The sequence below is a fragment of the Phragmites australis genome, chromosome 10 (assembly GCF_958298935.1).
Source record: "Phragmites australis chromosome 10, lpPhrAust1.1, whole genome shotgun sequence".
Lineage (NCBI taxonomy): Eukaryota > Viridiplantae > Streptophyta > Magnoliopsida > Poales > Poaceae > Phragmites > Phragmites australis.
Genome location: NC_084930.1, coordinates 26,018,024 through 26,151,084, shown reverse-complemented (window position 1 = coordinate 26,151,084; position 133,061 = coordinate 26,018,024). Strand labels below are relative to the sequence as shown.

Genomic DNA, 133,061 nt, shown 5'->3' with positions numbered 1-133,061 from the left:
GAGGCGCACCGCGGGATCCTCGGTCAGTTGCCAGTCGGTCGAAGCCAACAATTGCAAGCTTAGATTGTACATCAATTCTAAGTTTGCTAGTTACTCTGAACGACTGAACGTCTAAGCCTGTGATTTTTAAATATGAACCATTGCAATTGCCATTTGCAACAAGCCAACAATTATCAAACAACCCAGTTGCTCACTGACGCCGTCTCGGTCGAGCCCGAGTTGCCGCGCCCCTCCGGCGCCTACGCTGCGCTCGCACTCCGGCCGCTGCCCGCCCGCTGACACCGCGATCGCCGGTGCTGCACTCGCGCCATCGAGCCCAGGCACAACACGAGCTAGCGCCCGAGCCTGACCCTGACGCGTCGCGGCGCTGCCCTGCCCCGCTGAGGTCGAGCCCGAGGCCGAGGCGCTGCCACGCACCGTGCCGCTACGTCATGCCTGATGAGGCACCTCTTTTCCTCGAACATCTCACTGTTGGCAGCAACCAAAACAAGTCCTCGCGTTCTCCTGAGTAAACAAAAGGAAAATAAAGAAGAATAAAAAAAATCCAAAAGCAACAGTACGCATGGCGTTTTCACTGTTACGAGATTTGACCGATCCTTGTATGCTACCCCGTATAATACAAAGACTGAATGTGAAGCTATATCAAGAAGAAAGGCCATTTCAAAATGTTTCTGTAATGTAGTTTACAAGATTATTTCAAAATGTTTGGTTAACATACTAAGGCCGTTTCTTAATGGTATTATCTCCCAGAACAAAGTATTTTTATTCTCGAACGTATGATTACTGATAATGCGTTGATCGCTTTTGAATGTATACATGCTATTCCGAAGGATGTCTACAAGGAGGATTTTTTGCTTACAATCTGGATTTAGCAAAGGCGTATGATCATGTGGATTGAGGTTTCTTAAACATGTTATTGCTGAAATTAGGCTTTCAAAGTCAGTGGGTAGTAGGTCATAACATGTGTATCGATTGTTCACTGCTCGGTTCGTTTCAATCGGGTGCTAGTGCATCCCTTATTCCCTTCTCGTGGTCTACGGTAATAGGGAGGGGATGATACTGTGAGGAGATGATACTGTGCATCAGCGGGTTTGTGACATTTTGGGAGTGCAACATATTCATTTTGAAGCAAAATATTTAGGGCTGCCGAACCCCTATGGTAGGGTCAAAAGGGGGCTTTCCAACCAACAGAACAACGATTCATGAAACGGCATCATAGCTTGGAGGGAGAAGGATTTATCACAAGCAGAATGGAAGGCGTAAGGTTCAGTGGATTCCTTGGCAACAATTGATTTTGCCAAAAAGTCACGGTGGCTTAGGTTTCAAAGACTTGAGGCTCTTTAACCAGGCGCTATTGGCCCGTTAGGCGTAGCGCTTAATAGCTTTTCCTGATAGTTTGTGTGCTCAAGTCTTAAGAGCCTAATACTTCCCAAGAGACTAATAGTTCGTGTGCTCAAGTCTTAAGAGCCTAATATTTCCCAAGAGGCAATCACTGACTTTGCGAGGGATTGAATACGGACTTCAGCTGTTAAAGCAAGGAGTTGTTCATCGCATCGGGGATAGCCAGAAGACTAGAATCGGGCTTAGACCGCACAATATGAAGCTGATTGGTAGTCCTCGAGTTTGTCGGCTAAGAAGGGTGTGTCACTTGATTAATGAGTCAAATAATACATGGGACGAAACTGTAGTCAGAAGATACTTCTTCCCATGTGATTCTATGGAAATACTGAAGATCAAGCTGCCATCTTCTCCAACCAGTGATTTAATCGCCTGGAATTTTGAAATTTGGGCGTTTTTTCTGTGCGTAGCGCATATAGGCTGGGTATGAGAATCTACTATGCGGTGGGAGAGATTGGCAGCAGTATCTCTCAAGGGGTCCGCCGTGTGTGGAAGAAGGTGTGGCAGGCGAACGTACCACCGAAAGTCAGATTTTTTGCTTGGAAGGTAGCTAGTTGCGTCTCTTTTGTTAGTGTTCCAGAGTCAATGAAGAACTTGGTCTGTAATGACATTAGTTAATATCTAGTAAAGCTCTCTTCCTTCGCAAAAAAAAAAAGAAAGGCCATTGGAGACTATCCGCTGCACATCCTGCACCGTACCTACATATGCTTGGTCACCCCCACGTCGACACGTGTCCTTTCATGCATTTCAAATTTTCTCAAAAAAGGTTGTTGGAATTCGCTGTGGTGTTTGTCTATGAGTTTGTATCTTTCCCACTCAGAATGGAATATGGTACTACGAGGAAAACGGCAGTGCGCAAAAGGTACACCTCGACAAGGACATGAATCAAGTGGATAAACACGAGCCCCGCCAGCTAAGGGCGTCTGCAGCAGAGACAGTAAAACCGGTCGTATCCTTGTTCAGCCCGTTTTTTCTGATAGATGTTGCCCGCATCGTGTTCAGCGGAATCGGTATTGTCGATTTTTTCAATGCTACAGGGAAACGGGCGGCAGCAATGATGGGCAAATTTATGGATAAAAAGAGGAGTTCGTATCATTGTTTATAAGTATATATTTGAGTTAAGAGAGAGGAATAGTAGAAGGTAGTAAATAGAGTAGTCGTTAGAGATAAAAATAATAGGAGATACTGTAATAATGTTACGATAATATTATAGGAGATAAATTTTCAAAGTACCTGCTGAAAATGACTAACAAAAAGAATTTTGGTTTATGTGCTCAACAGTTGTCATTCCTTCAATTCAATATTTAACTGTGCAAAATAAGGGGGAAAACACCCAGGCTTCAAATCGTGAAAAAGAAAAGAAAAACTCTCGAGCTTCAAATGTATAAAGCAGTCGCATCAGTTTTATAGAACTAAGAATTTGTAGCATTTTCTTTTCTACGATGAATATATATAGTCTTCTACTGTGGTTACATTATCGACGAAGATGATGTCGACATTCACATGAGACGATGAGAGTGACTCGATTTTTTTTTGGTATAACAACTATTACGAAGTAACACTGCTAGAAAAAATACTATTACGAAGTAACACTACTAAAAGAAATTTGGGCCAGTAACTGCACAATTATCCTCGCAATAAAAGAGAAAAACAAGGTGTTGTGCTAATGTGTACTTTGTTCGTCAAACTTTGAGATGGTTACATACACCGCAGTCAATTTGCAGAAAGAAGTGTGAAGTTTGTGTCGATGTCAGTGATGAGGACATGAGTCACATAGGACCAAGATCTGGACGTGCAAATTGCAAATGACATGCTTCAGATCATGAGTACCCCATCTTCTCCCATTGGACCACAGGAATGGGCATGACGTTGATGTCCCGGCCAATTTTACTCACCTACAAAGCTCACTCCGCTGCCCATTTGGAGAGCACCTGCCTGGATTTCCCCAAGAATATACTTTTGTTCTGATTGCGAGTCTATACTAAAACTTCACAAAAGAACGATAAAAATATTTCCTACTAATAGAAAACACTCGGCTAGTGAGTGGTATATATATACTGCAGGTATGCTCACTGTAGTTTATATCTGCGCACACCCCACAAGTTATAACTCACGATGTTTCAGGTTGTAACTAGGGGATGTGCGCAGTGCGAATAACAAGTTGTAACTCACAGTGTTAGCTTCTCGTATTGCAATTATGCATTCATGGACGTGAAGTTGTAACTCACAGTGTTCTGAGTTGTAACTGAGGAATGTGCGTAGTGCGAATAATAAATTGTAACTCACAGTGTTAGCTTCTTGTGTTGCAATTATGCATTTCTGAACGTGAAGTTGTAACTGGTTTACCTAACAAGTTGTAACTCACAGTGTTAGCTTTTCGTGTTGCAATTATGCATTCATGGACGTGAAGTTGTAACTCACAGTGTTCTGAGTTGTAACTGAGGGATGTGCATAGTGCGAATAATAAGTTGTAACTCACAGTGTTAGCTTCTTGTGTTGCAATTATGCATTTCCGAAAGTGAAGTTGTAACTGGTCTACCTAACAAGTTGTAACTCACATGTTTCAGGTTGTAATTGGGGAATGTGCGCAGTGCGAATAGCAACTGCGCATAGGCGCAGAATAGTCTCGCCGTATACACACACGGCGTGTCTATTCTGCGCCTAGACGTAACAGTTAACTACGTTGCGCCACCTTCGGTTGTTGCAGCCACCTTCGCACTACTCCAGTTACGACTAAGAAACTAGTCAGTTACGACGTCACGTATAGGTGAGTTAAGATCACATGATAAAAAGTGTATAATTACGAGAAGCATTGTAGTTTACTTTTGTGCCACCCCCAGTTATGACTAAGAAAATAGTCAGTTACGATAGCACAGATAGTTGAGTTACGATCACATGATAAAAAATCAGTTACAATAGCAACTATACTGCTTTTTTATCGTAACTGGGGTGTGCGCAGAGGTGACCCAGTTGCGATCACAGTTACAACTAAGAAAATAGTCAGTTACGACAGCACAGATAGTTGAGTTACGATCACATAATAAAAAAGTTAGTTACGATAGCAACTATACTATTTTTTAGATCATAACTAGGGGTGTGCGCAGAGGTGACCCAGTGGCGATCACATGACAAAAATATGCATAATTACGACTAGATAAGATACCCAGTTACGACCATATATGTCTATAGTAACTGACCTATCTTGTGAGTTGCAACTATACTATTTTCTGGATTGTAACTGTGGGGTGGCGCAATAGTGAAATACAGTGCGCCTAGGTACATAATAGATATACAGTGTGTGTGTGTGTGTGTGTGTGTGTATATATATATATATATATATATATATATATATATATATATATATATATATATCGGAAATATAGGATTTCGAGGGCATCGGCTACTGTATATATCCTAAAGTTCCAGGACTCGGAGGGCATCGGACTACTGTAGCTCATGTAGCAACGTCAATGATAGGCGGGTCCCAGCCTTGGCGGGTGAGTCCAGAGAAATCCAAGGACTTGCTCCGCAAACTTCAGTCGTCGGCCAAAAAAAAAACTCATGACCTCCTTTCACGTATCTACCACTTAGCACGGAAGGACGTGAACGGGTCTTGAGGAGGAGGGAGACTACGACATCCTAAAAATCATCACCCCAACACCATGCTCGCGCCCCATTCTGGCATGGCGATCTCCGGTCCCTGCTACTACTTTCCCCTCCATGTGCGGCCTCCTCCGTCAAGGATGCCTCCTTCGCCGCGGCAGGCCAGGAGCAACCGACCACCAAGATGTAGGGGTGAAAATAGATCGAATACAGACGGATAATTGTTGTTCCATATCCATTTTCGTATTTTTAACCGGAATTAGAAACAAATATGGAAACAAATACATATAGTATCAGAAATAAATACAGTGCAAATATAAATCAAATACAAATACAGATACATATATGAATATTTGTCAAATGATAAAGACTTTTTAAATTATGCATATAAAAATAACAAAAATTAACAATGTGCAGATACAAAATTGTGGTGTATATATCTGGATAAGGTAAGGGTTAAGGTCTAAGTAGTTAGGGTTGTATGGGCTATAGTGTGTTGTGGATGGTGGCGGTGAACTGATGGATTTGTAGCTTGTTTTTCAATGGGCCAGGTGAAAACGGATATTGTCTATTTTAAATCTGACTGATATTTGTTTCCATTTCTGTATCCGACCCAAAAATCATTTCTAATTTCGTTTTCATATCCTGATAAGAAAAACCCATATCCATATCTGATTCGGAAATATCTATATCCGAGTAACACCATACATATCCATTTTTCATATACGAAGCAAAAAATATATGTTCCGCTTTCAATGCTACCAAGATGGCCAAATGCCCACACCATAACCGCCAGAGCTGATGAACAAAAAAAAAAGAAAGAAAACAAGAGCCGCCGACATAGAACTCACCGGTGGCACCTCCCTACATAATAAACCACGAGGATTGTAGGCCGCCATAGGCACACCACGACACACACGCACACGACACCAAAGCTGGTGCCACAGAACATGAGATCTCAATAGATCTAGCTTAGATCCGCTAAGATCCACACTTTAAATCGACAGATCTAGCAAGATCCACTGCCCTCTTTCACATACAAAGGTCCGGCGAGGCCTCCGCCACCTTCTCCTTCGCCTCCGGCTACCAGAAGGCTAGGGACACACAAAGAGCTCAACAGCGAACTTCCTTGACCAGATCTAGGGACCTTGCTATCGGACTCCGTGCTGCTCGACTTAGTGCTGTGGACCTCCAGTGGCGTAGGAGCCTGCTTTCGTGGCAGCATGGCATGGACCTCCAGAGGCACAACAGCCATCTCCATAGCAGCACAGCGCAGCACGGACCTCCAGCTTCCTACACAACAAACAGGAAGGCCCTGCGCTGCAGACTCAAGAGCAGGCTTTGGTTTGACTATTGTGCACTCTTAGTGTATGGACTACTCGGATTGATGAACATGTCTGGTCACAAGCACGTGCCCTCAATGTGGTTCATGAATGGATGGATTGATTCGCTTTTTGAGAAAGCACACATCTTAGAGGTAAGGATGGAATATGTGGCACTACAAGCATAGCGTAAACGTCCACGAACGCAGCGTAGCCTACCAATCGACCTAGCTAGTGTCTTTCTATTGCCCCCCTCCCAGAAAACGTGCGCCTCCAATGCATCCTCACCTAAAAATCCAAATGGTAAAAGTGTAGAAAAAAATCCTCAAAGCAAACCGATAACAAATAGACTTTATTGCATATAATTGATCTTGTCCTTATTGATCCTTCTTGGCTCTCAAATTGACTTTTGATGCACGAATCTCAATCATGTGGTTGCAAAGCGTGCAAGCTAGGAGACACTCTAAGTTAATAGCTTTTGCCTACATATGTCACCTCCTTCTTGGATGCGACTGTACTTGCAAATCTATTAAGCTTTTTTTAACAGGGCCACCTTGCCTGGTCTTCATTAGAGACCACACAGGGTGCAGGATGGAGGATGGAGGATCAAACCCCTGTTGGCTCGATTCATTCCTTGAGCTTTACCACTATGCTCCATACGCATCCACAATCTATTAAGCTTTTGAACACCCAATAGAGTGAAGCTGCAATAAACTTGCAACGCAAGATGTGGCCGAGCTCACCTAGGATGCATCGGGAGCCAAGGGAGTGGAACAGTTGGAGCCAAGCCAGAGATGGCAACAGGGTTGCACCCGCCGGGTAGTGTCATCACATATCCGCACCTAGCTACACAAAACCTCCCGCTAAAATCCATGTACCCACACGAGGGTACAATTTTGCCCCGTACCCGCCCCACGTGGGTAACGAGTACCCGATGGGTCACCCACACCTGACAACCCTTAGTCGAGCGGTCACCGCCTCCTCCAATGCGAGAACATCCTGGATCCTCATCATGTTGTCAGCCGCGTGAAGACACGAGAGAGTACCTCGATGGCCGCCACTAAGTCACGCGGAGGACACAAACCACATCGGCAATGTCAACCACCAAGCCGCTCAACATCGGCACCTCCATGGCGCTTGCTCGGAGAGAAGACTTGCCGACAAATGCAAGCACTAGCGTAGCAGCATGGCTTCCCGCGCGAGCACCTGTGCGTCTGCAGCAGCTTCCAGCATGAGCACCGGCTAGCGCAAGAAACAAGGGATGGAAGGAGGGGGCGGGAGGCCACAGACACTAAGATGATAGGCTGCTGGATTTGGGAGGATCTAGTAGTAGCGGCAGTCCGGATCTACCCGAGTTGAGTACTTGTGTTGACTAGGGTGTTGTAGGTTTCATTTGCATCATTGCGTCGGTCGTTTGGACTAGTAACTACATGGACCAGATCTACAATAAATACTAGGTGGAGGGATCCATGGGTAAATGGGTTTAGGTAATACTAGAATAGACCCAAACCCGCTACGCCTGATTTGTGAGATTTTTACCCGTTAATAGACCTGTGGGTAAGCAAAATGCCCCATACCTGGTCCCTAATGGAGTAATTACTCGCCGAGTAGCGGGTAATGGGTACCCATTGCCATCCCTAAGCCCAATAACAACTACATGCCTTGGTTGACAGCCACATGTTACCACACTTCACCACTTCTAAGGGTGTGTTTGGTTAGAGGACAAGATTTGATGAGATATGGCCATCTATATTTTTTATGGGGCGATCTAATTTCTTGTTTACTAGTATGGATAGAGCAATCCAATTTCTTGTTTGGTTAGATGGATAGAACTTGGACTTAGTTAGCAAAAATTTTATATGGTCCGCTTGTAATATATTTAGTTTTTAATCAAAATATAATAATTCGAGATCTTATGTTGTTGATTTAATTGAAATGAATATAATGGTACAATTAGATAAATGATTTATGAGATAATATCATTTAAAGCGTTCTAACAAAAAAAAATGCGTTTACTCCAACCAACCAAAATATGCCACATCAAACAAGGATAAATCTCATCCAGAACATGGATGGTGTCATGCCTGTTTTTTCAAAAGAACAACCAGGTACATTCCACATATATACCAGGATCAGTCCATCATATATGCGGTAATATTATCAGTGATATACAATTCTATATTTAACAAAACAACTTTATTAAAGTAAATACTAGAGTTTTTAAATAGCAGCGGAAGAACAAGCTCCAAAGAAAGCATCAGGGCACCCCACAGGTAATCGACTGGGGGCAACGCGACCTAGACGCTCCGTCTTCATTGTAGTCTTCAGCTTTCTTGATCTCCACATAGACTTCTTCCACTGAGCAGCATTTATTATTGGAAATAGCAAGTGTGAGTACACAACATACTCCGCAAGTGTAGGAAAGTATGACATGGGGCTTAAGTGAAGAAAAGGTTAGACACTGGTTTACTGCACTAAGCAACCTTAACATATAATTGCAACAAACATGCATCCTATTTACTAAATGTGAAGACACAACTTAAACAAGAGTAACAGCTCATCGAATTCCATCCGACTACCAAACTCACCAGATATTCCATATCCGGCTACTAAAACTCACCATGTAATCCCATTACCTGGCTACCTAACCATCCATACCAGAATCCTGATCCCATCTAATCAAGAATAAGTCCCCCTCTCTTAACCATGAGCACGGCTAATCGATCAGTTTTATACTCTGCAGAGTTTGCACAGCTTTCCCCACTAGTCGTGATTCCTATGTTGCTTCACACTTCCAGGGTGTGGAGTCGGGGTCTCACTACAAGGTCTTTACAAAGCTCATGTCGATCTGTAGGCACCCACTGAGGTTTCACCGCTAACAGATGATTCCATCGTTGCAGAAGCCCCTTTTTGTGCCACTCATCCGTCCATTGGTGCCCATAGAACTGGAGAGGTGGATAATTGGTTGGCCAGGCCGTACCCATATAAGTCTCATGGTTGTGCGGATAAACTTGGTTACATGTTCAAGAACCAGTCCTTAGGATCCCACACAGGAACAGACACATTCCCACCGTGTGGCATAACACATGCACCTTCTTGCACCATCCTCAAACCATCTATCCTGTTAGGATCCCTATACCATGTTGCTACAAAAGATTACCACACTCGATTCATGTTGCATAATGTTAGTCAAGTTTAACTTCTAACCCAATCAGGACAGCGACTAGCATATCTACTCTTTTCTTCCCATAACTCATCAACGATGGCAAGGTTAATCAGACAAAAGCTAGTAAACCCTATTCATAGGTTTCTAATTTAGACAAGCATGCAATGAAGGATAAACAACTAACATAAATTCCGAAAAATAAGTGCAAGATGTTCAAGGACACTTGCCTGGATGCTGCTCAGTGATCTTTGTAAACTTGGTTCTAGCATAGCTCGAAGTCTCAATCATGTAGCTTATTGAATCTCCACATTCATCATATTCTGCTCACCAGATCTACCGACAAAAGAGAAAGCACAAAACAACTAAAAAACAATACACCAAACAGAGACAACACATCATCAAAACACTATGGTTGGATAGGATATGATTTTAGAAGAATTTAGGCACAAGAACCACTCAAATCAGAGTTCAGACAGAGGAGAACAAACTCTCAGAAGATTAAATTAGGGTTTAAAAGAAAAAGGAGCCAGAATATTCTCTAAAAATATTCTCGACCAATTATTTACCGAAGGAAAACCCTAACTATGGTGATGGTATGACATTGGCAGGGAAGAGAATGAAGGGCTCGGTGCATGCGATGATGATACGGTGGTGGCGTGTTAGAATTTTAGGGTCTTGCCGAATAGGACACAAAAAGGATGTCCGATCAAGATGGTATGTGAGATCTTACTAAACCCTAACTGACAATTGGAACGGAGTGGAATAAGGCGATGGCTGGCGGTCACTGATGTCGATGTCAAGCAGTAATGAGTTACAACAAATTGAGGGGAGCATGGTGTAGAACGCGAGAAGGCAAGCTCGGTTTTATGGTTGGTCTTGGCAGAGGGGATCCGAAGTAGCAACTAAATAGCGACGAACGCTCCCAGGTATGGTGGTGGTCGTGCATAGACACAGTGAAGAAGACGTGCACGTTTTGAGAGTTTGGCTATGATTTTCAAGAAATAGTTTAAACAGAAGATTTTGATATTTTTTAGAACACGACTTGACAAGGTAGAACAGCCAAGAACTAACTAGAGTAGGAGATCAAGCGGCTGTGGCTTAGGATGGCAGCGCTAGGATTGGGGCTTGCGTTCCCGTAGCAACGCTGCAGATCCAGGAGCGCCCTCTAGATGTTAAGCAGAAAACATTATTCAACATGTCGTGACATACTTGGTGCATCAAGACGGCTGTTGGATTGATGGGGAATGCGTATGCATTTCCGAGTGCACGCGCCGAACACACCAAGACAAGGGGCAGCGGCGCAGCAAGCACAAAATCGTCGGCGTCAATGCTCTTCTGGCCGAACTACTTTTAGGGATTGTTGAGGATAACCAGGGGCAGGTCTCGGTGAAAGGGAGCTGTGATTGGAGCTCTGGTCTACTAGGGAATGTAGCTGACGTTTCTGGTGGGCTGGATGAGAGTGGCACCAGGCAACAGGTATTGCGACATTGAGAACAAGGGCTTTGTTGCAGATTTGGACAAACTGATTAGGGAGGATGAACATGACCAGCAGAGGCATGACTCAGCCAAAGGATTCGTGGATTGGAGTGCTAGTTCACCGGGGAACGCGATTTGAACCCGCGCTGCACGTGTAGAACTCCAGATTGGGGCAGTGGCACGACGATCGTGATCCTGGTGGCTTCAGGGTCTAAAAGGCGATATGGTTGGTCAGGGCATGGGGAACATCTAGGGACATGTGCTGGTCAAAGAGCATAGCGATCCGACCGATGACCAGCCGAGGAACGCTAATGCCATTCAAGGGTCGTGCGGTTGTCTGCAACGGTGACGACCATGGTGGCGCAGCGGGGGCTTTGGCTGGGGCTAAGGGTTTATTTAGGGCTCATAAATGGCATCCATACAGGGGAAAAGGGGAGGGGAAGGGGCTGTCCTGAGGTCCTCACCTTGCTGCGACGATCGGGGGAGAAGGATTCGTGGAGATGACGACAGCACCGGTGGCGGCGACACTGGTGACACGGCAGCACAATCCAGCAAGTAGGGGTACATAGAGGATCCTCGATGGTGTTGACAAAAGGCTATAGTGCAGAGCCATCGTCGAAGGTGGTGGGGCAACAGGGCAGCTCCTCCATGGGCGATGACTTGTCGGCACAGCGGCGAACAGTGGTGGCGGCAGCGCACAGGCAGGGTAGCAACTGTGGCAATGATTTGGGAGGAATGGTAAGGGGCAAGGGAGGTTGTGGAGCTTATATTTATAGCTTGGGTGCGGCTGGCCACAAAATGGGGATAGGAAATGGCCAGAGATGGAATATGAAATGAACGGGTGGAAGATGAAACAAACAGCTATGGTTCGAGGATGATATCTCCACTGTTCGAACATCAAATTGGACATTTTTAGACTCTATTTTGTAGTACTAGAAAAGATATATAACTTTGGCATTCATTGGAATTTCTATAAATGCCATCTTGATTTACAAAAATGCATCTAAACTGTTTGAATTCAGCCTTATCTGTGCAACACTGGTCTCGGGGTAATAACTCCTATCTCCATTATCCAAATGGAGACTTCTATAGGTGCAAATCGAATCTTTCGACGAGACCTACAACTTGTTATTGTCAAGATTTGCATTTGAGGCTGTCTTGAACTCCGAATCTAAGTGAGAAGATGAGGCTGGCAATGAGGAGTAACTGGCAACCGGCTTCAATTGTCATTATGGCCATTAGAGACATTTAGAGCACCAGTTTTTGATCTTGAATTGAGCGGAATAAAGATTGGATTGATGTGGGGGATTGAATGAAGAACTGATGGGGAGAGAGCGTAGGGCAAGTGCCATGGAGATGGGTAGTTGGGCGACCGTGGCTGCCAGACGAATGGATGACGTTGTTTGAAGGTGGATAGAAATGATCATATACATGCACATGCAAGCGAGTTGGTTTTGCTAGCTTTAGCACATATGTGGGTCGTCCTGCTAGCAATCCAACGTGATGCAAGGTTGATGGCATGTTGCTAGTTTGGAGTCACAAGATAGAGAGAAAAACATTAAGGAAAGGCAATGCATGTTGGGTTGGATAAAAAGGACGTGAGATGAGATTACCTACGGAGGATTTTTGGATGATATGGGAAAAATGGAATAAAGATTTATTCAACCTTGAAATTCCTTAACCTATTATAATATTTTATAGATACATTTTTCGTCATACAAAACAAATTATTTTTAAACTCAAAAATAAATTTAGAAAAGCTTTCAAATTTTAGGGAAAATATTATTTTATTATTTTAAAATGCTCACAACCTAAAATTGGAATTTTGGGATGTGACAGATAGGCTCATCTAGCATCTGAGGAGAATAGAAGACTTCTTCTGAGCTTTGAATGTGGCATAGGATACTATGACATATGAGCTTTGATTTGATTACTAGTTTGAGTGCTCTAGGCTTGATCCGAGAATTGCCCAAGCTCAAGTTTGAGAAGAATCTTATTTGTGCTCCTTGTTGCCATAGCAAGATGGTTGGTGCCTCCCACCCACCAGTCAATCTGGTGATGACTGAACGACCGGGAGAACTTCACCATATGGACACTATTGGTCCTTCTCGGATTCATTCGGCGGGTGGGAAGTGGTTTGTACTTGTCATTGTTGATGATTTCTCTCGCTACTCTGGAGTCTATTTTCTTGTGAGCAAGGATGAAGTATTCTTACACTTTCGGAGCTTGGCTTTGAGATTGTTCAAGGAACTTCCTAGTGCATTGAAAGCAATTCGCAGTGATAATGATATTGAGTTCAAGATCTATTTTTTGATGCTTTCTGTCTTGACCATGGCATTGAGCATCAATTTTTTGCCCCACACATTCCTCAGCATAATGGCATGGTTGAGAGGAAAAATCGCACTTTAGTGGAGATGGATAGGACGATGCTCGTTGAGCATAGGACTCCTAGGAAGTTTTGAGTTGAGGCCATTAGCACAGTGTGGTACATCTCCAATTGGGTTTTTTTGCGCTCGATTTTAAATTTGACTTCTTATGAGTTGCGCTTTGGGAGGCAGCCGAAGGTCTCACACTTTAGAGTATTTGGTTGTCAATGCCTCATCCTAAAGTGTGGCAATCTTGACAAGTTTGAGTTGCGTTGTTCCGATGGCATTTTCTTATGGTATTCTCTTCATGGTCACTCTTACTGGGTTTTTAATCTTGACACTAACACCATCATGGAGTCTTATGATGTGATCTTTGATGAATCAACCTCTTGTGCTGGCCCTGTCTTTGAGTGTGCATGTGATCAGGAGATGAGTGAGAGCATCTTTGTAGATTGTGACCTTTCAGCTCTCGGTGAGGATGAGGATGATCCACTACTCCCCTCGATCACACCTGCTTCAGAGCTGCCACCTGCTTCTTCTACTCCAGCAGAGGGTCCTGCAGCGTCTACTTCTATTTCAGCTGCTTTCAAGCCTACACCAGCAATGTTTGAGGGAGAGGTCCTCTCACAGCGTGAGGCCCCTCAACACATTTAGCGACATCATCCACCACACCAAATGATTGGTGATCTCAGCGAGAGGGTAACTCATTCCAAATTTGCTCATCATGCTCACTTTACTGATTCTGCATTCTTTGCTTTTTTTTTCGAGCCCCATGATGTTAGACATGCTTTATCTGATTCAAATTAGGTCAATTCCATGCATGAAGAGTTAGAAAATTTTGAGAGAAACCAAGTTGGGGTCCTAGTAGAACCATTTTCTAATGTTCACACCATTGGCACATAATGGGTTTTCAAAAATAAACATGGGGACAATGGGTCTATAGTGAGAAACAAGGCTAGACTTGTGGCTTAAGGTTTCACTCAAGTAGAGGGGATATACTTTGGAGAGACCTTTGCACCAGTAGCTAGGCTAGAAACCATTAGGATTTTTCTTGCTTTTGCAGCATCCCAAGGTTTCAAGTTGTACTAAATGGATGTCAAAAGTGCTTTCTTAAATGGTTTCATAGAAGAAGAGGTCTATGTCAAGCAACCCCCAGGTTTTGAGCACCCCAAATACCCTAATAGAGTGTATAAGCTTAGAAAGGCTTTGTATGGGCTTAAGCAAGCTCCTCAAGCTTGGAATGGTAGGCTTAAGTCTTTCTTGCTAAAGCATGGGTATGGGGACAGGGTCTGTAGATAAAACTTTACTCACTCTCAGGCATTGCAATGATTTCCTACTTGTTCAGATTTACGTGGATGATATCATCTTTGGTGGTTCTTCTCATGCTCTTGTGGCCAAGTTTGCAGAAACTATGAGCAGGGAATTTAAGATGTCGATGATGGGTGAGCTCAACTTCTTCCTCGGACTACAAATCAAGCAATGCAAGCAAGGTACATTCGTCCACCAGATGAAGTACACCAAGGATTTACTTAAGAAGTTTGACAAGAGTGATGCAAAGCTCTTAGCCACACTAATGGCTACCTCGACAATGCTTGATCTGGATGAAGATGGAGAGGAGGTGGACCATACAGGAGCATGATTGGCTCCCTCATGTACCTGACGGTGACAAGACGAGACATTCACTTTACCGTTTGCTTGTGTGTGCGCTTCCAAGCTTTACCAAGGACGTCTCACCGCCAAGTGGTGAAACACATACTCAGGTAACTCAAGAACACATTGGAGTATGGTCTTTGGTATTCTGCCACTTCTTCTCTCTTTCTTCGAGGTTTTTCAGATGCGGATTTTGCTAGTTGTATAATTGATAGGAAGAGTATCTCTGGTACCTATCATTTCTTGGGTACTTCTCTTGTGTGTTGGTCTTCTCAAAAATAGTCTAGCATTGCGTAATCTATTACTGAAGTTGAATATATAGCTGCTGCTAGTTGTTGCTCATAGATTTTGTGGATGGTTTCTACCTTGAGAGATTTTGGGTTGTATTTCAAGAGTGTGCCACTTTTGTGTGACAACGCTAGTGCTATCAGCTTAGCCAACAACCCAGTTTAGCATTCAAGAACCAAACACATAGATGTGAGATTCCACTTTCTGAGAGACCACAATGAGAAGGGAGACATTTAGTTGAGCTACATCGATACACAACACCACTTAGCTGACATATTTACCAAGCCTCTATATGCAACTAGATTTGCCTATTTGAGAGGAGAGCTTGGAGTGTGCCATCCCTATCGCTTTGTGTGAGGGGGAGTTGCCCTTGTATATGCTCTATCTCACTTTTAAGCATTTGCATTGCATCTCATAATGTATGATAATCATAGTAATTGAGCTTTGACTTATATATTTTTAGCATTTTTTTGCGCTAGACTTGAACTTAGTCTAAGTCGAGTAGTTGTATGGAGCAATCTTTTAATCTTAGACTCTTCTTGATGCTTTGACATGAAACATCTCGAGCAAGCTAGCTTTCCCTAAAATGAAATTTTGCAATTTTATGAATCATGTAGGCTATGAAATGCTACTTTCTTGATCACCATGTTCGTAATTGCTTAGGCTTAGTTAGTGTTTGTGTTAAGACTAGTTTGATGAATATCTTGCTTTAGAACTTCTTGATTCAAGACAGTGGATTGGGGAACATTTCACTATGTTTTTTCTCTTTGTTAAATGTTTAGCTCATGATAGAACCTTGGGGGAACATGTGTTCCTTGTGTCGCAAAGGTACTACTTAACTTGATCTTGTGACCATTTTGATAACTTGTGCAAATTGAATGATCATGAAAAATCAAGTCTCTTAGGTTAAAATGTGATCCAATACGGTTGTCTTGAAGTCTCAAGATGTTTGTCGTACCTAGTTGTGCAACACTTTGCTTGGATAAGACACAACTTAAGGATAAATTGAAAAAGAGAGAAATATGCTTAAATGTTAATTCCTTTTTAACTACTTGATCCATCTAAGTCTTGGTTTCATATGTGAGCGTTTACGAAGCCCTATGTCATGAACTCTTGTTTGCCTAGTTTGAGGTTGAAATTGGCAAGTTCTTCATGCTTGTATTACCTCGACATGAGTGTATGCTTATGTGGTAGTCACTTTGAACATAATTTGGCTATGTGAACTTCAATACGCCATCCAATTCTTCAGGTTTAGCTTGTAAAGCTTTATGTCCTTATGTCACTGTCTTTTTTTGAGCCTCTATGCAATTGTATGCTCCACGTTCTCCGTTACGCAGCCCTTTGACAATTCTAGCTCTTGCAAATGCTTTGTGGTATACTTGTGAAAGCTCATTATGATTGCATATTCATGTATTGCATAATGTTTTATTCATGTATTGCATAATATTTTATTCTTGATGTTTGCATTACCAAAGGGGGAGAAATCATGAAAGCAAGTCTCAAAGGGGGAGAAAATGTAACATGTGCATTCATCAAAGGGGAGCATAGGGACAGTATCTTTTCCATTTTGCATTTTTATTTTCTTTTTGGCTAGTCTCTTCTTCTCTTCGAGCCTTTGCCATCTTGTTATGCCAAGTGACATGTTCTTTCTCTTTCTCGAGTTTTTGGTCACACTTGGATGAGCTTCTTGTGTGATTTTCAAACCTTCTTTTGTTCTTTGTGATGTTGTCAATGCACTCATCAAAGGGGGAGATTGAGGAACCAAGTTGAGATATGCCTTGGTTTATCTTGTGTAATAAGTGATTGATATTTGTGTTGCTTTTGCTGGTTAGTATATGCATGGTTATATACTGTAATGTTGATTTTGTCTAACCAAAGTTTATATCATTGTCTTGGTGCAGGAAGCTTATACTCACCGGATAGTCCGGTGTGAGGGTTTTTGACCATATTGGATAGTCCGGTGTATGGTAGATGTGAGCACCGGAGATTTTCAACGCAGAGGCATACAAAAATTCATTCATCGGAAGGTCCGGTGTGGGTGAGAGTGAGCACCGGACTAATTTTTCTAGAGAATGGTGTGAATGTGAAAGTCTAGTGTGGTAGCCTCACCGGATGGTCTAGTGTGTGCACGGGTGATCACGAAGGCTTCACCAGACAAAGATTTCCAGAGAGGTTGAAAAACTAAGTTCCAGTGATGATGTACTCACCGGGTGGTCCAGTGATGGGTGTGTGAACACCGGAGAGTATCACTGGAGACTTTCAGTTCTAAGGCAAATATTGAGGTGTTTACCGGATTATCCGGTGTTGGGATTTTATGATCACTGGACTAATTTTTCTAGAGAGGAATGCATATTGAGTTCCAGTGGAGTTGTACTCAACAGATGGTCTGGTGTTGCACTGGTGTGAACGTCAGACCATCCGGCGTTCACATTTTTGTTACATCTGATCTTTTTCAACTTGATTTTGATTTGGACTAACATGTGATGATGTTATATGGTTCTAGAGATGCATGTTTGCTGGTCTCATGGTGTGTAGGTGATGGATGCAGCTTGGCGGTCGATGGCAGGTGATCGGGGCTAAGTGGGGTGCTTGATGCCGGACAATTAAGGAGGCCGGGTGGAGTCAAGGATGATCCTAACGGTACACGTGAAGGTCAAGCAAGGCAAGAGATGGAGGTTGATGAAGGTGGCGTGTTGACAAAGTCAAGCGAAGGGGATGTCGGTGCAAGTGACAAGGTGGCCCGAGGGATCAGGAGCGGGAGAGACTTGTCGGTAGTCAAGATCGCAAGATGGAGGATACGTGTCATCATCGGAGCACTTGCTTCAGGTGGAAGCAAGTGACGGCTAGTTACGCTATGAGAAGCATGCTAGGGTTTCGCGGTTTAACCTTAATACCGTGAGAGGACTGGAGGTCCACGTGGCATCATCATGAAGCTTGTGTTGAGGCAAAGCTAAGTCGTGGAGGCACCACGGTCGTCCGATGCATGGAGGAGAAAATAAATCAAAATACCCCCGGTGGTAGTTAGGAGTGTACTACAAGAGAGGTGTATTTTAAGAACAGTCAAGGAAACTTAGGGGTCAAGTTTCCTAGACTATAAATAGAGGGGTATGGCTGGTTGGGAAGCCCTCCACTTGAGCCATCCATATGGGATCCTTGTGCTAGGATTTTAGAGGAGAGGGACAGGAGTGCTTAGCCTATGTAATAAGTGAGAGTTTTGAGAGATAAATCTTTGTAATCCGCCAAAAATAGGGCTGAGCTCTTTGAGTAATGAAGTTTAAGTTTTTGCATATGCTTAAAATCTCATTCTTCTAGTTTCCTTCTGTTGGTTTCCTTGCAAGTTTGCAAGTTCTTGGTGTTTTGTTGTTGATTTTCGTTTTTCTTTTTGAGCTGAAATTTCAACACCTTAGGAAGTTATTTTTCTTGATGCTAGAGGCATAGAATTCACATTTACATGCATATATGATAGGGTCTTGAATTCTCTTGCCTCTAAACCATAATATAGGGGAGTTTACTTGTCCGGTGATCCTGTCTCTGTTTCGTCCATCTTCAAAGTTGCGAGCTTTTGGGCACAAAGACACATGGAATGATTTTTGAAGGGAACCTATGGTTCATATTTCATCTGTGAAGTCATATTTCCTTGAAACTTTCTATCTCGTTTTGTCTCTCTGAGTGTTTTGCTTCCGTTCAAGGTTTGAGGTGCGTTGGGTGATTAAAAATAGGAGAAGACCATATATTTTGCAAGAAATTATTGAGGCGCCTATTCACCCCTTTCTAGTCGCAACTTTCGGTCCTACACTTTTATATAGGTATTGCCAAGTATTGGTATTCAAGTATATTCATTGAGTTCGATGCACTAACCAATTCAACAAAAGGTGCAGCTAATATGATTTTGTGAGAATATACAACATATACACTTCAATAGTATTGGTGTTATCCTGTTTCTTCCTGCTCTTCGATACTAGCAGAAATGAGAAATGATATTTTTGAACGAAGCAAACCCACATGGACCTAATCGTTATATATATATTCATAGATGACTAAAGAATCGCTGTCAAGTTCTGTATGCAAAGAGAACTAAGGAATTGCTGAAAGATCTGTATGCAATGAGAACAAAAAGATTTAAAAAAAGAGGGTATATAAATGGATGAATCTGGCAGAATAATAGAACTATGCAGTTCGATTCAAAGAAAGTTTGTTTCGAAGCGACAACATAAGATTTGTCGATTTTATTAAAAAAGGAAAGAGATGTTTAGGTGACAAGATAAAATGGTCGGAAGGAAAGACGCCTAACAACGACCCCCCCCCCCCCCCGCGCACGCAAGAAAGAGGGGTTTCACCTCGTTAAACGAATGTGATCACAAACTATAGATAACAACAGAGGGAAAAGGAACTAGGTGAGTTTCAAAGGACACCTGGAGTGCATCAAGGCGCTCACCCTAGAAAATTCTCCTATTTCTTTCTTTCTAGATGTTCCACCAGAAGTAAATGACAAAACCATTGAAATCCTATCGATTATGTGTCTCTATCATCTTTGAAGCCACACGGCACCAATCGGCGAGGCTATGGTGGTGGTTGAACACCGGGGTGCATTGTATCCCGAACCATGGTGCAACAATGGTCCAGATTGCAGCCGTGTACTCGTAGTCCTTGTAGAAGTGTAGAGGTGTTTCCACCTCCTTGTCACATAATTTAGAAGTCGGGTCATGAGGCCAATCCCTCTTGTTTAAATTATCCACCGTAAGGATCTTGTTTTGCATAAGAAACCAAGCAAAAAACTTGCACTTTGGCTCTGTCTTTGCTTTCCAAATGTGCTTCATATTATATCGGATGACCGCACCTATAAACTGCACTTTGTATGCACTCTGTGTTGATAATTCTCTGTTAGATGTCCACTTCGATCAGATTGTGTTAGGGGTTGATGGTGCTATTGATTTGCCCTGTAGGCTTTCCCACAGCTTGATGAGTTGGTCTAGCTCCTCCCTACTTGATATTTCCTCTAAAGATCTTAACCACTTATGGTCCAGCAAAGATTGCTTCACTGAGCAGTTTTTCCTCCTAGCCTTGTTGTAGAGCAATGAAGCGATGTTTCTTGGTGCCGTCTCATCCACCCAGTTGGAGCACCAGAAGGAGGCCTTTGCAGCTTCTCCTAGTGTGATGATGGTAGAAGCATTAATGAGGTCTAAGTTCGATTGATCGTAGGGTAGTGGAAGATCTTGCCATGGCCGATCATCACCCTTCAGTTGTACCATAACCATCGTACTCGAAGCGCCCGAGCGAATTTTTGCAAGTTTGAGATGCTGAGTCCTCCAAAGGCTTTCGATCGGCATACTGTGCTCCAGTTTACAAGGTAGTGACCCCCACTAACTTTCTCTGGCTCTTCTCCTTTCCATAGGAATCCCCTGCGTAGCCGATCAATTTTTTTGGCGAGCCATTTTTGTAGCGCAAAAATTGTCAAGTGATATGTGGGTTGCAATGACATAACTTATTTAACCAAAGTTTCTCGTCCAATAGGAGTAATGAGTTTCCTTTTCCATCCCGGAATCATGCCCCCTAACTTGTCAAGAATTGGTTGGATGTTGACGCATCTTAGTTTGCGAAAGTGGAGCGGTAGTCCCAAGTATTTGCATGGGAACTCACTTAACTTACCCGGGAATTCTTGTAGGCTATCATCCATGTTCAGTTCTTGGCATCAAATTGGAAAGATCTCCGTTTTGCCGAGGTTGGTGATGAGGCCCGAGCATTTTCCAAATGCTTGGAGTATCCTGTAAATGGCATGCAATTCTTCCAGGTCGGGGCTTGCGAAGATTGCCGCATCATCCACATAAAGAGAGCATCATAGGCTTGCCGCCCTTGGAAGGATCGACTTGAGGAGCTCACCTTATGCATCACAGGATAGAAGCCTCTGAAGAGGGTCGATGGCTAAGAGGAAAAGCGTGGGGGACAACGGGTCGCTTTGCCTTAGTCCACTAAAGAAGAGGTCGCCAGTAGGATGGAGATCCAATCCCTCCATTTTTGGCCAAAACCCAGCGCCGTGAGCACCTCAAGTAGATAGGGCCAATTGACGTAGTCGAAGGCCTTTGAGATATCGAGTTTGATGAGAAGGGTCAGGTGCTTTGCCTTGTGTAGTTCTCTCACGACATTTTGGACATACAAGAAAATGTCGTAAGTGTATCTCTTCTTTATGAATGCGCTTTGGCTTTTGCCTACTAGCTCTCCAAGGCGCAGTGCAAGACGATTTTCTAGCAGTTTTGTGATGTCTTGGATAGGCTACTTATGAGGCTTATAGGCCGATAATCCATCACGCGCATTGCCTCAGCCTTCTTCGGTTGGAGGAGGATGTTGGCATCGTTAACCAAGTGCAGTTTGTTTGACTTGAGTGTGGTGAAGTTTTTGACTGCTGCAAACAAATTCTCTTTTATAATACATTTTTTGTAGAACAACCTGTCAGCGAATGGGCAGGCTATGCTAGACTAAAACAAAAAAATTATACTGCATTCACCCAAGAAATCATGCTAGTAGGAGACCCATGCTAGTAGGAGATCATAGATCATTACCGCTCGACACAGAGTGCAGCAGAAAAAGAGTTGGAGTAGACCGATCCAACATCGAGCATGTCAAACTCCTCGAGCAGCTTCTCGATCAAATCCGCGACCAGCCCCGCGCAGGTGGTCACGCTCCTCGACCAACTCCGAGCAGATGGCTGTGCTCCTCAACCAACTCCGAGCAGGTGGTCGTGCTCCTCGACCAACTCTGAGCAGGTGGTCATGCCCCTCGACTAACTCTGAGCAGTTGGCGATCAGTCCCGAACACATCGCGTTCAACTCGTCGAGAAGATCAACGCCGTAATAGCAGCAGCGCCTCTAGGATATCCACACGTACTAGGTAGAAACGCTGAGCACTGATGTGCTAGTAGCCCACGCTCTGTTAGGGTTTTGGGAGATTGTGTGGAAGGCTGCAACTAGGGTTTCAGAGTGGCTCAACCTTAGCACGCCCTACTCATGCCTCTCCTTATATAGAGCTCGCTAATGGGCTCCCACGTTGGAAGGTCTTTAGGACTCTAACCTCTCATGGATCACAATCCAATCAAAACCCATATACGAATCCAATTCGCATGTTTTGTTCCAACCCATTAAGTTTGTGACCTGTTAGGTTCATGTACAAATGGCTACGACTCGGAAACTCTTTCCAAACCGAAATCAATAGCGGTCCCTAGCATGACATGTTGACTCCCGATTATACATAAAAGATCATATCGGTTGAACCTTGATATACACATGCACTAATCCCTTCACCTCATGATACTAGTTGAGCTCAAGGCAAGATACGTGCCACCCTTGTGATAGCTCGATCATTCACTCGATCAAGTAGTGGATTCATCATGATTAACTCTTTAATCATATTGGCATGGCCATGCACTTTCTCAATATAACTACCTCGAGGGGTCTAGAGGTATCTCTCCCATTATCATGGAGGGGCAAATTCCATCTTGATCACTCATACCCCACGGCATGTTTCATGATAAATCCAAAAACTACCTTTATGACTACCAGTTATGGAATAGCGTTTGGCAGCCTCAAAGTATACCACTACACGTTCTGGGAATCAATGACAATCTCAGGTCTAAGGATCCTGCAGGTACACTATTTGAGATAACAACTGATGGCACATCATAAATAATAATCCTAGCAGTATCTCAAGATGGGTCTATCCAACATCATGTTCTCTAACATAAATATCTACATTATTGGCATGGTATCTCTATACCTATGATCCATAAAATGTGATCATTAATCAATACATGTGCTGATCTTATGTATCATCATAATGATATGCGATCAGGTATCGACTAACATCATGATATAAATAAAGAATTTCATGAACAAGTCGCATACTTGCCAATCAATATAAACGATAGTCATTCTTGGAATAACACATTATTGGGTAGTACATGAATATAGAAGTGTGATATAATCATTTCTATGATTACCTCTAGGGCATATCACCTTCACAGCTTGATGAAACCGTTTAGTCCTGGTGATTTTTCTGAAGGCATACTTTTGATTGTTTCATGAATTTCCTGCTCATCGAAAGGTTCTTCAAGCTCAGAGAGGTCCAGTGATTGATAGCCTAGCTCACTCCAATTTAGAGCTAGTTCTCTAGTTGAGCTTGCGCCGAGGTGTTTGCTGAAGTGATTATTGATCTCCATCTCCTTTTGCTGATGCGTAACCGTGATGCTCGTGTCTATTTGCAGAGCTTGAATGAATTCTTTTCTTCGCCTTGAGTTAGCTTTAATTTGGAAGAACTTCATGTTAGAATCTACTTTCCGGATCCACGTTAGTCTGGATTGTTGTCTCACTCTCATTTTTTGTATGGCTGACAACCCCTTGACCTTGTCTTTGAGAAGGTTTTTGAAGGTGTGTTCCTCCTCAGAGAGGCCTCTTGTTTTCCACGTGACATCTAGCCTATAATTGACCTCTTGGGTAATGACTAGGCGAAGCCTAACATTTCCTATCGTGCGGCGAGCCCACAGTCTAATTGTGTTAGCCATCCTATTGAGCTTGACGTGAACTTGGAGAATTGCGTCTGAGACGTGCACCGACTATGCCCAAGCCTGATGGACAGTCTCAATGAAGCCCGGCATTGTTATCCAGAAAGATTCAAATCGGAAACCCCGATAGCTAGTTTGTATTGTTTCGCCATGAAGGAATAAAGAAGCATGATCTAATTTCATGGTTGCCATGGCCTGTAAGCTTGCGCTAGGAATGAGGAGGTCCCACTCTGCTGTACAGAAAAACCGATCGATTCTTGTGAAGGTTGGATTCTATTGTTCGATGGACGATTCAAAGAAAGTTAATAGTCTCTCTCACATAAAAAAAAGTTAGTTAATAGCCTAGTTCTAAACCTCTGTCACCTTAATCTAAGACTAATGGCATTGCCCTTGAATTTATGCACAATTTAGATGTCGCGTCTCCAATGACAATGAGTGCAGAGACAACCATGTACAAGACATTTTTTTTTACAGGAGAAAGATCTCTGCTTCTATTGAAAGCAAAATAATAGAGTACAAATATCATACAACAAACCATCCGGAAGAGAAATAAAAGGCACAAAAACCAGGGTACAAAAAGTAAAAACAATGACCAACAGCCCACATGCCGCCCACATCACAGATCAATTACATCAGAAAGCATCACCGAAGATGTCTGGAGATTGTTGCAACACGCCACAAGGTGATCAAGAGCCGGATCGATCCTTTCCTTGTCGCCCTCCTTGAGCAAAAGCTTCCAGCTCTGCAAGCAAGAGAGACCCTTGAGAAGAGAATCAATCGGCTTGTTGGGGAAGACCCTTTCAATTGCCATCTTGTTTCAGGTACACCACATTGCCCAGCTAGTTCTTGCAAAAATGAAGAGACACAATTTTGCGGGCATATTCAAATTTTGTTTTAAACAACCATCAGCAAGGTCAGCAAGGGACCTGCGATATTCAACCCAGCCAAAACTTTCTCGGACAACACTCCATGTGAATGTGGCCAGGACACACTGGAAAAAAATGTGATCGACAGTTTCCTTTTTACCGCATAAACAACAGAATTCGCTGCCCTTCCAGCCTCTTCGTTTCAGTGAGGTAGCAGTTTGAAGCCTATTGTTAAACATCTGTCAAAGGAAAACCTTAATTTTCTAAGGGACTTTACTTTTCCATATCTCTCTACTGACATTGCTTCTCACACCCCCATCCTTGATAAAACGATAGAGTGATTTAGTGGTGAAGTTCTTGGATCTTTCTAGAGCCCAATGAACTTCATCGGCTATATTGTCCAGGCTAACATGGGACATCAAAGTCTTCAGCTTCTCGAATCCCCCTGATTCCGAGGACGTCAGGGTTCTTCTGAAGTTGATTTTGAAAGTACCTCCCTCAAAGTGATCAACCACCTTGGCCGAGGGATTGGAGCTCATGTGGAATAGCTCGGGGAATTGAATTTTAAGGGAGGTGTCCTGTATCCAGGTGTCAGTCCAAAATCTGGTCTTTTTTCCATTGTGAACCTTGTAGACAGCCCCCCAGTGGAACAGGTGTTTAACTTTGTGCAGCCCCTGCCAGAATTGAGATGAGCCTTTGTTCTTGGAGCTAAAAAAGTTCCCATCTTTCGTGTACTTTGCTTTCAGAAGCTTGCACCAAAGCGCCTCCTCGTTCTTTAGGATTTTCCAAATCCGTTTGACCATCAGGCATTGGTTCATAATATGTGTGTCAATAATACCTAGACCTCCTTGGTCTTTTGGTTTGCAAGCGGTCTCTCATTTGACCATGTGATATCTAAATTTATCCTGGGCCCCTCTCCAGAAAAATTTAGATCGGATGGAGTCCATCTTCTCGTGAGTGCCAGCCTGAAGAAGGTAAAAGCCCATGGTGTACATGGGTAAGCTACTTAGGCAGGTGTTGGACAGCACAAGTCTCCCCCCTGAAGACATGTTCTTCCCTTTCCAAGGGTCCAACCTTTTGTGAAGTTTTTGCACCAGCGGAACAAAAGCAGCCAGACCGAGGCACTGATCATCAATAGGAATGCCAAGGTATTTAATCAGAAGGGCCCCAAGTTTCCAGTTGAGCATATTGGCATACTTTTCTTTAGTTGCTTGATCAGCCCCGAACACAAACACCTCACTTTTGTGAAAATTGATTTTGAGCCCAAACAGCCATTCGAAACAGTAAAGAATGATTTTCAGGTTCAGCACGCTAGACTCTGAGCAGTCAGTCATGATCATTGTGTCATCAGCATATTGCACATGAGTAACCCCTGTAGGTATAAGATGGTCCATCAAGCCTAATACAATGCCTTTGTGCCTAGCCTTGTTCATCATTACACCCAAAACCTCCGCCTTGTTCATCATTACACCCAAAACCTCCGCCACCATATTGAACAGGGTGGGAGATAAAGGGTCTCCCTGTCTTAGCCCTTGGTATGTTCTGAAGTACGAGCTCCTTTGGCCATTCACGTTGACGCAGACCTGTCCTCCTTGGACGGTTTGCATAACCCACTTTATCAACCTTTTAGGATATCCCTTTGCCGCCATGGCTTCTTTGAGAAAACTCCATCTAACTTTGTCATACACTTTTTCAAAATCAATCTTGAGAAGGAGGCCTTGTTTCTTAGATCGTCGAAGTTCATGGATTGTTTCATGAACAATCACCACTCCTTTCAAGATGTTTCGCCCCTTGATAAAGGATGATTGGCATTCCTCGATAACCTTGTCTACCACTAGACTCACCCTGTCTGTCATCATCTTTGTGAAGGCCTTGTAATCCACATTTAGCAGATAGATGGGTCTATACTATTTAATATTTTCAGCCTCCTTTGTCTTTGGAATCATAGTAATAACTCCATAGTTCATTCTCTTGATATCTAAGTTACCTGTATTAAAGTCTTCCAACATGGCATACATATCATCCTTGATACTATGCCAAAATTGCTGAAAGAAGGAGACAGTAAACCCGTTAGGCCCCGGGGCAGAATCCACTTTCATGGACATAATTGCCCTGTGTAACTCCTCTTTCCCAAAGGGTTTTCCCAAGGACTCCTTGTCTATCAGGGGTAGCTGTTCATTTTGGCCCCAGAATGTTTGTTTAAGGCAAATGCCCTTGTCTGGTTGCGAGCCGAAGAGGTGTTTATAGAACTCAACGATGTGCTTCGTGATGACTGTCTACCCGTTCACCACCCCTGTATCAGTCACCAAATGCCTAATTTGGTTTTTCCTTTTTCTCCCGTTGGCACATAAATGAAAGAATTTTGTGTTAGAGTCCCAGTCTTGCCCACCCCTCCTCTGCCAATAAATCTCTTCCATGAGATAGAGTTTTTCCAAATATTGCTCAATTTGGTATCTGGTTTTCCATTCTTCGGTTGCTAAGCCTTCTTGATCTGCTTTGGCATCTAACACCTCCAGGTTCTGAATGAGGAGATTCTTCTAGGCTTTATTTGCGCCGTGAATCTGTCTACTCCATCCAGCAAGGAATTTCCTACTTCTAACCAAGAACCCATGCCAGGAATCCAGGGAGTAGATGTTCTCAGGCATTCTTTCTCTGAAGGAAACCCATTTTCCCGCAAACAGTACCACAAAACCAGGTTGAAGCAACCATTGTTTCTTAAAGAAAAAATACTTTTGGTCCCTCATTTTGATCTCCCCTGAGTCCAAAATGATGGGACAGTGGTCGGAGCCTACCCTAGTAATTCTCCATGCATTACAGAGGGGGAATCTCTCCTCCCAATCAGTGATGGTCAGAATTATGTCCAAGTTAGCCATTACTGGGTTTTCTTATTTATTCCACCAAGTGAACTGACCCCTGGTCTTGTGAATCCCCCTGAGCTGCTAGTGACCGATGAAATTATTGAGCATCTCCATCAGATGATAATTCACATTCTCATTATTCTTGTCTCCAACCGACCTAATCAAGTTGAAGTCCCCTCCCATAACAGTGGGCAGGGGCTCATCCTCGAAGTATGTGCTTAGTTCTTGGAGGAAGTGGTCGGACCAACTATGATCCACTAGTCCATACACAGTGATCAGGTTCCATCTGAAGTTTGTGTCTTTGTTCCTTAAAAGTAACTTGATGGAATAGATGCCAATAACGACACCCTCCAGCTCCATGGAGTCATCCCTAATACCCGTGAGGATACTTCCTGAATGTCCCTTTGCAGGCAACCATTGCCACACAAAAGGGATGTTTCCGGAGATTTCAGCTAGCTCCTTGATAGAGAAGTCTCTTTTGATGGTCTCTTGGAGACCCACGGCATCTAGATTCTAATGGTGAATGTACTCTCTAATCTGTTTTCTTCTGGAAGGTTTACCTAAACCTCTAACGTTCCAGAATAAGATCTTCATCTATCCACCTGCCTTTCACAGGCTTTTAGGTGCCTGTTTACCCAGATGAGGTGACTTGTCCTTCAGAGTCTCATAACCTCTAGCTATGTTGTCAATAACTTCCATAGACTCTTCTGAAAAGTCTCCCTCACCATGAGGAGAGTTTTTGTTTGCTAGCTTGGCTAAGTACTCCTTGTAGTTAGCTTCCGCAATAGCTGCTCTCGCTAATTCTTCAGCTTTGAAAGCTGAAATTAATTCTTTCGCATTATCTGCTCCTAAGTCAAGATTATTAATAATTTCATAAATTTAGGCATCAGAAGTATTGTTCAGGATAGAAAATGGGTTATTAGAGGTATTACCTTTTTCTTCTAGGTTCTTGACCCTCATTCGATTAATGGCCTTCTCTTGGATGGGTATCTCGTCTCTAGGTACCCTCTTGCTGAATCTGGTGGCAACGGCAGATCTGCCCCTTCTAACTCTTCGCTTGGCTTGCTCCCTAGGGATGGACCACCTTGGTTCACCCTCTTTTTCAGATTCAGAGGACAAAATCTGGCATGTGCCTATGTCACAGCTGTCAAAGAGGGCCTCCTCCATGGAAGCATCCTCTTTGGTGACTTCCTTGTCACATATTGCTGGAACATCCCCAGAAATGGTTCTTTCTGCATGGATTTGTAGAATTGGCCATTTATTGGACTCTAAATAATAAACCCCATCATTATTGTGCACCAATATGTGACCATCAGTCACCCCAAGGCACTCTTCCTCTTCCTGGGCAGTCACACCACCTGGCAGAGGCGTGACAGGTAGGAGTATCGAACTTCTGCAGGCCTCCTTGCCTACAGAAGGTGATCCATCACTCTTCCCGGTGTTGTTCTCCCCCATATCAAGCAACAGCTTCTCAATGGTAGAGTCAACAGGGTCTTCCTGGACCTCACTGATGTATATACCGGGCACTTAAAGTATTAGAAGTTTCCAACAGAGATGACATAGTACTGCTCCCCCCCCCCCAAGTCAAGCAACAGCATATCATTGGTAGAGGCTCCTTTGTCTTCCATTCTTTGATATGTGAAATCATGGATTTCTGTGGTGGCATGGGCTGATAGTAACTTGTTTGCTACAGGTTCTGTCCAAGGAATAGTGAATCCCATCCTAGGGTCAAACATTGCAATGGGCACTGCTTGGATCCCCTCCTGGTTATCAAATTTCTCCATCGGTTTGTGCTCTTTTGGTTTGGAAGACTTTTTTGGCGTCTTGTCCAACCCAGCCTCCACACCTTCCTAGAAGGAGGAATCCTCGAACTCACTCTCATCATCATCGGGATCGTCCTCCTTTGGTTCGTCTGGTTTCGGCCCCTCCTTGGGTCCTTTGCCTGACAAGCCCTTGGTCACAATTCTAATGTCGTGACCCTGACAAAGTGCCGGATCTTGTAAGGGTCCAAGCAATTCACTTTAACCCGGACAGGGTCTTCCCTAATTAAACTCAGTTCATCAACCAGTAGCGGTTCAGCCACTATCAAAGTGATCTCCCTGACCACCTCAACATCCTTTGCATATGAAGGTATCCCATAAAGCTTAACCCAAACAGTCTGCAACATGTTTACCACAGTGGGGTCTCTATTGTATTTTGAGAATTTCACTTTAAGGGATCTCAGCTCAATCGAGTTCATTCTAGTCATGGTGTCCAAAGCCTCCTTGGTGGGGAACACCGCGACATACTCGCTTGTGTCCAATTTCCTAACGTTCCAAGGCCATTTAGAGTCGATAACAACCTTTAGCTCGTCCTCTAATTTGCTCCTGGTAGCTTCTCCTTGAAGCACTGTGATCAAGCTAGAGTTAAAAACATTGTTTTTCTTGGCATTTCCAATTTTGATGGAGTAGAAACCCTGCTCAACTCCAAAGCCATACATCTTGAGCTTCTTACTGATGTTCAAACAATCCACTGCCATATGTTCGGTTTCTTTGCACTTGAAGTAGACGGGTTCGTTGTTGCAATTTATTTGGTGGTGACCGACTGTTTGACAGCAGAAACATCACAATTCATCTTCAGGTGTAATGGATTTGGCGGATTTACCTCTGATATCCTAGTGAGGGGGATTGCCCTGCGCCCACTTCCCCCATCCTTCCCGTGAAGCACCAGGGTTTTCAAGTCATCGTGTCATGTGTCCTCTGCTACCACGCTCTTGCTGGCCGAGTCCCTGGCCTCCTTGACCAGAGAGCCCTTCGCCGCGGCCCCCTTACCCGAGCTGGCTGGCCCCGCGTCTGCGGCCCTCCTGTCCCAAGGGCCCGCCGCCGAGTCCACCTTGGCCGATGGGTCCACTCCCGCGGCCTCCTTGGCCGGCGCGGTCACCGCCTTGGCTTGAGGACTGGTAGTGACCTCCCTGGTCACCAGCCCCGATCTGTAGAGGACGCTGAGGATGATCTCTGGATGGATTCCTACCGCGTTGAAGCTTGACGCGGAGGTCCTGTTCACACCTAAGATCCGGTTCCATCAAATCGTCCTCCTCCATCCACTCTTCCGCCATCCTTCGCTTCTCCCCGTGTCGGGCCTGGTGGCCGGCGGTGCTCTTCCGACTCATCCCTTGCCAGCGGTACAAGACATTATTCTTTTTTTAATCTAGAATTTACACTTTACGAGGCATTATCTTCACTGGATAAGACCTGTATAATTTTGGCGTACCAAGTCTGCATCGCCGTGAGTACGAGTGTTTTGTAAGCCCATGCTGACCACACTGCTACGTTCCAAGAATCATCAACCGCTATGTTCCACGATATCAACTTTTCGAATACTAATCAAATCCCCGGCTGGGGATCCCAAACTAAATATTTTCTTCATGTATTTGGTTGTGCAGAAGTTTTTGTAGGCTTCCAAAACTTAGGCATGGGAGCTAAGAGTATATCGATCTTCGTTGGGGGACCATATAGATGTTACGGCGCGTCTCGAGCTAGTGTCCAATTTTACCTTACTCCGCTGGTAAGGACATGGAATGCATCAATATACAACGATACAATTGAAGATCCAATCATTGTCGGCCCTACTAACCTTCAAAACTTCATTGTATGTCGGATCCAAATCTTTGTAAATTGAATAGGTCATTTTAGCACATTTGGAGTTGTGTATTCAAGCCCCAGTTGAAACGTACTCCCTCCGCTCACTAATACATAACGTTTTGGATAAGATTTCTATAAAAATTTTAAAACTTTGGTCATCAATATCTTTCAAAATATTTAGATTGGAGACATTAGATCATATGTATAGATTTGTTTTCAAAAGTAGTTTCACATTCACATAACTTTTTGTGTTTTACAAATATGTTCGAGTAGAAAATAATGGTTAAAGTCACACTTCAAAACCATGCTATTATCTAAAATGTCAAGTATTTATGCCCAAAAGAAATACAGCTTTACAGGAAACTGTTGAGACCATGCAGAAATGGAGAAAATTACCACTATTTTCCAAACTAGGCACACACATTAGAATTCGATCCCTCTTTTTAAAATCAAAACAATCTTCTGCAAGAGCGAAATTTTTCTACCCCACTTGTAACTATATAATGTAGTTGTAATCATTCCACTCTACCTGTGTATGAGAGGGAAAAAAAACTGACATCAAAGAAAGGCTTCTCTGATCGGGCCTGTGTGGATCCCACTGCCAGCGGTAGCAACTAGCAACACACAGCAACCGCTTGCGTAGCCAAACGGGGGCGGTCCCACCCAAAATCCCATCTCAGCCAATCGCACCCTCCTCGATGGATGGGGTATTACCCTTGGACCAATCACGTTGCAAATAAGACCTACAGGTGTGCCCCACCTCGACACCAAAAGTGCATCGTGGGATCCCTAAAAAGCACACAGCTCGGCCCCACCGTCTCCACATGTGCTACAAAACCTAAGGTAAACCCACGATTTTGTTTTTGGCACAAATGGTTTGTAATCTACAGTACAAAGTTCAAAGTGTACATCGTTACATGTGAATAGTGAATACAAACGTCCCTGGTAGAGGGGTACACGAGACATCACTGAACAGCAAGATCGTTGCTCCACGTAGAAGAGAAATGATAGCCACGAGCAGCTCGGCGGCGGCGGTGGCCGGGGAGGTGGGCGGCAAGGCGGCGCGGGCGTGCGACGGGTGCCTGCGTCAGCGGGCACGGTGGTACTGCGCGGCGGACGACGCGTTCCTGTGCCAGGGGTGCGATGCGTCGGTGCACTCCTCGAACCCGCTCGCACGGCGGCACGAGCGGCTGCGGCTGCGGCCGTCGGCGCCGCTCCACCACCCGCCGCCCGCGGGGGGTCCCAAGCGCGAGCGTCGCGACGAGGTCTTGCCGGCGTGGTTCAGGCGCAAGGCACGCACCCCGCGCGGCGGGCACGCCAAGAGCGTCGGGCAGGTGCTGTCGGGGCGGCTCGTCGTGCCGGAGGCGGCCTGCGGGGACTCACCGGAATGGCAGGACGGCGAGGGGGAGGTGGAGGTGGAGGATGAGCAGCTGCTATACCGCGTGCCCATCTTTGACCCCGCCCTCGCGGAGTTCTGCTCGCCGCCGCCGCCTCTGGAGGACGTGGCGGCTGCCGCGTCGTGCTGCAACGAGGACGGCCCCGTCGAGGATACAACGAACACGGATGCAGTGCCATCGCAGCAGCCGGCAGTGCAGTTCTTCCCTGACGGCGTTGCCAACTTCGAGCCGACAGACGCCGAGCTCAGAGAGTTCGCCGCCGACATGGAAGCCCTCCTCGGCCGCGGCCTGGACAACGGCAACGAGGAGGACTCGTTCTACGTGGAGACGCTGGGGCTCCTCGACCCGGTGAACGACGACGGCGGGCGAGTCAAGGTAGAGACCGACGGCGGCAGTGCCTGCGAAGCCAGAGGCGCGCTGGCGTGCGGCCTCGAGCTGGAGCCGGAGGCGTCCGACGAGATGCTGGACATCGACTTCGACTACGGCTCGCCTCAGGAGACACCGGACGAGAAGGCCGCGAGCAGCGGCACCGCCGCCGACACCCAGTTCTTGCAGAGGAGCCTCTCGCTCACCCTCAACTACGATGCCGTCATCCAGAGCTGGGGGAGGTCGCCGTGGACCGGCGAGGAGCGGCCGCACGTCACGCTCGACGACTGCTGGCCCCACGACTACACGGTACGTTCCACACGCAGAGCACGTTCGTACACACACGTGCATACAACCGCTCGTGCCGTATTTTCTTGTGCATGCACTCAGATTAACTTTGAGTGATTGTTAACCTTGATTCTGGCGGTGCATACAGGGCATGTGGGTGGTGGGAGGGGTGGTCGTCCACGGCGGGGAGGAGCTGGGGGCGGACGGCGGCCGGGAGGCTCGGGTGTCGCGGTACCGGGAGAAGCGGCGGACGCGGCTCTTCTCCAAGAAGATCCGGTACGAGGTGCGAAAGCTCAACGCAGAGAAGCGGCCGAGGGTGAAGGGCCGTTTCGTCAAGCGCGCCACAGCCGGGGGCAGCGTCGCCGTCGCCGGGCTCGCGTAGCTGATATGCACGCACGGTGCACATACGTGTACGGTGTACCGCCTGGCTGCACTGCACGCAGGTGCGGCCGGTGACCGGCACGCCGCTCGTCCGTCGTCATGAAATGATGACAAAAACAAACAACTCGCTGAAGCTGCTTTAGTTCATTCAACTTAAATCAAATTTTTTTTGCCTTTCTTCACCGATCAGTTCGCCACTGACGGTTATCTGTGCCTTCGATTGGCACTTGCTTGCCTGTGGCGATGGTCGAATAATAATACTAGCTAAGTGAATTATAATGCTTGGTTGGACAGTTCCGAAGTTTCGCCCTTCTGTTTCAGAGGGTATATGCACCTGATGATCATTGGTTTGCTGACACATAGTTGCAAATCTCCCAATGTGATATGTCCTCGGATTAAATATTAAAAAACTACAATTTACTGCTAAAATTTTATGAAACACTTGAAATTATTGTGCTATGACTACTATACATAGATTTATAAGACATTGCGTGTACGCATCATCAATCACCTGAAAATTAGGGAAATCTCAATCAACCATTCCTAGACATTGGATGTGCATCCAACGGCCCGCGCTCTGATGGGCTGCTTGCTTGAAAGTCGCTGTTGCTTAATCCCAACACGGTATCTCACCCTCGCTCCCCGCCCCACCCTCTTCTCGGTCTTCAGTGGCTTAGGTGAACCATTGCTCCTCATCGCCACTATGTGAAAAAATATCATTAGTGACGGTGATAACATATATTAGTGACGGGTCATGTACCAGTCACTCTTATCGCATCACTAATGATAGACCATTAGTGACGAATGATGACCTATCACTATTAAAATCATTAGTGATGAGTTATAGTTATTAGTGACGAGTGATGACCTATCACTATTGAAGTCATTAGTGACGAGTGATGACATGTTACTATTGAAGTCATTAGTGACGGGTCATAACTGCGACCCGTCACTAATGTTAAGTTATTAGTGACGGATCGTAACCGTGACCCATCACTATTAACTAAACATTAATGATAGGTTGTAATCTTGACCCGTCACTAATGATCGATAAAAAAAATTGTATTTTTGGGACACAAAAAGGTAAAAAAAAAATATTTTTTCACCCGAGCTATCCTAACGCAGGCTCATCCTATTTGCCTCACAAGCCATATTTTTTTCATATTGTTTTCAAGTTTGCATTCCATCGAATCAAACCTGCGACCTCATCCCCACGCGTGTCGCAACCTTACCACCTCTGCTATCATATAGTTGTGATAGAAATCGAATATTTTATCCTTTTAACCTTCTTTGTTAAAGGTCATTAGTAATGTATCATAACAATGACTCGTCACTAATAACTAATTTACCAAATTTCATATTTTAGTGCTGCTGAGGTGAGAAAAAATAAGAGAAAATAAAATAAAAATAAAAATATTTGCGAATACAGTCATTAATGATTGGAGTTGGTCATTAGTGATGGATTACAAGTTGACATGTCACTAATAACTAACATATGATGACATGTCACTGATGAGTGGATCATAAGTGACGAATTAAATTGTGACTTGTCATTAATGACTGGCATAGGACGACCCGTTACTGATGACCTAGTCATTAGTGACGGGTCACAACTTGATTCATCACTAATAATTGGCCTAGGATGACCCTCATTGATGACCTTATCATCAGTAACGGGTCATGTTACGACCCATCACTAATGACCACTCATTAGTGACGGATCTATATCTGGTCCCGATTAGAAGTCACATTAGTAATGCGTTCTTATTAGACCCGTCACTAATAAGACATTAGTGACGCGTGTTGAGTAGCCGTCACTAATATGGTGTCTCTTTTGCTAGTTTCTTACGTAGTGCGCCTTTACTGTTGGCATGGCACTCCTGCGTGACGCACAAATCTAGCGGCGCCTCCAATGTCATGCCTTTCCTCCGCCCACAGTTACACTATAAGAAATCTGACTATCGATGATGACATGTTATAACAATATTTTTATGATAGAATAATAATAGTGATGTATTTTCCGTGACACACGTTTCGTCACAGAATCTACGTCACAGAATGTACTTAGTGACAAAGTCCATAAAATCGTCATGGAACATCTTATATTTTATGACGATTACTATCGTCATGGAAGATAGACTATTCAGTGATATTTTTATTTGTCATGCAATGTGAGATTAAACATCATTTGACTCGTGTTTCATCACTAAAATTCTCATAGCCATTGCTTGTCCATGATGAAAAAAAGAAATCATCATATATCCCATAAGAATATTAGCAATATAAAAATACATTACAAAACAATCTGAATATTTGGATCATCTCATTACATCAAGTCACAAAAACTTTCACAAAAATATAGACAACACAAATAAAGTTGTCTCCAACACAGGTGCAAAATATAAGCATGTCTACATCTTGCCATGCATGCAGTCATCACAGACTTCAAAAGGTAGCTTGTATCATGTTCTAATGAAAACATGATTACCTGAACCATGTATTCATCAAAGACTTCAAAAGCTACCTTGTACCATGTACTATTAGAAAGAATAATCTGAACTATGTTTTACGACTGGCTCATGAGGTGCAAAAGAATCTCATCAATTCTCTATTGCTTGCCTATGAGAAGTGCTATCTGGTCTTCATGCTTTTTGTGTGACTCTTTGCTTCCTCAACTTGCTTCTTCAATCCCTCAATTTTTTCTTGCTAAGAACCAATAGTTGAACGCAACTCTTTCTCATTTCTAATAGAAATTTGTGCATGCAACCATTGTTCTTGGACTATTTCTTCAAGCTCTCTTATGCGTGCAACATTTTTATGCACATATCTTAAGTATTGACGTTTAGATAAATTTATATCACCTCTTACTTCCATCCCTCCTGCATTTGAGTGACATCGAAATATAGTGAGCAGAGCACACACTTTATATGCTCCAGAATTACTTAATACATATTAACACAGAATATGTTATTAATGGCAAATGAAGGAAGAGTTTGAAGCCATACTGTAGAACCGAGATAGGCAACTAGAGAGGAGGTGAATAGACACCTTACAAATTTCTTGCGAAATAGGTGGCCTACTCCTTGTTCACCTAATGCACCTCAAGAAGAAATCACCACAAAGAGTAACGCAACCGAAATTCAGGCTCAACCCGGATGTTCCGATTCAAAAATGAAATTTGAAAATCCAACAAAAGATGGATCTCATGGTTAGAATCGAACCCTAGGTTCTACAACAAACCAATCCATGACTCAACCCCACACAAAAACAGGATCTTTAGGAGAAACACCAAAAACTCAAGGAGATGATTACCGGGTGAAGAAAACCTCCAAGTTGATGGATTAGAGGAAAAGGAATTCAATACCCAATTGTGTACTTTTGTACGTGAATTTTATGTCTCTAGCAACTAGAAGACTAACTCCAATGAGGTGGAAAAATTTAGCTCAAGCACGAAAATAAAAATTTCAAACAAGATCGAAAACTTGCAAAAAAAAATAAAAGAACCAATAGAGGGAAACTAGAAGGAGGGGAATTCAAGCATATGCAAAACTATAAACTTCATTAACCAAAGAGGTTAGCCATATTTTAGATAAATTACAAAGATTTTCCTCTCAAAACTCACACATATTATATAGGCTAAGCACTCATCCTTCCTCTTCTCTAAAACCCTAGCACTAGGCTTTTAAATGGGTGGCACAAGGGAATCAAGTGGCTGGTTCAACGGTTTTGTGGCCTAATCGTAAAACCCTCTGCACTCTTCTCAAAGCGTGACTCGCCACTTGCTTACACCTTAAGCAAGTGCTCTGATGTCGATACGTGTATTCCGTCTTGCGATCCTGACCGTCGGCAAGTCTCTCCCGCTCCTGATCCCTCGAGCCATCTTGTCACTTGCACCAGCATCCCTTTCGCTTGACTTTGTCAACATGCTGTCTTCATCCTCCATTTCATGCTTTGCTTGACCTCCACGTGTACAGCTAGGATCACCCTTAACTCTACCCGGCCTCCTTGATTGTCTGGCACCAAGCACCCGCTTAGCCCCGATCACCTACTGACGACCGTCAAGTTGCATTTATCATCTGCACACCATGAGACAAGCAAAAACATTTCTCTAACTCCAACTTCAGTTAGTCCATAATAAAAATGCTCAAATCAAGCTCAAGCAATTCAAAACTCGACAAACCAAATCGACAACCTTGTCAATCACTCATGACATATAAACCAAAGCATATTTCAACTTGATTTCTCAATCTCCATCTTGATGAGTGCATTGACAATATCTTAAAGCACAAAGATTTTACTTTGAAGAAGATAGGCTCATCTAAGTGACCAAAAACTCAAGAAAGAGCAAAAATATGTCACTTGGCATAAAAAAGATTGCATAAGGCCTAAGAGAGGTAAAGACAATGCAAACACCTCAAAAGAGCAATAAAAACTCAAAAACACAAAATCAAATACCCCCCCCCCCCCTTGATGAATGCATATTTTTTCAATTATGCAAGATTCTTCTTTGTGATTTGGTACATATTTTTCATATCTCACATTTTTCATTCATTTCTCCCCCTTTGGCAATGCAAATATCAAGGATAAAATATTATGCAATGCATGAACATGTAATCCTAATTAGTTTTCAGAAGTATACTACAGAGCATTTGCAAAAGCTAGAAACATCAAAGGGCAATGGAAAATAGAAGATGGAGCTCATAAATGCACAAAGGCTCAAAAAGAAACAGTGAGTGACACAAGAACATGAAGCTGTATAAGCTAAACCCGAAGAATTAGTTAGCGCATTTAATTTCACATAGTCGAATCGTGTTCAAAGCTGCCACCACAAAAGCATCCACTCATGCCAAAGTAATACAAACATTCAGAACTAGCCAACTTCAATCACAAACTAGGCAAACAAGCATTCAGGATAGTAAACTTTGCAAACGCTCACATATGAAAACAATAGTTAGTTAGATCAAGTGTTCAAAACAAAATTGATCTTTTAGGCACATTTCTTTCATTTTTATCCACAAGTTTCCTCTTATCCAAGCGAAGTGTCAGGCGACTGGGTACGACAAACACCTCAAGGCTTCAAGACAACCGTATTGGATCACATTTTTGTGCAAGAATCTTGATTTTCACAAGATTATTCAAATTTCATAAGTTATTAAGTTTTCACAAGATCAAGTCAAGTAATGTCTTTGCGACATAATGAACACATGTTCCCCCAAGGTTCTATCATGAGCTAAACATTTGATAAAGACAGAAAATATAGTTCAATATTCCCCAATCCACTGACATAAACCAAGAAATCTAGAGCAAGATATTTATTAAACTAACCTTATTAACACAATCATTGAATAAACCAAAGTAATTACGAACATAGTGATAAAGAATGTAGCATTTCATAGTCTACATGATTTCTAAAATTGCCAAATTTTATCTTAAAGAAAACTATCTTGCTTGAGATATTTTATGTCAAAGTATCAAGAGGAGCCTAAGATTAAAAGATTGCTCCGTACAACTACTCAACTTAATCCAAATTCAAGTCTAGCAATCAAAAATGCTAAAGACATTCAAGTCAAAGCTCAACTACTATGATTATCTTATATGATGCGATGCAATGCAAATACAATAAAAGTAAGATAGAGTATATACAAAGGCAACTCCCCTCACATAATGCCATAGGGATGGCACACACCAAGCTCTCTCCTCAAATAGGCAAATCTAGTAGTATCTATAGGCTTGGTGAAGATATCGACTAGCTGGTGTTGGGTATCAATTTATTTCAAGTCTATGTCGCCCTTCTCATTGTGGTCCCTCAAAAAATGGAATCTCACATTTATGTGTTTGGTTCTGGAGTACTAGACTGGAGTATTGGCTAGGCTTATGGCACTGGTGTTGTCGCACAAAAGTGCCACATTCTTGAAATCTAACGCAAAGTCTCTCAAGGTAGCAACCATTCATAAAATCTATGAGCAATAGCTAGCGACAGCTACATATTCATCTTCTGCAGTAGACTGCATAATGCTATACTATTTATGAGAATACCAACATACAAGAGAAGTACCCAAGAAATGACAAGTACCAAAGGTACTCTTCCTGTCAATTCTACAACCAATAAAATTCGCATTGGAAAAACCTCAAAATGAAAGTGAAGAGGCAGCAAAAAACCAAATTCCATACTCAAGAGTGTGCTTGAGGTATCTCAGAATACGTTTCACCGCTTGGCAGTGAGACATGCTCGGTGAAGCTTGGAAGCGCATAGAGGCAGGCGACGAAGTGGATGTCCAATCTTGTCACTGTCAACTACAAGAGGGAGTCAATCATGCTCCTAAACTTCCGCTAGTCCACCACTTCGCCATCTTTATCCGTATCAAGTACAATCGAGGTAGCCATCGGTGTCGCTAAGGGCTTCGCGTCTCTCATGTCGAACTTTTTCAACAACTCTTTGGTATACTTCATCTGGTGGACGAATGTACCCTCTTGCATTGCTAGATTTGAAATCCAAGGAAGAAGTTGAGCTTGCCCATCATCGATATCTCGAACTTCCTGCTCATAGTTTCTGCAAACTTGGCCACAAGTGCATGAGAAGAGCCACCAAAAATGATATCATCCACATAATCTAAACAAATAAGAAATCTTTGCTATGCCTAAGAGTAAATATAGTTTTATCAACTGACCCCATGACATACCCATGCTCTAACAAGAAAGCCCTAAGCCTATCATACCAAGCCATAAGTGCTTGCTTAAGCCCATACAAAGTTTTCTAAAGCTTGTATACTCTGTGAGGGTACCTGGGCTGCTCAAAGCTTGAGGGTTGCTTGACATAGACATTTTCCTATATGAAATCATTTAGGAAAGCACTCTTAATATCTATTTGATACAGCTTGAAACCCTGGGATGCTGCAAATGCTAGGAGGATCCTAATAGCTTCTAGCCTATCTACCGGTGCAAAGGTCTCTCTAAAGTATATCCCCTCAATTTGAGTGAAACCCTGAGCCACTAGTCTAGATTTGTTTCTCACTACAAACCCATCCTCCCCTTGTTTGATTTTGAAAACTCATTTTGTGCATATGGTGTGAATATTAGGGGTTGGCTCCACAAGGATCCAAACTTGGTTTCTCTCAAAAAATTTAAACCCTTTATGCATGGAATTGGACCAATTTGAATCAGATAAAGCATGTCCAACATCATGGGGCTCAAAGGAAGCAACGAATACATAATAAGTAAAATGAGCATGAGAAGCAAATTTAGACCTTGTTACCCTCTTATTGAGACCTCCGATCATCATGTGTGAGGGATGTCGCCACTGAATGTGTTGAGGGGCCTCACACTGTGAGAGAACCTTCCCCTCAAACACAACTGGTGCAGGCTCGAGAGTAGTTGAAGTAGATATAGAGGTTGCAAGACCCTTTTCTAGGGTAGAAGGAGGAACCAGCTCTGGAGCAGGTGTGATCGAGGGAAGTAGTGGATCATTCTCGTCATCACCGAGAGCTGGAAGGACACCATCTATAAGGATGCTCTCGCTCATCTCCTGATCTCTTGCACACTCAAAGGCAGAACTAGCACATAGGGTTATCTCATCAAAAATCACATCATAAGATTTCATGATGGTGTTAGTGTCAAGATTATAAACCATGTAAGTACGACTATGAAGAGAATACCCTAAGAAAATATCATCGGAAGAACACGACTCAAACTTATCGAGATTGCAATGCTTTAGGATGAAGCACCCACTACTAGAGAAAATATTTGTACAGACAGTTCGAAAACCCCGTGTGGGACATCTTTTTGAACCCTCTATGAAAAAAAGTTTGTACAAATCAGATTTGTACAGACGGGTTTTGAATCGTCTGTAAAAAAATTTGTACATATGGCTCGTAACGAAAGTCATCTGTACGAGGGAAAATTATAGACGGCTCAAAACTTTGAGCCGTCTGTGATCTAGAAATAGTACAGACAGCTTGTAGTTTAGAACCGTCTGTACTAACACAAAAAGTACCAAAAAATAAAATTGCGCCCGCCGGTGGCTGCTTGCTGCGCCTCTTTCGCATTAACAATCACATGCTTAATAGTAAGAAGTAAGAACATATCAAGTAGCATAGAGCAGACAACAAATCTTGTAAGAAAAACACAGCTAGAGCATTACAAGATAGCACAGCAAGCAACAATTCTTGCACTACAGAACAAGAAATCGAGAGAGAAAGAACACAACGATGATGACCAGCGCTCATGCGCTCTCACCCCTGATGCGGCGCGCGATTTGCATGTCCTTGGGCATGATGGTGACGCGCTTGGCGCGGATGGCAGGAAGTCAACCTTGTGCGCAACACCGGCCTTCTTGATGCACGGCAAGCCCAGCTCGTAGTTCTCCCGATTGATGTCTACAGCTAGGATCTCCATGCACGAACTGGCATGGGTAAGCCTGTGATTTAAGGAAGGAAATGAGCTAAGAACGGGTCGCACTTCTAACCGTGCCGTCCTTGGGGATGGCGAGCGCGGTGGCCAGGATGGAGTAGCCGGTGTAGACGCCGATATCCATGGTCCTTTTGGCACTGATGAGCTTGAGCAGCATAATATCAGGCAAAAAAACATAGCATAAAGCTTTCACACACTAAATTTGAATTCTTGCCCAAAGATAGATGTCTAATTGGTGACCACCTGAGAAGGGCGTTTGGTAGCTGAAGCCAGGCAGGTTATAGAGATGGAGCTAGTGTTGGATGCAAGTATAGTGGAGGGCTTCGTGATCTTATCCAGCTCCACGAACAGCTTATTCTTCACATCTTCGGACTCAACAATGGCCTCGACCGCAAGATCCGCATCCCTGAGATCTTGCATGCTGGAGACGCACCTCATCTGCTTGATTGAGTCTTCGCACATGGCTTGCGACCAACCAAAGTTTGCCAAGGCAAAGCACCACCTTGAAGGTTGATTTGGGGAGGGTGAGCTGGGATAGTTGGCCTTGGCGACGAGACGGTGGAGCGAGGAAAAGATGGAGGCGACGGCACGGGAGAGGGAGCCGGTGTCGGAGTCAAGGAGGAGGATGCCACATCCAGCACCGGCTTTGAGCTGGGCGATGCCCGAGCCCATCTGCCCCTTGTCGATAACGCCCATCGCCATGATCTCGCTCGGAGCAGGGGTAGCTCCGTCCATCTCTCCTTTGCGCATGTTGGTAGCACCGATCCCTTCTCCCCCTGGCGCAGAAGGATAGCTAGGAGAGCTAGGGGGCCAGCCCCACTCCCTCCTGCTAGTGAGCTTACCGGAGATGGGGAGGGAGGGGATCGGATCTGAGGGGCACTCGAGATAAGCTTTCGTGGGAGGGAGGGGGCCGGATCTGAGGGAGAGGGAGATGACTAGACTCATGGGAGAAACGGATAAGCTTCCATGGGTTGGAATCAGAAACGCGTGGGGGGAAAAGCTGGGATGCAGGAGTGTGGGACGTCAAAAACGCGTGGGGGGCAAAGCGGGAGTACGGGACACTCCAGTATTGGAACCGTCTGAACTATGTCGTTTGTTGGGCTCTCGTCAGGTGTGGGTTGAATCAGGAACGTGTGGGGGCAAAGCGGGATGCTCTAGTATTAGAACCATCTGAACCATATTATTTGTACAAACGGTCAAATTTTAGAGCCTCCTGTATTATTAGTACAAATAGTTCTTAAATTTGAACTGTCTGTACTAAAGCATCCCACTTCATGGAAACTGCTTCTCATCATTTTTTACACGGTTCTATTTTGGAACCGTATGTGATACCCTTTGCACAGACGGCTCCGAATAGATGTCTATACAGGGGCATCCCATTAAATCATTTCTATAGTAGCGACCGACAACCAAAAAGTCTTAAATGTGAAACCTTTGGCTTCCTCCAAAAGTGCAACTCATAAGAAGTCAAATTCAAGATCGAGCACAAGAAAATCCGATTTGAAATGTAGCACGCTGTGCTAATGGCCTCAGTCCAAAACTTCCTAGGAGTCCTATGCTCATCGAGCATCGTCTCAGCCATCTCCACCAAAGTCTTGTTCTTTCTTTCAACCATGTCATTCTGCTGAGGAACACGTGGGGCAAAAAATTGATGCTCGATGCCATGTTCAAGGCAGAATGCATCAAAGAGATAGTTCTTCAACTCGGTGCCATTATCACTGCAAATTGCTTTCAATGCACCTAGGAGTTCTTTTAACAATCTCAAAGCTAACCTCTGAAAGTGTAAGAACACTTCATCCTTACTTACAAGAAAGAAGACCTAAGAGTAGCGAGAGTAATCGTCAACAATAACAAGTACATACCACTTCTCACTCGCCGAATGAATCCGGGAAGGACCAATAGTGTCCATATGAAGAAGTGCTCCCTGTCGTTCAGTCATCACTAAATTGACTGATGGGTGAGGAGCAACAACCATTTTGTCATGCTGACAAGGAGCACAAATAAGGTTCTTCTCAAACTTGAGCTTGGGCAGTCCTTGGATCAAGCCTAGAGCACTCAAACAAGTAAGCAAATCAAAGCTCATGTGCCGTAATCTCCTATACCACATCCAAAGCTCAGAAGAGGTTGAGCAAGTAAACACTGAGAAGAACCAGAAACCTCAGAAAAATCAGCTCCAAAAACTCTCCTAACTCGAGAAATCTTGTAAATCAAAGCGCTAGAAGAATCAAGAACTCGTGCTTGAAGCGCACTTCCAAGTCCTCGTCTAGCAATTGAGATACAAAAAGCAGATCCCAGATGCTCAACCAAAGTCACATCTTTGAGAGTAAAACTCTCATTTACCTTTACCGTTCCTTTGGCCTTCACTCTACCTTTCTGATCATCTCCGAAACTGATGTACTCGTAATGCTTTGTCGGGGTGAGGCTGGAGAACCATGATGAATCTCCGGTCATGTGGCGTGAACAACCGGGGTCAATGAGCCACTTGTTCTCTAGGACTTCACCTGCCACCTACATAGAAGAGGAATAGAAGGTGGATGGCTCAGTACTAGGGTTAGTCAAAAACCTCTTGGGAATCCAATACTGGGTCATCTGCCCTGAAGCAGAAACAGTAGGTGCATGTAGCTTAATACCAACAAGCTAGGGGCGAGTACCACGATGAGGAAAACGTGGTTTGCCTAAGCACTAGAACTCAAAGCCTCTTATATGTGGACCAAAATCATATAAGTCATGGTAAAAACCACGTCGGACAACACCTCTAGGAGAAGACTTAAAAGTGCTAGAGAATTGTGGGTAGGAGGGGGGAAAAGGCTCATGTACACCAATAAAGGGGCGGTACATGTCTCCTCTGACTCATGCCTCTCATCTCTCCTACGACTCATGCCTCTCATCTCTCCTACGGTGAAAGCAAAGCCCAATAAGGTGACTCTCTCTCTCTCTCTCTCTCTCTCTCTCTCTCTCTAATAGTAGGTGCAGTGATAGTGTCTCTTGGGAACTCGACTACCGGTCACTCTAGGCTCTCTCACAGGTACCCTCATCTTAGGTTGTGGAGCTCTCTTGGGTTTAGGTTTCTTCTATGTAGGTTGAGGTGTAGGTTTATTCTTTTTTGGCATGGATTGTGAGACATTGATCTTGGCTTTCTCCAACTCTAGGGTACTGGGTGCAGTGAATACAATCTTGCCAAAACTGGTGTAAGGAGCTCTCTCAAAACCCAAACCCAAAGCTAATCCAGCATTATCAGCATACATCTTGGTCTTGGCCAAGATCAAATCCATTTTGTCCTTGCCTTTTGAGCAGGAGGTACTCATTCTCAGTAATGAGCTTTTCAACTTGCCCTCTAACCTAGCTGAGCTTATCCTTAAGGATCATGCAAGTGAGACACTTAGGCTGCACATCCGTAGAACTCTCAGCACTCTCCAATCTAGACTCTAGCTCCTTTATGCAATTTTCTTTCACTTCAGCATCCTTTGACAGCAAAAGGCAATCCTTGCAAGCGCCTAAGAGAGTAGGTCTAAACTCCTTCTCAAGGAGCTTCTTCTTAGCAGTCTCAAGCCGACTGGTGACTTGAACATGCATAGTTTGAAGCTCGGCAAGCTCACTCATGAAAACCAAACAACTCTCACAATACTCATCCTCAACCTTGGATCTAGACCCAAGCAACTCAAGCTCAAAAGAAACAGATTCATACTTAGGCCTAAGCTCTTTAACTCACACACAGCTTTCTTAAGTAACCTATCCTGGCTAACGAAAGCATCATTCAAGGTATCGACTTGGATGAAAAGCTGGTCGTAGGAAGGTAATACGTCGGAGAGATTAAGCTCGGGGTCACTGTTGTTGTTGTCTTCCATCATGAAGCAGAGATCGATTAAGTCCTTGGCCTTCTTCTTGCTCTTCACTTACGATTCCTCCTCCTCTGAGCTCTCCTCCGAGCTTGATGAGGTGTCGATGTCACTAAGAGCTGCCACAAATGTCCTAGAAGCCACTCTGGTTGCCTTCTTGGCCATCTTATTGCGCTTCATCTTGAACAAGGGCTTCTTCTTCTTCTTATGTTTGTTGTAGTCATGGTCTTTGTCCTCTCTCTTCTTCAGCTTGGGGCTATCCGCTTTTAAGTGAGTGGTATCACCACACTCAAAAAAGCACGGGAGCTCCCTCTCCTATTGTTGTAGAAGTGAGTGAACTTCTTCACAATGAGAGCAAGATCCTCATCATCTAGTGCATCCACCTTCTCCTTTGTGATAGAAACCAAGAAAGACAAAGCAAAACCACTCGGTGAGGTGTTAGCAGAAGAAAAGCTAGCTCCAGCCTAATTGCCACCATTTGGTCCAGAACCAACTCCATGTTTTGAGACAGGGTGTTTTCGAGGCCAATCCGAGCTGCCTTGGATATCTCGGTGGACTTGAGCTTGCTGAAGAGTTCATCACAAGTTAACATGTCATAATTTGTTGAATCTTCAATGCTCGAGATCTTCACTTCCCATATGCTACAGTCAAAAGCATAGAGAAGCTTGATCGCCCTCTCATGGTCAGAGTAGGATAAAACACCAGTGAATCTAAGATTGCTTACAATTCCATCAAAACGAGCAAACATAGCATCCAAAGATTCACTGGCCCTTGCACAAACATTTGGTATTCTTGGTTGTAATTGCTTTGGCGTCTGGCCTTAATCTGATTAGTGCCTTTATGGAAGATACTTAGAGTAGTCCAGATCTCCCGGGCAGTACAGAGGTGCTGAACCCTATCAAACTTATTCCGACTCAGGCTAGTGAACAAAATATTTATGGTCTTATTGTTGCACTCATATTGTTTGATTTGAATCTGAGTCGTGCGAGCAGCAGGGATCTCGTGGTTGGAATCAACTACTTTCCATATTGTATTTCTTTGGCTTAGAAGATAAGCCATCATGCGCACCTTCTAGTACAAAAAGTCTCTTTAAACAACAGAATCTTCCCACTTTTCTCCATATCACTTACGGATCACAAAGCCGGTTAAAGTCAACAGTGATCAAACCGGCTCTGGTATCAATTATAGGATCAAGATAGGCGACTAGAGGGGGGTGAATAGTTGCCTTATAAATTTCTTGCAAAATAGATGGCATACTCCTTATTCACCCAATGCATCTCAAGAAGAAATCACCACAAACAGCAACGTAGTAGAAATTCAGGCTCAACCCGGAAGTTCTGATTTAAAAACAAAATTTGAAAATCCGATAAAAGGTCTCATGATTGAAATCAAACCCTAGGTTTCACAGCAAACCAATCCATGACTCAACCCCACACAAAAATTAGATCTTTAGGAGAAACACCAGAAACTCAAGGAGATGATCACCGGGTGAAGAAAACCTCCAAGTTAATTGATTAGAGGCAAAGGAATTCAATACCCAATTGTGTACTTTTGTCCGAAGAATTTTATATCTCTAGCAACTAGAAGACTAACTCCAACGGGGTGGAAAAATTTAGCTCAAGCACGAAAAAAAATCGCAAACAAGATCGCAAACTTGCAAAAAAAAAACAAGAGAACCAATAAAGGGAAACTAGAAGGAGGGAAATTCAAGCATATGCAAAAACATAAACTTCATTAATCAAAGAGATCAGTCCTATTTTAAGCAAATTACAAAGATTTTCCTTTCAGACCTCACACCTATTATAGGCTAAGCATTCATCCTTCCTCTCCTCTAAAACCCTAGCACTAGGCTTTCAAATGGATGACACAAGTGGCTCAAGTGGCTGGTTCAAACTCTCTCATAGCCCCACCCCTCTATTTATAGGCCTAGTAAACTTGACCCCTAAGTTTCCTAACTTGTTAAATACCCCTCTCTTATAGTACACACCTACCTACCACAGAGGAAATTTTGGTCCATTTCTTGCTTTTCCATCGAACGGCCGTAGCGCCTTCACGACTTAGCTTTGTCTTTACGCAAGCTTCACGATGGTGCCATATACTCCTCCAATCCTCCCACAGTTTTGAGGTCCAACCGTGAAACCCTCTACACGCTTCTCAAAGCATGACTCGCCGCTTGCTTACACCTTAAGCAAGCGCTCTGATGTTGACATGTGTACTCCATCTTGCGATCATGACCGCTAGCAAGTCTCTCCCGCTCTCAATCCCTCAGGTCGCCTTATCACTTGCACGGGTATCTATTTCGCTTGACTTTATGAACACGACATCTTCATCCTCCATTTCATATTTTGCTTGACCTCTATGTGTACAGCTAGGATCACCCTTGACTCCATTCAGCCTCCTTGATCCTCTGATACCAAGCACCTGCTTAGCCCTGATCACCCACCAGTGACCGCAAAGTTGCATCTATCACCTACACACCATGAGACAAGTAAACATATTTCTCCAACTCCAGTTAGTCCATAATCAAAATGCTCAAACCAAGCTCAAACAATCCAAAACTCGACAAACTAAATCGACAACCTTATCAATCACTCATCACATATAAATAAATGCACATTTCAACTTGGTTTCTCACATACATAGAAAGTATAATTGATCTTATCATTATAGTCAACTATTTCCTTTTAATGTTTGCCAGTATAAACAAGAAAAGGGACAACTTAGAACATCATATTAATATAATCTGACCAAAGAGCAATTGAAATTGAGAAATTGTAGCATCTTTATAATCTAAATGCCAACGCATTCTGACCTCCTCAGGCTATTCACATCACAACTGCCCCAAGAGTCGTCATATGGAAGGACAAAGCGTTGTGAACTGTCGGATCGAAGGACTTAGCGTCGTGAGTTGTCTTGCGATTCTCCTCCTTCTCGGTCTCCCACGAGCTTGCCCCGACCTATCTTCACTTCTCCTCCCACCTCCTTTCGTTCCACCGCTTCCACGCGACACGCTGACACCCCGTAACAAAAACTCCTCCCCGCTCCTTGTCGTCCCCGCCCCCATGGGCAATGCCACCGACCTTGCTTGCTCGTTGGTACATTCACCCCATATGCTCGGCACGTGCGAGTGGCTATTGGATCGGCCGAGATAGCTGGGTTGGAGCAAAGGAGGTGGTACGGGAGATGTAGATGGGGGCCACACACCAAGAAGAGGCAACATTCCTCGCCGCCTCCTATTTCTACCCCTCTTCTCCACCTCATCCCCTCCGCCTCTCCAACCCCACGCGTTAGTAGATCCATCCTCGACCTGATGGGTGGTGAGATGCTGGAGCCACAGCGGTTCCCTCTGACTTGGTTGAGCCCTCGGTGGTGCTGATGGGAGTTTGTCGGGTTTCGACGAGGAGGGGAAGCTGCAGTGGCAATGGTAGCAAGAGGTAAAGAATGACATCTATGCGAGGGTCGCCAAACATGTACCTTTCGGTGACAACAACCAAGGTGATTCTTCATTCTTCTCCTTTTGCTAGCCTAATTATAAATTCCAGTCTATTTTTGATACTGTGAGGTTCTCTAGACTCACTAAACGAACCCTGGCTTTTTGGTATGGTTGAAAACTTTTGCATCAAGATTGTTGCAAGAAAATAAATTGGAACAAATATCAGCAAGAAATCAATGGCAGCTATTAATTTGTCTCTATAATTGGTAAGTTGGATTCATCCAGCAAATATCTCCAAATGGAGTCAGAACCGTTTCAAATCTCAAACATAATAGCAGTTTGGAGCCATAAGTATATATGAGATGGGATACTTTGGTTTACTGGTGAACAACATTTTAAAGCATTAAAGTTAGTCATATTATTATTAGTAGACCCACCAAGGCACCAACACAGTATAATCACCCTTAGATTAAGAACTGAATAGTAGGAATTTTGTATGATAGGTTTGTCAACAAATTATGGTGATCCACTTTGACCTAGATGTCTCAATTTTCATATGATAGAGCTATATTTTTTGGCCAATATATTTGACATATTCTTTGCTTGAGTTCTTGCCAAACAAATATTGGTGGAAACAAATGTGATTATTCATTAAATTTTGATCAAAACTTCAATACTACCAGTAATTTTCTACTGATTGATGTACATATTATCATTGTTGTGTAATATATGTAGTATCTTGCTTTCCAAACAAAAAGTGCTGCTATTTTGCTAAATTTATTTTTTACTTCTCAAAGATCTTCAGAAATCTCTTCATCAGTCCATGATGTTGATGCTCAACAGTTTCTTCGTCTTATAGATTTATGTCAGTTATGTTGTTTGTTCTGCAATGTGATAGAGTTGCAAATTATATTATGTTTCTCCCTCACATCATATGAATTTTATTGACATACTACTACAAGTTCTGTTTGCCATTTGTATAATAGATATTCCGCCAATTACAATCATCTACTTAGAGTTAAATCGTTTGTATATTGTTGTTGGTTCTTCTCCAGCACCCCAGATAATGCTATCTAACCTATGGAACTGTATTGGTGTCTAAGAAATTGTGATTGGTCCCAAAATGTCATAGTCATATTTAACCGAGACTGCATCCTCCTCTCCCGTGCGTAGATAGATAGAACAGATCAGATAGAAATCGCCATATTTAACAGAGACTGTAAGTCTACTCAAAGTAGTTAGAATCTTATACCTTATTATATCACTGTGCAATCTAATGTTATTATAGTGTAATATGATGTTTGTTAATATAATGTTATTATTCGATTTACAATTAGCTACAAAACATTGCTCATATTAACAATTGGTTTGCTATTAACGGTGTCATCCTCTTTTAACAACAAAAGGTGTATATTTAATTATGTATCAGGTTCTAGCTAGTGTAATCGAACATGAGAAATGCAAGGCGGGGTGCCATCACCATTGACCTTCGGCAACCAATCGTGGCTTCCCAATGCGTGGTGCCCACAGATAGGTTGATGCTGGCAATGAAGGACTTGGGCCCTTGCCCGACGCTCCCGACCTCCACCCAAGCCGTTGGCAACCCCGACGCCCTTGACCTTCCTGACACAACCTGGAACTCCGAGCCCCCAAGCAGCTTCCCTGTGCCACAAGAGTAACACGCGCCCCCAAGCTTCCTTAGGCCGCCGACCACTACGGCAGGCAAGGTAAAAATTTGGATGCAATGTACTTCGATCTGCATATTACCAGTGTGAATTTACTTTGATCTTCATTAGTTTTTTAATTGACAATAAATTAGCATTGTTCCAATTGACCAGAGCATATGGATGCCAGCACTATAGAAAATTTCTACATGTTTTTACAAAGATGGATTCAAAACTTTGTGTTGAGTAACGGGGAGCTGATGCCCCTACTTTTAATTTGACCAATTAATAATTTGTTGTCTGGAAAGCTTAATACATTAGCATTACTTCCATTTTTATTCTGAAGAGCACAACCTTAATACCAAGACATTGATTAGAGTAATGCACTAGATATTGCTCAAGATATTTTGTTTCCTCACAAAATTACAAAAAGATATTTTGCACTAGATGGAGCACAACCTTTTTTTTTTTTGCAATCCTTTACCTAATTACATAAGTCTGAGACTAAATAAGTGATCAATTTAAAGCTGTAATATTTCATTTGCAACTTGTTTCAAATTACAATACCCGAATATCAGACACTACTTTGTACACTGCTCAAGGAGGAAGTTTAAAGGGCAGCAACTACCTTGCGTGTTACTTTGATATTGCCCATTTCGATAGAAACTTTTGGCAGGTAAACTTGATCATATTAATCAGCTTGAACCTTAGATTTCCTAGCTCAGTAGAAACTGACCTTAAACGTTAGATTTATGTGATGGTTGTAATAAATGGGAGGTTGCTTAGATTGCATGATCTAAGGTTGGTAGAAATATGAGAGTAGAAATTTATGCCCATGCCAAGAATGATCACATGAAGCTCATCAAGTCAGTGATAGCAATATGTCGATTGTAATACTATGCTAAGACTGATTTCTTTCTCCTCCTAGAGAAGTATCAGATTTTTCGACCTGATCTTTTAATCCTCAAGTCGATATCAACATCACAAATACTATGTCCATGAATTGATCATATGGGAACAATAAATTTAATTGACCTCATGTTGGATTTGATTTAGTAATTTCAGAACTAGATTTAGTCATCAGCTTCTTTTTATAATATCATATTGATACTCAGTTGACTAACATAACATTTCTTCTATTGCAGGGATCATCATGCTTATCTTTAGTTTTTAAAAATGCAATATAACACTTCGTAACTAACATCAACTATCTCGGTCACATTTCTGACTTTTTGAACTTGTAGTGTGGTATTGACTACAATGGTACTACCTACTGTTGTCCTGTTGTGTTTGACTATATGTCAAGGCTTTAAGTGTCCTTTAAACTTGATGAAAGATTGGAAGGAACAAGCATCAACAAATCCAACATATGTGCAACGCACTCATACTTCAACTGATCCAACTTCAACAGGCAATGCTTTTTTACTGGATTTGATGTTCGGTCTTAGTTTTCTTGTTAATTCTTCTCATGAATGTTGCAGGACATGGAGGTCAAGTCAATGATCAGCTGGAGGACCCAAAAAATACTGAAGTTCAGGATTCGGATGCAATGTCTACACACAAAACAGAAGGTGGTGTTGTGTATCATTACAATGCCTTGACAAGAGAATCGACTTATCAGAGACCACTTGGTTATAAAGGGAAGGTAGTTGCATAGAGGAATAGCTTTATCAAGTGTGTGATTAGTTTGATAAATGTAATACTTAACATCTATTTACCATGGCCTAGATGTGTAAATTTGGAGATACATTGCTTGATGCACCACACAAATTTTACATAACCAACAGTGCAGGTTTCCTTGCTGTTATGAGCCTTGAGCTGTTTTATAGTCGATGTAATGTGGCATACAACCTGTATACACTATACACTATTTATGTGATAAATTAGTGATCAATTAACATGATGCACCATTGTCAAATTTGCATCTCATATATATGATTTTTATGCTGTTGCAGGCCAGAATGGTTTATATTTGCTACAACATTTGTCATCTGTTATCCGGTTGGAAATCTTATCAACAAGCTATCAACCGTAACACCCTTGCCTCGGCGACGGGACATATGGCATGCCAGCGGTGCGCTATTTTCTAGTCTTAGGGTATGTTTGTTTGGACTTCTGATTTTGATCTTTTCTGAAAAGCTGTGCTTTTTGTTTGTCTGAAAAATTGTTTTTGGAAATAGGCTATTGGCTTCTATAACAATTTTTTAGCTTCTCAGCACATAGCTTCTCAAAAAAATATCTCTCAGTGAGCTTCTCAGCTTTAGTTCATTTTCCTCGGAAGCAGGCTTCTTACTTCTCTAGAAGCCACTTCTCCAGAACCCTATTTGTTCTGGCTTTTGGCAGCAGCAGAAGCAGAACCAGAAGCAGAAAACAAAGAGGGCCTTAATCTAAAGCTCAAACATTTTCTATTTGTTGGTGTTCCATGTCCCCTCATGCCACAAATAAGTGATATTTTACATATTGACACAATTCCTAAAGCACAACTTTGAGAATTTTTTATTTCAACCATTTTTATTCTAATATTTTAATACTTCAAAAAAAAAATAGAACTTCCGGTCTTTGGTTGGTGAGTCGCCCCAAATCATGTTTCCACCCGAAACTCCCAGCGAATGGCCAGTGAGCTAAAAAAGCATTACTGCTCTGTTATTGGTCTGTTATATAGTAAATAGATGAGAGATGGAAAATTCGTCCACTGGTTTTATTAATTTTCAAATTCTAACCCATGTCGGACTATTTTTAGAAACTAACCCTTTGATCATGCTAGTCAGCATGGCATGATAAATGATGTCACACCACCCATTGAGAAAGGTCCTGCCTGGCATGAAATGTATTACATCATGTTTTTTTCTCTAGTGTGAAAACATTGTCTTGTCGCGCCACCCACGGTGGTGTGACCAAGGTTAGTTCTTAGAAATATAGTCTAGCAAGGATTAATATTAAAATATTAGAATAAAAAGGGTTAAAATACAAAAAAATCCAACTTTGGCTACTAATATATGTTTTAGTATATATTCATGCAACATATTAAAATTATATACATTTTAGACAAATCTACTCATATTATTTTTCAATATCCAAATTCATACATAACACTCCCTCTCCTAAACCCGTCAAATAATCCTACCTTGTAGCTTACCTGAAATGGTCATCTTATAGTAGTGAACTCATAAGGGTCATGACACGTGACTTCTGGCCAACTAAGAGCATCTCTAGCCGAATCTGTTCCCGACTCCCCATCTCTAGATATAGCGATTTGACCTTAAAAAATTGGCTCCCTACTCCCCTTCGCCATTTTCTCAGCTCACCATTTCCTCCCCGTGCTCGCTAGTTTCATCAAAGGGCAAACAAGGTCGCCATTCCTTCTCGCCATCGGGTTGCCTCAAAATCTAACCAGCGCTGTAGCCTTCGCCCCATCGGTTGCTACCAGCTCGAGCACGCTCAAGTCCCTCCGGATCCAGCTATCCATCCGCCCACCGTCGTAGCCACTGCAGGTACCGGAGGTGTCCTCGTCTTCCTCCTCGAGTCCTCATCTGCCGCAGGTAGGACTCCCTAAATCAAACTACAATTGTAGTTTATCAACCACTCACGGTGACACCTAGATCTTCGACTTAGCTCCCACAGGTCATCCACCCGGTGCAGAAGATAACGAAAGGGAGACAAAGCTGGAGCCGCAGCATGAATTGGTTTTTTTGTTACGGAGTCAATGATATGTGATTGCGGCGAATTCTCAAATCCGAATCTTTCATTCTGGGGATGGATGCTGCAATCCTTCATTTTGTTGAGCAGTGGAGTATGGAAAGCATCCAGTTGGGTGTGTGTACTGCAAGGAGCCCCCATCCATGGTTTCCTGGCCACTTCCTTATCCTCCCTCCTCTACCCTTCTCATGTTCTTGGCAACGAAACGGCGCATGTCGTAGCGCTCCTCCTCCCGCTGCTGCTGCTGCTACTTCTCGTTGGATATATCAATAATAACTTGCAAATTCTCTAGATGGAGCTTGAGGTGGTCATTTCCTGGCAAGATGCTGGCTTTGAAGCCTCTTGATAAATGTTTGTTTTCTTGAGTTCCTGGGCTATTGTTGGCGGAAAAGTTGTTCTTTTTGCCCCCTTCTTTGAGATCTAAAGTCAGTGTTCGTAAATGATGGAGTTGGCTTCAGGACAAAGCCTTTTCCCTTTATTGTGGAGATTTCTTCAGGTTTCCCATCAATTCCTACGAAAATTTGGGGTGTAATTTGTAAATGTTCAAAGCTGCAGGTTCTGATGATGTTTGGTTCCAATTCTGTTTACAGATTAAAATCCCCTCTGATTTTAAACGTGATAATCTTTAGAAGTTGACAACGGATGGGAACCAGAATCACATCTGTGGGCAATCTGCAAATTTCAGTTCCAGTCCTCTGTACTACCAGTTTGGTTCAGACAATCCGCTCCTTGGCATGGGAATTCAGCAGCCATTTCCACAATTCACAGTTATAAAATATAGTCATTGAAAATATTTTTTTAGTTATAAGATGTTAATAAAATATAGATGAGTGGAATCTAAAGAGTGAAATTTAAATAGTCGGTTGGAGCACGTAGAAAAATAGAGAGAATCTTTTAAAAAAGCTCCTTGTATAAAGATATCTTGAGCGAGATTTAAAGAACAGATTGGAAATACTCTAATAGAGCAAAACCAACCCAACTAGGACTGCAATCTTCAGGAAGTCAACCAAAATGTATGTGTTTTAGTCTTCACACTAAAACTTGTACAAACTGTACACCACATAAATTCTGCAAAAGGGCATTGAAAAAAATAAATGATCTATACCTTTTTGGTGGCCACAAAAGTAGCTGTCATTTCCAGTCCATCCTCTTCACAACAGATTATCCTCCGCCCGAGATCGTGGCGAAGGAAGCGATGAAAAACTGGGACCACATGTTGGCGCTCGATTTCAAAGAGGAAGAGCAGATGTGTTGCACGATGAAACTCCCATTTAGTAATAGTAGAGACTAGAATTATGGCTTACTAACCAGAGAAATAACCAATTCCTCATAGGAATTTTGAGTCTCCGCATTATTTTTCATAATAGGAATGGTTCTCCCAGGATGCAGCTTGTTGTACAAGGACTGAACTGTTAATTATCTATTACCTTCTAGTTTCCCTAGCATCTCATCCTCTTCAATCAAAACAAGATTAGAGCATAACGTCAGAACCTCAGCCACCATTCGTAAGAATCTGTCCTAAATTCCTTTGAAAGAAAATTGGTGAGACCCTAATCAAACACTTGCTGCACAGTACAGTCACTTCCAACTGGTTAGCCAAAACATAAAACTCTGGAAAACAAAGTGCTAGAGGCTTATGTAAGATCCAAGCATTTTCCCAGAAACGAAATCTGGTACTGGATATTGAATTCTAAACTCAAACGGTTACCGCAGGTTAAGGCCTGTTTGGTTGGGTACATGTGCCTCAACTAGACTCACGGGATGCAACATTCTAGTGTTTGGTTGCCTGTACCATCTCTAGAGCTTGACTCACGGGATGCAAAATCACTTTATGAGCCTGGCTCTCGGGAAACGGATTTCAATTGCGTTTCTCCAGAGTTAGGCTCGAGGAATGCAAGCTAGGTTCGTGGGATGCAAGCCTGGCTCAACTAATGATGATATTAGGGTATAATTAGTGAGTATGAACTCATATTAGTATATTTCAAATTAGATAAAGGCTTAATACGATAAATTAAGTACTATAGAGTGTATTTATGCAAAATAAACATTATATTAACACTTGTTTTTTTTATTTTAATCTTATGCAACATATACTCATGCGGACAACCAAACACAATCTCTTCTCAGCTAAGCTGAGCATATGCAGCTAACTAAACAAATTGCTGCTGCATGCACTTAGCCTGGCTAAGGTGAACCTGACTCACAGATACGGACCAGGCTCAGGCATGTGAGCAACCAAACGCCCCCTTAATGTATTAACAAGGGTTAGCTGATAAGAATGCAGTAAGGTTCATAAAGACCCAATAATGATTAAAGCTGACAAATGTGTCACTTTCAAAATAAAATAGAACCCACTAACCCATGGTGTAGAAGTCCTCACAAAGACTTGGTGCAAGACCTATAGTGTTTGACCTGGTAGTCTGGCAGACTGGCAGTACATCTCTCTTAAGAAGAGATAGCAAGTTCAATAATCACCAATATGGACATCTCCAGTTACCTGGCTGTAGGTGGCTGGTTCATCCAGGTTATCTTTGACAAGTATCTGTCCTACAAGCTTTGGAGGTGGGCGGCTGACTATGGCATCGACCATGAGCTGGACAGGCTTCGTGTTGCTTTGCTTCGCACACAGTCAGTTCTCCATGGAACTGAGCTGGTGCCAGAACTCTCCAACAGCTCCCTTCCATGGATGCGGGAGCTCCGAGATGTCATGTATGATGCAGAGGATCTCCTAGACAAGCTTGAGTACAACCGTGTCCATCATGAAATGGAAGAATCCAGTGCAAACGAGAGCAGCAGTAGCCCAATCAGCACCTTCATGCATTCCCGGTTTCGCAACCAAGGTACCCCAGCTTCTAGCCTGGAACCATGTTGGGATAGATCAACCAAGGTCAAGAAAAAGCTAGTAAATCTGTTGGAGCGTCTTGAGCAGGTTGCAAGTGGAGTTAGTGAAGCACTCAGCTTACCAAGGAACATCAGAAGCAATAATCGCTACATCATGACTAGCTCAATAGCCCACGGGAAAATCACCGGACGGGACTCCGAAGCTCAACGGTTAGTAACCACTCTATTAAGTTCTCATGATGAGAATCCAGTCGCTGTTGTCTCTGTTATTGGGGTAGGTGGCATAGGCAAGACTGCTCTAGCACAGCATGTGTACAATACCACTAGAATAACAGAGAACTTTGACGTGAGAATGTGGATCTGTGTTACTGATCTCTTTGACGAGTTGAGGATCACAAAAGAAATGCTGGAGTCAGCTTCCAGCAGTCGGTTTAGGCATGACGGCACAACAAATTTCAACAGACTTCAAGTGGCGCTGAAGGCAAGACTTGCGTCAAAACGATTCTTCCTTGTCTTAGATGATGTTTGGAACAATCACAACATGACAATGGCAATAGAACAAGAGAACTGGCAGAAGCTGCTAGCCCCCTTACAGGCCGGAGCAAAGGGGAGCAAGATACTTCTGACAACTCGGTCCAGGATGGTGGCAGAGATGCTACAATCATCCTATATAATTAGCTTGGAGGCCTTGTTAGTTAATGATTGCTGGTCCGTGATAAAGACTTCTATGTGTGACGAGACGAACCATACCATCGACTCACAATTGGAGGACATTGGAAGGAAAATTGCCGAGACACTCAGTGGTCTTCCTCTTGCCGCAAAGGTGGTAGCTGGACGCCTGAAATGTAAACACAGTGTAGATGAGTGGAAACAAGTCTTGCAGAGAAATGCAGTATGGGAGGAAATCATGCCAATTCTACGAACAAGCTATGAAAATCTGCCAGCACACCTAAAACAATGCTTCGCATATTGCAGCATCTTCCCCAGGGACTGGGAATTTGAATCTGAGCAGCTGATCCTCCTGTGGATAGCACAAGGTTTTGTACACCCAGATGGTTGCAGGAGAATGGAGGACATTGGGAAAGAATACCTACTTAATTTATGTAATCGGTCATTCTTCACCATTCAGAACAAAGAATTTGTTAGCTATTATGTAATGCCACCTGTAATTTATGAACTTGCCAAATCAGTTGCAACCGAAGAATGTTTCAGAATAGGAGGTGACGAATGGACAAGGATCCCGTCCTCAGTGCGCCATCTGTCAGTTCATCTAGATAGCCTTTTGGAGCTTGATGAGACCATCCCGTACAAGAATCTGCGCACTCTCATTTTCCTCACAAGCAGAACGGTGGCCCCAATCAAAGTTTCCATCCCTCAAGTAGTTCTCGATAACATACAAAGCCTTCGTGTGTTGGATTTATCACCATGCAAGATGGACAGACTTCCTGACAGAATACGACAATGTGTGCATCTCCGGTACCTAAATGTCTCATCAACTACCATCAACACACTACCAGAATACTTGTGCAAACTCTACCACCTACAAGTTCTGAACTTATCAGGTTGCAGGCTTGAAAAATTGCCTTCCAGAATGAACAACTTAGTCAATCTTCGACATCTCACAGCAGCTAATCAGATTGTTTCTGCTATAACAGACATTGGCAGGCTGAAATGCCTTCAGAGATTGCCGATTTTCAAGGTTACAAGAGAGGAAACACACAAAATAGCTCAGCTTGGGCATCTACATGAGCTCCAAGGATCCCTCCAGATCAGAAATCTTGAGAATGTTGACACTCCTGATGAGGCAAAGGAAGCTGTGCTGCACAAGAAAGACCAACTATCTATGCTGCAGCTGATGTGGGCATCTGATCGAGATGAAGTTAATGCAAATAGGGAAGAGGATGTACTAGAAGCTCTCCAGCCACATCAAAATCTGAAGAGACTAGACATCATGGGTTGGATGGGAGTCAAATCCCCTAGTTGGCTTGAGAGCAAATGGCTAAGTTATCTTGAGCTTATCTTCCTAAGTGGCTGCAATGCTTGGGAGCAGCTTCCACCACTTGGTCAGCTTCCCTCTGTCAGAACGATCTGGTTACAGCGTTTGAAAATGCTGAGGCAGATAGGCCCAGAGGCATATGGCAGTGGCAGCCAACAGGTGCCATTCCAATCACTGGAGGAGCTGGTGCTTGATGACATGCCAGAACTCAGTGAGTGGCTATGGAGTGGTCAGACAATGAGGAATGTCCGCAACATTGTGATTAAGGATTGTGAGAAGCTCCAAGCACTGCCTCCACTACCTCCTAACTTTACGGAGATAACAACTGCAAGGAAAGGGTACTGGGTACCATACCACCATGACGTAAAGTTGGCACATGCGACCACTGGCAGATCCAGTGTCTCATCTCTTTGCATATTCAACTGCCCTCTGTTACTTGCCAGTTTCTCCTCACCAATGACCAATGAAATCATAGCAAGCTTTGGATCACTTAGAAGCATTATCACTGATCAAATGACAATACTCAGGTGTCCTCTTATAAGAGAAAGGCTTGAGCTCATTGAGAGCCTAGAAATCCAAGATTGCTCAGAGATGACCTCCTTCAGTACAGATGATGACGATGTCCTCCGACAGCTCAAGTCACTCCAGAGCCTATGTATAAGTGGCTGCAATTCTCTGCAATCACTTCCTTCCACACTATCCGGTATAGAGTCCCTGTATAAGTTGGTCTTATGGAACTGCCCTGAGTTGGAATCACTGACAAAGGAACCTCTGCCACTATCCCTTAGGAAGATTGAAGTTGCACTCTGCCACCCACTGCTCAAGGAGAAGCTCATAAAAGAATATGGTGTTGACTGGCCAAAGATTGCACACATCCCTTGGATCGAGATAGAAGGTGAAATTCTGCAGAGATTGAAAACAGAACAATAGTGTATTTTTTTCAATCTCAAACTTAAGATCCATTATTATAGATGTTGATGTAACTTAAATTTAAGGTTGGCAATTTGGTGTACCAAATACTTCTAAAATTAAACAAGATTCGTTTAACTCCATAGAAGTACTACTAGCTAAACTATCTACAAATACTTTTGAAAAAGGTGCAATCAGCTAAGTGCAGTATCAACTTGTTCTTTTTTAACCATTCATCATGCTGCCCTCTCAGAAAGAAAATTCGAGTTCGCGAGATCTCAACATTTCAGGTAAAAGTTATGTCAAATCTAATTTAAAGTAATCAAGTAAAATAATTTCAGTGGGTAAACGATACAGCCGAAAAGGAATATGTGAGGTCAGCCAAAAAAAAGAATTAAATAAATTAACTTTGCTATTCAACTTAGACAAAATATCCCAGATGCTTCTCGATAGACAAAACTGAAGCATCTATATTAATGATATTCAGTAATTAGCATACATTTCAAGGTCATAATCCAAATAATGCACTAGTATCTAGAAATATCCATTAGGATTCAAGACGCCCAACACACACATATATTGAGCCAAAAGAAGCAAGTGAAATTTAATAAGATAAGCTACATTATCGTAGCTAAAAATGCCATTAGATCAAACATCTATAACATATAATAAGAAAAGACACAGCAATCAACAAACAAACCTAAAGAGAAAAAAATAAGGAAACCATGGAGTTAAAGGTAACACAACTATTGGATACATGACATGTCTAAACCTCTGGTCTGCAGACTGACAACAGGCCAAAAACTGCTTTTGCTATAGCTCAGGACATCCTATTGATTCTTCGCTGTTCATACATGACCCTCAACTTAGGGGCATCAAAGCACCAATTGAAAACCTAGTTGTCTATTCTTTTGTACAGTGAGCATCCGTGCCACGCCATGTACAGTGATTGTAACCAACACTAGTGAGAAATGCCCTTATCTCCTGTGCGCTACTGTTGCTTGCCTGCAGCAGGCGTTCATCTTCTTCATATATAAGGTGGGGAGCTTCACCTTTCCTCCTTAGTACATGGTATTCCCAACCTTGAACATCAACTTTGATCATAAGAACCCACTCAGCATCAGGAATGACTTCACCCAATGGGACTGTAGCAACCTCAACAGCAATTTCTGCATTAGACCTGAATGCTAACTTCGCACCAGTTGCAGATATAGCACTGTTGTCAAGTCGGCCAATCACCTAGTTTACCAGAATACTCACAATAAGATATGAATAAAGAAAAATAGAAGCATTATCCAGACATATAGAACGGAAACTGAGGTTTCTACAATATGCCAGATCTCATATGAAGCTAAGAATCAGAATAATTGACAAACTGAAACCACTTACATGCATGCATATTTTACTTATGCAATTATGTCATCTATTTCAGATATGTGATAGTGTCAATCAACCCAATATGGTTCCATATGAACATTAGAAAAAGTAGACAGGTTGTAAATTTCCGAGAAATATAGTAATCCTTTAATGCAATTATGCAAAGGGCATTGTGTTGCTTTAATAATATTAAAGCAGATTAGTATGATACTGGACAACTAATATTGATCTTTCATGTTAGCTTATTCCACCAAATACAAGACACAATTGCCAGATAGGGGGATCAGTACAAAAAAAAAACCATTTATTTCAAAAACCTGTAGTGTTTCGATTTCTAAATGACTCCATTTGGCAATTACAGCAACGAAGGATGATGACTAAACCCAAAGTTCTACTGATGAGTTAATCTGCTAAGGAAAATCAAACAGACAGACTTGAGTATAGCTAACTGAGACATATGATGAGCACCACAATCTTAAAAGATTCCACTAAGCAGCAGAACAGGCCAGAAAAAACTAATACGGATGACCTTAAAAGCTAGTCAGAACCGGTATCTTATGCATAGTGATGTTCCCAACTCGATCAGAAGCCGCCGCGTGATACACCACAACCCGATCCTGCACCCGGTTGAGGTACACCCCGTCGCAAATCCGCTGCAGGTTCTCGAACACGGGCTCGAACGCCACCACCCGAAACCCCATCACGGCGGCCGCGAACGCCGCCATGCCGACATTGGCCCCCATGTCCACCACCACCCCTTCGGATGGCCTCCCCTTCCCTACCTCCCCGCCGAGCAGCTCCTGGATGGTCTCGGAGATGTCGGGCTTGCGGAACCGCTTTCCCTTGAGGAGGCGGGCGATGTTCTTGTGGGGGTAGTCGGGGAGAGCGCCCATCGGCGAGCGAGTAGAAGAAGGGGTTGGGCACGCCTTCAACGAGGCTGGCGAAGACCGGCGAGGCCTGTGGCGAGGCGTAGCAGTCGATGGGGTGGACCTGATCAGGGAGGCGACGGGAGGCGATGACGGCAGTGGAGGTGGCGGAGAAGGTGAGATCTGGTGCTCTGGAGAGCACGAAGAGGAGGAGGACCGGGGGAAGGAGGAGGGTTCTAGGAGTAGATGAGGACGCCGCCGCCACGGCGTGCCGGTGCCAAGAAGCGGCGGGGGGCGCCGGCATTGGTGGAGAGGGTTGTTGGCGGCCGCTGAGGGTGAGCGGGGGGAAGCGAAGCGGCCTCCGCTCGGCTTTTGCGCTGTTCCGGTGACGCAAAAGTGTAGACGAGGCGTGGCCAGCATTCGTGGGCCGCGCCAGCTTGAATTGGGCCTGGCCCGAGTCCAGAGAGCTTGGTTCCCTGCATAAAGCAAATTTCCACCGAACCTGCCTAGGGAGAAAGTGTTTCGTGTTGCAAATTTAATCGCTTTGTTTTTTTTAATATAGCTTGAAATTTAGTCGCGTTGTTAAGAAAAAGCTTCTTATTTAGGCTTAGTTGATTAATATTTCATCATTTCATGGTCCAAAAAGTATTTTATATTCACTAACAAGTGCCCATGCAGATAGATTGGATCCATCGGGCAGTTACTCCCCTTACTCCTTCAGGAGCTTCCAGAATTCTATCCAATTGAACTTTCAAAATCCATGTTTAAAACTTTAAAAATTCCTAGGGGCAATATCGATGACATCTCGTGGAAACTCACCACCCATGGTGAATATATAGCTCGTTCAGCTTACAAGGCGCAATTCCTAGGGTCATGGAGACCAACTTTGACACCATCATCTCGAAGGTTTGGGTGTCGCCGAAATACAAATTTTTCACCAAGCTAGCCTTCTAAACCGACTATGAACGTCAGACATGCTTGTGGAGAGGGGATGGCAAAGCAACGGGGTGTCCACTATGCAAAAGGGCACTTGAAATGGCACTTCATCTCTTCATGCAATGAAGATTCACCCGGCGAATATGGACCATAATTGGCCACAGGCTCTCATATCCCAACCAGGAGCGCATCCACTTTCAAGGCTAGAGGTACACCGGATACCGAATAATTTTTTATTTTTAAGTGATTCATCATATGTATCATGCCATATGACACATCTTAGCCTAACAAGTGGGACACCTGAATCTCTAGTCCAATAAGTGGGATACCTGATTATTTTTATTCTGGGTCTGCTACTAATCTCAACCTCAATATTTATTTATGAATTTATCAATATTTAACACATTCATTTAATTATAGAGAAAACAGTGGAACTTTCATGCATGCACATAATTTTAACATGTAGACGACAGTAATACGAACCTAACTAAATTTGTTTCATTTTTTTTTTTTTGAGTTTTAGATATTTTTCTATGTGTTTTAGATTATTTCGGCAGATTTATCAATATAACTATTATTTCATTCGCTATTTTTCTAAAATTTCCCAAAAAATTATGTGTACATATATGTATTTTTATGTATATGTATATGCATCTGTTCATACATATGTGTATACGCATATACATGCATATGTATATGTGTACATATATATATGTATCCGTATATATACATACACATACGTAGGACCCATATGAACAGTAGTTGCACTAACTTGATCCCTGAGAATCGCTCTAAATCTTGGCCTTTAATATATGTAATAGATTTCTATATAGGCACGCACTTTTTTACTTCTAATGCTTGTCAGTATGAACAAGAAAAGTCCAATGTTTGTCGGTATGAACAAGAAAAGGAACAAGTCAGAACATCATATTAATATAATCAGACCAAAGGGCAATTGAAATTCAGAAACTGCAGCATAGGAACCTAAACAATAATGCATATGCACCACTAGTAATTCCAGTATAGGTCCAAACTCTACTGAATATTTCTACACTTCACACAGCTTGTAGAAACAAGTATCCTTCATCTACCAGAAGGATATAAACTATCTAAAAAATGTTTAGTTTTACTATCAGTCATTCTATTTTGAACATGGTATGCCTAATCTATGAACATAAGCAATTCATGAGAATATACACATACAAACTGCATCTTTGCAGAACTTTGCATATTTACAAATCCAAAGTTAACACTTTCAGAATTGGACCTTACAGTTATACATTATATTTATAGTGGTTCAATGTAATTCACTTACATCTAGAATAGATGACGAGCCTTGCAAATTTATATAGATATGCTTAATTAAATTAGAAGTTCCTCCTACTTGTAAAAAACTGAGAAACCAAATGAAAACATGCCTTAATTTATTTGTGATGAGTGATTAACAAGATTATAGTCTTGGTTTGATGAGTTTTTGGTTGCATGAGCATGTCTATATGTTGCAAATATAATCATGTCTGACCAAATGTGAAAAGGAAATGGAGTTTGTATTTTTGTATCTGAGTACAGGGAAATAGTACTTACCGGATGATCTTGTATGTAGAAAGTTGTACACACCAGATAGTCTGATGATCAGAGGCAGTGCACGCCGGAGCTTTTTTCTATACAAAGATAAAACTTGAACTGTGCACTGGATGGTCCAGTATTTAGGGGATGTAAACACCGAAGCATTTTCTAGAGACGTATGTTTTTTGTGCCAGGTGGAGTTTGACCCACCGGCTGGTCTGGGGATGAAGCTCAGTACACACCGGATAGTTTTTCAAAGAAGTCTATTTTTGGTGCCAGAGAGAAGATGCACACCAGATAATCCGGCTATGAGCAGAGTGAACATCGGAGGGTACACCGGACCATTTATCAGAGAGGTTGCAAAATGTGGTCTGATGCAGATGTACTCACCGAATAATTCGATGATGGGTTTGGTACATACCAGAGGTTTCACAGGAGAGTTTCCCAGAATGTTTTCAGTAGAGAAATCAGTGCACACACCAAATGATCTGGTATTCAGAGATGGGTACACACCAAAACATCCGATGTTCATAAATTTTCATGGATTTGGTCCTTCAATAGAGATTTTGATGTTAGGCTAAGTAGAGATGTTTTTGGAGGTTTGGAAAAACATGTTTGCTTGCATAATGTTGTGCAGGTGATGATGCAACTTGGCGATCAATGGCGGGATGATCATAGCCAAGCGGGAAGTTTAGTGCCAGATGATCATGAAGGCCGAACAGAGTCAGGAATGATCCTAACTGTGTTCATGAAGATCAAGCAAAGCATGAAAGGAAGGATGAAGACGATGTAGTGATAAAGTCAAATGAAGAAAATGTTGGTGCAAGTGACAAGGCGCCCCGAGGGATCGGGAGAGGGAGAGACATAGCGGCGGTCAAGATCACAAGATAGAGTACACGTATCGATATCGGGATGCTTGCTTAGGGTCAAAACAAGCAGTAGTGAGGCCCTCTTTATTTTCTACTTCTGGTTCTGTTTCTGCTGCTGTCAGAAGCCAGAAGACAAAACAAATGGAGTTCTGGAAAAGTGACTTCTGGAGAAGTCAGAAGCTTGTTTCTAAGGAAAATAAACTAAAGCTGAGAAGCTTGTTGAGAGATACTTTTCTAAGAAGCAATATGCTGAGAAGCCAAAAATTTGTTGTAGAAGCCAACGATCTATTTCCAAAAATATCTTTTCAGACAAACCAAAAGCACAGCTTTTCAGAAAAAGCCCAAAAGCAGAAGCCCAAACAAACAGCCCTTGAGTAACGCTTTGAGAAGCATGCGAGCTGGTTTCGCTGGTTGGCCTCAAAACCATGGAGGAATAGGCTGCACGTGCATCATCACAAAGCTAGCATCGAGGTGAAGCTAAATCGTGAAGGTGTCACGTCTGTTCGATGGACGGAACAAAAAATAGACCAAAATACCCCGGTGGTAAGTAGGAGGCCATTCTAAGCGAGGGATATTTCAGGAACAAGAAAATTTAAGGGCTAAGACACCTTCCTAGGCTTATAAATAGATGGGTAAAGCTTTAGGGGAGCCTTGAGTCAGCTACTTAAGAGCTTAGTGATAGGTTTTAGATGAGATGAGAGAATAGACTTAGTCTTTGTAATATGTTAGAGCTTTTGTGAGAGGAAAATACTTTATAATTTATCTAAAATAGGGCTAACCTCTGTGCTTAATAAAGTTGATTTTCTCGCATGAGCTTGTGTTCATCCCCTTCTAGTCTTCTTCTTTAGGTTTCTTGCTTCTTTTGCAAGTTTTTCTTTTTCGGTTGTGATTTTCGTTTTCTCTTTTGAATTGCGGTTTTTCCACTCTTGTGAATTTAATCTCTTTGTTGATAGGGGCATAAAATATGCGTATAATAGTATAATTTTGGTTCTCGTATTCTCTTGCCTCTAAGTCATTAGCTTAGGGAGTTTCTTCACTCGCTGACCGTCTTTTTGAGTTTCTTTTAAAGTTACGAGTTTTTTGTAACTAGGGTCATAGAATGGTCTTAAATGGAATCTTGTGTTCATATCTCATCCATGGAGTCACATGTTATCAATTCTTTTCTTTGTTTCTCTCTATTTGCTTCCATTTGAGTTTTTAATGTGCGTAGGATGAAACAAAGGAGAAGTTCATCTGATTCAGAAGAATTTGGTACGACGCCTATTCACCCCCCTCTAGTTACCATTGTATGTCCTACAAAAACAATTACAGCATGCAAACATAAATTGAGAATATACCAAGGCAATCGAAGACAAGATAGTCATCATCCAAATAGTTTTCTAGCTGTTCATTCAACTAATCATCCAAACTATCTTTAAGGTGCCCGAACCTTTGTTAATGAAACAACATGTGACAGTATAAGATCCTAACAAAATAAATCACATGATTGTAAGAAATATTAATATCCTTAGCGAATTACATTGCCATAACTTAGGTAGTTTGATTCTTGGGCAACCCATCCTATAACATTCATTGTCATATCAAGGAACATCTAATGATCGCATGGCCACAATTTACACTTCTTCTATTCTAACTTCCTAGCAAAGGAACACCTTTGAAACATGTATGCACTAAACCTTGAGCTTCAAGATAGTCATAGAATAATTTATATTTGTAAAATGTACTAGGAGACCAGCTTCTATCCCAACAGGTAGATGTTGCATGCCCGACCTCATGGCCCACTAATCAGTAGTAATTAGGAATAAGATTGAATTGCAACATCGACAAATTGCACATAATGTGCAACAGAACTACATAGCTTGGGAGACAAGAATAAACAGATACAGTTTAAAACAACAAGATACTCTATGCAATAGATAAGGCCACCATTTGGTCCCATCTCAAGCTCCTCCATAACATCATCCAATGATATGAACTCCCTAATATCTACAAATATACCAAAAAGCCAATTAGAAACCTTGTCTAAATTTGCACATACAAGGCATAAAAAACATCTTTACCCATATCTACAGGATAGTTGAAGTGCTCTGCATCTGGATTGAGATTAACTACATGAATTTTCCTGCCCATGGTCTAGTAATGGTTGTATAAACTGGAGCAGTAAGTCAACTACAGCATCAATAACGGATTAGAACAAGCCACTCTCAGCATCTCTACAACGAAACCTTAACCAATGTGCAACAGGTATGCACACTTGCAGTAAACTTTTGCTAGTTCTCTTACATGTATATGTATACCCATCCCATAAATTATGAAAAAAAATTGAAAATGAACTAAACCACAGTAATAGAGCAGATGAAATCACCTCACGTAGGAAATGACCCCCACTGTGCAGCACTAAACTATATCTAATTCAAACATACAAAAATTAAAATGCAGTAGCACAAGCAACACCATCAGAGCCCCAATCAATCAAAGGAACGAACTAATTCACACCAAACCCTAATCAGGGTCAGCCATCGACGATCAAACCAAGCATCTCACGACCATGGAAACCCCTTCAAGAAGTAGACGTAGAAGGAAGCGAGCGAGGAGTCGGGGACCCTCACCTTGCCGCTCCCCGTGGGGCTGATGCCCCATAGTGGGGTAGAGAGCGACTCGAGGAGGGGTTTGGAGTAGGGTGTAGAAAGGGAGTGTGAACCAGAGGAGGAGGGGGTTGGGGTGGTGGGGTTGGTTACAAGGTGGGGGGATGGCGGCGACGAGGTAGGTGATGCACCAGACGATAGTTAGTGTCTGGCAGCGTTGGAGGTCGTGGTTGCCTAACCTGCTTGGGTGATAGCAAGAGGTAGAGGGACACCGGAGGTGCCTTGAGGTCGCCAGTACCAACGATGGAGGCCGCTGGAGATGATAGATCTGAGCAGTGAAGTCTGAGGGTCATGGCTAGTGGGGATGCATGGGGAGAACAAAGTGAAATTGGATAATCACGAGAGATAGATAGGGTGCTTTAAAAATGTGAGGGGAAAGGCCATGGATGTCCTAGGGTATTCATTTCAGTTTTGGCTCCCTGCGTCCACACACCTATATTTTGCTTTATTGCTGGAATTTTTTTAGGCCTAATATTTTGTGACAAAACATATTTCATCATTGAGGTGTACTAGGCATTGCCTATTTTTTTTTAATGATGACATATAGTAACGTCACAAAACAGTAGACATTCAATGACTATGGTATCAGTTCATCATAGACACGCGTGATGAAACTATCCCACTACAAACTCATGACGAAATATGTTGAATCGTCACTGAATAACCCCCAGTTCATGATATTTTGAGATTTTGTCATGACCATTTTTGTTACATATGCTCTACTCGAATTTTTTTGTAGTGATTAGGCCTTAAGCCCCAGGGATGGGGTGAGGAGGACAGTGAACCCCCTTGACCTTAACCTCCCAGCATTAAAGCTTGTGGTGATGGAGGTCCTCAGTCCTCTGTTCCAATGATGAAAAAGAGAAATAAAACATATGTGCGAATAGTTGGAAAAGGTTGTAAGATTTTAGTTAGTATATTTTGATTGTATGGAAAACATCACTTTAGTAATGACTTGACCATTTACTCGTTCATATTTATTTTTGTGATATACACTAATATTTAATACCGTAAGCAAACTAGCCGATTACAGTGATCGACTAACTGGTTTTAAACATTAACCCAATTTGATAAAATTAAGCACACATCCAATCTCCTATATGCGACTAGGAACATTATTTTATATAATTTTATATCAATACATATAAATGGAATCATACTTTTATGAAAGAATTTTTTTAAGACGAATCTAGTCATATAATGTTCATGCACCGGATAATGCTATCGCCGCTAACCATTGTGCCTACAGCGTCCAAGCCCTTCGCAGACAACCACTCTGGTTCTAGTGCACACCACAATCCACTGGTCACTACGTTCACCCAGACCATTGTTTTTCATCTGGGTTTGAAATCTGTGTTGTGTGTGATCTCTTTGATTGTATCACATCTAATGTCTACCTTGACGGATCAGACGATCGGGCTTCCATTAGAGGTGAAAGTTTGGACTCTACAAAGAGAAAGTACTATTTTTGTCAGTTTCAAAACCAGCATTGATGCTAATTTGGAACCGTCAGTAATTAGCTTTTTTTTTGTACTAGTGAGTATCCCAGCTAGGGGTGGCTAGTGGAAGCGACCATAATATTGCGGATCTGATGGGGAAACCCAACCTGACCACGGAGACCAAGTTCAGTGACGATGAGGATGAAGGAGACACATTGAAGGCAGAGTGGGCGGTGATCGGCAAAGTCCTGTCTCTGGCAACCCTGCACATATCCACGATTTCGGGCGCAATGAAGCCTGCATGGGGTAAAAATCCCTTCGGCCTCAAGGCCAGATCGGTGGGCGAGAAGACGGAGAATTTATTCATTGCGGAATTTGGCTCAGCCATTGACAAATTGAGGGTCTGATGGTTCCCCGTGGGTGGTTGGCAAATACGTAGTGATTCGTCAAGAGTACAATGAAAAACTTGGGCCATCTGATGTATGCTTCGACAAGATGGTGATTTGGCTGAGGATTAAACCTACCCTTCGGTTGGATGAACAGATGTAGGGGCTGTCGTGTTGCATGTCTGATTGGTCATTTGATCAAACTGGACCTGGATGAAAACAACAAAGCTGGTGGTTTGTTCCTCCAGGCTAGAGTCCACATTGAGATCATGAAGCCATTGAACAGGATGGCGAGCCTATGTTGTTTGTGATTCAGTATGAGAAGCTGCATTTCTGTTTCTCATGTGGTTTAATGGGGCACACCGCACACGGAATTGGAGTGTCCTAATCCTGCACCGTGTAACTCTATGGGCAAACTTCTGTATGATTTAAAGCTGAGGGCTCCGGATGAGAAGAAGAAAAAGCTCCAAAGTTTCAGTCTGGCAGTGGCAAAGACATAGGGCTTGTTTGGTTGGTGCCCTCATCCAACTTGCCTGGCCTGAGCCCATGCCTGTGAGGTGCATGCTCTTGTTTGGATGCAACCCTGAGATTTTAGCCTGAGCAAAGACGCTGAAAGCAGCTGCTGGACTCAGGTGTCCGATTTCAGACGCCTAAGGTTTCTCGCCTGTCTGCCCAACCTGTCTGAGAGTAATCACCTCTCATCATCAGCCCCACATACCTCAGGCGTGTCACAAACTAAACATAGCCTGGTTTTCTTTTCTACTCAGGTACGATTTCAGTCCATCAACCAAACATTGCATATATTTTAGAGTCCCTAGTTAGGCAACTTATCATGGTACCCTCTAGCTCGTCTATGGGCTCTCGGCATAGCCGACCCTCTTCTCGCTGGGCGGAAAGTGACCACCGGTCTAGTATCCACAAGCCTGCTGGTGAAGACGTCATTGTTGATGAGGGTGCAGCTTCACCGGCAAAGAAATGGGGCACGAAAGTTACTGAGCCAAAGATCCATGACAAGGCAAAGCAGATGTTCTAGGAAGGTACCTATCAACTAAAACCGTTTGTCATTTGAAAAAGGAAGTAACCGAAAAGTATAAGAAATGTCTCTCGATCAAATAAGCCAGATCATAATCTACCAGTAAGCGACCAGTTGGTCACGGTTCCCATGGAACTAGTGTATTGAGCTATATGCATCAATTAGTTTATCTAAAAATCTAAGCTGATGGAAAAAAGTGAACAATTCGCGTGGAGGCTCCCTCAAGTATCAGAAGTGAAAATAGAAGTTAATTATAATTTTTTTAATTGCGTCTGTTATGATTCGAACTTTAAGACCTCTAGCTCTAATATCATATTAAGCTATATGCATCAACCAGTTCAGCTGAAAACCTAAACTAATGGGGCAAGATGGCTCTGATGGCGGAAGGGTCGTCAAGGACAGCCCGAGCAATGGCCTCGGCCGCTATCTCCTACGTGCAGCGCATATCAGCAAACAGGCCATCGGCCATGCTAGACAGTGGAATAATTAGCGGAAGCAATAGGCAGGATAGCCTATAAGTGATACTATGAAAACGTGGAAAATTGAAAAATAATCGCCATGCACTAGAATGATTGATCACCCGTTACATATATAGGCCATGCCATATGATCTCTTACCATACATGTGGTTGGTGTAAACGGGAAGGAAAGATACATGCCATAATTATATGAGTAGTCTTGCCATGAATAATCATATGATTTATGGAAACAATGACAACAGGAAATCACGCAAACATGGTGAATTCGAGGTTACAACAATTGGGTGATTCTAATGAGGCTTGCAATGGTATCTTCTCTGATATCCCGAAGAAGCAGAAAGCATCAATTTCTAACACGGTTGCACGATCGACAGTGGTTGGAGGAGGCAGCCCCCGCTGGGGACAATGAAAATCTTGAGCATGTACTGTCGGGGCCTGGGTCAGTCCGAGTCAGTTCAAGATTTGTGTAGCTTGGTGAAGCTACACCGACCCATGCTGGTCTTCCTTTTAGAAACACGGTTATACAATGATCGCGTGGATGGATTTAAGAGATCTTTGTGTTTTCCTAATGGAATTGGAGTTGGAAGTTTCGGCAGAGGATAGGCCTAACTCTTTTGTGGTCTCGGGACATTGAGGTGAAGCTACAGTTTTTAAATAGCATGCACATCGATGTGCTAGTCAAATCTTCTGAAACTGGTACAGATGAGTGGAGATTCACAGGTTTCTACTTATGAATAGAAGGGGTATTCGCACTTTTGCCACCATGCATGGATTCATGGGTGGTATTCCATTTGCTACCATGTTTTATATGTATGGACTCAAAGTGATTCGTATGTTATTCTCAGCAGTAATTCTTATTTCGTGAAAATATCACCTGATTGATTATCCCGAATCAAAGCGGGAACTAAGATACAGGAGCTGGGATTTGCTTAAATTCTTGGGCACACAAAGTGATTTGCCGTGGGTCTTGCGCCGGGGATTTTCAACGGAGACCTTGAGGCCAGTGAGCAGCTCGGTGGGGTGGGTCGGGATGAAAGGAAGATACATGGAGGGCTTCCGAGAGGCACTGTCTGTATGCGGTCTTGGTGACCTCGGCTACATTGGGTTGCCGTATAGTTGGGACAATTGACAACAAGGTAATCGAAACATCAAAGTTCGCCTTGATAGAGGTTTTACAAAATCCCTTTTTCATGATCTCTTCAGTGAAGCCAATGTCTGGCATGTGCAAACCACGGAGTTCGATCATTGTTACCTTTTGTTGAACAGTCGGCCTGGTGATGGAAGAGAACGTCGTTGCAAGCCCTTTCGTTATGAGAACATGTGTTGGAGGGATGACATATGCTGAACTTGTGAAGAATGTATGGGACTCAGGGGAGACGGTGACTAATCTTGAGCAGCTAAGCTCGTCACTGGGTCGTGTGAAGGGTCCGATGTAGGTTTGGGATAGAGATAAACTCGGCTCTATCCGAAAGTCACTGGCCAAGTTGCGCCAAGATCTTGAGATCGAAAGGGGGCGCATTGTTGGTGCGGGGCTGTCCAAAGGGAACGCAATATCATGGCTCGCATTTTGGAATTATTAGCTAGTGAGGAGATGATGGAGAAACATAGGTCACGTGTCTAATGGCTGAAGGATGGTGATCGTAACACTTCACTTTTTTTCAAGCAAAGGCTAGAGAGATAGCTAAACAGAACAAGGTATTAGCCTTACGGGATGGAAGTGGTTTAGTGTTTACTAAATAGGAAGATACGGAGCAGCTGGCGATACAATTCTATACCGTGTTGTTCTCGGCCCAGGAAAAACTGGAGCTAGATGAGGTGCTGAGCCATGTGTCCCTGTGCGTGTCTTAGATGCTATGAATATTTAATGGGGCTTGTTATGGTACACCACTTACCTTGCAGGAGGTAAGATGTCAAACAAATCCGAACCCTTGATTTTGTAGGAAAAAAATAATTAAAAAGCTAAATAAAATATGTTAACCGGTTGCTCCCGGTTTCTAACCACACGCGAGTTACCCAAATCACGGAAGTCCTCTGGCTGTGCCCAGCTTCGCTTGTATGGCGAGATTTTCTCCGCTCGACGATATCAAGATCGTGAGTAACAGAAAAACGAAATGGAACGATCTGACGAAGAAATCAGATGAACTCGTCGACGAACTCAGAGCAATCGCCATAGCACTAGAAGAAAGCTAAAGGAACACGAACCCTAACAAACTAGACAATACTTTTAGGAATGATTCGTTAATTTCATCCCCACTCCAACCACTCCGTTTAATAGTTTACACAAGTCTGTAATTTGATCAAGAGTAACGACGATAAACAGAAAGAAAGAAACGGTAAAATAACTGGACGAATGATAGAGTGATACAAAGCTTCTCCCGCCACACCGATGGCCCTTGGATGCTAAATCAACGGCTCACAAGCCAGCATACCGCTTCGCAACATATAAGCCAATTAACTGACGAAATTGAATTTTTCTCCATTTCTGACAACCTCCCCTTCTTGAGACAATCCTTGTCCTCAAGGATTAAACTTTGGAAACGTCTTCTGGATAAATGTAGCATCCTCTCATGTGGCTTCACTCTCAGTAAGGTTTTCCCAGTGAACTAGCCACTGTACCACTGCTTCGTTATTTCTTGGTATAATTCTCCTTTCTAATACTTTCAGTGATTCCATTTTAATCTTTCCTTCAGCTGTTATCAGAGGCAGGTTTGGAAGAGGCAATGCTTTGGTTCCATGATGCTTCTTCAATTGATTCACATGGAATACAGGATGTATGCCTGCTCCTTCTGGCAGTAATAGCTTGTAGGCCACTTGTCCAATCTTTTGCAAAACTTTGAAGGGTCCATAGTACTTGGATCTCAACTTGATGAATCCCCTTAGACCAAAAGCATTCAATCTATATGGCTGCATCTTGAGATATACCATATCTCCTTCCTTGAACACCCTCTCAGTTCTTTTCATATCAGCAAAATACTTAATTCTACCTTGAGCTTGTGACAAGTTGGCCTTCAACTCCTACAGCATTTTTTCCTTCTCCTCAACAGTGATTTTACCTTCTTCTGAGATGTTACAAGGAATAGATAGTTCCCCAACTTGAGGTGGTGGATATCCAAACAAGGCCTAGAAGGGTGAAGTTTTAAGTGAAGTATGATATAAAGTATTACACCACCACTCAGCCATGGGTAACCATTTCAGCCACTCTCTTGGTTCCTGGAAAACCATAACTCTCAAGTAATTCTCCAAACACTGGTTAACTCTTTCAGTTTGCCTGTCGGTTTGTGGGTGATAAGCAGTGCTGAACCTTAATGAAACCCCCACTGCCTTGAATATCTCTTGGAATGGCTTGCTTATAAATATCCTATCCCTATCAGCTATAATTACAAGGGAAAGCCATGCAACTTGAACACCTGGTCCAGGTATATTTCAACCACTTGTTGGACTGTATAAGGGTGTGATAATGCTATAAAGTGGTTGTATTTAGTCAATCTGTCCACCACAACTAAAATCACATCTTTCCCTTTCACCCTGGGCAATCCCTTAATAAAATCCATACTTATGTGTGTTCAAGCCATATCAGGAACTTCTAATGGATTTAGTAGACCAGGAACATGTACATTTTCAGATTTAGTTACCTGGCAAGTAGGACATTCTTCAACCATTTAATCAACTTCTGATTTCAGCCCAGGCCAATAGAAAAGCTTCTTAACTTTGTGATAGGTGACCCTTTTCCCAGAATACCCACCAATAGGAGATGAGTTAAATGATGTGAGTATACTGGTTCTCATGTTGTTTCCCTTTCCAACATAAATTCTTCCCTTGTACTTCATTAGTCCAGCCACAACAGTGTACACTCCAAGGGGGTCAGGTCCTTCATTCAGTTTCTCAGAAATATGCTGAAAATGATGGTCATCTTCATAGCTTTTTGCAATGTCATGTACCCAATCTGGTTGAACTGTAGTGATATTCATGCATATTCTCTCTGGCCTCTTCTGGTTTATCCTTGATAGAGCATCTACAGCTACATTTTCTTTTCCCTTTCTGTATTCCACTCTATAATCATACTCCATCAGTTTAAGTAGAAGTTTATGCTGAATGCTTTCTGACAGCCTTTGGGAAGAAATGTACTTCAAACTCTCTTGGTCAGTTCTTATGACTATAGAGCTCCCTATAAGATAGTGTCTCCACTTCTTTAAAGCTTCAATAATAGCCATTGCTTCCTTCTCATAAGTTGATTGAGCCATAGCCCTATTGCTGAGAGTTTTGCTATGGTAAGCAATGGGTCTTCCAGCTTGCATGAGCACTGCACCAAGTCCTAAACCACTTGCATCAGTCTCCTAGACAAATGGTTGTGTGAAATCAGGTAATGCCAGCACAGGGCATGTGGTCATGATTTTTTTCAAATTCTCAAAAGTATTTGTATGAATTTTCTCCCATTTGAATGCATTTTTCTTGAGGAGATCAAAGAGTGGCCTGCAGATTTTTCCATAGTCCCTCACAAATCTCCTATAATATCCAGTTAGACCAAGAAACCCTATAAGCTATGAGACATTCTCAGGTTTCGGCCAATTGAGTACATCACAGATTTTTTTAGGATCAGTGGAGACCCCATTTTGATCTATGATATGTCTAAGATACTCCACTTGTGGCTGTGCAAAAGTACACTTGCTATACTTGATGTACAACTTTTCTTTCCTCAGAACATCCAAGACAGTCCTCAGATGATCTACATGCTCATGTAAATTCTTGCTATACACCAAGATGTCATCAAAGAAAACTAGGACATATTTGCCTATGAATTCAGATAATACCTAATTCATGAGTGACTGAAATGTGGTTGGGGCATTAGTGAGCCCAAAAGGCATCACTAAATACTCATAATGACCCAAATATGTACTGAAGGCAGTTTTGGGTATGTCTTTTTCCAAAATCCTGATTTGGTGGAACCCTGACCTCATATCAATCTTAGAAAAGATAACAGCACCATGTAACTCATTCAAGATATCATCTATAACAGGCATTGGAAATCTATTTTTGATAGTCAGTGAGTTCAAGTGTCTATAATCAATACACATCCTCCATGACCCATCTTTTTTCCTCACCATAACAGCAGGAGATGAATAGGGACTGAGACTGGGTCTAATTTCTTCAGTCTTGAGCATTTGTTGAATGATTTCTTCCATGGCCTGCCTTTGTTGATGTGGGACTCTGTAGGGTCTGAGGTTTGGGGGTACTGCTCCAGGCTTTAAATGTATAACATGATCACATTCTCTCTTTGGTGGTAGCCCCTTTGGCTCATAAAAAAGATCAGGATAATTCTGAAGGAGCTTTTCAATCTCAGTTGGCAAGGGGGTACTAACTTCCAGATCAGAATCTTGTATCAGCTTAACTTGAATTATATAGCCCATAACACCCTTCCTACACATCTTTGTCAGTTTCTTTGCATTTACTACACATTGACCACTGGGAGCAGTATAATCTGAAAAATTATTGACTCTGCTTCCTTTAGTAATGGAAAGCAATTTCTTCTGTAAATCCAATCCAATCCAATTGGGCTATGTTCATATATCCAATCCCCTCCCAAGATAAAATCATAGCTTCTGAGTTTAAGTAACCTGAAGGTATTGCAAAAATTAACATCTCCCACTGTATACTTCAGGTTAGATACTACTGCATCAGTCACAAGTTCTCCACCACCTGCAACTATAACTTTCCTTGCTGAAATATAGCTCAACTTGAAATTGTTTCTCAAAGCATACTCATAATCCATAAAGGAATCTGTGCTGCCACTATCAACTAGTGCTACTGATCTTTTGTCCCCAATCTTCAATATCAGTGAAAAGGTCATAGAGTCGGATGTCCCATTAACTGCATTTAGGGAAATTTGCATTGGCTGGGCTAAAGCATCTCCTTGCTTATGTGGGCTACCAGGTGCTGTGACATAACCAGCCTCAGGTATATCTTCTCCAGAATTACCCTCTTCATCCACCTTTTCTTCTTCTAGAGCAAAGGACATCAGTTTTTCTTTGATAGTAACTTCACTACCTTCATCCAAAGCCAATGCCATTAATGTTTTCCTTACCTTACAGTTATGCTGAGGGCTCCAAGGTTCCTGACAGAATCAACATTTGTTCTTGTCTCTGTTAACAGGCTGGTTAGATTTTTCCTTTGCAGGTGAATCCTTGCTGATTCCCCTCCCATATGTATTTTTCTGACCAGTGGGATATACTCTCTTTGCCACCATGGATTGTTCCAAGTGTTTGGAGTACAAAAAGCCTCCAGGAGACTTCTTGGCTGATAACAAGTAACTTGATGTTTGATAGAAGCTTTCAGACCACCAATAAAGCAACTCAAAAAGAATGCCTCCTGTAGATAGGGATGATCTCTTTTTATATATGCCATACATTCCTCAAATTTTTCAATGTATTGGTTCACAGAGCCCAGCTGCTGCAAACTCTGGAACTTAGAGACTGTTTCATGAGTTCCCATTTTAGAGAATCTATCAAGCACCATTCTACATAACTGCCCCCAGCTGATATGTTGCCATGGAATCCCTATACCACCAAACCACAATTCAGCTCTCCCTACAAAATGTGTTGTTGCCAGGTTGACCCACTGTGTGAAAGTAGTTCTAGATAATTCAAAGAATTTTTCACAGTGCTTAAGCCAGCTCAAGGGTTGATCTCCATTGAATAACTGCAAATCCAATTTTGGCCCCTTAATAACTGCTTCAGCATAAGGTTGTGAACCATTCCCTGCATACAAGTGATAGCTCCTATCCAATGTATGAGTGAGCATCTGACCTGTGTCCCTGAGAGCACCACCAGTCCCAACAAGAGGAGTTGGTTCAAGCCCATAAGGATCAAAGTGCTGGCTATACCTGCCTCTTTCCATGAAATCAGGTCTGATCAAGCTACCAGGAACGCTTGGGATAGGTGGATCGGTGTTGTAAGTGCATATGGGTCCAGGTATGCAAGCAGTTCCTAGTGATCTTACACTCAGAGCACTAGTACCTTCCCCTAGTGTTACACCACAAGAAGGTATGGTGCTACCTAGGTACGCTGATGATGTTGCAGGGACTAGGTATGAATTTGGGCATACCTGAACATTCACATCTGGGGCTGTGCTTACTGGTAATACAGGTATAGGAGCCTGACTAAGATCCAGTCGACCTGAAGCAGGGACAACGGTAGAATTAGTTCCCAAAGACAGCAAGATCCTCTTGATGTCAGTAAGCTCTCATTTGAGTATCTGCATCTCGTCCTTCATGCCCTTCACATCTGTCAGATCACCCTTGATCTGCAGAATCTCTTGCTTGATCGCCTCTTCTTCACTTGTACCCATCTCAGTCTGAATCTTCTGACCTCTGGTCATGACCATCCACCAATTTCCCAAGGACAACTCGGATTAGATCCTTGCTTCAAGCCTCAGGAAATTCCACCGCCGCCCGAAATCGGAGATCGTCTGAGGGATTTTACACATGAGCAAGTCACGCAACCCAAGACTGAATCCAACTTCCCACTGTCGCCTCCTGGCCGAACCCTCGTTCCCGACATCGGGATTTCACAGAGCGATCTGCAAGCAGACGCTCAAACCTGCGCCAAGAGCGAGCTCAACCAATTCGAGGAAAGAGCATAGCTCTGATACCCATATCAAGATCACGAGTAACAAAAAAAATGAAATGGAACAATCTGACGAAGAAATCATATGAACTCGCCGACAAACTCAGAGCAACCGCCAGAGCACTAGAAGAAAGCTAAAGGTACACGAACACTAACAAATTAGAGAATACTTTTAGGAATGATTCGTTAATTTCATCCCCACTCCAACTACTCCATTTAATAGTTTACACAAATCTGTAATTTGATCAAAAGTAACGACGGTAAACAGTAAGAAAGAAACGGTAAAACAGCTGGACGAATGACAGAGTGATACAAAGCTTCTCTCGCCACACCGATGGCCCTTGGATGCTAAATCAACGGCTCACAAGCCAGCATACCGCTTCGCAACATATAAGCCAGTTAACTGATGAAACTAAATTTTTCTCCATTCCTGACAGGCGATCCCTGAAATCATGGAAGAGCAGGGCACGGGGAGATATCCCGAATCACGTGGTAGGGTAGGTTTCCCCTGGGCGCTCAATTTCCCCATTAGCAGAGCGCTCGATTTCGCTCCCGCCGCCGTCGGTTCCTCCTCTTCCACCGGACAAACTGGGTTGCTGCGACCAGACTTTTCTCCCACCAACGATCGGATTTCGTCTTCCTGCCATCCGCCACTGATCTTCGCCGCCGCCAATGCACCGCTGGGCTTAGGCTTCTTGTTCCTGCCACCTTCAGCCGCGCCGTTCCGGTCTCCAAGGTAAAGCTCATCCCCTGCCCTTCCCCTTTCTACTCCGGTCACGCATGCTTCGAGGACGACAACGCACAAAGGGAGGGGTTGGTCTGGGGTCATGGACAAGGCAAAGGAGGTGCAAGTGGAGAGGCTGCACGAGGAGGCGGAGGCGGGGAGCGCCGACACGGACAAGCTCAGCTACGAGATATTCCTGATTCTGGAGAGCAAGTGGTACACATGAACCAGCATATGTTTTCTTTTCTTTTTTTAACTAAACTATCATGTTGTTGTGTACACATGAATCAATACGTGTTGTGTACATATGAACCAATACAATTTTTTTTAACTCAACCATCATGTTGAATCAACAGTACCAAAACTTTGTGACCATACCAAAATCCTGTGCTAGTTCATGGGTACACATGAATCAGTACTTTTTTTTTCATAACTCATCCATACGTTGAACCAACCATACCAAAATTTTGTGACCGTACCAAAATCCCGTGGGAGAAAAATCCGGCCACCACCAACCGTACCAAAACTTTCCAAAAGAAAAAACAACTAATTAATAGATATTAAATGACTTTCCAAAACAAAAGCATACAAATAAATATAATAATTATGGGTGACCACCTTCTTTATTGCGATCTAATAAGAAGGATGATCCATAGATATTTAGGTGTACCATAATTTGCCATATTTAATTGTGCACGTCGTATACTAGAGAGGAGGTCACCAAAGCGCTTTTCATGATGGACCCAAACAAGTCTCTGGACCGGATGGTTTTATTGTTGCTTTTTACCAAACACATTGGGAATTGATTGGGCCGAGTGTTACAAGTGTGGATTGGATATGATATTGCCTCATGCTAACGTATCCTAACTAACCACTGAGAGAAGAGGAGTCACATCCCCATATATGCATTCTGATCGGCTACACAATGAACCTCATTGGTTGCAATCTATCTCTAACCGATAGATAAGAGGGGGGGGGAGGGGAGTCAATTGCCTACTTGATCAATTCACGCTAGGTTTTGCCTCCCCCCCCCCCCCCCACAGACCTATCTCTAACCGATCCTCACGTGCACTGTTACGAGGTGAAGTACGTTGCCACCATGCCATCTACACATCTACATCGGGATACCGTCGACCACGATTACGTCATTGCCATGCACCGCGCGCCTACGTCGACTTCTTCCTCAACATTAACCTTGGGATTCACCGTGATCTTCACCAACAGAACCACACCAACTCCGCATCGACGCATCTACTCATATATATTGGCATCTTTAGGCTTTGGTATGTACGAACGCTTCCGCTATGGTGTCTAGGTGTTCAAACTTGAGATTAGTACTTATGATGTTTAGGTTCAGATTAAGTGTAATATCAACATTTAGTATCAGAGCCACTAATCTCGATCTAAACCCTATTTAGCCTGTTGATGAGCTTGATTATGCTTTTGTATTAGACAATTTGTGATGATCAACCTTACTTAGCCTCGGCTTAGAACAATTAGGCCCTAATTACTCATCTTTTGATGTGTTTGTGCTTTCGGTTATGAATGCTTAGGCCTAAATAGTTTAGAATTAATGTCAATTGTGCATGTCTTGATGAATTTGGCTCGGTTTGAGGATAATGTTAGGCTCGAGTAGTAGGATTGGCTCAGTTTTGGGACAAATTGAACTTGAATGAGCATATAGAAGGAGAGGAATTGGGTTTTTTTTAATCAAACCTTAAGAAAAATCCCTAAGATCTTAGAACCCTAAACCCAAAATTCCCTAAAATCAGAACCCTAAATTGAAAATCCCAAATTTGAAACCCTAATCCCTCGGGGTGGTGGAGTACTTACGTCTTTATGCACCTATCTGCTATGCGGTTGAGACTGCTGGAGTTGCCACACTCTTCTCTAGTAGGTCCCTCCCCCTTGACCTTCGCCTCTTGCGGGCGCGGGTTCTTCAGCTTCAAGCGGACATTTGTGGCATCACCGTTGTAGTCACCCTCTCCTTCCCATGCACATTATCACTGTTGTGGGCACCTTTACCCTTTTTTTGCCGTGCGAGCGACACAATCACGAGCACACCACTGATACACTCGAGCGCATGGGTGAGGAGATCTATGGCAATGCCTCTTCACTGCTCTGCCCTCTCTCATGGCCTTCGCACTCTCCTTTTTCACCGGTAGCATTGCACTGCTAGAGTTCTTGCTACGTTGGCCGTCGCTCTCCTCTCCTCCTCCTCCTCCTCCTCCTCCTCCTCCTCCTCTCTCTCTCTCTCTCCCTCCCAAACACACACACACATACAACCATCTTTCTCGAAGGAAACAGGAAAAAGGATTATGGTAAGGGTTTTAGAGGACCGGCACGGATTTTGTCTCGGCAAAATGGCCAATACACCGTCGGATTGGGATGGACGGTTGTCCTTCATTCCATCGTCGGATTAAAATGGACCATCTCGAGCTCTCATGATAGCATATGAGAGGGCCTAGCGGGGGGGGGGGGGGGTCGTTTGGGCTGGCACTATGCACTTAGGCCGACGCACGAGTGGAAAAAGTTTCGAACCTGCAATATCCGAGAAATCGTCAAGGTAAAGTCTTGTATCCACTTCGACGAATCACTCGAAAATAATAGCTTTATATGAAGCCGCACAGGAATACACGTGCCTTAGAAGTGTGACCAATCATATCTAGCAGTTATGTGGTTTGAACACTATTAACACCCTTACAATTATCTATAAAGATAATATTGCATGTATTGCATAAGTACAATCGGGATATGTGAAAAATAACTTAACTAAGCATATTAACTCCAATTTCTTTTATGCTCATGAATTGCATAAAATGAATAAAATAAAGTTAATGCATACCAAATCATGAAAACATCTTGCAGATTTAGTCAGTAAGCCTCTTCCTGCATTTAGTTTTGAAAGATGTGTTCATAGTACTGGGATGATGATGTTTAGAGTTGTACATTTCAGGTAGAGAATTTTCACATAATATCATACGAAGAATTAAACCTTAGTCAAAAAAATTAAATACCCAAAATTAAATACTCCTTTTTCCTTAAATAAGTTTCCTAAAGCTTCTCATGATAAGGTTTTTAATGAGACAATTCATATGACCATATCGCAAGATATGTACCCTATATCTTAATTTTTTTCACTGGTTTTTAGGAGTTTAAATGAGACATTTACATTACGCGAGAAGTACTGAGGCAAGGATTAGAAAATCTAGAGTTTTATAATTGAATGTAGGTGTGTCTTGAATTTTTGAAAATATTCGATTCTATCTTTTAAGGGTTTTGGTACTATATATATATATATGAGATATAGCCTCTCATTATATAACACAAATGAGAAAGTAGAGAAATTTTTTCTCTATATTATATTTCTTTTATATAATTATTTTCTAAAAAATCTCTCGACTATATTAGTGGTTTCTCGAACCGTTCTTATGTGGCCTTGGACAACTCACCGTCACTGGCACACGCCAATCCCGAAGCGCCAGAGGCACCAAGTCGCGGTGCGGCCCACGTGCAGCGTCTCACAGCGCACTGCGTCAACACGTCTGGCCATCTCGCGCAGCTGCTGGCACGTACGGACAGATTTACCACCGTCATCAGTGCTGCCAGATTTACCTCATCGTCCTTGTCTACAAAGGGATCGATCGCCTTTTCCCACCCGCACCCAACCGCTACTTGCCCCGCTGCGAAGTACTATCTCCCCGGGATCCCCTGCGCCCAGCAACCGTACACGCCATCCCCTGCCTCGCCGCTCAACCCCACGCAACCGCATCCCAAAATCCAAAACGCACACGCCTCCCCACTGCTCGTTCGCCACCTGCAGGACATGCGTGCCGTCCCACACGCCGCGACGGCGCAGCCGGATCCGCCCACCGCTTGCTCGTCGCCAGATCCAAGAGCCGTCCCTCCCACTGCCGCTGGGGCCCACCTGTCAAGGCCCCACGTATCAGTGAGGTCATCAGACGTCGGTTTCTAACATGTCGCAGGCTTATCTTCCTCGCCCCTGCGACGTCCGGAATTTTTTTTTCGCCTTTAGCTTTTGCTTCCTCCGTGTGCTCTCGTCGTCTTGGCGAGGTCGAGCCCCAAGGCGAGGAATCGAAACCCTCGAAGCGCGAGTCGGCTAGGGCGAGGAGGGAGACAGAGAGGATAGAGAGACTGAGGGAGGCGGGCGAGATGAAGCTCAACGTGAAGACGCTGAAGGGCACCAACTTCGAGGTCGAGGCGAACCCCGAGGCGTCGGTACGATCCCCATCCTCACTCCTCCCCCGTCTCTCTATAATCGGAGCGATTCCATGCAATTCTCGGCCATTTCGCCCGATTCGGGGGGACTGCTCGGTGCGATTTCGCGGTGGTCTGCCACGGGATTGGGCGCGCGGCCGGTAGTGGCGCGTGGGGGATTTGATCTGAATCTAGGGTTTTGGGGATGCCCAGCTCGGTAAGATGTAGTTTAGGGATTTCTGTGGGGTGGGGGTGGTGGGGTATTAGTTTTCTGTAATCATGTAGTGAACAGTAATGCGGCCGCGGTTCATGTGCAGACGGATGATTCAGAGTGTCGCGATGATTCATTTCTGTTGTTTGGGTACGGCTCTAGATGCAGTCTGCTTACTGCTTTGCTCTGTTTTGCAGGTTGCTGAGGTAAAGAGGATCATCGAGACTACTCAGGGTCAGAGTGTTTACCCTGCGGACCAGCAGATGCTCATATATCAAGGGAAGATTCTCAAGGATGATACCACTCTGGAAAGCAACAAAGTTGCCGAGAACAGCTTCCTTGTTATAATGCTGTCCAAGGTATTTGATCCTCTGATTTAGTGCAATGGATGCTGTCGTCAATAATTCACTGGAACGTGAGTTTATAGCTAGACTTTTCAACAGTTTGCGTGGAAATTTTGCCACATTTCAATGCTTAGGGTTGGTTCCATTAAGCTTTGTTTCATAGCTTACTTGCGCTGTTATGGGTACATTGAGTATAAGTAATTATGTTTCGTTCGCTGCCAATTGGCACTCTAAATTATCTGGGGGGGTGTTCAGTTGTTGGATTTACTGCTGTTTGTGCTGTAGGTGACAATCATTTCCCTGAAATTTGTATGTTATGCCACATTATGTGATGGTTTGCATGGAAATTTTGTCATATATCTAAGGTAGTGTTCGGTTGTGTAATTTACTGCTACGTGTGCTGTAGTTGACATTCATTTTCCTTATAATTGAATATCGTGCCAGATTCTTTGATGGTGTGCGTGGATTTATTTTTCGAAATTGAATGATTTTGGTTGATTGTACAAAGCTGGATTTATAGTCTGTAGCTATTAGTATTACTGTGTTTCACTCAACTAAGTGGCTTAATTATTTGAATAAGGGTTGAGAATATGCATTGGTTACTGATGTCTGGTACCGTAGGAAAAATATTCTCGTTAACGCATGTGTTTCACCTCTTTCCCTTTTTTCTGTTTCTTCGTATTTACTCTCCAGTAACTTTTGATCGCTGATATGTGAAATCTTTTGGCTACATTTTCATGTTACGGATTGCATTTTAAATAAAATGCAACATCTAATTGCCAGAGGGATGGATTGATAGCTTTCAGGGCAATAAGAACAATACAAAAGATCGAACTGTTTTAGGTGCTGTGGATTCCATGTGTAGATGACTTATCGATTGTCTCTTCATTAAACACCTTCATATCCTTTTGCTAAATATTTCCCATTTCATAACTTTAGTTAGACTTGGTGCTGAGTTATTGCTTGAAGCTGCTATTAGCTGTAGTCTTTATGTTCTGTATTATCTGACATGCATAACATGAAATTTTGTAGGCTAAGGCATCGTCAAGTGGACCTTCTACTGCTGCAAAAGCTCCTGCGACACCGGTGAGGATTGGCATATTTGATTCAGTTATTCTATATTTCAGTAGCGTTGTTGTTCAGTGTTCTGATGAAGAAATGCTTGAGCTGAAATAATGAGTTTTTTCAGCCTTCCAAACGTGATTGTTTTTGTACTTTGTGTGAAAATTTGTGGCTGCCGAGATTTGCCTTATTTTTATTCATAGCAAGTAACTTTTCCGGCATAAATTCCATTATTTATGCCCTTTTGTTCTCTCTGCATATTCACCAGACATATGATGACATGCAAATTGCAAATCAGCATATCAATAGTTTTCTTCTGTGTCACATCCATTTTTATTGGTATGGATACTTGGGACCTGCTAAATTAGAAGGGAGTTCGTTTGGTGAAAGTACATTGAATAATTTCAGTCAGTGAGTGTTCGAATCCTTCTCCTATTTCAGGTGTCTGAGTGTTGTCTTCTATGTCCTTCCGAGCTATTTTTTCATGCAAATAGATGGAAAATTCGCATTGTGTCACACTGCTATTGTGCTATGTGAAATTTAATCTTGTATTCTGATATATTAATCTCTTAATTTTGCATTAGACTCAACCTGCTGCTCCGGCAACCCCTGTTGCTTCAGTTGCAAGAACACCTTCACAAGCACCTGTTGCTGCATCTGAACCGTAAGCTATCGTTTCCCCTCACCTTTTGTAGTAAGCCTATGGTTTCTCTTAGTTATTCTAAGTGACTTTCACAGGGCACCTCCCAGCGCACAACCTCCAGCTGCTGCTGCTGCTCCTCCAACTGCTACAGTTTCTGCATCGTAAGCCTTTTTCAGAGACTGAGCATTGATAATCATTGTTTGAAAAGCTGTTACTACTATTATCCTTGTGAGTGGTTATGTTTGATCTTTAATTTTAGAAGTACAGAACAGGTTTTCATTTTAGACATCTGTACCTCCACCTCTGTTCTTTGCTCATGTTCGTGCAAGACAGGTTGAAGAGTTATATCATTAGTTCCATCCTGGATCGTTTCTGGTGATTTCAAAAGAACCAACAAAAAAACCAAGCCCCTTTACATGATGGACTTCCTTTTGACTTTAACATCTTAGACATGCAAACTGTCTAGCTAATATTTATTTTGATTTGCTGTGCACGTGTTGTAGAAGACATAATTTAAAATAGAACACTATATTTGTTCTACAAAATATTTATGGAACATTACAGATAAAACCTAAATAAAATGTAGTTATTTGTATCTAAAGTTAGTTATACAGCCTTCCTGTTTATTTATTTGTATTAGGCATCAGCAAGGGATGACACATAACTTGCCGCATGCTTCTCTTACATGAATAACTCTCTGACTTGTTGGTCACTGAATTTTATTCTCTCTAGATAATTCAGCCCAGGAAATTTTTTTTGAACCTTTTATCCTACAATTTCTATTATTCTCCGTTAATTTGCTAAGTTAATGTTGCTCTTTCATGTGGATGTTATGCAGTGGTGATGCTGATGTGTACAGTCAGGCAGCGTCAAACCTTGTCTCAGGCAACAACCTAGAACAGACTATCCAACACATTCTTGACATGGGTGGTGGTAATTGGGAACGCGATACTGTTGTCCGTGCTCTACGTGCTGCATATAATAATCCTGAGAGAGCTATTGACTATCTGTATTCTGTAAGTTCCATGTTTGATTATTTTTCACCAATACATTGTTATTTTCATATCCAGCCTCTGATGTGCTCAATTATTTCGCAATATTTTTCTTCTTTAGTGTGATGCCTTAAGGGAAGATAGGTTTGTGTCTTATTCTTGCTAACAATCAAACTTTTGCCACATTCAAATTGACACTGAAGTTACGTCTTGTTTGCTGCTAGGGAATTCCTGAGAATGTAGAGGCCCCACCTGTGGCTCCAGCACCTGCTTCTGGCCAACAAACAAATCCACAGGCTCCATCACTTGCTCAACCCGCAGCTGCACCACCAGTGCAGCCATCTGCTGCCTCTGCTGGGCCTAATGCGAATCCTCTAAACCTTTTCCCTCAGGTATGTGCTGTCAATTTGCTTTTACATCTTCGGAATAATTTTATATGGGCCTGAATATTTGAAGCTTTTACAACTATGTTAACCCATATGAAGTATCACTTCTTTTTTACATAATTAACTGTCCCTACTTAATCTATGTTCATATTAAGTATAAGTTAGACACGAGTAGCATCATGATAAGCATCAGGTTGATGTTCTCTTGGAAATAATGTCTTAACATTTTGCCACACAATGTGGATATTATATATTTATCTAGCTGTTTGACCTTTAATCTCTCACACTGGCAAATACATGTATAATTAGAGTGTTGTGCCCTTATTGACAATGCATTGTGTCAGGCAACTTATTCATACGAGTTGCATTTACAGCTACCTGCCTTCTTTTCCATGTTCTCTAGAATATGATTTCTTTTGCCTGTTCTGATATTAAATTTTTGAAAAGGGTGTTCCGAGTGGTGGGTCCAATCCTGGTTCTGGTGCCGTTGCAGGAGCTGGTGCTCTTGATGCCTTGCGTCAGGTTCCACAGGTGCTAGCTGTGCAGCTTCTTATGTACAAATTAGTCATTGATGCCTTGCACTGTACCAACTGCTAATATTTGTTCTTTTCAGTTTCAAGCATTGCTTGCATTGGTCCAGGCTAATCCTCAAATCTTACAGGTGCTGATATAAGTTGGTCGTTGCTTTAGTATTTTTGCTCCCCTTCCATATTTGGAGAATCATTTCACATGTTGTAAATAATCATTTGATTCTGTTGATTGGCAGCCAATGCTTCAAGAGCTTGGCAAACAAAACCCACAAATCCTGCGGTTGATTCAGGAAAATCAAGCTGAGTTTCTCCGCCTGGTGAATGAATCTCCTGAGAGTGGTACTGGGGGGTAAGGAAAACTACACAATTACATGAATCTGTTGTAACAAGTGTACAGCAATATTTACATAGTACTCTGGTGGACCAGAAACATACTAGGTCAACTAGCAGCTTCAATGCCACAAGCGCTGACAGTTACTCCGGAGGAACGGGAAGCTATCCAGCGGGTACATCTCTTTCTATTTTATGTTATTTGGAGTTATTTATTGAACATTCTTTTAGCTTGACCTGAATTATTATGTGCTTGCATTTCATTTATGATAGTTGGCATGCCTAATACTAATTAAAAGTACCAGTTCCTTTGTTGGATTACAAGTTAAACGTTCTGGGTATAGTGTAACTGTGTGAGGAAATCACATACTATAGTTAGTATTTTCACGTAAGCCACGCTGTACATATTGTTTTCAGTACTTCAGCTTGTACACTTTTTTTTACGTAAGCCCACGCCGAATTAGTACTGCTATTACCCCCAGATCCTAAATTCTAGAGTTAGAAACTTCTCCAGAGTACAATATACAAACTCATGTGATAATTCCAAATTCAAGAGGTAGCAACTTTACAAGCATACAATATTCAAATGTCTTTTGTGTGGAGAGGTGTGACTAGATAAGGATGGTGCACGCAAATCCGTATAACTGGATAGAATTGATGTCACACCCATTACTTTGGTGTTGCAATGGTCAGGACGTATACCCTGGTACTTTCTAATTTGTGAAGACTAGATATTATGACTGGATAGAATTGCTACTTGTGCTGCTTCTGCCTCCGAACGTGGTTACATTATGCAGTGCTTGTTATGACAACTGGCTGAGTTCTTAAACTTGATATGATCGTATTGAAATCGAGTCATTTACTTGTAAAACTATTTGATTATTGGTATGGTGTCTGTTTTCTTGCTAATTACATTAAGGTATTATTCAACAGCTCGAGGGAATGGGGTTCGATCATGAGCTTGTGCTGGAGGTCTTCTTTGCGTGCAACAAGGATGAAGAGCTTGCTGCCAACTACCTCTTGGATCATGGCCATGAGTTCGACGAGCAGCAGCAATAGATTTTATGTTGGGCGTATCGTGGGGTGGAGGGTGGAACCCAATCAGAAGCAGAGCAGCTCAGTGTCGTTCTTGTTTCCGACTGTTGAGAAATACCTGGCCGTTTGTGCAATGCTGCTGACTATGTTCTATGTATTGGAATGCTTTCTAAGTACATATTAATTTCATATCGAAGTGTTATACCGCGTATAGAATTGTTGTATCGTGTTATGGGAAAGGGCAAGATCATTTTGCTTTGACTGCTGTCATGCCGATTATCATGTGAGGTGACGCACAATGAGTTCGCTCAGTAGCTTCCTTAAACTAGTACGCTGTCAATTTATTTCCCAATGAATTAGGTTCGTCTACGCATACGATGGTTGTTTCTGGCATGGTACCAGTTCGTATTTCTCACGGATTATGTGGGTTCCCGTCTTGAAACGGTAGGCAAAACTAGCTGCCCAGTTGAGAGTTTTGCTCCGACTCTACATGCGGGCGCGGCCTGAGGACACCGGGACCTGCTGCTCTGTTGCGAGATGTACCAGGCTATATTGCTAGACGCCCAGCGATGCATCCACCGTCACCATCCCTCACATTATGTTCGAAAGCAACTGCACGGAATTCCTGGCCTGGGGCTGCATCAGCTGTCTCGTGCTCCTCGCGCGTGATGTCTCAATACTTGGTTAAAGTGATCATTTTGGCACCTTAACGCCGACTCGATCGACGACGACAAGATGAAGACTTCGCCGTGCATAATTGCATCGCATGTCCCTACGCGCAGACCAGGACAAGGCTGACAGCTTTGAGCGATGTCCCAGCGCAGGAAATGTGGAACTCGTATGACATCGATGGACCGAAACGTCGGCATGCGGGCAAACAGAGAGGATGTGAACGTAACGTGACTGGAGCAGGAGCACGAGCAGCAGCGCGTACGATCATCCATCGGCGCTCCGGCAGTCCGGTTGCCGTGGCCAGCGACAGTGCACGCTACGAGCCCGAGGTAAGGAATAGGAGAACGCGAACAGAGCGTTGCTCTTTCCACGAACCAAAAAAGCAGAAACGACATCAAATTCACAGGCTCACAGCTATGTGACAACGAAACAGCATGACCCTTTGTTCTGCCCTGTGCCCTCACAATCAGCATTCCATTCATGGTATAGATTTCTGCCCTGGGTTGCTAGCTTCGACAACTGGAAGGCCGCCGATTGCACACCACAACTCGGTCGATATCACTCGTGTCTTGTCACCATCCAATCGACATCTCCTTGGAGCTGAACACTCCAGTTTCCTACCATACCCCTGAGCTGAACGCTCCCAATTCTCCTTTCCATGCATAAAATGACGGCTTCCTAATCAGAAGCTCAAAGCAGAGCTAGCCAGAGACATGCATGCATATGAGATATGCAAGCTCTACATCGATCTCTCTCTAGATGTGACCAAGTAACATGCAGAGAATGTGCGGTACATACGTGCACGTTCTCCTCTCCTCCAACAGGCCACTGTGCCTGCCTGTTCGCTCTTGTCTCTCACTGCTTTTCCCCAGCCATGCATGCAAAAGTAAAGCTACAAAGCTGCAAGACAAACAAAAGCCAAGACAGAGCCAAAGCTACAGCTCATGTCCATTTCTTGGACACTGTTTGCTACTTGCTTGGTACAGCCGTCCCAGTTCTCCCGGTGCAGGCGTGCAGCTACCTTGAGCTAGGCTACTTTGTGATCGGCTGTGCATTTGGCTTTTAACTTTTATGATACCGATAAGAAATATGATGCGAGCAAGAAGACAACGCTGGTCTTCCTGTCGGGGCCCCTCATTGAGTATCTTTGTGTAACTCATATTAGTCTCTAGATCAGTAGCAAGTATATATATTTTTTCAATAGAAATAAATATCACAGACATATACTCCCTCCGTCTCAAAATAGGTAACGTTTTAGTCTCTTCTATGATGTTCAAAATATACGACATTCTATAATTTCAAGGTAACTTTAGTTCAAAATTTTCAGTCTTGCCCCTTCATTAAGTAATTTCATTTCCAATGCAATTCTTATTTCCCATGCAATAAATTGTATTAATAGTGGATAAGATGATTATTTTATCTTTCACCTTAATACTTGTGTTTAACTCTAAAACTCATTTATTTTGAGATGGAGGGAGTATCGATTAAGATACGATACTTAGGGTACAACACATGAGTTCGTTATAACACATGCCCGAAGGCTTAATCAAACAAAGTCTTACAACATAGTGGAGATTAATAGGAAAGTAACCCAAGCCCTACAGATAGCTTAAGTACGGACGAAATCTAACTTTCCTACTCTTTATCTTCACCTTCTACAAAGTTGGCATCTGGATCATCTGAATCCATATATAACAAGTGTGAGTGCATAACGTGCTCAACAAGTCCCACCTCAAAGGCTCAAAGGGAATAAGAAGATGCATAATGGTAGAATAAGAATAAGGCTATAGATCTTAATATTTCGACAGAAATCCAAATGTTGATGCAGGGTTTTAGTTTGCAAAGCCTTTTTCAAAGCAGTTGAGAAAAACATAGTTGAGTTAAGATTATGGGGTTGTTTGCCCTAGGGGAGATGTAATTCATCCCTCTAGTTCCTAAATTTTATAGTTGGTGGACATCTTGTCCATGCCAACTCAAAGCACAAAGCCCGTATTTCCAAAACACGGGTACACTGCCCACTCGCACATCAAGGAATACTCACACCCTTGAGTTAATCACTAAGACCGAACATAGTGTCACCCATGTCCACGGGCTCGGCTATTCGAATATATTGCACTCTACAGAGGAGTATAGTTTTACCCACATAATATGCCCGACCTCTCGACTGGGATCAACAGTGGGGCAACATAATGAGGTTAGTCGTCAATCAAACCTTCCGATTTCTCACCTACGAGAAATCAGTGACCATGGGCTCATGACTTTCATATCAGCCTCACAAGGCTTGGACCTCTCAAGGCTCGATAATAAAATAAATAGCCTCCATCTAGACCTCGAGCCTCCCTATGTACCACTCGAGTCTTCTCCTAGCTCCCATTGCAACTTCTGCCTCCAGGCGGTCCTTTGGATAGGTCAAAAAGTTAGTTGCCAAACCCTTTACCCACTCTCAAGAACATGCGGTTGTACGGATGGTCTCTAAGTGAGATGTCAAAACCGAGGTGAGTATCTCCTAGCAAGAACACCCTGCGGTGAACCTTGCTCCTAAAGCAATTCCCACCATTGTAGATACCTTACTCACCCCTGTCAAATCAATCTTTAGGGTTTCTTTATTAACACACTCACTCACTCACACCACCAAGCACATACCATATTTCACATATTTTGAAAAACATAATTAACACTAGTATTTATCCTTGTTCAACATTTATGCAAGCATATACCACCAAGCACATATCATATGTCACATATTTCGAAAAACATAATTAACACTAGTATTTATCCTTGTTCAACATTTATGCAAGCAATCCTAAGCATGCTAGTATCCAAGCAATCATTCAAACAATTAATATAGTTGATATTGGGAAACTTCTAGAGTTTAATCGGAATAAAGGTAAACAATAATAATGCATGGCTTAAGCAAGATAGGTCATATATACTTCAATATTTTAAATTAAAGTTTAAAACTTAAGTATGCATATTTTTATAGTTTAAAATAACGGCTCTACTGCTTGTGTTTGAAAACATAGGTGCAATATGGTCAATGGTGTAGGACTTGTCTTCATTGTTCGTTGTAGTCCTCGTCCACTTCTTTGTACTCCGGATCCTCCTTAAACTTTCCTTCTTCTAATATACGCAAAAAAACAAAGATAAGCACTTAACTACACAATCAAACAAGCTCTAGGAAAAGAACTAACAATAAGGGATGCGGACATAGTTAGACAAGAGGAAAAATATTCTACTGCTAACTACGACTATTAGAGGACTAAGTGGTCAGATGATGCTATTAAGTTACTAGGATTTACTCATAAATCTAGGAGTGCATGTGTGTCATATTCCCTATTTTCTGACATTTTTACCTAATTAATGAATATTAGTTATTAATTGTTCTAATTAAATTACTTTTTATTCTAATGGGAGGTGACATTAATCATCATCTACACTAATTAAATTGGTATAATCTAGGTGCTAAGATTTCTTTTATAGCTTAAAGTATGGCTATCTAGATCTAAATTGCTCTAAACTAGCTAAAGAGCTAATTTCTAGATTATCGACAACACAAAAACTAAATAAATAAATTAGACCAAAATCTAATTAATTTACAAAAACTATGAAATTGACAGGTTAGATAGGTCTTGAATTCAGATGAATATCTGTGGAAGTATCGTTAAAATTGGAGTTAGAACAGAGGAGAAATGAGCTTCAGAAGATTTATCGGGAGGTTAATTCGGGTAAGTAAAAAGGGAAAGAATATTCTTGGCTCGGTTCTCATTTCGGCTCGGCTCGTGGCTCGGTGTGCGGTGGGGTCCATTTGTCGATTGGTCATAGAGAGAGAAAGGGGTGGCTCAGGCCCACACGTCAGGAAGCCCGAGATGATAAGGGATGGTGGTGGTTTCAGCTTGGTGGATTCGGAACAGATCAAGGAAGAGAGAGGGTGAGACAAAGGGAGAGGAGGAGAAAAGGCGGCAAAGGCGGTGGAGGGCTCTAGCGATAGACAAAATTAGGCGGCGTTGGCTAGATCTACATCAAGGTGGGGGTGAGTGAATGAGGTGGCTAAGGTATGTGGTGCTAAGGCTAGGGTTAGGTTCTCGGGTGAAGAGGGATGGGAGGAGAAAGAGAGAGGGGAGGTGGTTGCTCACCGGTGGCGGCGTTCTCTCGACGAGTTTGGTCAGAGTGGTGGTGCAGTAAGGTTTGAGGTGGAAGAGGTTTGTGTGGGTGGCGGTGTGAAGAGAGGAGGGGTGGCTCGGCGTGATTTATAGGCTGCTGGGGAGTAGACAGGATGGCGATGGTGAGGGACGTGTGTGCCATGCACGATGCGACGAGATGAGGGAGTGGTTGTGATGACGATGGCCATACGGAGAGGTCACATATGTGGCGAGGATGGGTGTTGTTGTGCCATGTGATAGATCTAGAAGAACCATAGTAGCAATGAGTACGACCATACTGTGAGAATTGACGGGAGGGTGAAAGGGCAATGGTGAGGAAGAGAGAGGAATTTTTATTTTATTTATCTTAATTTCTCTCTCTGTTTTGGAAAATTTTGGGTGTGACACTACGAGTACTGATTAACCACTGATCAGTGAGCACTGAGACGGTTGTTGGTCCAAACACGCATCGATCTATCATGCAAGGAGTGCGGTAATCAGTCGTCCAGACTAGAGGATGTCCGTGGATAGACCAATGATTTTGTCGGAGGCAGAATCACCGGATCCTGTTGGTGATCCGGTCTAAAGCATGGCTTCTTCTTCTTCTCGTGGAAATGGCTTGGTGCGATCTGCTTGTCGCGCCCCATGGCTCGTTGCCCAGTTCAGTACCCTGACGTCCTATCTGGAAACGAACGGTTCAGATTCCAATTAGACGAAGCAGAATTTTTCGGCTTAAATTCACTACATGGCGTGTAGTCGTAGCCTGTTCCATCCGCGAAGCTGTGAGCCCGTGTTGTGACCCCCCTGCCTCTGGAGCAGATATGCCTCCAGGACAGAGTGTTTTTTTTCCTCATGGTTTGCTACGCACCGCACGCTCCTACATCGTCATCCAGCCACACAAACGGCAATATTCTGGCCAGCAATGTAGTCACGGTAGATTGTCTGCCTGGGCTGTTCGAAACGAGCACTACTGTTACTCCGTCTGCTCTCTTTTCCCTGTCATTTGAAATGCCTTTTTAGATTCTTATCGCTAGTGCGCACAGACGTATCTGTGTGTAAGATTCGAAATGTTTGCAGTCAGAAACTCAGAGCCCCTCGGGAGTCGGGAGTAATGCCGGCGTGTGCTGCCGGAGGGTCTCATCCGACCAGCAACACAGGATTCTCGTACAACGCCGGCCGTGCGCACGCGACAACACAGGCTCGCGAGCTGGCTGCTGATCTGCACCGGCCGGCGTCTCCGCCGAAACTCTCGCCTGGAAAAAAAAACTTGTGCGACGTACGTGAGCATCCACCGCCCGGTTGAAAATTATCTTCTTTTTTTTAGAAATGCATGCAGCTGTTGTACGATCTCTGGGCGTCCATGGAATCCCGTCCTTGTTCCTGTTGCCAATCAGAATGCAAGCTCGCAAGTCGCAAAGTTGTTCTGAATCTGAGCGCGACCGCTCAGTCGACCGAAAATCAGTACGTTCATCACAGGATAAATCGATTTGGAATCTGAACTTAGTAGCGTGGCTGGTCATTTTCTTTTTGGATTTGATGATTGTGCTTGATTACAGTAATGTAATTATTCATGAGTTTGAAACAGACCCTTAGCTAGGATGGTTGTGATTTGACTCATTTGTCCCTTATGAAGACACGGACATCTGTTTCCAGTTCCACTTCCGGAAATGTGAAAAGGAACTGGGGAGAAAGGAGACTTTAGAATTGGAATATACATACGTGCAGACAGTAAGTAGTTGTCACAATGGCACCATCACCATGTGTAATTTCCTTCTGAATGAAATGACAGGCAGATATTGTTGAGAAATTTTTACTACTAGGTGTAATCTAATTTTTTTTAAGAAAATAATTACACAAATGAGATGCAATGTAAGGGAAAATCTTTCTCCTCTTTATTCACTCTTTCTCTACAATGAGTGGTTCTGTCTCATATATATAGTGTTAAAAACCCCTAAGAGATATAATCAAATCTTTCAAGAGATTAAGACAAATCCATATTTAGTTGTAAAATTTTGGCTTTACTAACACTATCTCTTATACACTTCTCGTGAAATATATATGTCTCATCAAAACTCCCTTAAAGTCTAGTGAAAAAAATTAGAAGAAATAGTACATAGCTCGCGACATGGTCACATAAATTATCTCATTAAAAACTTTATCATGAGAAACTTCAGGAAAACTCAGCTAAGGGAAAAAGAGTATAATCCACCCAAAATATTTCACATAATCTTCATGATTAACTTTGAGCACTTAATCTTGTTGACTAAGATTTAATTTCTTATATCAGTATTATGTAAAAATTCTTCCTCTGAAATGTATAACTTTCTAAGCCTTATCATCCCAATGTCACGAACACATCTTTCAAAACTTGATACAGGGAGAGACTTAGTGAATAAATCTGTAAGATTTTCACATGATTTGATATGCATTACATTTATTTCATTCATTTTATGCAATTTATAAGCATAAAAGAACTTGAGGTTGATATGCTTAGTTAAGTTGCTTTTCACATATCTCGATTGCACGTGTGCAACACATGTAACATTATTTTCATAGATAATGGTGAGGGTGTTAGTAGTGTTCAAATCACATGACTACTAGATGTGATTGATCACTATTTTAAGCCATGCACATTCTCGTATGGCTTCATATAAAGCTATTATTTTTGAGTGGTTCGTCAAATTAGATATAAGACTTTGCTTTGACGATTTCTAGGATATTGCAGTCCTACCATATAGTAAAACATAGTCAGTCTGTAATTTTATTGTATACAGGTCTGATAGATACCTAGCATCTATGTATCCAACCAAACTTAGGTCCTGATTCTTTCTGTAGAACAGACTACACAAAGGAGATGCAATATTGGGGAAAATATTTCTCTTTTCTATTCATCTCTTGCTCTAAAATGAGAGATTTTTCCTCGTATATATAGTGTCAAAAACACCTAAAAGATATAATCAAAATTTTCAAGAGATTGAGACGGACTGATATTTGGTTATAAAACTTTAGGTTTCCTGACACACTCTCAGTTACTTCTCGTGAAATACATATGTCTCATCAAAGCTCCCTAAAAATCCAGTAGAAACATTAGGAGAAAACGTACATAGCTCGCGACATGATCACACAAATTGCCTCATTAAAAACTTATCATGAGAAACTTCAGGAAAACTTATCTAAGAAAAAAGAGAGTATAATCCATCCAAAATGCTTCACATAATGTTCATAATTAACTTCAAGCACTTAATCTTCTTGACTAAGATTTAATTCCTTATATCAGTATTATGTGAAAATTCTTCCCCTGAAATGTGCAACTTTCTAAGCCTCATCATCCCAATGTCACGAACACATCTTTCGAAACTAGATGCAGGGAGAGACTTAGCGAATAAATATATAAGATTTTCATATGATTTGATATGTGTTACCTTTATTTCATTAATTTTATGCAATTCATAAGCATAAAAAGAACTTGATGTTGATATGCTTAGTTAAGTTGCTTTTCACATATCTCGATTGCACTTGTGCAACACATGCAACATTATTTTCATAGATAATGGTGAGTGTGTTAGTAATATTTAAGTCACATGACTACTGTATATGATCGATCACTCTTCTAAGCTATGCGTATTCTCGTATGGCTTCACATAAAACTATTATTTTCGAGTGGTTCGTCAAAGTAGATACAAGATTTTGCTTTGACGATTTCTAGCATATTGCAGTCCTAACACATAGGAAAACATAGCCAGTCTGTGATTTCACTGTATGCAGGTTTTATAGATACCTAACATCTGCGTATCCAATCAGACTTAGGTCCTGATTCTTTCTGTAGAACAGACCCAAATCATTGCTACCTTGCAAGTAACATAGAATATCCTTCATGCTCTTCCAATGTCTTTTAGTAGGCTCTGCATTGCATCATGCAAGTAGGTCTTCTGCAAATACTATGTCTGACCTAGTGCAATTAGCCAGATACATCAGCAGACATATTGCACTTAGGTATGGAAATTCTAGTCTTAATACTTCTTCCCCTCTTCTCTAGGTCTATAGAGATCTTGATCTGCTTGCAATGACCTTCCGACCATAGGGGGTTTAGCGGAGAATGATTTTTTAAAACCAAACCATTCTAACACCTTCTGACTGTAGTTTAACTGATGTGCGACAATTCCATCTGTCACATGCTCTAGCTGCAGGCCTAAGCAAAACTTAGTTTTACCCAAATCTTTCATTTCAAATTCAAACTTCAAGTACGAGATTGTTTCTTCAATTTCTTCTTCTGTAACGATGATATTCGGATCATCTTCATATACAGATAGTATGTAGAGATTTCTTCAATTATATGCTATAAGGATGTCTATTTTTTTCTATCCTGATTCGATAATGGTATTCTTTCAGTTACTTTCATATAAATATCCGAAAAGATATACGGTCACAATATCCATCAATTTCATTTTTAACTCCAAGTTGACTGCCATCGAGATTAAATATCTAAAGGTAATACCACCCATAATAAGTTTCTTCATAATCAATGCATGGTCATTAAGTGAAACCTTGTGTCACTAGTTATGCATTGTACCTCACAATTTCATTCCTTTAATTTCTATTATAAAGAAATACCCGCTTGTATCCTATTGGTTTAATGTGGGGAGGTGTGTGACATACTGGCCCAAAAAAAACTCTTTTTTATTCAAGAAAAATAGTTTAATTGTTATTGCCTTTTACCAGTCTTCCCAATCTGACATCATTCTACATTCAATAAGCGATGCAAGCTCAGAGTCATGATCTACAATTGTGGCAATTTTATTTACAAGGTATATATCAACTATTGTGGTTGGTCTGTTCCAGGATTTTCCTGAATTTACATTATTCGTTACTATTTCATCATGGGTTGCACTTTCAGGAACTTCTTCATCTTGCTCTTTATTATTTCTTTCATGTGCACTTTCAGGTGCTTCTTCATTATTTCTTACTATGGAAGCAAGGTATTTTAGTTTACCAGCATCGATTTCAGCGTGCACATTTTCGCTCATGTCTTCCTGTGTGGAAAGATTCAAATCTAGTATGCCTATTTTCTTAGGTTCCATACCATCGTCAGGTATCAATTAGCCCCCCTTCTTTTTTCTTTGAGGCATTTTTATGATCAGCTATGGTAAGCTCTCATTCCTCACTTTTGCCAGACGTCTCCAGCTACTTAGGACTTGAGGAACTAAATTTCTTGTCCTTTTATTATTTTTCAGAGCTCCTAGGACAAGACGAGGGGTACCTTCTTTTGGTACTTCTACCCTCTCCGGTGCATCACGTGTAGGCACATGTGACTTAGTCACGCTCTTCAAATCGTAAAAAATGATCAAATAGATTACTTGCTAATTTCTGCAAAACAATACTATTCTATCATTCATCATTTGCTTCTCTAGTACGTGGGTCATGTGCCGTAATTCCTTTGGTATGCCAAATAATTTCTCGATATTCTTCATACAAGGGTATATTTTCTCCCCCTAATAACGGAAAATTATTTTCATCAAATATGCAGTCATCAAAGCAGGCCGCATGCAAGGTCTTATAGCGGTTTGTTGTGGCGGTGGTATTGGTACATAAACCATACATCCAAATTTGTGTAGATGGAAAATTTTCAGAATTACCTCTTGCACTATTTTTATAGGTGAATGGATGTTATATGAGGATGGTCTATAATTGAGAGCTGCCATATGTAAGACTGCATGTTCCCAACATGTAACGAATAAATTACGGTGCTGCAACAAAGGTCTAGTAATGGATTTTATTCTTTTTATCAGTGCTTCGGCTAGTCCATTCTGAGTGGATGTGCGATACAGAATGTTCAACTTCAATTCCCACACCAGTGCAATAATTATTGAACGTTTTAGAAGTAAATTCTCCAGCGTTGTCTATTCTAATGGATTTCACTCAATGGTTAGAAAAATTACTCCTCATTTGTATGATCTGCGAGATCAACTTTATAAAAGAGTGGTTGTGGGTAGATAATAGACATGCATATAATCACTTCGAGGATGCGTCTATCATTACCATAAAGTACCAGAATGGACAAAAAACTGTTGAATATGACCACAAATATCCTCCTAGATTCGGTCTAGGAATATAGAGATTTCATCTTGTAACTTCAAGTTAGATGGTCTTATTATTCATTTTCCGGTAGCACATGTAGAACATACAAAATCTTCGTGATTTGGAAAATTCTTTACATTTATGCCATGAACTTGTGAGTTAGTAATTATGTTCCTCATCATTTTAAGACCAGTGTGATCAAATCTATCATACTATATGGAGAATAATTATGTACTATAAAATACAGTCTTCAAGGTAGTGAAAATTTCAGGTGCTCTAATGCAAGTGTAGTACAAACCAATATTCGTAAAGGAAAGTTTTTCTAGTATTCTCACTTTACTATCACGCTTATTGATGAGTAGGTGCTCCCTACTATTTTCTTCACCAGTTTCTATATGAAATCGTTAGTGTGAATATCTTTAAAACTTAAGAGATTTCTTGTAGATTGTACAACAATACTTCTTCAATGTGCTAAGTAGTTCCCATCAGTAGGATGACTGTAGCTCTTTCAGAACCTACTATGTACTTATTACTACCAGTGATAGTCATCACTTTTCTAGAGCTATTTCTAATAGACTGAAAATACACCTTTTCTTTTAAGATTGTATTTATGGTTCCACTATCCACAATACACACTTCCTCCAAACGAGCTTCACACATATTCTATTAAATACCAAAAAATATTGCTTGCAGCTAATCTTGCTCTTCTAGAGCTTTCATTTATTCATTCAATCCTTCTAAATTTAGTAACAAAATAAATGGTTGATTACTCTAATTCTAAATAGAGTTCGTAAAATATTCAGCCACTTCTTCTTCAATAGTTTTCTTTTTCGCTTCATTCTTCATGGCATCTTCTATGGCAATGGAGGAGGGCAAAGTAGCAGTTTCTGCATTCTTTATTGAGAGGTCTTTTACTACCAGTGTGGGAGCATCATTAACTTTCATGTGAGATGTTACCCTTTCAATTGTGGCTACTTTGTCCACCTCTATCCTTACTTCAATGGTGAGGTGTGCTTCTGGTTGCTCCTTGTACTTCTTCTGGTATGCTTCCACAACATGCTTTGGTGCTTTGCAGATTCTGGTTCTGCTCACCATATAGCTTGACTTTTTTTTATTGTCTTGCCATTATCATCACCAGACTTGACCTTGTCTGTCATCACTTTCCTTCCTCCATTCCCCTGTTTCTTATTGTGGTTCTTATGTGCTTTGAAAGAGCTATGATTGACTTCTAGGCCACTGCTCTTCCCTTGCGACTGGGATAAAAAGTTCTTGTTCATGACTTCGTCATGGATTTTATGAAGCTGCAACACGTCAATCAATTCAGAATACTTCTTGTATTTTGATTGACGATGATTGCGTGCGGATTCTGTCGCATTAATGTGGAAAGTGGAGAGAGTTTTCTTAATTTTCTCCTCTTCTGTGATGTCTTTCCCACAGAGACACATAAGTGTGCAAATGTGGTGCAGCGTGGAGTTATACTCTCTGACATACTTGTAGTCACAAAAATGGACCCAAATCCATTCTTGCTCTGTAAGAGGCTTGATGGTGTACTTAAGACGCTCAAAACGCTCTTGCAGTGCGTCCCATAGTACTTTAGCACTGGTCATTGCCATGTATTTGTCCTTTGAAGTGAGTGAGAGATGGTGGTAGAGAAAATGAAGTGTCTGATCATTCTCATCCTCCGTGGGAGCTATTGCACTACTTGTTCCAAGACCAATAATAGCGCGAAGCTTTTTCACTCTAAGTACAATCCGGATATCCGACGTCTAAATAAGATAGTTGCGGCCATCTACACTCAGCTCAGTGAACTCCTTGTTCGTGATACCAGCCATCTTCATTTTTAAATAACGCAAGCATTACTGCTATTAAGATTGCATCGTGTTGCTAAATAAGATTTCTGCAAATTTTCTGATATTTTCTATGCTATTATATGAATATTACTGAATTTAAACGCATAAAAGATAATTTAAACAGTAACAATAACATAAAATTAAATATTGCATAATTGCAAGCAGATGCAAAATTCAAATTCTAAATGTACTTCTATGCAAAACAAAGCATTTTGATCATTTTCAGAACAATCAGGAGCCCAAACGCAAAAAATACAGGGACTATGCTCAATTAATGAAAAACCCAGGGGGCTAAATGTAAATTTTTGAATTTTTCCTTTTTTTTATTTCCACCAGCTTTCTTCCTCTATTGGGCCAACCCGCTAACATTGGGCTGACCCAGCCCATCCAGCCCGCGCTCCTCTAATAAAATGGGGCGGCTAAAGTTTCCAAACCCTAGTTGCCACTCCGACCCATTGGCAGCCGTCTCCAGGGTGCCGGGCGAGCCAAGGCGGTGCGGGGTGGTGTCGGTGTGACGGCATGCTTGCCGGGGTGTAGCCAAGTGATGGCGGCGGGTGGCCTAGCGGCTTGGGTGGCGGCGCGCGGTGGTGCTGCTTCGGGTGGCGCAGAGGCATGACACGATTGGTGCGGTAGCCATCGGCCAGCGGGGCATTACGACGTGCCAACCAACCAACACTTTGGCCATCTACGACATGGGACAAGCTCACGGTCGACGGTGGAGGCAAATACTAGGATGTAACGGTGTGGCCGACTATGGTGCCGCTTTGGGTGGCACAGAGGTGGTGGCGTCGCTTCGAGCGGCACAGAGGAGGTGGCCTCCGGTGGCCCTACAGCACGACGAAGCGAGAGGGCCGCTGGCTTCCATGTCGGTAATGTGCTATGTTTCTTCTTCTTCTTTTTTCTCGATCTGTGGCAGTGGCCTTCGAGCCTTCTTGTGCAGAGGATCGGCCGCCGGATTCTTGTCGGCGGTGTGGTGGTGGCCGCGAGCCCCACCGGTTCTACATCATGTACATATTCGAAGATGCTACACTAATGCTATTCACGCTATTATTCATGCTACTTTTTGTTGCTATGATGTACAGATCTGAAGTAAAAACGGTAGATGCAAGAATACGTACTAATTTGATCGTACCTTTCAATTCTTGCGAGCGAGACGATCTGATTCCCTAGCTTGGTCTCCGGCAGAGGTTCGTGCTGATAACGTATTGAGAAACATCTGCTACCGGGTGTAGTCTAAAGATCCTTCAAGAAAACAATTGCATAAACAAGATACAATGTAGGAGAAATTATTTCTCTTCTTTATTCTTCTTATTGTTCTACAATGAGAGGTTCTGTTCCAAATATATAGTCTCAAAAATCCTTAAGAGATAGAATTGAATCTTTTAAAAGATCGAGACGAGCCCACGTTCAATTATAAAACTTCAGATTTTCTAACACATGAAAATTAACCTAGATGCCGTCATAGTTTAATTTACTGATTACTTCACCACTACTAAAATGCAAAGAAGTTTTTATATATACACAGTCGAGTAACATGGTTTCTTTTACGCTATAAATAAGTGGAGCTCTCCAAAGACACTACGTACACTAGACACAGTTGTGGCTGTGCGGCGCTGCGCTTGAGCTCGTCACCTCCAGCGCCACGAATGGCGACGACGGAGGCGGCCATGGAAGGCCGGAAGAAGACGAGCATGAAGAAGGGTGGCCTGAGAACAATGCCCTTCATCTTTGGTAAGCAAGTTTATTAGCCACAAGCATCGCTCACTAATCGGAATCGTAGTTATGTTTTTTGCGCTTAATCAATAAGCTTTGTGTCTGCACGTACGCGAGCAGGCAACGAGGTGGCGGAGAAGCTCGCCGTGGTGGGCTTCTCGACCAACATGCTGACGTACCTAACGCAGCAGCTGCACATGCCGCTCGCCAAGGCCGCCACCACGCTCACCAACTTCGGCGGCACCTCCGCCGCGACGCCCCTCATCGGGGCCTTCATCGCCGACGTTTGCGTCGGCCGCTTCTGGACCATCGCCGCCGCCTCCATCGTGTACCAAGTCGTACGTGCACACTTCTTGAACCGAACTCTCTTCTCTGAACGTGCGAAGCAATGGGTGTCTGCGTGGTGAGCTGAGCCGCAACTGACTACTGACGTTGGTGGGTGGCAGGGCATGGCGCTCCTGACGGTGTCGGCAGCGCTGCCGCAGTTCCGACCGCCGCCGTGCAAGCCCGGCGGCGCGGTGACCTGCCAGGAAGCGGCGCAGTGGCAGTTGGCGGTGCTGTACGTCGCCCTGCTCCTGAACGCGGTGGGCGCCGGAGGGTACCGCCCCTGCATCGTGGCGTTCGGCGCGGACCAGTTCGACGAGTCGCAAGCGGCGGAGCGCGCGCGGTCGTGGGGGTTCTTCAACTGGTACTACTTCTGCAACGGCACGTCCATGCTAGTAGCCGTCACGGCGGTGGTGTACGTGCAGGACAACGTCGGCTGGGGCTGGGGCCTCGGCGTGCCGGCCTTCTGCATGGGCGTCTCCGTCGCGGCCTTCGTCGCCGGGTACCCGATGTACCGGAGGCTCGAGCCGGCGGGCAGCCCGTTCACGCGGCTCGCGCAGGTGGTCGTCGCCGCCGTCAGGAAGCGGCGCGTGCCGGCGGCCGACGCCGACCCTGGGAGGCTGTACGAGAACGACGAGCTGGACGCGCCCATCTCGATGTACGGCAAGCTCCTGCACACGGACCAGCTCAGGTGCGTGCGCCGACGCCGCTGTGCGTCCCCTGCTCTCTCCTCTGTTCTTTCACTGCTTTGCATGGCCCAGACTGAACCTAAGGGAGCGTTCAAGTCCAAGCATTTTTTTTTACCTTCTACAAGAATTGAAGCGTCTTCGGCCAAAATCCCCATAAAATTCTTAACCTGCCTGAAGATGACGAACCAATCGGTGACATCCAACAATCTTAGCCGCTGAGCATAAGCGGTTGCCAAGAAAAGTTGTCGTCAGTGCCAGCCATGGGAGCCCAATCCAAGTGCATTGATGAACAAGGAGACGTCAAATGGCGCCAAAAATGGATACCCTTGTGTATAGCCGCCGCTGGATAATTTCTCGTGGTGTCCGGTTTCGACTTTCGACTCCACCCCGAAAAGATAACCATGCTGGGAACGCATGGGTCCCGTGGTCGATTGGTGAAGGGGCATGCGTGATCGCGTCTCGGATATTTGTCACAGGATACATGCCCTGAAATCCTTTGCCGACAGAGAATTAGTTCTGAACTTTTTCTTTTTTCCAAGAAGGGAAGAACTAGTCAACTAGATCCCTGACTCCCTGAGCCCGCCATGAGAAAAACCACAGATAAAGATACTAGCTTGTCTAGGAGTTGTGAGGATGAATTCCTAGAACACAGAACCTTAAACATATTCTAGATACAAAACGAGTGGAGTTCGAGTCACATTTCCATTTTGATACTGAACGTTAAGGCAACTCTGAGCATAATTCATCTAAAAAGAAATTGTGAGCAAAATTGGTTCTGTTCCGTCTCTTGGCTCTGGCATGCAGCTTCTTGGACCGCGCGGCGGTCGTCACCGACGGGGATCTGGTCACGACGACGGACGCCTCCTCCGGCAAGCCTTCGCCGCGCCCCACCCCTAACCCGTGGCGTCTGAGCACGGTGCACCGCGTGGAGGAGCTCAAGTCGGTGATCCGCATGGGCCCCATCTGGGCGGCGGGCATCCTGGTGATCACGGCGTCGTCGACGCAGCACACCTTCTCCCTGCAGCAGGCGACCACTATGGACCGCCGCCTCGTGCCGGGCAGCTCCTCGTTCCAGATCCCCGCGGGTTCCATGACCGTCTTCGCGCTGCTCGCCATGCTCGCCACGCTCTTCGCCTACGACCGCGCGCTCGTCCCGCTCGCGCGCCGCGCCACGGGGCTTGACCGCGGCATCTCGTTCCTCCACCGCATGGGCATCGGCTTCGCCGTCTCCGTGGCCGCCACCCTCGTGGCAGGCTTAGTCGAGCGGCACCGCAGGGAGGCCGCCGCCGCCGCGGGGACCACGGACGCCGGCACGGCGCCACTGTCCGCGTACTGGCTGGTGCCGCAGTACGCGCTGCACGGGATTGCCGAGGCGTTCACCTCCGTGGGGCACCTCGAGTTCATGTACGACCAGGCGCCCGAGAGCATGCGCAGCACGGCGACAGCGCTGTTCTGGCTGTCCATCTCGCTGGGGAGCTACGTGAGCACGATGCTCGTGGACGCCGTGCACCGGTGGAGCGCCGGACCCGACGGTTCCAACTGGCTGCCGGACAACATCAACCGCGGCAGGCTGGACTACTACTACTGGGTCGTGACGCTGCTGCAGTTCCTGAACCTGGTGTACTACCTGATTTGCGCCAAGCGATACAGGTTCAAGCCCGTGCAGCTCCACAAGAAAGAGGAGGAAGAAGGCGGCAACTCAATGGTGGAGCTGCAAGAAAAGGTTTGAGTAGCACGGCACTATACCAATGGAGGAACAGGTCTAGCTACAAAGCAGGTATTAGGTAAATGTCTGAACCTTGATTGAGGTTAGTGCATATATGTTTGGCAGCAAAGCATGTGTATGCATGTAAATCAGAGGGACAACAAACAGAGAGATTGTTCAGGTAAGCTGTCTTGGAAAGTTCTCAATGGACGAGGAAGGCAGCATTGCACCTATGTGCAGGTACAGTTCTAGCTACTACAATTATTAGGTAGATGTCTGAAATTCCAGGTTAATGCATATGTATGTCGGCATCTGTATGTAGATCAGTGACAAACAGAGAGATTGTTCAGGCAAGCAATCTCTGAAAGTTCTCAAATACACATTCTGTCAATGCCAGTAACTATTTGATGCTCCTTTTTCGAAAAAGTAACTATTTGATGTTGAGTCATGGTACAGGTACGAAATCTGGTCTCGTTCAAGAGTACTGCAATTGTTCAAGAACTACTGAACTACACACTGCAGATTTCATAGTACTTGGCAGAACAAGCATTACTAGTAGATACAACTATACAAATTTGGACATGAACACGTGATCTTTATTCGTGATTGCACTTGCTAAATACGCGGGTGAAACAGATGCGCATACACTTACGATGACGAATCACCAAATCAAACCATTGCCATATTTATTCACCAAGAAGGCAAGAACCACTCACGTCTCAACCCATCTCCAGCAGCGATTTCCCAAAAGGCGGAGATTTTGCCTAAACAGAGCACCTGGTAGAGCTTCTGATCATCAGGATTAGTTGTCGTCCAAGAACGCGCGAACCGGGCGCGGGATCGATCAGACGGTGAATTTGATCTCGAAGCCGAGGGATGGGTGGACGGTGTCGGCGGGGGAGGGGACGACGGCGGTGACGGCCGCGGCGGGGGGACCCACGGGGAGGCGGCGGGAGACCATCTCGTCCACCTTTTCGGGGTCGCCGGAGAGGAGGGCCTCGACGGTGCCGTCGCAGCGGTTGCGGACCCACCCGGCGAGGCCGAGCGACTCGGCCGTTGACGCCGTCCAGTCGCGGAACCCCACCCCCGTCACCCGGCCCTTCACCACCACGCGGACCGCCTTCCGCGCGGGCTCTTGCTGCGGATGAGGCGCGGGCGTCGAGGAGGCGTCGTCATCGGCAGAGATGGCCATGGCAAGGCGTCGGTGACGCGGTCGAGAGAGAAGCGAAGCGTGGAGGGGAACGAGACGACCCAACGAACGTGCTGGACGGAATCTGGAGAGCGGAGGCCGTCGGGCCACGATAGCCCCGGTCTGGCCCGATTAACTTCCATTTGCAAACTCAGATATGCACATATTTTTATATTTTTTAAATCAAAAATTGAAAATATATACGTAAACATTGCAAGTACACCTGTGACCCGTTGGAAGGGCGATATGCCGTTGGAGTTAACACTGGAGCTTTGAATGGACTTGTGGAAGCTTTGTCAAAAGATTTTGATTTTTAGCGGATGGATCTATAGTGATAAATAGAGAATTTTTCTGGAGGCCATGACCGAAAGATGTTTAATACAAGGGTTTGATTTGAACGAAATGTAGCACTTGGCTGAATAGAAATATAGGAGGGATCGTACTTGGAGAGTCCATGCATATGAAGCGGAGATAGACATGCCTGTAATACTGGAACTGTTTGAGAAACAGATGTGCTAGTTGCCTAGATCTCAGGTGACTGAGATGTTGCGAATCTCCCAATCACCTATATTTGAATTAGATGTAGGGGTTAGGGATTTGAGTTAGAAATTTAGGGGTTTAAGTTTAGGGTTAGAATTACTTTGCTCCGGCAGGCTTAGAGGGGTGGCCCGAGGAGGTTGATCAGGACAGCGAGTCGGGTGGAGTGCCGCCCACCGCGATGAAGGTTGGAGGGGGCATCGCGGTGGCAAGTGGTTAGCGACGGTGGCATTGGAGGGGGCGACAGCTCCAACGCTGCAGGAGCTTGCCAAGGGATGAACATCATCGGAGTAAAAAAAAAAAAAGAACACGCGCCAGCGAGAGAGGAGGGAGGAGGCACCTCAGGAGGAAGCAGAAGCATCTGTGGTATCGATGGTGTCTGGGTCGCGGGGTTGAGGGTTAGGTTAAAATTAAGGAGGGGCAAATGCGCAATCAACAGCTGGACAGTATTGTTAACCGGGGACAAGAATTTCTCGAACTACTTTTCCTTGCTTTTGAAATTTTTTTCCCGTTGAACATAAACCCAATTTTTCCTTTTTTTATTCCTTAGAATATTTTCTCTCTCTTTCTGGTGGTATCAAACTGCCATCTAATACCTTAACCTCATCTGGCTCTTCAGGAAAATGAATATCAAGGTCAACTGCGCACACACATTAGTTGCCAAAGACACCACAGAGCAGAGCAGAGCTGCATATATGATCATGAGACGTATATACGATGATCATGAGGCATGATCACAGGGTGAAGCAACGACAACCAGCAAGCAATCTCAATCCTGGTCCTGCCCTCAACTCTTGTACTACTGCCCGTACGTTCATCACAGTTGCACATCTCTGATTCAACACCACATATTTAGCGCTAGAATCACTAATAAAATCGTAGTCTTGACTCTTGAGTGCAAAGATTACCACGAGGGGGAGGCGCGTTCACCAAGAACGCTGCAGCAAGGAAGCACGAATGGATCAGGCATCAGGCGGTGGGCTTGCGGTGGAACCCCTCGGCGGGGTCGACCGGGTCGGCGGGGGAGGGCACGACGGCCGTGACGGCGGCGGAGAATGGGCCCACGGGGAGTTTCCGGGAGACCATCTCGTCGACCTTGGCGGGGTCCCCGGAGAGGAGGGCCTCCACGGTGCCGTCGCGGCGGTTGCGGACCCACCCGGCGAGCCCCAGGGAGCGCGCCGTCTCCACGGTCCAGTCGCGGAAGAAGACGCCCTGCACGCGGCCCTTCACCACCACGCGCACCGCCTTAGGGGTGGGGGATGACGCCTGCTGCTGCGGCGGATCGGTGGGGGCGCCCGCGGCGGCGGACATGGCGCGGCGGGAGGCGGAGGCGGTGAAGGGGAGGAGGAAGCGGGGGGCGGTGGCGGAGGGGAACATTCTGGAGGAGGCGAGGACGAAAGATTCTTGACGTGGTTGGAGCTTGGACGAGGTTTGGAGCTGGATCGGTTGACGTCCACTGAATCTAAAGGTGGGCTTTGGCCAAAAGTGGAGAGGAACCGAAAGCGGTTCGTTAGCTTCATGTCCCAAACAACAATGTACTACTCTGAATCTTTATTGTAGAAACACCTATACAGCTTATAGACATACATATACATTTACATCATTATATATACTTATTTATACAGTGTCTACTGAAGACTTGAGATGCAAAGTTTAAAGATTAACAAAGTCATGACAAGACTCTTGCTCTTGATAGTTATATCGCCTACCACTAAAACAAAATCTCGTCTTGATGAGATATATAAAGAGCAAATTAAGAGTTTGATCAATTTATAGACACACGTATACATTCACACCACTATATATATGTACTCATATAACACATACAGAGGACTAGAGATACGGAGTTTAGAGATTGACAAATTTACTATAGACGCCTTGCTATCGACGAATACATCATTTACCACTAAAAGAAAATTCTATATTAATAAGACACAAAGAGCAAGACTGCTGGTGGTAGGTAGGGGGTTATAACCACCTCCACCAACTATCCGAGCTAAGGTTTGATTTTTAGTACTCTTGAATCAGGATGTTCTTAATAGATGCACCCTAGAATGCAGCCAAATTTTTAAAAAATAACTGCTAATATAATTTAAATACATTTATTTTACTAATGAAAGTGACACTAGTAGCCTAGTAAGATCTCTGTATATATATATAAATATTTGTAAAATTACATGATCGTTTTAAAAAATAGCAGCAATAGGTTATCGTTGCCCGTTCATTGAGGCAGAGCAAGGTCTCGTCCGATGAGCGAGACCTTGTAGACCCTGGCCAATAGGGAATTAAAAAAACCATTGAGTGACACGTGTCGCTCGTTCACCGGGAGAGACCTTGCTATTGCCCGGTGAACGGGCTAGTCCTTTGTCTCACCCGTTGAATAGGCGACAGCAAGGTGTCACCCTATGAACGAACGACACCTTACTTTGGTCGAAATAAATTAATTTGCACCGCAAGTTTTTTTGTTGTTGAATCGTTCAGTGCCATTAGATGTTTGTGTGATATTTTGGATACCCAAATTTGATGAAAACGGAAAGTTGAACATGGTGATTTTAATGAGAACTGTGACATACACGGGCGTTGGCATGTATGGTACACGATCATTATGACCTAAATAAGCACCGCGTCTAAAACTAACATGCCTTAGGGAATATAAACAACAGGATTACAACATCTGATCTACTGAGTGCAATGTGAGTACTTTCTCTTCCTCGTCGATTCGGGTCCTACGTCACACGCCTGACGCGCGCTCTCACGCTTCCTCTACCTCTCCACCTCATGGGCCTCCACCATCATGTAGTTATGCTTCTCTCTTATCTTCTACTGCTCCTCCTAAATGTGTTTGCGCATAGCCTCCCTCCTCTCATCGTCTTTTATCTCATGGAATTGTCTCCAAGTGGCGTGGTGCTCAGTGTGAAGGAGGAACACATCCGCTTCCAATTGTTCAGTATCCAGCCACTTTAAGAAGTCACGTAGTGGTGGCGGCGACAGCAATGAAGACCAAAATGTTAAGTGGTAAATCTTAGTTATTTTTTTATAGTAGTTTGGTAAGAAGTTATTACCAGACGACAGGAGCCAACGCTGGTGCTTCCCTGGGGTGGATCAAACTCATAGTTGCGCCACATGAAGAACCTCCTTCTGTAGGTGTAGGACTTCATCACCCTACAAATGTCTCTATACCAGCACATGGTTACATCAACCCCATCAGGTGTAATATCTTGGATGTATTTCTTGGGGAAAGGATCGGACGTTATTTTCGTCAGAGTTGTAGAGGTTGATGCTAGTGGTTTGGTTCTATATGTGGGAAGGAGATCATGTATTTATACAGTGGAATCATGCTAATGCATGGACTAAGCTCACGAAAATTGGTCCTGGAAAGCAGTTTATTCTATAGTAAGGTGTGGTCATATCAACTAAAAAGGCTACTTCTACAAAGCCTACTTTTGAAAATGTTAGGTCTGAAAGGCTAGATATGAAAATATAGTGTATGTTTAGTAATGTGACAAATTCTAGTAGAAACCGTCAATTTTATTATCACGGTTGGATGTGTGTGGGTAACACAAAAGTTGACGACAATATTACATTGATGCGGACAGGAAAAGGCTTCTACCGGGTGGACTGTGCATCTCTTCCACTTCGTTGACATGTCGCTTCGCACTCAGCCTCTACCTGCCGGTGTAGGAGTGCTTTACGCCTTTGTAGGTGTTCCTCACGCCTTTGAAGCTCGGCTTCCTGTCTCCTTAGAATATCCTGTTAGAGCGATGTTCCTCCTCACGTCTTTGAAGTTTCTCGGCATATCGCTTGTGTTCTTGTTCTCGGCATTGACGTTCTTGTTGGTGCTCATGTCTTGCCTCCTGTCGCAGCCGTGCTTCCTCTATCCTAACTATCCTAATCTCATACTCATGTTTTGTTTCAGCCTCTCTAATGTATCCCCCACAGTATGGTGGCCTTAAATGGTCGATCCATTCCTTGAAACGACAAGACTTAGGATAATAAATCCGGAGTTAGAAGTGATATACTCAAGGTATAATTAGGAGGTGTGGACAAAGGCAAAGAGAGACGAACCCCATGAAACCGTTAAGCTCTGGACACATAAAGAACCTCCTACCAAAAGTATGGACCTCGAAGGACGTCGATATTCAAGCTCGATTACCATACTTGCACAATGGACGCTCATGCCATTGTGGTACTCCCATAGGGTGGTTTTTCTAGGAATCCATGATGACCTGTTTTGTGGCGGCAAGAAAAGACAGTTATTATCAAGGTCTAAAAAAGCTAGGTCTGAAAATAGAGTACATTTTTTATTATCACGATTGAATGTTTGCTTGTAACACAAATTTGACAGTAATATTACGTCACAGTAAAAGGACGTATGCTGCTACAACGTATCTATAAAAGGCTCATGTATCTAGAACCTGAAGTCACAATGATCAATGGAGGGTTGGGGGTGGGAGGGGCAAGGAAGAAGGGGAGAGGGGAGGCCGACAGTGAGATGGGAGGGTTCATTTGGTTCAATTGAGTACGAGGAGTCTCTCTACAACTTCCCTTTACAGGATAGGAGTGATTTTCGTCCTCCAAATCACATAAGGATTTACGAGCACCCGAATGAGCCCTAGCCTAAGTGCTCCCATAGGTACGACTGTGTCATTCGGATGTATGGTGAGAGCATTCATGGGGGTTGCTGATTCTTCTGATATCCTCTTGGTAGGGTGAGAACTATATCACTATGAACATTTGTATCCTTTTTTTGAAATCATTATACATTATGACTTTCACATTTATGCAGGCCCCCGACGATGACCCCTACAACTGTCAATACATGAGATGGGTTGATCCTAATGTTCTACAATATATCCAAGATTACATACACCACCTGAGAGACCAAATCTTCGATTTGCAAAGGGAGGTTGAAAATATGACAAGTTCTCTTGTAATACACCTGGAGGACACTTCTGTATGCATCAATCTATGGTGCACTTGCCCGTGCCACAATAGGGATGCTCCTCCTACACCTCCTTCGTCAGTGCAATATGGTACTAGAGATTATTGGGACTTAGGAGCCTCCTCGCAGTTCACTCTAAGTCAGTACGATTAGAACCACTATCAGGACAACATTGCAATTTGTGTATCGTCTCATTGATCTTCACCCTTTTTACATTCCCTAAGGCATATTACGTGAAACTATGGTACACCATTAGGGACATTGTATATGCCATTATACGTTTGTTCGACGTGTTTATTATAATTGTTATGGAATGCTCGTGGTATGCCTCGATGGACCGAATAGAATCACAATACTAAAACACAGTACATGAAAGATATTATGACACTAACAATAACATAGTAACATAAAGAAAGTATCATTACACTGATGTTAACATAGTACCATAACACTGAGAATAGCATAACACCATGAAACTCACAATAACATAGTAGACTATAGGTTATGTTCCCTCTTAGAGACGACCCTCCTCATCGCATCCATTCTAGGGACCCTGTCCCTCTGCATTCTAACATGGTCAGCTGAGTACATCAGTGGGTCCGGTGGCACGATCGTTCGCGCAAGCTGTGCAACGGGCGGTGGAGTGGCATAGTCATCTTGGGAGGGTTGTGTCCCTATAAGTGTCATGCCAAGTAGCTACGATGCACCGTGGTCATTGCTATGTTCGAAGATGTAGGAGTACCCAGAGACCTGACTACAGTCCCTGGAGAGTAACTCTATATAGCTACCCTACGTCTCTACGTCTTTGAAATCATCAATCTCTGCACATGGAACAACGAAGAAAACATGTTAGCAATGATAAAGTGTGATATACGTAACAATCAGTTATGCATGAAGTGAGTGTTGTACCTGAGCCAGAGAAGTGAGAGCTCGAAGGACCTAGGTCCACAGAGAAAGGGTGCATAGCCTTGGTGCCGGCATAGAAGTGGTCATCGGCACCGATGAAGTCTGGCCTAGGCGTTGTGACTCCGTAGCAGGGGTCACCAGCATCGAATAATGAAAGCCGAGCCCACACACCACTGTAGCATGGGTCACTAGCCCCGGTAAAGGAATGTCTCATTGTAGCAGGGATGGAAGAGCAAGTCGGGGTGGAATACGGCTTCGACGGCTCAACAACGAAGGTCAGACGTATCAGTGGGTGAGGCGACTCGATGAGTGTGGTCGATGGGCGTGGCGTGAGAGGAGCTAACACTCGTGGCCTTGTCACAACATCCGAAGATGAACTGTAGCTGAGCTAACACCATACTCACCTTGCCCCTGGGGACCTCAAGGCCACTATTGATCTGTACTGCGATCGTCCGTGCCTCAACCTCAACCTGGTACAGTATGTCCCTCTACAAAGAAAAGTTTTATTTTTTTTGCAGGGAAAAAGATAGCTTATATTACTCAATAATAGGATTACAATATGCAACAACAGCTGCAAGAACACATTCTGGGGCCTAAACTTTCGTACTTCAGTTCACCCTTGCGAAATTTGCTAACAAATCTCCAACCCTATTTTGATTATGATCTACCTTCACGAGTAATAGCTCTCAATCTCCTTGTAACCATTGTTTCAGCTCCTTAATGAGAAAACCCACTTCAGCTTTGTCCATTACCGAGCTTCTTAAAGCCCTCAAAAGCACCTCACAATCAAATTGAAGAACAATCCGTTGGTTGGTATGTTGTAAAGCAAGTCTGAATTCCATAAAGAGTAGCTTGGGCCTCTACTTCCAAAGCATCAGAACATCGATCAATGAAGCACCAGGACGGTAGAAGCACATCACCACCAGAATTCCGAATTATGACACCATTCCTTGCACTTCTGTCAGAGAAGGAACCATCAGTTGAAACCGCCACCTAATTAGGCTCTGGGCAGGGCCATGGTTGGGAATTAGAAATTTCAAGTCTCCTTTCCCCTTGGCACTCATTCCTCTGTCCAATCACATGCTTACCCTTGATGACATCTCTCCCATCCTTTTGTCGGATACTGAATAGAGTTTCAGCATAGCTAGACAGGTACCTTCTAGTTATCTCAATTGGAGGATTCTTCTTCTCATGAATTGTATCATTTCTCAGCTGCCAAATTCTCCAAATTAAGATCATCACTCTACTTCTCTTTTCAATTGGATATTACACAGCACATCAAAAAGCCACTCAGGCTCGGTATAAACAATGTCACCTATTTCCGGTAAGTCCCAAACTTTAGCCATTGCTTTCCACAGATTATATGCATTGGGACAGATAATCATAGCATGGAAAGTATCTTCATCATTCATACTACAGCATGGACATGAACTAATCCTTTCAATATTATGTTGTTTCTTGATTTTTATTGTTGGCAGCCCATCCGACAACAACCTCCATGAACAGATTTTCATCTTCTGTGGCACCGGTGTTTGCCAAATGGGCTTCCAATCAGGACGCTCCCCCGATGGTCATCAACTTCACGAACATATATCTTCTGCACAGTGGTCACCTTCATCATTTCTGACACAGCTAAATGATAAGCACTTTTAACTGTAAAGATACAAGATTTCTCCAGTTGCCAAGCTAGAAAATCTTCCTCTTGTCTTGCCGAGGTTTTAATCTTCAAAATCAGATCAACATCTTCATTTAAAAAAATACTCTCTCAACAAGTCCTCTTTCCACATGCCATTCTCATCAAGGAAGCTAGCAGCCCGGGTAAACCTACACTGACCTTGAACAGAGATAGGTCAATGAGATGAACCACGGGGAATCCACGGATCCCTCCACACACGGACTGTACGTCCGTTCCCAATTCTTCAAATAATGCCCTTCTTCAGCAAAGCCAAGCCATGTTCTATACCTTTCCATACTACTGAAGGATTATGTCTGAACATCGTATCCACCAACTTTCCATTCCTATAGTATTTAGCCTTTAATAATCTAGCACAAAGGCTATCTGGTCTTCTAGTAAATGCCAAGCCTAATGAGCTAGCAATGCTTGATTGAAGAGACGCATATCCCGAAAACCAAGACCACCAAGGTTCTTTGGGAGGACCATTTTATCCCATGCAAACCAATGTGTCTTATGTTTACCGTTCTCCACACCCCACCAATAGATTATCATCATTTTTGTCAAGTCGTCACAAACTGACATAGGTAGTTTAAACACACTCATGACTTAAGTGGGCAAAGCTTGCGCTACCGATTTGATTAGGACCTCCTTGCCTCCACTAGAAATGTATTTCTCACCCCAGTCAACTAGTCTTTTGCTCAGTTTAGCTTGAAGAGTTTGAAACTTTCCCCTATTCATCCTCCCTTCCGGCACAGGAAGTCCTAAATACTTGGCTTCAAAGCCAGCTTGTGTAATCTCCAACACAGATTCAACTTCATGTTGTACACCTTCTGGACATGAATTACCAAATAGCATCGAGCACTTTGATGGGTTAATAAGCTGGCCTGTGCTCTCTGCATATCTTATAATAATGCTCGGAATAATTTCTTCTTGCATATGATCAGCCCTAAAGAACAGTAGGGTATTATCTGCAAAAAGCAGATGAGATACCGAAGGGGCAGTAGGGCAGATAGTAATCGGTTGGAGCCCTCTCTCAACAACTGCCTCTTGAATCAAAACCGACAAAGAATCAGCGACAAAAAGGAATAAGAAAGGAGACAATGGGTCAACTTGGCGTAATCCCCTTGATGGCTTAAAGGTCTGCAAAAGTCGGCCATTAAACTTCACAGAATAGCTCACCGTAGTTACACATTGCATAATCCATCTCATCCACTTTTTTGAAAACCCCAACTTCAACATTGCCTTTTCGAGAAATTCCCAATCCACTTGATCATAAGCCTTCGAAAGGTCCAGCTTGTAAGCACAGCATGGTGCCTTCGGATCACTGCCATGCTGAATAAAATGCAGTCATTCAAAAGCCATAATGGCATTATCAGAAATCAAGCGACTAGGAATAAATGTGCTTTGATATTCTTATATAATATTCTCCAGCAAAGGCCTAAGCCAATTCACAAGGCACTTCGACACAATCTTGTATAACACATTGCACAAACTAATTGGACGGAAATCTTTTAAACTTCCGGTTGTGGTACTTTCGGGATTAAAACAATTGCTGTTTCATTCACACAATCCGGCATAACACCATCCCTAAAAAAGGCCAAAACTGCAACTACTATCTCATTCTTCATAACTCCCCAATTTCGTTGATAAAACCTAGCCGGAAAACCATCCGGCCCTGGTGCCTTTAGGGGGCTGATCTGAAATAAAGCATCAGAAACTTCCTTCTTTGAGAAGTCCCTACACAATATATCATTCATATCCTCTGTCACTTTAACACCAAACAACTACAGCACTGAATCAGACTGCAAGGTCGGATCCTTAGTATAAACTTCCTAAAAATTTGATGATGCCATTCTCTCCATGTCACTCAGCACATCACACCATGCCCCATCCGACAACTTCAATTATGTGGTTCTTCTTAGCTCTCCACACCACATTTTGTTGAAAATATTTTGTATTCCTATCCCCTTCACTGAGCCAATTGATCCTTGACCATTGCAAACACATCATCTCTTCGCGATAAAGAAGTCCATTCATACGATCACATTTCTCTCTTAGTGCCCTTCTTTCTGCTCCCGAGATTTGCAAATTCTCAAGCTCTTTACACAAAACTTCTAACTCATTCAGAACATTGCCAAAATTACTTTGAGCTCCATTCTCGCAGATCCTTCATCATAGATTTTAAGGACCGAGCCATAGCATCAAGACTACCTGAAGGTATTACTTTGTCCTAGGCATTGCTAACAATCTCAGGCAAAGCCGGATCTCTTTCCCACATGATTTCATACCTCCTCAAGCATCCTCTAGGCCTAGCAATGTCCTCCTCCTTTAGTTTCAGCAACACCAGGCAATGATCCAACCTAGGAGACGTAAGGTGTTCCAATGCCACAGTGCTAAACATATCTTGCCATTCCACATCAGCACATGCTCGATCCAAACGTACTCGGACGTTCCTCTGGCCACTCTGATGGTTATCATACATGAATGGTACACCAGAAAAGCCCAAATTAGTTAACTCACATGTTGCTAACACATTCTAAAATGCCATCATCTGTTGCTCTGACCTAAGACAAGCTGAGAAATGCTCATGTTGCCACAGGGCTTCATTGAAATCCCCCACGACCATCCAAGGCAGACTTTATCGAGCCTTCAAATCTACCAACAAACTCCACGTCAAATGCCTATTCTCCACTCTTGGTTCTCCATACACAAAAGTAGATCTCCATGGCTGATCTCCCACATTCTCCTGACAACATACGTCAATGTACCTATTACTCTTGCCAAGAACTTCAACGTGCACATGTTCCTCCCAAAACAAAGCCAAGCCACCGCTGAGTCCATCACTACCTACCCCCTCAAAACCTCGCATGCCAGGTCTCCACTTCAATCTCTTCATTCTTTCCTCTAATTGTCTAGTTTCACACAGAAACACCATCTTGGGGCGATTGGCTTGCACCAGGGCCAATAAATCGTGAACTGTTCGGCGATTCCCCACACCCTGACAATTCCAAGACATGAGATACACTAGGCCTGGCGGCACTCCTAGAGGGAGCCCGCCGATGTTGCCAAGTCAATTTTTGGGTTGGTTGATGTCTTTTTCTGCCTTTTGTAATCCCTCGCCTTCTTTTGATTTTCGTCTAGCTTCTCCTCCTCCTCACCCGAGGGTCCTACTCTCTCAAGTTGCATAATAACATCCTTCCCCATGCCATCGCAATCCTCGTGCTGTGAGGCTTCGATGCCATTTCCCCTTTGGCTTCCAGCGTCAGTCTCCTCTTGCTTGATGTATTCGAGCTCGAACTCCTCAAACCACTTTTGCTTGGACTCAATGCAATACTCCTTAACTCCTCCTCTACTCCATCATGGTCATCCGAGAAATTGGAATACACCGGATCACCTCGGCCACCCCAACCATGGCCTCGTCCACGACCTCTTCCTCATGTTGCCATCCAACGCTCATCACTTCTCCACTCTGGTGCAATTAGTGAAGGGGGTATTGAATTGCATCTGGAGCATGCACACCATCACCATGCTCCTTTGTTACATGTCCAACCATCCCACAAACACCACAGAACACTGGTAGTTTCTCGTACATCAACCGATAATATTGTTTCATCTTCCTCACCGTGAGGCTTGCACACCTGGTCAAAGGCTTGTGTACATCCAATAAAACTCTTACTCTGACTCCCTTCCCATGTCCTTTCACCGAAGCTTCATCAAGTTTAATGACTTTGCCTACCCGAGAGGCAAACTGCATGGCGATGCTACCCATTCTCATTTTCTCCTTGAGATCATGGACCTGCACCCATGCAGGATAAGTATTCAGCACCACTGTCTCTGGTTTAGCCCATCCATCATACTCGCCGAGAAGAATAGGACACCCGTGGAAGATACATGGACCCTCTTGCATCACATGCTCCCAATATCCCAAGCAATGAAATCGAATGGAGACCAGATTGTTCTTCAAAGCCCTAAACTCTACCTCCTAAGCACAATTCCATGCCGATCTCATGTTTCCAAACAACGCACCATGACCGAATTTCTTCTCAGTGTGCACACGTGCCAAGGCTAGCCATCTCGCATCTTCTTGAACAGATCCTCCTCTAGCACAATGTCCTCCTCCTTGTCATCATGAAGTTCCAGGCCCTTGAGCATCACATCAATAGGCACCGGCTTTGCAGAGCCACCGTCTTCCGATTTAGCCAAAGTCAATGATTCACTTTTCGTTGCCGAATCTGCATTTGAGTTTGTCGAGCACTCTCTCGTTCGTTCCCCCTCCATTATGTCGCAAGGAAGGATCATAAAAGAAAAGTTTTATTTGATTACACTATTTTTTACCAACAATTGTAGGAAATGATGAGTCACGTACTGTTATTCATACCTCAAGTGAATGCGTCTAGTCTCTGTGCATTGAGTACATGTCGCGCACGTCCGTCACGTGCCATGAAACATCAGTCGGTGTGTACGCCAGCTGGATCTGCGTCCAAACCATGAACCAGGAAAGGTAATTCGTGTACGCCACCTCAGAGTGTGGCCGATTCTCGTTCATGACATGCTTGACATCTTGGTCCCATTCGGCAGCCCACATATGCACACGAGATGCAAACATGCCTATGCTATGAGCCCCCTTGCACATCAACCTGCAAAAACATAAGGACATGGAAAAAAGTGTAGCAGCATCTCGTATAAAAAATGTAATTACAACATTATGCACCTGTGTATGTTGGTAGGTACTGTCCTAGTCAGCTACAGCAGGAACGCCTGAAACTTCCTGAACTGCCACATCACATAATGCGGTGAGTAATCCTCGATAAAGATATCGCAAACGAGGGCGCACCACGTGAACCAGCACTCTTGGTATGATAAGGAGACACCAAAAGTTCCAGGGGAGCGCATCGAAGTACCTCATCCGTGTACGGCCTTCAGCAGATGTCATTCACCGTCAGCTCATCGAACTGTACGCGCGGTGTGTCTATACGTTGGACCAACTCAGCTATGCAACCAAACTAAGTTAAAGAAATGAAAAAAGTAAGTAATGAAATATACGTATGCAAATATCATAGCACTTACCCTACGTCTGCACCACAATGACCCCATGGTCGGGCCATCGATACCGTCCACAAGGAACTAGTACACGCTATGGTTAACAACGGGCCTACCGGGTGAAATGCTCGTATGACCACATCTGAAGCAGCAAGGGACACTCGGTGAGGATCGCGTTATTATCGATCTTTGTGTAGATGTCACATAGGCCAATGTACGTCGTAGCCAGCACAACCGATGCCCCAGTTGTATTGCGAACATCCCCCGTGTTGACATCTGCAACCTCTCTAGCGTAGAGGATCATGCTCATTGAGATCGTGTTGCTGTGGGTCTTAGTGAACATGACGCACCCAAACAACCACAAAAGGTACGCCTCCAAGTGGCGAGACATGTCCTTGTTGCCTACCAGTGGGTGGATATTGTCGGCCTGTCAAAAAGGAACAACTACAAATATCTTCATCTATCAGTAACGTAAAGGGGATGGCAAAATAGTACAAAATATATGTACCACAAACTTAACAAGGAAGGTCTTTGTCGAACCATGCTTCTCGGTCCCTAGGAAAGCTCTAAACAAAGCTAGGTCATCTATCTGTTGAACGATGGAGAAGCATCTCAGCAGCTCATCGCGCCATGCCATGCCTACATGCTAAGCACCAACAGTGGCACCCACGCAAGGCAGGCCCATTAGGAGCGAGACGTCCTCAAGCGTGGACGCCATCTCGCCGTATGGGAGGTAGAACGTGTGCGTCTCGGGACACCACCTGTCGACAAGGGTCGTGAGCAGGGCCCTATCGTAGCTGAATCACGTGGGCGCTTCCGAGCCCCCCACCAACGCATCCACCTCCACCTGCCAACACAATAGAAGTAGCTCAGCAGCACACAACTTGCAAGCATAATATAGTTGGCGGCGAATTCCAGTAACAAATCGTAAAAATACTAAATTCAAATTGTATAAACCTTAGGATCCAACACACATCAACCCTCATGAGCTCATTCGACACATGGGGTCGTAGTACCAGGGGCTCTTCAGCCTGCACAGCGATGCAGTACGAACGGTGCCTAACGTCGAGCTGAGGGTCAAGTAGCTTTAGCTATGCCATACTTGCATATTCACAAGTTATTTACAGTTTTATAAGAAAAAAACACAGAGTAAGAAGTAAGCGTCCAACATATAACATAACATAATAGATAATTCAAAGTGTACACAAATATATTAACTAATCACAACTTAACACGTTACATCCTAAAACACAGTCATAGTCTCACTACTACAACAGTAAACTACAATGTTCTACACATGAATATCCATCACACCATGAATTACAACACTAGTCAAACTCAATGACGCGATGAAACCGATGATCAATGACCACGAGGATGTTTCCCATCTGTAGCTGAGCTGGAAGGACCTGTTTCCACAGGGTTCACACTTAGGACACTAACTGTACATTTCTTATAAGTGTACCTTATTCCATTGCACTTCTTTTACCATTTAACGTGACACCTAGCTTGTGCTTTGGCCATGTCATTATAGTGCCTCGTGGTACTGCGCCGTCCCTTCTTCTGATTTGTATTCTCAGGATCAGGGATGAAAACACAATCAGGCCTAGGTTCCTTCATGGAAGATCCATACATCCTGAAACCATAGACCTCATGGTTCTCGATGTTTAACAGAACTTCCTTCTTGAAGTAGTCAGAATTGTACCTCTGAGTCCTCATCTCCGTCACAGCACACGTTTCAATCACATGTGAGCATGACTTCTGCAGTAGCATTGGTTTATAGTAGGTGCAAACACACATGTTATCGAAGATGGTGCACTCTTAGATAACTCTATCATGTTTGCCCCCTCCTTCCTTTGTTCCTACATAAAACTTCGTATCTATGATGCATAGTTCCCATGATCTTCACCTGATGTATCTTTTCCTTCTCTGTCTTGTCTTCCATGTACTTAGTCATCTTCGTCCCATAAATCAGACTAGCATCATTCAACATCATGTGCACTATTGCATAGCTCTCCCTAAAATATTTGCATGTCCCTTGAATTATGAACTCTACAATCCCCACAAGCAGCAACTTCTTCACACCTTTCATCACCCAGTTATAAACCTCTGCTAAATTTGTAGTCATAATATTATACCTAGTCCTGTTTGTGTAGTAGAGCAAAGCCCACTTGTAGCATCTAGGCCCCTAGGTAAGTGGTAAGTGTTTCGGTGATTAATGACAACCATATTACTGTGACTAACAATTTGTTTTGAAGGGAATCAAAAATTTAGTATACAATGATATTTGGGTAATCTTGGTCCCTAAAGTGCTTATATGGACAATCAAAGGACATATGCTTTAAGATTAAGGATCTTCTAGTTCTAAGTGTCACAAAAGAGATGGAGGACACTTAGAGTAGTATAGGTCTTCTTTTCTTTTAGTCTTTTGACCGTACTATAAAGGGGGGCTAAAAGTAGTAGCTTGACTTAGTGAGTCTAGACATAGCTGATGCACACTTGTTAAATTCTAGCACTAGGTAGAGCATACAAGTCCATGGTGAAGTTGTCGAGGAGTTAGAGCTCAAAGAGAGTTGAATTGGACGAGCTCAGAAAAAAAAACTAATATATATCACTCACCGGATTATCCTCTGATGGATGTCTAATTCACCGGATAAACACTAATTGAGGCATCCGAATTATATGAAAAATTTCAGAAGTGTTACACCGGAACATCCGGTGATGGAAGCCCGGTGACCACCGGAGCTTTTCCAGCAGAGAAAATTTTTGGAGAAAAACAATTTTGTACTCACCGGATTATCCGGTGACTGCATAATATGAACACCGGACTATTTCTTGCAGAGAGCATTGCTTCGGGCTACAGTGGAAAATTACGTTCACCAGACTATCCGGTGACTTAGCTGGCAGACCACCGGAGAAATGTTGTGAAGAAACTCAGACAAATTGAACTCGCTGGATTATCCGGTGAGAGCAAAAATATCACCGGAGTATTTTTTGTAGAAGGTTCTGAAATTCAAAGGGTCGGGTGAGTTGTACTCACCGGATTATCCGGTGATGACTGCGTGTTCACCGGAGTTTATCACCGGACAAATGTTGCCGTGCAACGGCTAGTGACAGCTGGCTCTGGGTTTGAACCCACCGGATTATCCAATGATCTTAAGGATGTAGACAACGGATTATCCGGTGATTACAGAAAAATGAGAGTGGTTAGCCAACGGCTAATTTTGATCTCTAGGCTATAAATACCCACTCAGTTGGTTTCAAGAGGTGCTCTTGCGACCCTGTAGCAGCTCATACACTTGGTGTGTCATTTAGAAGCAAGAGAGAGAGCACTTGTGTCCATTCTAAGTTCTTAGTTGAGGATTAAGGACTTCTTTGAGTGCTTAAAGAGTAACAAGTGTGCATCTAGCTGATGTCTAGGCTTGGTCTTTGTCAAGTGAAGCTTGAGGCTTGTTACTCTTGGTGGTTGGCAACACCTAGACGGTCTTGGTGATCGGAGGATTTCTCGGTGAGCTCTTGGAGGAATTGTGGGAGCCCCGGAAAAAAGAGGATGTACTTGGTTTGATACCCGCCAATCCGGAGATGGAGAAGGGGTAATCAAGAGGGAGCACTTGAGCCTTGGTGACTCAAGGGGGAGCGACATCCTTGGTGGATGCTCCAACGAGGACTAGGGGGAAGTGCCAACTTCTCGAAACCTCAGAAAAAAATCGGTGTTGTCTTCTCCAACTCTTTACTTTCTTGCATCTTATTTTGAGCTTTGCTATTATTGCAAGTTCTTCTTAGGAATTGTCTTTCTTAGTTAATTCTTGCTTGGTTAGCTATCTTGTGCTAGTTAAAATTTCTTACTTGCGTTTCTTATAAGTTTTATTTGGTCAAGCGGTAGTTAATTAAAAAGAAAAAAAAAATTAATATCCCAATTCACCCCCCCCCTCTTGGGCTATTCGATCCTTTCACCACTATTCTTTGAGCTCATTCAATCCACTTGCTAAATGACATGATCCTCTGCGTTATACCAGCTTCATTGTCTGTTGGTAGGAACTCAAGAGGTACTGGTTCATCCTCTGGTTCCCTCATGAGCCTCCCTGCATGTTCCTATATTTTCTTCTTTATCAGCTCATCCAGTGTCTTCCAAAGAGCATCAAACTCCCACTATTGATTCTAACCGCACAACCTCTTGAACATGTTCATGTGGTTCTTATTCTTGAACTGGCAGAAAAAGTTTGCACCCAAATGCCACATGCACCACCTACTCTAAAGATATGGCTATACAGGTCCCATCACATCATCGTTTGTTCCATTTTGCAGATCCTGAATTATTATGAGCATCCCATGATCGTGTATAAGGCACACGTTTGACCGAGTACCAATAATTATAATCCTGACACGGTACATGAACCAATACCAATTGCTGGTGTTCTCACTCTCCACAAATACGAATGCCAACGGTAGTATTTATTTGTTCCCATCAACCCCAATAGCAGTCAGGATCTATCACTTGTATATGCCGGTAAGAAAAGTTTCATCGATGCACAGGATAGGTAGAAAATGGTCGAAAGCTTTGATACATGCTCCTAATGCAAAGAAGCGTCGCTTTAGGACATACTTGCTAGGTTTGAACAACAATGCATACTTATCAAAGTCATAATACGTCCACGTGTTCCTTCGAGCAATGGTCTGCAACAGATATGACAGATTTTCATATACGCTTCGTAGGTCCTGAACATCATCTCAATTGTCTTCTTCTTCGCCCTCCATTCCTTATTGTAACTGATAGTATACTTATACTCCTCCTCAATTTGCCTGATTATAGACTCTGATTCATAGTTTATGTTGTTCACAATCTGGGCGTACATCATATTGACGACAAAGGTTGAGGTGATATGCCTATGGCTAGGCTCAAGTTCGTCCATCGTGCAAGTGTGGTCGACCATAATCGACACCTTCCAATACTCAACCCACTTCCCCTTGAAGTCGTGCACTCGTCACAAGCAACCCTTCTTCACGCACTTCACATCATATTTCTTCTTGCTTAACTTGGCAACATAGAACTACAGTCAAAATGATGTCACCCATTGAGTCACAACATTCTTCATGGCCTGACTGGTAGGATACCTAGCACTCTCGGTCATCTCATTCTACGTATGCTCCCAGGACACCTGATTTCTCTTATTCATCACAAGGTTGTTAAAGTTGGGATTGTTCCAGTCTGCGGGAAAATGAGCGTCATCCTCATCATCCGACATATCATACTCGAGAGATTCGTCAGCCTCAAGATCATCCCACTCCATTTGTTCAATTAGAGAAGGGATTCGTTCCTCCTTGTCTACCTCACCAGTCGATTCTGTTAGATAATCCGATGAATGTGTACCATCCAGATTAACATCCTCATCATCCAGATCAACATCCTCATCATACTCTTCCTCATCACCCTCATCCTCTGTCTACACCCACCCTACATCTCCCCAACTGCCTCCTTATTCTTCCATTGCACAAGCGACAAAGGAGGCCAACCTCTGCGCATAACATCATACAGGTTCCTCCTCCAAACTTTACCTTTTCTAAGCAGAATCCAGCACACACCATCTCCCAAACGGTTGCCCACAATGCTAATTATCATCTCTTGAACCTCGGGGTCTATTTTGAAACCCTGCATCAACAGGCGTACACGTGTCCGATATTTTTGTGTATAGGTCTGGAGATACTCTTGTCCATTAACTGAAATATGGACAATACTACCCCTTTTAGACCATATAATATTTCATTGTTCTTATAAAAATCCTAAACTGCCGTTGATCTGACATACCTAACAACCATAGATAAAAATCTTAACATTATTGCGACTAAACATACAAATTTACATAAAACTACATCTATAATAATATAAAATTAATTAAAATATAGCCCAACAAGTAATCTATATTGCAACAAAATATCCCCAGATCGCTATATCAAACACCTCTAAATCCTACATCTACTACCTCAGTTATACATACACTATATCTAAATTATACATCTAGTACCTACACTATATCTAAACCCTACATCTACTACACTATGTCTAAATACTACATCTAATTGCTACAATATGCATACAAATATGATCTAGTTGCTAAACTATGTCTAACCCTAATTCTAATTTTAGATCTACATTCTAACCTACGTCTAGTAGTTATCCTATCGGGTTTGTAAAAAAATTCTAGACCTAACCTCCAACCTATGTCAAAATCTAGCACTAGTGCTATCCTACCGGTTTATAAAAAAATAGAGAAAAAACATATCTCTTTTTCTTAGTAGAGCTTCGCCACAAAATCTCTCCTCCACTCCCCACTCCTCCCCCTCCCTCTCCTCCTTTCTTCCCTCCCTCTCGACTGAGTTAGAAGAAAATGACCCGCTAACAACGACATTGCAGTCGATTTATATACCCAAAAGGTCTCGCCCCCTATTCAGATGACATCTTTTGGGTAGGCCCGTCTGACGTCATAGCAAGGAAGATCTCACCCGCTAAATGAGCGAGACTTCAGGAAAAGGCATTTAATATCCGCTACCAGTTAGGTCTCACAAAGTTTCACTCAATGAACGAGGGACGGTAGGCTATTGCTGCTATTTTCTAAAATGATCATATAATTTTACAAATATTAAAAAAATATATAAAAAAATTCCTCTGTATGCAACGACAAATCCTCAAAACTTCTCGAAAACAAAATCTCTGGGCTTGAAGCTTTTTCAGGCCTGGTCCAAAGCCCAGCCTAGAAAATGACGGGTCGAAAGCCCAGCCTATGAACATGGAGAACAACTCCTTCGTACTGTGACTGGACAAGGGTACGTTATAATCCAATCGGCTTTGTACAATAGAGAAAGGTGTCCAGGATAATATGGCAAGCTTTAAACGAATAATGTCATGACGCAAAACAGCAAACTCTAAATTATACATATCGACGCCAACAGCATTTTGATGGAGCACGAGGCTCTCATTCTCTACACGAAGTTTGAGGAATGCCGGACTCTTGCAAGTCACAACGATGTTTAAACTTGCATAGCACCTACTTGTAGTTTGGCGTTTCAGGACTTGAGAGTCTCGTACCTTCATAACTTTTTCTTGAACAACACTTCAGGACCAAAAAAAAAAAAAAAAAAAAAAAATCACACGTAGAGGCGCAACAAACTAGAGACAGAAGCTCATACTCGTTACCTTTTCTGAAGACAAATCAGAATTCAGAAGCAATAGTTACGGACAAAGTACTGAAGTCCAATCTTACTACAGCACGCACGTTCAAGTTCTCTATCTTACACCAGGAGCACTATAAAATCTCGGACCAGCCCTTGTCTCCCTCTACAACGAATCAGCCAAAACGCCGTACGACAATAGCATCCAAACACCTCCCGTTCCAACGCAAAAAATGGCGTCCTCAAAGCTCATCGCCACCCTGTTCTTCGCCTTCCTCGTGGCGGCGGCGACGCTGCAGCCGTCCGAAGCAAGGACCCATGGTCTCAAGCCTGCGGCCGCAAACCAAGACGCAGAGGGAGAACTACTGCATCCCTCGACATTGCCGGGCTCCCATGGCACTCCACCGTCGGCCGGTTTGCCCGGCTTAACAGCAAGTGCACCCTCGCCGCCGCAACCGACGGACTGCCTTACACCGTTGATTGGCATGATGCCGTGCACGGACTACCTCACCAACATCACCGTGCTAACGCCTCCGAGCACATGCTGCGACGGCTTGAAGTCGGTCATCAACGACGCTCCCATCTGCCTCTGCCACGGCATGAACGGCGACATGAACAGCTTCATGCCCCGGCCCATCGATCCGATCCGCATGATGATCCTTCCGCTCGCTTGCGGCGCCATGCTGCCGCTTCAAACGCTTTTCTCGTGCAACAGTAAGTTACAACTTTTTCATGTGTGTCATCTGTTGTTACCATGGATTATGTTTGCATGGAAATTAACATGGTGATTTGTTTGACAGCACAACAGGTGCCACCGATAATGCCCCCTAGCCCTCCAATGACGCCTGCCAGTCCTCCAGCGTAACCATCTTCAGGCAATTCTTTTTGGACACCTTATTTGAACAGTTATTGTTGCAATTTGTGTTGTACTTGAATTTGTGTTGTACTTGCCATCTAATATCCTTTTTCTTGTTTTGTCTTCAGAGGTTTCACCGTAGTAAAAAGAGGATGGATGGTTTCGTCAAGATTAGATGTTGACTCACTAGGGTATTGTTTTTTTAGTTTCAAGATGGTATATTGGCATTAGGATGTCGTATAGCATTGTTTAGGAAGTCATGAGTAGTACATAGAGAGTGGTACTTGTAGGTAATAAGGTCATGTAATATTCCATTGATCGATGCAATCATCAATGGAGTAGATATTAGATGTGAAATAAATGAAAGTCTGTGTTATGATACCTCGATCTGATATTTGCTTCTGAAATTCTTTTTGAGTTGTTAATAATTTGTATCGTCGTAACGGCACATTATCTTAAGATTGTTATTTTCTAGACCAGCCGAAACCAATACAAAGGTAAGCCAAGCTGATTGCAAGCATTTACTCTCTTTTTTAAGAAAAAGTAGCTTTCTCTAGAAACTATTCTGTCAATATGCAGATACTTGTGCAATTCGGATTCTTAATCATAGGGCAGTGTTTTTATAAGTATTCAAAACGATCCACGACAAGTTTTGCTCACCAAAGCGAATCAATTGATGTCTAACTCCCCACATAGATGAATTACGCATTTAATCACACATGTTTCCTGATTTGTGAATTGTGAACACATGCATTAACTTGTTTTACAAAAAAGAGGTAGAGAATTCGTGTGTTCTTTCTGGACATAGTTGGTCATCTCACACGAGTAAAATGTATTCAAAGAGTTCAACATCCCTAAAATAGGTTGAAGACACCCAGGAGATAGGGTGAAGGGGAACCCCATGATTCCGTCTTTGGAGCCATTCACCAGACCCTCCCTAGCACCGCTTCGCAACTAACACCATAATACCATACCATGAAAAATCTTAGAATAGGGTTAGGAATTCCAGAAGAAAGGGTGAAGAACGACACGATCTTCTATTTCTAGCCAATCTGGAGTGAGTCATGTTGTTGTGCTAAATCCAAACGCTCAATCACTACGTGAAAAACAGATAAAGGAGACACTACATAAGTGACGAGTCGTAATATGATCCGTCACTTATGATAAAAGTGACGGGTCGTAGTTGTGACCTGTCACTAATACCAGTCATTGATGACAGATGAAAATTTGACCATCATAGACCACTCATCGGTGACGGATCAAGTTTGACTCGTCACCAATGACTAACTCATCGGTGACAGATCTTATAGGCTTGTCATTAGTGACGGGTCAAGTTATGACCTGTCACTAATGAAGTTATTAAGAAATACAGAAAATGATCTAAACATTGCAAAAAAAAATATTTTTATTTTATTTTTCTCTTATTTTTTTCTCACTTCAGAAGCACTAGAATATGAACCATTGTATATTTTTGCTCAAGTTTGATGTAAGGGGTAACGACTATGGACACAAACGCTCGTTCCGAAAATGGTGCAGAAACTTCTAGAGGCGAGAACTCAATCTTCCAAACCATTTTAGGCCTCTAAAAATTTGCCGAACCCGATAAAATTGGGGAGAAATGGATGTAATTTTTTCTGTAGATGTCCATAGAGTCAAAAAAATGTCAAAATCGGAGTCCGTATGCAAAAATTATGGCCATTTAACCGAAGGCACTCCGAGTCAACTGGTTTTTATGTCTATTATAAAATTAACATTGGTGACGGGTCATAACTATGACCCGTCACTTATGACTCTCGATAAAATAGTTAAAAGGATCTTTTATCCTAGTCCCTTCAGGACGCACGCGAGGCTGAGGTGGTTAGGCAGCTACGCGCGCGAGGGGCCGTCGCGAGTTCAATTCCCACGGAACGCACATTCTAAAAACAGCCTGAAAAATATGTAGAGACACGTGGCGAGTGGTGATAGGCCTGAGTTGGATTGGCTTAGGTGAAAAATATTTTTTTGACTTTTTTTCGCGTCCAAAAAGCGCAAAAATCGTATATCAGTCATAAGTGACAGGTCACAAATAAGTCATAAGTCTGTGACTCGTCACCAATGACCTTAATAAGTGACATGTCAAGTTTTGACCCGTCACCAATGATCTTATTGGTGATGGATTCTTACCCGTCACTTATTACATATCATCAGTGACGCGTTCGGAGTGACGGGTGCGGGACCCGTCACCCTTGTCCATTTTTCACATAGTGAATCATTGAAGTGTTGGTGATATGCTCTAGAGATAATTATAGAGATGATTGTATCACGTCTATGTTTATGTACTTTTGAATAATATGTTATTCAGTTCCTTGGATAATTATCATTTATATTGGTTAGCAAGTATATGACTTGTTTGTGAAGCTCTTTGTTTTAGTATGATGTGTGATGTTATTCTAATTGATCTCTACTTTTATATCATTATATGGGATAATAATGATTCACAGACTAACACATGTATTGATTGATAATCATGTTTCACAGATTATAGATATAGAGATATCAAATCAATAATGTGGACACACGTTAGAAAACATAGTGTTGGATTGACCCACCTTGAGATACTACTAGGATCGTTATATGATATGACATCAATTGTAATCTCAAATGATGTACCTATGGATCCTTGACTTGGGATCATCATTGATTTTCAGGATGTGTAATGGTACATTTAGGGGCTGTCAAACGCTACTCCGTGAATGGGTAATCATAAAGGTAACTTTTGGGTTTGTCATTAAGCATGTCATGGGGCGTGACCGATCAAGAAGTAATTTGTTCCATATATATAACGGGAGCGATATCTCTGGGTGCCTCAATGTGGTTGGATTAGAAAAAGCAGACCATGTCAATATGATTAAAGAGTTAATCATAAGTTCAGTAATCCGCTACAAGATTGAGTGAATGGTCAAACTATCACAATGATGGCATGTGTCTCGCCCTGAGCTTGACTGGTATCGTGAGGCAAATAGATTAGTACATGTGTATATCAAGGTTGAACCAATATGATCTTTATGTATATTCGGGAGTCAATAACCCTGCTAGGGACCGCTGTTGATTTCAGTTCGGAAAGGGATTTCTGAGTTGTAGCTATTTGTACATGAACCTAATGGGTCACACAGTTAATGGGTTAGAACAGGACACACGGAAGATTATCCGTAAGTGGGTTTAACCGTATTATGATCCGTGAGGGACTAGAGTTCTAATGAAATTCCAATGTGGGAGCTCATAGGAGGATCTATATAAGGGGAGGTGTGGCGAAGGGCGCGTACGGTTGAGGCACTCCAAAATCCTAGGCACGCCCTTTCCACATGACTTCTCGAAACCCTTGTTGTACGTGCAGTGCTAGCACACCGACGTTCAACATTCCACCACAGAACGTATGGATATCGTAGAGGCGCTGCTGCTATTACGATGCTGATTGGCTCGACGTCACTCCCGATAAGGCGATCACGACTAGTCAGAACCCTCCTAATTAGGTAGTCGAAACTC

General features: G+C 43.2%; 7 protein-coding genes and 1 pseudogene across 8 annotated transcripts; 4 read left to right on the top strand and 4 right to left on the bottom strand.

Moving 5' to 3' along the window:
* Nucleotides 1-32,026: 32,026 nt before the first annotated feature.
* Nucleotides 32,027-33,894, top strand: LOC133930489 (zinc finger protein CONSTANS-LIKE 16-like). Its single transcript, XM_062377143.1, has 2 exons — nucleotides 32,027-33,233; nucleotides 33,361-33,894. Exons 1-2 carry the CDS (start codon nucleotides 32,166-32,168, stop codon nucleotides 33,592-33,594), a joined length of 1,302 nt encoding a protein of 433 aa, XP_062233127.1. The 5' UTR covers nucleotides 32,027-32,165; the 3' UTR covers nucleotides 33,595-33,894.
* Nucleotides 33,895-42,030: 8,136 nt separating this feature from the next.
* Nucleotides 42,031-42,734, bottom strand: LOC133930190 (uncharacterized). Its single transcript, XM_062376865.1, has 2 exons — nucleotides 42,243-42,734; nucleotides 42,031-42,144 (listed from the first exon to the last, which is right to left on the bottom strand). Exons 1-2 carry the CDS (start codon nucleotides 42,732-42,734, stop codon nucleotides 42,031-42,033), a joined length of 606 nt encoding a protein of 201 aa, XP_062232849.1.
* A 14,321-nt stretch (nucleotides 42,735-57,055) lies between these two features.
* LOC133930487 (putative disease resistance RPP13-like protein 1) lies at nucleotides 57,056-60,515 on the top strand. Of its 2 annotated transcripts, XM_062377142.1 has the most exons (2): nucleotides 57,243-57,468; nucleotides 57,558-60,515. In XM_062377142.1, exons 1-2 carry the CDS (start codon nucleotides 57,388-57,390, stop codon nucleotides 60,393-60,395), a joined length of 2,919 nt encoding a protein of 972 aa, XP_062233126.1. In that variant the 5' UTR covers nucleotides 57,243-57,387; the 3' UTR covers nucleotides 60,396-60,515. The 2 variants fall into 2 exon arrangements, with proteins under 2 accessions (XP_062233125.1, XP_062233126.1); XM_062377141.1 differs by having other exon boundaries at nucleotides 57,056-60,515.
* On the bottom strand, nucleotides 60,452-62,988 carry LOC133930488 (uncharacterized; annotated as a pseudogene).
* A 21,317-nt stretch (nucleotides 62,989-84,305) lies between these two features.
* On the top strand, nucleotides 84,306-90,252 carry LOC133930485 (ubiquitin receptor RAD23d-like). The gene is made up of 12 exons (XM_062377139.1): nucleotides 84,306-84,551; nucleotides 84,939-85,100; nucleotides 86,118-86,171; nucleotides 86,732-86,811; nucleotides 86,886-86,951; nucleotides 87,629-87,806; nucleotides 88,007-88,174; nucleotides 88,616-88,699; nucleotides 88,782-88,829; nucleotides 88,935-89,047; nucleotides 89,126-89,204; nucleotides 89,962-90,252. Exons 1-12 carry the CDS (start codon nucleotides 84,486-84,488, stop codon nucleotides 90,085-90,087), a joined length of 1,224 nt encoding a protein of 407 aa, XP_062233123.1. The 5' UTR covers nucleotides 84,306-84,485; the 3' UTR covers nucleotides 90,088-90,252.
* Nucleotides 90,253-104,367: 14,115 nt separating this feature from the next.
* Nucleotides 104,368-107,643, top strand: LOC133930480 (protein NRT1/ PTR FAMILY 3.1-like). Its single transcript, XM_062377134.1, has 4 exons — nucleotides 104,368-104,530; nucleotides 104,633-104,850; nucleotides 104,959-105,527; nucleotides 106,330-107,643. The coding sequence occupies exons 1-4, from the start codon at nucleotides 104,446-104,448 to the stop codon at nucleotides 107,252-107,254; spliced, it is 1,797 nt and encodes a 598-aa protein (XP_062233118.1). The 5' UTR covers nucleotides 104,368-104,445; the 3' UTR covers nucleotides 107,255-107,643.
* A 42-nt stretch (nucleotides 107,644-107,685) lies between these two features.
* On the bottom strand, nucleotides 107,686-108,595 carry LOC133930483 (uncharacterized). The gene has a single exon (XM_062377136.1). The coding sequence runs from the start codon at nucleotides 108,420-108,422 to the stop codon at nucleotides 108,075-108,077; it is 348 nt and encodes a 115-aa protein (XP_062233120.1). The 5' UTR covers nucleotides 108,423-108,595; the 3' UTR covers nucleotides 107,686-108,074.
* Nucleotides 108,596-109,709: 1,114 nt separating this feature from the next.
* On the bottom strand, nucleotides 109,710-110,423 carry LOC133930482 (uncharacterized). The gene is made up of 2 exons (XM_062377135.1): nucleotides 109,865-110,423; nucleotides 109,710-109,789 (listed from the first exon to the last, which is right to left on the bottom strand). The coding sequence occupies exon 1, from the start codon at nucleotides 110,331-110,333 to the stop codon at nucleotides 109,926-109,928; it is 408 nt and encodes a 135-aa protein (XP_062233119.1). The 5' UTR covers nucleotides 110,334-110,423; the 3' UTR covers nucleotides 109,710-109,789; nucleotides 109,865-109,925.
* Nucleotides 110,424-133,061: the final 22,638 nt, after the last annotated feature.

Coding starts and splice junctions, on each gene's coding strand:
- LOC133930489 (XM_062377143.1), top strand. CDS start 32,166: ATGATAGCCACGAGCAGCTCGGCGGCGGCGGTGGCCGGGGAGGTGGGC. Junction 33,234..33,360: donor GCTGGCCCCACGACTACACG/GTACGTTCCACA, acceptor CGGTGCATACAG/GGCATGTGGGTGGTGGGAGG.
- LOC133930190 (XM_062376865.1), bottom strand. CDS start 42,734: ATGGACGGAGCTACCCCTGCTCCGAGCGAGATCATGGCGATGGGCGTT. Junction 42,145..42,242: donor CTACCAAACGCCCTTCTCAG/GTGGTCACCAAT, acceptor ATGCTGCTCAAG/CTCATCAGTGCCAAAAGGAC.
- LOC133930487 (XM_062377141.1), top strand. CDS start 57,108: ATGGACATCTCCAGTTACCTGGCTGTAGGTGGCTGGTTCATCCAGGTT.
- LOC133930485 (XM_062377139.1), top strand. CDS start 84,486: ATGAAGCTCAACGTGAAGACGCTGAAGGGCACCAACTTCGAGGTCGAG. Junction 88,830..88,934: donor CTAATCCTCAAATCTTACAG/GTGCTGATATAA, acceptor GTTGATTGGCAG/CCAATGCTTCAAGAGCTTGG. Junction 89,205..89,961: donor AACGGGAAGCTATCCAGCGG/GTACATCTCTTT, acceptor ATTATTCAACAG/CTCGAGGGAATGGGGTTCGA.
- LOC133930480 (XM_062377134.1), top strand. CDS start 104,446: ATGGCGACGACGGAGGCGGCCATGGAAGGCCGGAAGAAGACGAGCATG. Junction 104,851..104,958: donor CCTCCATCGTGTACCAAGTC/GTACGTGCACAC, acceptor GGTGGGTGGCAG/GGCATGGCGCTCCTGACGGT. Junction 105,528..106,329: donor CTGCACACGGACCAGCTCAG/GTGCGTGCGCCG, acceptor TCTGGCATGCAG/CTTCTTGGACCGCGCGGCGG.
- LOC133930483 (XM_062377136.1), bottom strand. CDS start 108,422: ATGGCCATCTCTGCCGATGACGACGCCTCCTCGACGCCCGCGCCTCAT.
- LOC133930482 (XM_062377135.1), bottom strand. CDS start 110,333: ATGTTCCCCTCCGCCACCGCCCCCCGCTTCCTCCTCCCCTTCACCGCC.